The sequence below is a fragment of the Myodes glareolus genome, chromosome 13, assembly GCF_982192425.1.
Source record: "Myodes glareolus chromosome 13, mMyoGla1.1, whole genome shotgun sequence".
Classification (NCBI taxonomy): Eukaryota; Metazoa; Chordata; class Mammalia; order Rodentia; family Cricetidae; genus Myodes; species Myodes glareolus.
The window spans coordinates 40,928,154-41,069,739 of NC_142038.1; the positions used below are offsets into that span (position 1 = coordinate 40,928,154).

At 42.3% G+C, this 141,586-nt stretch overlaps 5 protein-coding genes and 1 non-coding gene across 11 annotated transcripts; 4 read left to right on the plus strand and 2 right to left on the minus strand.

The window, feature by feature from the left end:
* Nucleotides 1–2,284: 2,284 nt before the first annotated feature.
* Nucleotides 2,285–13,444, minus strand: LOC125390615 (eukaryotic translation initiation factor 1A). Of its 2 annotated transcripts, none has more exons than XM_048419677.2 (2): nt 13,300–13,444; nt 2,285–3,965 (listed from the first exon to the last, which is right to left on the minus strand). In XM_048419677.2, the coding sequence occupies exon 2, from the start codon at nt 3,763–3,765 to the stop codon at nt 3,331–3,333; it is 435 nt and encodes a 144-aa protein (XP_048275634.1). In that variant the 5' UTR covers nt 3,766–3,965; nt 13,300–13,444; the 3' UTR covers nt 2,285–3,330. The 2 variants fall into 2 exon arrangements, with proteins under 2 accessions (XP_048275634.1, XP_087752197.1); XM_087896071.1 differs by lacking the exon at nt 13,300–13,444 and adding an exon at nt 12,506–12,523.
* A 110-nt stretch (nt 13,445–13,554) lies between these two features.
* On the plus strand, nt 13,555–23,624 carry Tmed7 (transmembrane p24 trafficking protein 7). The gene is made up of 3 exons (XM_048419676.3): nt 13,555–13,989; nt 17,739–17,984; nt 20,862–23,624. The coding sequence occupies exons 1-3, from the start codon at nt 13,783–13,785 to the stop codon at nt 21,096–21,098; spliced, it is 690 nt and encodes a 229-aa protein (XP_048275633.1). The 5' UTR covers nt 13,555–13,782; the 3' UTR covers nt 21,099–23,624.
* A 3,198-nt stretch (nt 23,625–26,822) lies between these two features.
* On the plus strand, nt 26,823–47,510 carry Ticam2 (TIR domain containing adaptor molecule 2). Of its 3 annotated transcripts, XM_085699900.2 has the most exons (3): nt 26,823–27,141; nt 37,724–37,800; nt 40,864–47,510. In XM_085699900.2, exon 3 carries the CDS (start codon nt 40,913–40,915, stop codon nt 41,612–41,614), a length of 702 nt encoding a protein of 233 aa, XP_085556026.2. In that variant the 5' UTR covers nt 26,823–27,141; nt 37,724–37,800; nt 40,864–40,912; the 3' UTR covers nt 41,615–47,510. The 3 variants fall into 3 exon arrangements, with proteins under 3 accessions (XP_085556026.2, XP_048275632.3, XP_085556027.2); XM_048419675.3 differs by lacking the exon at nt 37,724–37,800; XM_085699901.2 differs by lacking the exons at nt 26,823–27,141; nt 37,724–37,800 and adding an exon at nt 38,591–38,668.
* A 9,781-nt stretch (nt 47,511–57,291) lies between these two features.
* LOC125390239 (uncharacterized) lies at nt 57,292–75,327 on the minus strand. Its single transcript, XM_087896268.1, has 4 exons — nt 75,304–75,327; nt 75,109–75,257; nt 58,731–58,823; nt 57,292–57,712 (listed from the first exon to the last, which is right to left on the minus strand). Exons 1-4 carry the CDS (start codon nt 75,325–75,327, stop codon nt 57,463–57,465), a joined length of 516 nt encoding a protein of 171 aa, XP_087752394.1. The 3' UTR covers nt 57,292–57,462.
* A 295-nt stretch (nt 75,328–75,622) lies between these two features.
* On the plus strand, nt 75,623–101,416 carry Fem1c (fem-1 homolog C). Of its 3 annotated transcripts, none has more exons than XM_087896072.1 (3): nt 75,623–75,836; nt 76,642–77,372; nt 96,849–101,416. In XM_087896072.1, the coding sequence occupies exons 2-3, from the start codon at nt 76,829–76,831 to the stop codon at nt 98,156–98,158; spliced, it is 1,854 nt and encodes a 617-aa protein (XP_087752198.1). In that variant the 5' UTR covers nt 75,623–75,836; nt 76,642–76,828; the 3' UTR covers nt 98,159–101,416. The 3 variants fall into 3 exon arrangements, with proteins under 3 accessions (XP_087752198.1, XP_087752199.1, XP_048275024.1); XM_087896073.1 differs by having other exon boundaries at nt 75,623–75,832; XM_048419067.3 differs by lacking the exon at nt 75,623–75,836 and adding an exon at nt 76,297–76,471.
* Nucleotides 101,417–134,355: 32,939 nt separating this feature from the next.
* On the plus strand, nt 134,356–134,460 carry LOC125390670 (U6 spliceosomal RNA). Its single transcript, XR_007228843.2, has one exon. It is a non-coding gene; the product is annotated as a U6 spliceosomal RNA (small nuclear RNA).
* Nucleotides 134,461–141,586: the final 7,126 nt, after the last annotated feature.

A 141,586-nucleotide genomic window follows, 5' to 3' on the forward strand; every position in this document is an offset into this window, starting at 1 on the left:
GACTGCCATGTGGAAGTGTAAGCCAAGCAAACCCTTCTCCCCAACTTGCTTTGGTCATGGTGTTTCCTCACAGCAACTGAAACCCTGACTAAGACAGCCTCAGTCAGTCTTCTGGAAATCCAAACTCTCCCTCTAACTTCTGTCTGCACAGGCGTTGTATGCAGGGGCTCACATTCAGTTATGACTGCTCTCTTCCTGTGATGAGATCTTCAGGCAACGCAGAGGTGAAAATCCCCACAGAAAGTCTTGGGAAGATAGGAGTGGCAGCAAGTGACACAAACACTGGCCAAGGAGCTTCTGCCCTAAGTATCCTTCACTCACATCTCTGCCCTGTTCCCCAGTCTTAAGTTTCTACTTCCTGCCCTAGTTTCAACTATGCCCCATCTTTCTTGCTTGTTTCTTATTGAGTGTCAAGTTCTTTCCATACCTGTTTAGAAAAAGCACCCCAGTTGCAGGGGAAGAGCCTTGGCTCTTCGGAAGACAAAGCTCCTATGAATGACTCTCAGGCCTTTGGGGTGCAGCCTCCAACTTGGCCCATGTGATGCAGGATTTCTGCCTTGAAAAATACCAGTGGCTGGCAATGCAGGATTTAGTAAGAGAAGATGCTGAGCCACCTGCCATCTTTCCAAGGTCAGTCATTACCTAAGGCGCACAGAATGTGGTTTAGCATATAAATGTTGATTAAATATCCACTATAGCCCTTTTTAGGAGGAAAGATGCCTCTTCCTGGGACAGAGGTGCAGGCTGAGATGTATTTGTAGGTGGCCGGGGCTGGGGGGGGGGGGTCCCCACCATATCACCTCTGTGTAAGATCAGAGAAACATGGATCCTAGGCTGTGGTTTTGGTGTGAACAGCAAAACAGAAAGACATGAAGACAAATTCAAGTGACAGAATAGGAGGGGAGGATAAGGGAACTTGAGCAGTCCATGCTGTAGGGGCACATTTGTGTACCATGTTGCAGGAAGGAATTTGCACATAGACGCTGTTCGCAGCTTAGCATGTGCACACTGTAACGGGTTGTTCTTTTCTGCACTGCTCCCTGGCCCCAGATCCAATGGTCTTGGAGGAGTTCAAGGCTGACACTGGCAGACACCAAACTCAGCCTGGATGTTCAGAGGATGAAGGGAAAGAACAGGAGGTTGATCAACTGCCTTTCCCTGCAGCTCTCCCTGGATCCATTGTCTTGAAGATGCAGTTCTTTTCAAGTCTTAATCCACTTGTCAAGACTGCCAGCTCTGAGTAAAACACAACTTTCAAGATTCAACTTTGCATCTGTTCCATTGGTGTTTATGATGACAGCACAAACCCCAGTATTCTCAGGAACAGAAACAGAGCAATGTACCCTCTAAGGGGAGGTAGAAAACTGGGTACTTCCAAATGGATGTGGATAAAATTGGAGGTATTAGGAGCAAAATGTAACACAAGAATAAAAAGTTGCTGACTGAGGGCACAGTGTTCATGTATGAGCTATTATTAGGAAATCAGTTTAAAATCATGTGAGCAGAGTGGGGAGGCACTAAGGGAGGGGCATGGCTATTTCAAGGCTAACCTGGAATGATAGCCATCATAACACATCCTAGGATATGATCTACATGAATTGTTTTTGTGGTCAATACTGGCACTGAGGGTGAGAAACCCTGAAGCTAGAATAAGATCTGACTGGCGATATAAAGGAACAGTCTCTTGTTTGCTGTTGAATACACCAGGCTAGCTGGCCCATGATCACACTTCTTCTGTATTAACAATTTATAGTGGTAATGGAACAAATGTCAGCTAACAGTATAGTTAGGTATGCTATGTAGAACAAGCTCCAGCAATGTGTTCTTTTTCCAGAAGACACTGTCCTTCTGGGGAGAAAGACAATGCCTCTAGTCTGGCACCATGTCTAGCGCCATTTTACAAAATTAGCCTTTACAAGGAACTGCATACCCATTTAAAGAGATCCACCCATCAACGACCAGGAAAACTGAATTTGCTTTTCTTTCTTTCTGACTGGGGAATTTTCTTAAGCTACATTATTACGGGCTAATTGGGAGAAAAGAAAAAGGTGAACACTGTTATTCTCATGTCCAGTCACCATTTAAAGGTGCCTGGAACAAAGCCTGAGAAAGCAACTACTCTTTAGGGAGAAGGCATCCAAGGGCTGATCGGCAAGGTTTATACTCACTTCCCAAGCAGCACGGGTGAACTGCGGACCTCCGACACCAGCATCACTTGAATGAGCAAACAGTAAGTTCACCTTAAGCGCCAGAGTCTAATTTAAAGAAAAAGCCTCTCTCATGATGAACTAAAAATCATCCAGTCATTTATTTTTGTTACATACCAGAGCGATAATGAACATATTAAAAGGAAAAAGTGTTTTTATGCCAACATGTTTCACTGAGCTTCTCTTCTGGACTCTGCCGTTCAGGAAACAGGGACTGCCTTTGCATTAAGCTGTGGTTCCTCTCCCTTTAACCTATGCTTAGGTTAAAAAAGACTTTGTTTATACAATTATGTAATTAACTTTAATCCATACACAGCAATTAAATTATTCAAAGCCTCAATACAGTAGCTAACTTTTTGGAAATGACTTTTTACAAAACCTACTTTGCAAAGTAAAAAAATGTTTTATCTGCTATTAACAACCACCTTCTCTATGCAAGTATCAGAACATATTTATTTCACTTTTATTTTCAATTCTTGCGTATGCCTTAGGAAAGTAAAAATTACATATAAACATTGTCAACTACTGTATTTCTAAAGTCAAGATGATTATCACCTAAGTGTTTAATTTCTGCAACGGCTAATTTTTAAAACTTGAAATTGCTACTGATGTAATTTAAAAACTGCACTGCGAAATGCCTATTTATGGGTGGCAACAACATAAAGGCTACAATGTACAGAGCATGAAAGTATAAAATGGCATGGCTCCGTAAGTACAAAACAGCTGCATTCTGACTACAAATGTGGAAACCTGACTCAAGTCTCAAGGCATAAGGGCCTGAAGCAGATGTGCTGGAACTGGGGCATATTCAGCCCAGGATGCTCGACAGGCGGAACTGCTGACACAAAGCACGTGCCAGAAAGGAAGCGTCACAAATGGAAAGGCAGTCTCAACAGTGCACACTGCTCTACCCCTAAGTTCAGCTACATCTATAAGAACAAAGGGTTAACATGTCACTTACAATGACATCTTTGGTTTTCAAAGAAATATAATACTTCAAAAAAAAATACATCAATCTGCTTTAACAAGTCATCCTCATGCTAAAAGAAGTTTTACTTAACAGCTGAAGGTCAAGACCCCAAGTATCTTCAGAAAACTTGGAATGCAGCATGCTTAGTTCAGCTTAGATATCATCAATGTCTTCATCATCATCTCCAATATCATCAAACTGGATTTCATCATCATCCCCAGGACCAAATGTGTCTGTTTCATTGATTTTCGCATGTTCTGGAAGTTCTCCATACGCCTTCAGACTTCTTGCTTCATCTGCATTATACTTTAAGATTACATCAGCTTTGTTATCTTGATAGTCTCGTAGACCAATCAATATAATGTCTGAGGTATTTATCCAAACCTTTTTCCTCAACTTGCCTCTGATGTGGCACAGCCTCCTTACACCATCGAAACACATGGCTTCCAACCGTCCATTTCCCAGCATTTTGATCACCTGGGCATACTCTTGCCCATCTTCTTTAAACACCAACTCTCTCTTTTCAGATTCATTTTCATTTTTACCTCTGCGCCTGTTTTTGCCTCCTTTGCCTTTATTCTTCGGCATGACGGTAAGGGCAACTACAACAGTCGAGGTGAGAGACTCCTTACTGTCGTTGCCTGCAACTCCTCTCCAAGAGGAAAGGATGGGCGGCAGGAAGTGTCTAACAGAAAGCAACTGTGCAGTGGCTGGAGCTCTCGGGTAAACTGTCAGTACAGAAGATCCACAGGCAGCAGAAAGTGTTCCAGAGTTCTGGCTTCTGCTAGCTGCAAAAACAAAATATTTTTAGTAAAAGTTCCCTGTAAATATTAAGTCACCATGGAGAACAGGCTGGGTCAGCTCTGGGTTGCACCGTGTTGTTTGAAATATTGACTTCTAACCTCTGCCCAGCCATGGCTTGCTCTACCTAATGAAGCAACAGCCTTGACCTGAGTTACTCCATTTTCAGTGTAAGTGCCAAGAAAGAATGGCTCCACATCTTGTTTACACGAGTAAATACCATCATCTGCTAGCACACCAGGAGACACAGACTGGTATTTTCTACCAATAAACAGTGAAACCTATCAAATTACAAGACACATGAGCTTACCAAGCACAAAAGGTACCCTCTTCACTGGAGACTGTACCAGAAGGTGCACCCAGAGGTCAAATGTAGCAGCATGACGTCTTTGCACTTGAACAGCTGTGGTCTAGTGCCCTACTGGCCTGCCCCTGTTTCCCCGTCTGCCTTCAGAACAGCCCCTCTACAAACTGAACACAGGCAGCCTCTTTGACCCCTTCTTAAGGAAGACTCTGCAACCCACCCATACAGTGAGGTGCAATATGTGATCTGGGAGTTAATATCAATAATTAAGGTTGAAATAAAAGACCCTGTAACTGTCAGTGATCAGCTAGCAAGCAAATATGACTTTCTTAAATCAAATAAAATATGGGTTCATGAATTTATTGTATTCAATAAATTCTGGCATTGTATAACGACACAAGCATGTCCATCTATGCTCCTGATAAACACTCAGAAAAGATATTCTTGACAGAAAGAATATTGTACTTTTGATAAATTTATGTTTTTGTTTCAAATCTGAACTACTTTTGTGTTTGTGTATATACATTCATGTGCGTGTGTGTGTGTGTGTGTGTGTGTGTGTGTGTGTGTAGCCAACACATGTACACACGAACATGTTCATGAGGAGGCCAGAGTCACCACTGGATGTCTTCCTCAATCACTCTCCATCTTGTTTTTTGAAGCAGGATCTCTCACTGAACCTGAAGCTCATGGATTCAGTTAGTGGTGAGCAAGCCCAGGAATCCCCAGTGCTAGACACGCTGGTAGAGTAAGCCCAGAGTGCTGGGGAGCAAGTTTAAGTCCTTATGCTTATACACCAAGCACTTTACCAACTGACCATCTCCCAAGCCTCCTTACTTTTCAGTTCTTTAAGGAATTTAGATACAATGCCTTTTTCTTTTTCTTTTCTTATATACAAGCATAGACCAGATAGAATTAACATTTAATTGAGTCTAAATGTCTTAAAATGTCAATTTCCTTTATGTAGATATATTTTAAATTTCTCAGCTTTTTTGCAAAATTTATTTTCGAATTTTTAAATTTTTTGAACTAACCCAAAATGTCATTTAAATATTTTAGTATTTTGATATTTACATATACTAAACTCAAAATTCCTGCCAGTCCTGAGTCTTTTTAGGGTGAGCAGGGCGAATAAACACCTGCAGTTAGTAATTTCCTCACTGGCTTTTCAGGCTCAGGACTTTATTTCTTATTGTCAATATTATATTGGTGAGTTTTCTGTCATTTGCTTTCAATCCCAACAAGTTTTTCTTCTTTCTTTTTATGGCTTACAATTTTTGAAAAACAAATTGTACATTATCAATTGCCAGGAATTTATTGTACTAATAAATTACTAGTACAGTTTTGCAAACATTTGTTTTGTTACTAGATTAATTCAGCCACTCATTTAGGGTACATACTCAAACGTATAAAACAGCCTCCTACGTACGAGCATGCTTTCTCAGAACTGTTATCAACAGGCTATTCCACATTTTAGCAATCCAACTGAGACGGAGCACATGTGAGACTAGCGAAACCTGAGTGTGATTTCTCTCTACTAAGTAAACCTTCAGTCTACGATTCAGGATCCCAACTCCTTTCTTTCCCTTTAAGTGTCCTTACATTACCTTAAGTAACCACATGGATTTGAGGGTTAATTAGTGCCACAATCCTTGCAAACCTATAGTTAGATCTTATGCAGAGCACTAAGCGATATTGTCTATATTGCAACTACATGCATAATACATTTATAGCCATGACTGCTCATGAAGTCTGGCTATTTCGTGTCTCCTTTTCTCCACTTATGTTCTCTAGGGTGCCATCAAAAGAACCCACATGAGACGCTATTTTAAAAAGCATTATCACTGCAGCAGTCAAGTTCCACAGCTACTTGATTTCTTAATACCTTGTCATTTCAGGTCATCAGTAGTGACAGTTGAGCAACAGTGCCCATTTCTCTACGCATTCCTCAAGTATTGCACAACACAATCTAGGGTCTGATACCGTTTCAAAGATTCTGCTTTGATTTCTGAAGCTAGTCACAGGGTTCACTGGGTAAAAACATGGTGCAGTCAAGTTGGGTAATTTGAAGGAATATTTATAAACATGTAATAGCAAACCACACCATAAAGAACAGTGCAATGCTCAGTTGGGTGGTGGTGGTGTACACCTTTAATCCCAGCACTCGTGAGGCAGAGACAGGCAGATCTGAGATTGATGCCAACCTCTACAGGGAAAATTACAGGACAGCCCAAGTTACACAGAGAAACCCTGCCTTGAACCCACCAACCCCACACAAAAGAACAGTACAATTCTCTAGGACTATAGCTTTGTATTTAGAGAAAGAGAGAACAGTTACTGGTACAAGTTTTAGATATTTGGGCAAGAAATTCTGACACCCTTGTTGACACTGGTTTCTTGGCACAACTGTCTGTAGCTACGAGGCTTCGATTCCAGCCTCTCCGTTCTGAGTTCTCTGTACTAACGCTAGAACCACATGCTGTGTAAATGTCTGCAGTAAGCTTTACAATGTGAGGTGTGACTCACTAAACTTTGTTCTTTGGGCTTTTTCCTTTTTGACTGTTTGAGGTCTTTCCACATCCATATGATTCATCTGTCAGTTTCTACAAAGGTAACTTAAGTCTTGGTAGAAAATGCATTTGATCTAAAGTTAATGATTTAAACTTTTTCATATATACACGGTTATGTATTTGTCCCACAAATATGAGGTTGTGTTTAACATTATTTGTGACATTACTAACAAAATTTCTTAGTATCACATAGTTAGAAAATGACCACAACGGAAAACAAACTTTGGTCCTTTCATTTTCAAATTTTTTTCATGGTATTGTGCTATCTTTAATAAAAACATGTTCTGATGGTATAGTATTTTCTTACATATTTTCTTTACTTAACAAAGATTGTGTACGTTAGGAAAGTAACCTTACTGTCTCTGACCTGCTGTCATAGCACCCTGTACACTGTTCCTATTATCACAAGCCTGGAGTCTGCTGTATGCTGAGAACTGTCTTCTCTGCAATGCGGTCTGTGCCTTGGGGCAGGTTTGTTTCTTATGTCTCCACCTGGAAATGGAAGGACTGTGATAGCTGGATGGAGAACTATGTTTTAACTTTGACCTTTGGCATTCGAAGCATTTGCTTATGCAGTTCATCCCCCAACTAGTGTGGAGGAACCTAAGGAGCAAAGACCAGAGTCTTATTCAATTTGTGACACTGACAGCCCTAGCCATGTTTTTCCAGGGCCCAAGAAGAGCCAAGCAAACAAACTTGAGAAAACAAGAACATCATACTTTTCACAGCAGCAACAAGGAGTCAGTAAACAGGGAAAGATGTCCAACCTAACTGTTGGTCAAAGAGATGCATGTGCATTAATAGATTTCTTTCAAGCTATACAATTAGCATAAGACCCACTGTGTGTTGGGGAAATTGGCTTTCTTGATCAACTCTGCTGGAAATGGACCTGGTGGGTATGAAGAAGCAAACTGTGAACATGCTCGGATACCACAGATCAGAGGCTGTGTCCATGGGCCGCTTGCCTTCCCCTTGCGGTATGTCAAGTCTGAAACAGCCTGACTTGACACAACCAACCTTTGTCTTGGTCATGTTTTGAGCTGCTAAATTTGAGAGTTAAGGTGTCATCTTACTTCAGACCGAGAGCAGGCTTCCTTTAAGCTTGTGGTAAAAAGCAGTGGGTTGCCCATTCAGTGGACAACCCAACTCAGCTGTAACCCAAGCCCACTGTTTGCAGCAGTCATCTAAACCTGATCACTCTTGCAAGACTTGATGGCAAGAAAACTCAATAAAAATGTGACGTTCATGCTGCCTACTGTGGAATGAGCAAGAAAGTCTGATAAAAAAGCTAACATTCCAATTTTCTTCTTTCTTTCTTTCTTTTTTTTTGGTTTTTCAAGACAGGGTTTCTCTGTAGCTTTTGGAGCCTGTCCTGGAACTAGCTTTTGTAGACCACACAGGCCTTGAACTCACAGAGATCCGCCTGCCTCTGTCTCCACCACCACCACCTGGCTTAACATTCCAATTTTCTATAAATAATTAAATTTGGGTCTATTGAAACTAATACTTAAGCAGCACAGTGTGCAGGCGGAGGCTGAGGTAGAAGATCAGGAGTTTGAGACTGACCTGATGTACACGGTGAGTTCCAAGCCAGCCTTGTTTACATGGACAGTCCCAGGGCCTGGGGAGTGTTTCAGCCAAGAACTGAGGACTTCCCAGTGTAATGGCTTCAATGTAAATAAAGAACACCCATCTCAACCCCTTAATTTTCAAAAAACCTTAAGAACAGAGTGTAGAATCCCAGTATTAAATATGGTTTCAACCCTTGACTTTACCATTATTAGTTTTATAACCTTAGTTTCTCCATGTATTTAAAAGCACAGTTATGTTTGTTTATGCCGAGATATGTGTCTTTGTGTGCTTTGCTTCCCTATGACTTCCATCCACTCCTAGAGCCGATGTGGGTCCTGTGAACAAATACATCCGAACCCACATGAAAAGAACAGTTAATGTTCCAGAGTGTGACTAGCATGCAGAAGAGCTGCATTCCATCCCAGCACCACAAGAGCAAACTGTCCTTCACACTTAAACAGTGTTGACAGAGCTGACTACATGCTTCTCCGTGGTGGCACGACCTTGAAACTCCATAGAGTTCTGGGACTAAACATGGCTCCCACCAGTACCTCCACCACGAAGCTAGACTCTCAGAAAGCTAAGGAATAGGATGGAGCCAGACAAAGCCTCGGCTTTAATCCTAGCCACATTGCTTAGCAAATTAAAGACTCATATGGTCAGAAAAAGCTATACAGTAAAGATAGATTTAGATGAAAAAAAAAAAACCTCTAAATGGTTTAGTGTGTGTTTAAAAATATATGTAGGCTTGGAACGCAAAAGAAAAAGGATAAAGTACTTAAAAAAGAGAGGGAGAAATCTGAGCACTTGGGAGGCAGAGGCAGGCGGATTTGTCTGAGTTCCAGGACAAGCTGGTCTACATAGTGAATTCCAGGACAGCCCAAGAGACACAGAGAAACCCTGTCTAATATTAAGTAATTACAGTATTTGTCTGTAATTAGATTGATGGGGAGCACACTAGAACTACTTAAATATGCTTTATGAGTTGTCTTTAGTGAGGTGGGAAATGCTGAATAAGAACGGAGTTCCTGAGGCAAGGATGTGGCTCCACCTTAAAGGGATGTCTAACAAACACAAAGCCCATTTCAGCTCGGAAGTGGGGAAGAATGAATACACAAATGGGCATGAACTGGCTCCCTGAGCCCAGTGGAGAGAGGACATTCTAACAGTGACTCTGAAAGGCAGAAGTTGCTTAAACAGACCTCAAGAAGGAACTGAATGTATAGTTAATATATATACAGCGGCCTTCCAAAGGACACTCATTCTTAACTGGGCTCTTCTGAGTTGTAGTGTTCCTCACATAGGCTGTCCCTACCCCAGGGCCTATATGAGGCTAAAAGACATTGTTTATTATTACTCTTTCCACTGTTACTGGATGCACAGGACAGCTCATGCAAACACTCAGTTACGCCCAAGAACTGATAAACTTTTCAGCTGCTTCCTACCTAGAATACAGACTTACAACTACCTGTGGCTGTCAATACGGTTTGTTTTCCAAGACACAAGGCACTTTAAATAAAAAGATAACCAATCACATGCAATACAAAATAGCCTAGTAAATACACCGTTTAAAGCATGAATGCTACAAAAGTCAATTATTTACAATGATTAAAATAGCATTACCATATATATCAAAATAAAAGGGGAAGATTTTGGTGCACCGTATTATGCAATTATTATTCATCTTCTCTATCATTCTATATCATGTCTTTAACTAATATAGTTGGGCATTCATTATGTGCCAAATACAGGAGCAAGAAGAAAGTTACATAAGGTGAGTTATACAGGGTCTTCAGAGGATTGGAGTAAAGGAAGAAAGTGCCTTATATGGAAAGCACCATGAGTTACACTGAGCATGAGGTCTAGAAAACAGATCATCATTCATAGACTGAAACGACTGCTTTAAGCACCCCCACCCCGGCTAAAAGGATGCCTCAGCCTCTTCTGTGTCTCCCCAGGTACTGCCCCACTTTGCTCTCCCGAGCATCCCTACTTTCACTCAGTCAGAGCAGGCTAGTCTTTCAGCGCCTCTGCGATGACTCAGAACCTCTCCATCCAGTCACCTTGCGTCAGCTGACACTCCCATCAGCCACCTAGTCAACCACTGTCATATTTTTTGCTAATGGCTTTACATATATTAATCTTACTTCCCTATTTATACACCTCAATCTAATCTAATGGCAGACAAAACATTCCTTTTAACAACAGAACTCTTAACGAGGTCCTCTAGTGGCTCAATTTCTTCGATGGTTCTTCACCGCCCTAGGAAAAAGCTGACACTCTTAACGACGCTCTAGAAGCAGCTGTTAGTGCTCTTTCTCCATTACCCAACCACTCTCCACTCTCCCTTTTGTTGGTCTGGTGTTTTTGAGCGAATTCTGCTCAAATGTTTTAGCTGCATTACTTCTGTAAACCTCGGAAAGCAGAACGAGGCAGCGCCTGTGCCTGTGTAGTAATCTGAAAAGTGAACAGCACCACCTGGTGGCCGAAGACTGTTGGGGCAATGAGGTTTTCTGAAACAAGCAGCATGGCTCTCACTACCTTCAATTTCCATCCTGCTACACAGAGTCTTCCAATTGGAGGTTTAAAATACTGGCCCTTATAGAGAAACCCTGTCTCGAAAATCCAAAATAATAATAATAATAAAATACTGGCCCAAAATTATCAGGCTCGTAACACCAAATTTTAATTCTGCCGTGTTGAGGAACTTCTACAGAGAGACAAGCAATATGGTCTACCATACTTCCTGACGAGTTAATCATCCAGGAATTGACTAGATTCCCGGCTTCGAGAGATTTCTTCCATAGTTGCCATTTAGGAATAAGGACTCCAAGCATCTGTCCTCTGTGTCTGTCTGTCTAGCTCTTGAAGCAGAAATTATGAAAAGGGGCTGGGCTGATTGATGGCCCTGCTGCACAAGCATGAGGACCTGAGTTCAGACCTGCAGAGCCCATAAAAAAGCCAAAGGGGGTGCCCTGTGTCTGCAACCCCAGAAAGATACCCTGGAGAATCACTGTTCCACAGCAAATACTCTTAAGGTACAATGTACAGTATGGTATAAAATTATGCAAAGTGGGGCTGGAGAGACTGCTCTTCCAGAGGTCCTGAGTTCAATTTCCAACAACCACGTGGCGGATCACAACCATCTAAAATGAGATCCGCTGCTCTCTTCTGGTGTTCATGAAAACATGCAAACAGAATACTGTATATGTAATAATCTTAGCCCTGCGGTGGTGGTCCACGCCTTTAATCCCAGCACTCGGGGAGGCAGAGGCTGGCGGGTCTCTGTGAGTTCGAGACCAGTCTGGTTTGCAGAGTGAGTTCTTAGGGCAGGCACCAAAGCTACAGAGAAACTGTCTCAAAAACAAAACAAAACAAAAGATCACAAACAAACAAAAAAAATAATTTAAAAAATATGAAAGTGAAACTTTCAGGCCATGTATGTATTCCATAGTATACATATATCTTTCACGTTATTACGTTAGGGTTTCCCCAAAGTGGTTGTCCACTAGCAGCGCACAACCATGTCTAGCATTGTTATACTGTAAAAATTTTGCCTGTCTGGTAATATTTAATTGCGATTAAAAGTGATATTACGCTGATTTTTTTATTATTACTTTTATTTTTGAGACTATAGTTATATCATTTCCCCTTTCCTCCCTCACAAACCCCTCATACTGTACTGAGACTTTATTGTCCTCTTAGGAAGAAAGTAGGCTGACTGGTCTGGGTGTGGTAGAGATCCCCTCACCCCCACCCCCGCAGGGCTGAAGAGTCAGCACTGGACTAGCTCTACTGAGTCACGTTATCCGCTCATTTCTTTTTTTTTTTTTCTATTTTGTTTGCTTGTTTTGTTTTGTTTTTCTGAGACTGGGTTTCTCTGTGTATTACTGACTGTCCTGGAACTCACTCTGTAGATTAGGCTGGCCTCCAACTCACAGAAATCCGCCTGCCTCTGCCTCCCTGAGAGTTGGGATTGCGGCCCGAGGTTTGTTTAAAAGAGCGCTATTACCTCTCCCAGCTCAGTCAGAAAACAGAACCTACAGTTTTCACTGTCAAATTCAGTTTTACTTTCACTCACCAACAAAAATAATATTTGTTTCTGGCCTGGTTCTCAGGAAGGTGTAGTCTCCCAGTCCAGATGAATTTAAGACTGTGACCTCTGGCCTCCATTCCTTTGGCCACTGCAGAAGCTTTGGGTGCCCCAGGCCATAGAGTAGACTTCCATCTTCTCTCCTTTTATATAACCTACCCCACCCTTACTCACAAACCCCCGTACTAATGAAGTCCATCCCTGCTTTTTTCTAAAAAAAAAAAAAAAAAAAAAAAAAGGCCACCACCTGACTGGCAGACGCATGGTAAAATGTATTAAGAAACGCCATGTTGCTCATAGGCAAATTAGTAATTCTGCTGCTGTGTTGGATCCTTAACTCCCTAATCAGTACAATGACCACTTACTGGTGGAAGGACCCAGAAAAGGGGTACACAACAGGCGTTTGCTTTTATTAAACCGAAACTTAGCTAGTGCTCACCACGTGCCAGCCCCTCCTCTAGAGGCCCTTCCCAGATAATGAACCCGTGCAATAATCCGCACTTACTAGCACTCTTTAGATTAAGGCACTGAGTTTAAGCATCCAGGAAAAGGTCAGAGGACCGGGAGGTAACGAGCAAGGATTAGAAATCCCAGTCTTGTGTTCAGCTCTGAGAATATGCGCTCTTCGCCTAAGCTGCCTCCTCCAAACACAATTATAATTAATAAGACAGCCTCCTGCAAACCAGAGAGCGCTCCACCACCGGCGATGGGTCCCCGCTCTCCGCCCCCGCCCCAGTGAGCTCTTCAGAGTCCCTCGGAGCGTCCCCAAACTCCGTACTCACGGTAACAAAACGCAGCAGAAGCCCTTCACCACCGCAGCCAGACGAGCAGAGAGACCACGCGCCCCTCCTAGGCAACGGCCGGCCACGCCCCTTCCGTGGAGTTCCCGCGCGGGCCCCGCCCCTCGCCCAAGGAGGCCGCCCCCGCAACGCCGAGGCCTCGCGCGCTTCCACGTCCTCACTCCAACGCCTCGCCCGCCCCCCGGATATCACATCCGGGTCGCTGGGGCCTGCCGGCCCCGCCCCTTCCGCCGAGGCGCCCTCTGTACTTCCGGTCAGCGAGGCCTCTTCCTCCGCTAGTCCGCCGGTTGTCCCCCCCGTCCCTCGGGTCTTCCCGGAGCGGCGCCGGTTTCCTCAGCGCGTCTCTTCGGAAGCCCGCGCTCGCTCCCCGTCGCACGTGTCGCTGAGGCTCGCGGGCCGGCAGGGGCCGGGCCTGCTGCGCGCGTCGAGGCCCCACAGCTCAGTTGAGGCCGCCGCACTGCCGGAATGATGCCGGGGTCGGCGCCGTTGCCACGCAGGGCGGCCGCAGCGGGCCGTTGGGGATGCAGGCTGCTTCCGCTGCTGTGGGGGCTGCTGCTGCTGCTGTCGGGCCCGAGCGGCGCCTCCGAGATCACCTTTGAGCTGCCCGACAATGCCAAGCAGTGCTTCTACGAGGACATCACTCAGGGCACCAAGTGCACCCTGGAGTTCCAGGTACCCCCGGCCCCATGTTGGCCTAACCTGAGTCACCTCGGTTATGGAGGCAGGGCATTGTGAATTTCAGAAATGCTTCCTGCGGCTGTGACATTCTCCGGTGTCATTCATTGAATTTAAGCCCTATTAAATAACTTCCTTCTTTAAGAAACTAAGGGTTTTGTTTTTTGAATTGTTACTGCACACAAATGCCCAGCTCCCTACTCCTGTAACCCACAACTCCAGTGTAATCGGATTTAATATAACTCCATGATCTTTTAGGGTCTTGGAGAGGGGTTTTTGTATGACCCCGGACTCTTGGTTACTGCAGACGTGATTGGAAGCTCTCTGTTAGAGGATTTTTAAAGATCATCTGTCAAGGGTGTTGTAAAAATAAAAAAAATTGTGATTACACGAGAGGCCCTTTCTCAGTTTTGGGACAGTGTAAACCAGGAACTTTTCTCTTGAGTGTGATTTCTTAAAGTAGACTAAAACAGTCTCCCGTTTTTGTTCATAGGCTCATTTAACATTCCAGCAATTCTTGAGTGCTGGGTGGCTCGTAGTCACCTGTAACTGGAGTACATCCCTTTGTTATCCAACAACCTCTGACCTCTGCAGGATTGGCACTCATATGCACATACTCTCTCCCAGACACACCCATACACATAATTGGAAATAATAAACGTATTTTTTTAAAAGAAGCGATAATAGCTTCGACTAGGTTAGCATAGTGCGGAAGGAGAAAAACAAAAGGTAAAATCAACAGTACTTGGTAATTTGTGTTTATATTGGTGGTAATACTTGATGAGGGAGGGAGAGGAGACTAAGGATCAAAAAAGAATTAAGGATATATGTGTGTATCAATTCTCAGCATATATAATTACAAAGGAATTATAAGATGTAAGTCAGAATTTCCTTTGAGTTCAATATACATTTCTTGAATTTTTATATCTGTAGATAATATGCTTGGTGCTATAATAGTTTTAAAAATCTTTTATATGTATACAGAATGCCAAATGTTTTATATATGTTCATTCTCAAGAAAACTAATATGAAATAGAGAAGAGTTTTATTCCTTTCAATTGGTGAAACAGAATCCAAGGTGTGCTTAGATCCAAGGTCACCCAAAATTGCAAGGAATAGAAATGGGAGTCTCAAGATGAATTCTATTGTAGTACCGCCTTAGAGTAGACTCAGTCTGGATATTAAAGTGCAGTGCTACAGGGGCAGAATGCTGGCAGGGAACAAAGCGCTCACCATGGGAAATGTAGTGGAACAGTGATGGTTGAGCTGCCCGTGGAAGGATAATTAAGGTTTGGGTCTGCGATATAACAGAGGAGGAAAGGGCACCTGAAGAGAAGTTTGAAAGTTCCAGCAGGCCTAGCATTAGGCTAAGCTCTGGTACTAAAGTCTGAGCAGGTGGCACTGAAGTAGTAAAGATAGGTTTGCTTGGGCTGGAGAGATGGCTCAGAGGTTAAAAGCACTGGCTGCTTTTCCAGAGGTCCTGAGTTCAATTCCCAGCAACCCCTGTAACTCACAGCCTTCTATAATGAGATATGGTGCCCTCTTCTGGCATGCAGGCAGAACACTATACATAATAATTTTTTTTAAAGAATGGTTTTGCTTTATGGCTGTGGGAGCTGAGAATTCTAGGAAGTGATTTTGGATCAGATTGTCTTTTTTTTCCCCTGTAACTAACATGATTTGTATTTGGTCTCTCTGCTCTCCTGTAGCCCAATTCCTGACTCAGAGCTCTGCTCTAAAGTTTAGTTTCCCATATGACCAGAAGACATCTCAGACAAAGCTCAGCTCTGGGTTCTCTGGTTGCAAGGTGTTCCTTTCACACTTGAATGGTCCTGGTCTGAGTACATCTGGCCCAGATGGCAAAAGAGAAAGGCAAAGAAGGCCCCTACCTGATCTCTCCAGATCTCTGTGAGAACTTTTGGCAATGATGTTTTATATTACATTTTCTTGTAATAAACTAGGTTTATAAACATTTGTAGTGTTAGGTCCTGTGATACGTTGGCAAACAAATTCTGTTGAACCCATTGTCAGTAGAGTTGTAAGGCAGAGAGCTTGTGTGAAGTCTGGGGGTGATAACAGGAAGTTGCTGAGTCTAAAGGTGGTAGGAGGGAGTGCATGCTGATATGACAGATCTCGACTCTTGATAGGGTATAGTGAGTTTTCAAAAGATTTTAAGCGAAGGTTTTTTTATTGAAGGATAAAAATAGGTAGGACACCCCCACTCCCACCCCACAGGGAGAAATTGCAAGTTGTGAGGTGCTGCAGCTGACATCTAATATACTGAGATTGCGGGGAGATTAATCCTAAATGTGAATGTGGTATGGTGCCCGGAACAATACAGCCCCTACTACCAGGTTGGGAAACCCCATGTTAGAAGAGATTAGATTTGAGAACCTTTAGGCATTTGGGACCATAGTATATCATGGATTAGTAATGGATGGTTTAGGATGGTCAAGAAAGTGTTGTGATCTTGTGAACAGGTGGTGGAATCTGAGTTTGAGACCATATCCAATTTTAGTCGGAACGGGTGAGCAAATTTAGAAGAGGTACTGTTAACTAAAGTAAGGTTGCTTGTTTTTAAGAACAAATGTGGCTGGTAGCCAGTTCTTTTTTTTTTTTTTTTCAATTTGTTTTATTCAGTCCTGTAATCAGGTATGAATATCTAGATATGTTAGAATGAAGACATATTTCTCTTGGAAGATAGGATATTTACTTTAAGAGAGAAGGGTAAATGCCCTGTTTATGAAATGCTTTTTAAAATTGTAGCCCCAAAATGTTTTATCTGATCATGTGTGCTGGCATACATGTAATCCCAGCTTCTTTGGTATTGAAATGGTGAGTTACAAATTTGTAGTCAGCCAGGCAGTGGTGGTGCACGCCTTTAATCCCAGCACTTGGGAGACAGAGACAGGCGGATCTTGTGAGTTTGATATCTGCCTGGTCTACAGAGCAAGTTTCAGGACAGCCAGGCCTCAGAGAAATCCTGTCTCCAAAAACCAAAACACAAAACTGGGGGGTGGGGGTGGGGAGAGCATGGGCTGGCTGGAGAGTTTACCCATTAAAGGCTTGCAACCAGATCAAGTTTGTAGTCATTCTGATCAGGTTAGCAAGATCTAATCCACAAGCAAAATCAGGCAAGGGATGTAGCTCATTGGTATAATATTTACATAGCATTGCACAGCCCTAGTCTTAATCCAGTGGATTCATTCATTCATATTTGTACTTATACGTATTTGTGTATATAATATATATGTGTACATTATAGCTCTGCAAATACAAATTATATCTCATGTAATCATTGAAACAAAAGATCATATAAGTAATAGAAATTTCTTTGAAGTCTAACTTAAACCTCTTTGTCTTACTGATATATAATGTCAATGGTATGTTAGCCAAGAGAATTAAAGCCTGAAAATAACATTTCTGTACCACCCGCTTTCGTGGTTAGGGATTGCCAAAACTGTTGTCTCACCATTTTGTTTTAGCTATAGCAACCAGTACAGTTGTCTGAATGGTTGATATGATTACATTTCCTCTCTACTGTTAGGAGGGGACCTCTTAACTTTCTATAAAGCTTTAGTTGAACTGAAATTTTAACTCTGTCTTTAATCCACTGGTAAAAATCAGGGTTTGTGAAGTTGTGATAGGAAAACTTCTGTATACAGCCTTATTGTCATTTTAGCAAGAAACTTGGTTGATTTTGTTTTCAAATGTTATCTACCGTGATCACTGTAACTCTCTTCCAGGTGATCACTGGTGGTCACTACGATGTAGATTGTCGACTAGAAGATCCTGACGGTCAGGTGTTGTACAAGGAGATGAAGAAACAGTATGACAGTTTCACCTTCACTGCCTCCAGAAACGGGACATACAAATTTTGCTTCAGCAATGAGTTTTCTACTTTCACACACAAAACGGTGTATTTTGATTTTCAAGTTGGAGAAGACCCACCTTTGTTTCCCAGTGAGAACCGAGTCAGTGCCCTTACCCAGGTAATAAAAAAGAGCTGAAGAGCATTGATTAAAAGGGGGAAGAGTACATAATGTAATAGCATGTATTCACTCCTTGAACATTGAATTTTGAAATGATTTAAAAATCTAAATTCCTGTAGATTAGATGTTCAAAAGATAATGAGACCTCTGAGGTGCAACCCCGTGTTCAAAGATGTTATGAACCCCTAAGTGTAGAGAAAGGAAGAAGTGGTAACACAGGTGGTAGCTCACAGCTCGTTTCCCGTTGCTGGGACAGAGAGCTGAAGATAACCAACCCAGGCGAGGAAGGGTCATTTTGGTTCATGTGTCTTAGTTTGCAGTTCTGGTCAGCTAACCTGTGGAGAAGTAGAACACTGCCAGGAATGCGCAGTAGAGGAAAGTTGTTCACCTTCACTGCAGCAAAGAGAGAGGAGGGGCCAGGATCCTAGTATACCCTTCAAGGTTGAACCCCCAACGACATAACTCCATTCCAGTAGACATTGTCGCCTAAAGATTCTCTCTTCTCCCATCAGTGGCCAGTGCTTTAGCATATGGCCTTTTGGGACACTGGGGATGCATACCACAGCAGCCACTAAGATAGAAACATTAATTGTTAGGAAGAGTAGCAAGGCTAATAATTCCAGTGTTCTAAAGCATCTTCTTTCAGCTGAAGGAATGCTACAGTATCATAGATGGCTTTAAATATGGATAGAGTGTTGGCTTAGCAGTTAAGAGTGCTTGCTGGTCTGTAGAGGACCCAGCAATCGTCAGTAACTCTAATTCCCCAGGATCTGATGCCCTCTTCAGACCTTGGTGGGCATATGTACATGCAGAAAACACTCGTGTGTGTGTGTGTGTGTGTGTGTGTGTGTGTGTGTGTGTAAATGGAGAAAATATCTTAATAAAAAGAACTGCTCTAAATCATTAGAAAAATAGAAATAAAGATGAAACTGAAACAAGATCAGCCATGCATTAATAAATATGGATATGGGACTCACTATTTTGTTCTTTTAATATATATGAAAATTTTCACGTTTAATGATTTAAAAATTAACCTACATCTCAAAAATTGTAGGAATGAATTTAACTTAATTGCAGTAATTTTCTCCAACATAATAGTTCTCTTTGGGTTTTTTGTTTGTTTGTTTGTTTGCTTTTTTGTTTTTGGGTTTGTTTGTTTTTTGTTTTTTTTTTGTTTGTTTTTTTTTGTTTTGTTTTTTTGAGGCATGGTTTCTCTATGTAGCACTGACTGTCCTGAACTCGCTCTGTAAACCAGGCCAGCCTCAAATTCACAGATATCTGCCTGCTTCTGCCTCCCAAGTACTGGGATTAAAGACATGCACCACCACACCAACAAACCAACGAGTATAACAGTTCTTAATTCATGCTCTCATAATCCAAGGGGTCCTTACATGTTAATTGCTTATATTGCCTATCAGAAGGTCTTGTTCTGTAGTCCAAGCTAGTCTGCAACTCACCACATAATTCAGGTTGGTCTACTTGTGCTTGGATCTTCTTGTCCAAAGTTGCTTGGTTTCATATTATAGGCATGCATACCCGGCAGTAAAATTTCAGGTTATTTCCTAATGTCTATCTATCTTAATTAAAATTAAGACAAAATTAGATGTGTCTTTTAAATTTTTCCTACGTGGTTTGTGAGATAAAATAGTAATGAATTGTGTATTTCATTTCCAGGATTAGGTTTTCAACAGTAGAATATTAAACCCTGCTCTCTCTCTCTCTCTGTGTGTGTGTGTGTGTGTGTACATATATATATTTAAAAAGTATAACCATTTTTAAATCGTCCACATGGAGGATCACAAGCCATTTAACAGTGATGCTGAGACTTGAATGTATGGGGCATATACGTATTGGTTTAGTTACTGGCCTGATGGAGATTTATTTATCAAAGAGGTACCTGTTTAGAAAAAGATTATTCTGGAGCTGAAGCGATTGCTCAGCAGTTAAGAGCACTTGTTGCTCTTTCAGACAACCTAGGTTTGGCTCCCAGCATCCATGTGGTGACTCACAACTGTCTGTAATTCCAGTATCCTCTTCTGGATTCTTATGGCACCAGGCATGTACATGATGTACATGCACATATGCCTGCCAAACATTCATATGCATTTAAAAAAAAAAACCCTAAAAACTAATGTGAAGAATAACGGTCATTCGGGGCTGAAGAGATGGCTCAGTGGTTAAGAGCATTGCCTGCTCTTCGGAAGGTCCTGAGTTCAATTCTTCAGCAACCACATGGTGGCTCACAACCATCTATAATGAGATCTGGTGCCCTCTTCAGGCCTGCAGGCATATATGCAAACAGAACACTGTATACATAGTAAATAATCTTAAAATAATCTTAAAAAAAGAATAATGGTCATTCTCTTCCCACTGTCAGATTTGAAAGTTAGCTAAAGATGTTGATAATACTTTTGCCTGTTTAAAGTTTCAGATAACTTTGATTAGTTGGGTTTGGGTCTTTTGCATATTTGGTTTATTTTTAGAGTATGCTGGTTGTGTCCTCTGCTACCATTATTGGTGAATTTACTAACCTACTATTGTATTCTTTTAGTTCTTAAGAACATTTTGAAATTTAATAGCCACTGACCTTAACTAAAAAAGGAAAATGTTCACTCTTGTTAGTTTGTTAGTTTGTGTCCCATCAACTGCCTTAGAAGTGTGGCATCCTGGTTGGGGTAACAGGCCTCTTTCAATGTTGGCCCAGGGGAATGCATAGAAGAGCATCGCTGCCAGACAACTGATAAGAATGAAAGGATGGTTGCCAGTTCACTACAGCAGAGTTAAACCAGTGAGAGACTGAAATTAAAAACAGCAGAAGAATATGCTAGGCATAGAACTATGAAAGACGTTAAGCTAACTGGAAATATTTCTGTTTAGATGGAATCTGCTTGTGTTTCCATTCACGAAGCTCTGAAGTCCGTCATCGACTATCAGACTCATTTCCGACTGAGAGAGGCTCAAGGCCGAAGCCGAGCAGAGGATCTAAATACAAGAGTGGCCTATTGGTCAGTAGGAGAAGCCCTCATTCTTCTGGTGGTTAGCATAGGGCAGGTGTTTCTTCTGAAAAGTTTTTTCTCAGATAAAAGAACCACCACAACTCGTGTTGGATCATAACTACGCTTTCAGATGCACCATTGCCACTGTAATTACTGTCCTCTAACTGTAGGTACTGAAGACTTAACATTGGCAGCATTCTAAAACCCTTCTCATACGTGTTGGGAAAGATGTACGATGCAGATCCCCATGGGGAGAGGACACCTTTTTTATTTGTAAAGGTGGAAAAACTTTGGACCTTAATGCAGCTATTCATATGAAATACCTAACACCAATGATCTACTTTTTCTTGGTTTATATCTACTCTTCATACACTAAACTTTGGTATTCTGATTCCTTTTAGCCATTTAAAAGTCTTTTTCTTAATAGGTAGTTGAGACTTTAAAAAAAAATCTTAGATTTAATGTCTGTGTATTACAGAGGAAGAAAACTGCCTTTCAATTGTTTATATAGTGAATAAAGTTGTGTTTTTAAGGAAACCAAAAGTGATTAACTGTAGCCAAGCCCTATTCTGCACTGCTTAATTTTATGGGGGAAAATAATCTACCATAGAACTATTAGTTAATATTGATACAATTTCCATTGATATATCATGATATAATTTATTTCTTGCTAGTTTGGAAAATGTACAGGTTTTTGGTTTGTTTGTTTTTCTCATTCTGTGATTTATAACTAGCTATGTTACTTGTTTAGAGGTGTTGCCACCACTCAGAAAAAAACGCATAATAGACCTTAAAAATCAGACCGTGTAACTTAGGATAAAGAAGAATATGAGACACTACAATGTGGGTAATGAAATAGAAACATTTTTAGTGAGTTGTCTGCGGCATTGCATTTCCAGGGCTTTTACAAAGAAAAGGGGATCTGAGTCGTTTGAACGTTCTGGTCACTTCATTTCCAGCTTCAGTCTACAGCTGTGACCTGGTATCACATAGGTACCATACTCACGGTGTGGTGCACTGAGAAGTCAGTTTTTCTCTTCATTTCTGTCTTGTTTCTGCAGATTCTGACTAGCAGCCCTAAAATTACAAATTTTGAATGCTGTGAATGTTTCCTATTTTAAAATCTTTAGAATTGGTTCTACTGTTTGTCTTACACCTTGTGTGGATTAAGCTGATTGACATGAGATTTTGATCCAAGTATTGAGAATAGAATACATAATGATGGAAAATTGTATAGATAGCAGGCTTCTCTGCTGTTGATAGAGGACAACCGTGGCAGTTGCTTTTCAGCCATGTCTCTTCACCACAGGTGATGAGAATCAGGTGAGTCTCGTGCTGTGGAGACTTTAACACTTGACGTCATAGGACAGTGACTGACTAGCGATTCTGGCTTCTCACCACTACTGACTAGAGAAGTTGACTCTTAAATCTAAGCCATTTTAAGGTGCGCACACGTACGCACACACTTCTGCATGCAAGAGCAAAATGAATTCAGGTTGTCTTGCTTACTAATTTCAGATGTCCCAGTGTAGAAGGAATAAACATGTTTTCAATCTCTTAGGGTCTTGAAGACCAGACCACTACTCCTTAAACAAACTTTACAAACAGATTAAGAAGAGTTTTAAGATTTTGAAGATTTATCCATTTGAGTTCTTGTATTGAAGTTGACCTGCAGCTTTTTAAAATGTCTCATCCACTTAGCTGTGAATGTTTTAATCACCAATGTTAATGTGGTTACTTAGCATGGGCACATATTAAATGCCATATCTGGTTGCCATGGGCTCTTCAGATACTTTACACTATAATTAAATGGAGTCAGGTATAGATTCTGCCAGGTTTGGCATAATAATGCCCTCACTTAATCTGTGCCTCTCAAAACGTCATGATAGTAAACTATTACTATAAATCATTTTTAATGAAACCATGAGTCAAACATGAAATCAGCAGTTACTTAATGTCAGAAATAGTATGAATTTAGTTTCATTTCTTAATAGCTGGCTAAATTTTGACAACTATCTGTTCAACTGGTGTGAATATATAAGAAAATACATACCCAGCATAAATGCTGTGATATTGTTTTCCTCCTATGATGTATTTTGTAGCTTGTCTTTTTTTTCTGTAATCCTTATATAAGTTGTTGCAGGAGTTTGAATTTTCCAAATTTTTTTTGTTTGGTCATATGACTAAATACATATTTGAACGTCATAATTGTATTATTTTTAAAGTAAATAATGGAAAGCAACTTGATACATGAGTTATTTCAATTGGGTGAAGATATGTTTTTAAGATATTGTTTTGCTAATCTAAACATTCTTTTGTCCTATTAAAACGAGAGTTTGTGGCTTACAACTTTTCCTTTGGGCTCAATAATCACCTTTGAAAATACAGTGGACTGAAGCAGTTTACTGAACGGTTCCATTTATGCCTATGCTACCCATCTTTTGTTTCAGTTTCTTAAATGTAATGTTTATAGTTAAATAGGATAAAGCTATGAGTTTTGTTTTCAAAAATTAGGCAAATTAATATATAAGTAATAACAAAAGATTTTTGTTTACTTTTGAAAAAGAATTTTCTCTAAAGATGGTTCCACAGGATTGCACCAATCAGTTTCATGTAAAATAAAAAATTTTAAAAAATCAGCAAATTGACTTCACTTGTTTCTATCAGAATTTAATTCTTTCTAAGACTCCTTAGAAATACACAGCTCATAGTACTGTTTCAGACTGGGCAGTGTTAATGTGTTAAATGGTTTCAGAGGGGAAAGACAGAAGAGATTATCCAGTGTATAGCAACTGGCCAGGTGTGGTGGCACGCAACACCTTTGATCCTGACACTCAGGAGACACGGACAGGCAGATCTCTGAGTTTGAGGCCAGCCTGTCTGTCTACAGGTTGAGTTCCAGGACAGCCAGAGCTAAACAGAGAAACCATGTGTGTTTCAAAAAACAAAGACATCAGGGGGCTGGAGAGATGGCTCAGAGGTTAAGAGCATTGCCTGCTCTTCCAAAGGTCCTGAGTTCAATTCCCAGCAACCACATGGTGGCTCACAACCATCTGTAATGAGATCTGGTGCCCTCTTCTGGCCTGCAGGCATACACACAGACAGAATATTGTATACATAATAAATAAATAAATATTTAAAAAACAAAGACATCAAAAATAATACAGCTCATAGTATTGTTCTGCAATAGCAGTGTTTATTTTCATTTCATAAAAGGACATAGGAGGAACTAGCAAAAATATTAGAAGGGTGCAACCATTGCTTTTTTAAAGAACTTTATTTAACTATTTCATGTGCATTGGTATAATGATGTCAGATTCTCTTGAATTGGAGCTACAGACAGCTGCGAGCTGCCATGTGGGTGCTGGGAATTGAACCTGGGTCCTCTGGAGGAGCAGTCAGTGCTCTTAACCACTGAGCCATCTCACCAGCCCCACTGCTTTGTTTTTTATCCTTATAATTCTTAATGAAATGTTCATGGAAGACATTGATACCATCAATTGCTCTAAAAGGTCTAATTTTTAAGTCAGCTAACTTAGATTGTTTAAAATTTAGTACCCTTAAGCTGGGTGGTGGTGGTTTGGGAGGCAGAGGCAAGTGAGTTCAAGGCCAGCCTGGTCTACGGAGTGAGTTCCAGAACAAGCACCAAAGCTACACAGAGAAACCCACCAACACGAACTGACAAGACAGTCTGGTTCCTGGGCAGGTCTCTGCAAAGAGGAAACTTACAGTGTGTGCAGACTGGCATTTGTTGAATATTTACTCTGGATTGTGAAGGACTGAAAAGTTCTGTTTTTTATCCTTTTTAAAAACTTAAGTTTGGGACTGGAGAGATGGCTCAGAGGTTAAGAGCACTGGCTGTACTTCCAGAGGCCCTGAGTTCAGTTCCCAGCCACCCTATGGTGGCTCACAACCATCTACAATGAGATCTGATGCCCTCTTCTGGCCTGCAGGCAGACATGCAGACAGAATACTGTATACATAATAAATCTTTTTAAAAAACTTGTTCATGTGTGTATGACCAATTTAACATCTTCAAACAGCCCATGTATGTGTTGTGATGATCGATGCAACATTTAAAACAATTTAAGAGTGGGAAAGTCTGAGTTGGTTTACCCTGGACGGTAATGACTTTTAGCTCATTGGCACACTTGATGTGTCGAATGGGGAAGTAGGTGTTCGTTACATATGTCATTAGTTTGAATGTTTTGGAGGAGAGACAGGTGGAGCAGTATTTATTAATTGAAGTTCTCTGGTTGCTAGAATAGTAAACCTTCCAGCTACTGCATTCAGCATCTTCACCTTACAGCAGGAAGGCATGGAAGAAGGTGAAGTTAGTGAAAACCGATGGCACTGCTTTCCTTTTTGTCGTATCCTTGATGAGCTAACCCTTCTTGTTGATTACTAAATGGCCTAGCCGGACAAATGCTCAGCCTCACAATCACAGTTCAGCCATTATTTTAACTAACCAGTTACAACAAAGACTGATTAAAAACTAAACCTTGCTGGTTCCTTCCTGGGGGAAAACTGGGGACATGCTGCTACAAAGGTTAATTTTCCACTGGGAATAAAAGCAGAGGTTTGCAACATTGTCCACATCGCCACAATAGAGTTTCAGATCACACCTCAGGGATTTACACCAGTGGTACGCATTAAGTAGTTTATAGTTTACTAAAGAAGAAAAGGAGGTGGAGGGGGGCACTGATTCTAAGAACTTCCAGAGGAAGAGGGACAAGCAAAGGAAACTGATAGAGAAGAGGCAAGAAGAGCCCAAAGGCCAAGAGGGGCAACGCTGGAGAAGACAGTGGCGAGAGAAGGTGGTGCAGACAGGGCAGCAGTCTGAGTAGGGACTATCTGCTAGCTCGCAAGGTCAGTGGTACATGCAGTAGGCTGCAGAGAAGAGAGTGACAGCGGTCTGTGCTGTGTGCCTCTGACAACAGGCTTTCAAGCCCAGTGTGCAATCCGTGGGCTCCCTGGATTTGGTTAAGTTCCTTTCCTAGACAAGCAAGTGGAAATTGTGTGTGCACATGGAGGCGCACACACTTTAATCCCAGCAGAGCCAGAATCCCTAAACTGGAGAACAGTTTGGTCTGTGTTAAATCTCAAACCCTGAAACAAATGGCTGGGGTGTCTATTTAACATATCAAAGCGAACCTGGCCACCAGGTTCTCCCAGCATCCCTCAGGACCTACCCTTCCCCCAGAGACTCTTTCCTATATAATCCAGATATTTTGGTTACTTGTTCTTTTACCTTTTACTGTCTCGGCTACTGCATCTGGTACCCCCCCCCCCCCCGCGCCTGTCCCTCTCCTCATGGTCCACTGTGAACTCTCCCCATGTCCCTGCCTCTGACTATGCTCTTCCATATCTCTACAATAAACTTTCTCCTCCCTCGTACCTCAGAGCAGTTACATCCATTTGTTTGTTTGTTTTTTAATTTATCCTACTAAGTGAGTGCCAGGACAGCCAGAACTGCATAGTGAGATCCTTTCTCAAAATCACCAAAATGTCAGAGAAGATCTAACTAAATTTTTGAGGTATGTCCAACATTGGAGCCTGAGGTAAAAATAGAGTATGGGGACTCTGGAAGGTTTGTAGTTTTTACTAGATTCTTGTTGGTTAGTTTGGTTGGGGTTTTTTTGTTGGTCTTGGGCCTTATTTGAACTGTAAGGAACAGATAGAAGCCGAATTCCTTTTCGGGCTTCTCCTAGCCTGGACTTTGGGACTTAATTTAAAAGGAGGAAAACAGAAATTCAAAAGGAAGAAACAAAACCAGGGAGGCAAGTCGGCATTTGCCTGGGTAACAGTTCCCCCACGGCATTTCCCCTCCTCCGCCCTTGGCCATCTGCTTCCTCCTGGGCACAGTCACCCCATCCTCCACTCGGTCACTGGTGGCCCAGTCTGCCAGGACACCGGGAGGCCCACAGAGCACGACCTCCGAAAGCGAAGTCCATTACCCCGAGGGCTCCATGACCAGCCCAGGTCTTCCCGCCGCAGACTCACTGGGCGTGGCGTGCCGAGTCGCAGCAGCTTCGGAACAAGATCTCTGGCAGTCACATCCTAACTTACAGACCTTTGCGACGAGTCACCTGTCAATAAGGGCTTGTTCAGTGGGAGAAGAAAACTGAAGAGCCTCGTGGCCGCGCAGCACTGCTTCCCAGGCAAGTTGCGGGCGCCGGGGAACGGGTGGCTGGGAGTAGCGTGCAGCCCAGGTCGGTCCGCAGTGTCTGCTGGGCAGGCCCGGTGCCTCCATCCGAGGGCTGCCCCTTTCTGGAGGGAAAACCCGCGCACCTATTTGCCAGTCATGGGTATCGTTTTGACTAGGAAGGTTTTGTTTCAAGACATGTAGTAGAGGCTAGCCTCCACCCCTATGTAGCCCATCAAATTTCTATCCTTCCTATCCCTTTGGAGTGCTGGGAACAGATTTTTGAAAGACACTCAGGACCATGAGCAAATAGAGGCTTACGTGACTTTTAAGAGCTCTGTGCCATTTCAGCCAGCCACACAGAGCCAATGCAGAAAGTTTTGTGTGTGAAGTTTTTTTATTCTGCTTTTCCAGGGCTAATTTGAATGGAAGTCATTTGAGCTGGTTTCAGTATTGCATTAGTTAGAACCACTCAAGTTTTGTAGAACAATAAGCTTTCAAAAGGCATTTTAAAATATGATCCTTACTGACCTAACACTTTAGCAGTGTCATGGACATATTCAAAGTTAGCTCCATTGTCTATCATTTCTACCAGAAAATAGATGAGCACATAAAGAATAGTGAGTTATATTTGAGGCAAAGCCATTGTTACTTTATGGGGCTTGAAGTACAAACCACGTTTCTGCTGTACAATCACATCTCCTTTGCTCCTCATTTGGTGGATTTTTTTTTTTAGTCATCAATTTAGCAAGTGTGTAAAGTTGAATACCACCTTTAAATAATACCCCCCAGGCCAAATGTCCCCATATCCTGGCTCCCCTTTATTAAGTAGCCTCTTTGGAAGGCTTGCCTCTGGGCCTGTGTTCCTACTTCTCCTATTTTTTTTTTCTCCTCCTCCTTTTCCCCTTGCTGGCTCTGGGTGACATCAGGGACAGTCTTGTGAAAGCTGGTGTCTGTGCACGGTTCTCAGTTCTCGTCTTCCCTGACCAGTCAGTCACCACTGTCAGAGGCGTGCTCCTCCTCAGTGGTCTGCGTCCTTCCTTAGACGTGCAGCTTCTTGGTTTCTGCTGTGTCCCCACCCCATTGGTCACTGAGACTTCTCGATGACTAAATGTTAGAGTGCCCAGGGCCCAGGTCTTAGCCATCCTTGTCTTAGCGATATATTCTCCCCAAATGATTTTCACCAGGAACCATTAGTCCCTGACTATAGGTAACATCTATACAATGATGGCTTCATTCTGCCTCAAAGATACTCATTCTGGCCTTTGGCTGATTGGTTGGCTTTTGGTTGTTACTATTTGAGACAGGATCTTGCTATGTCGGCTGGGGCTGTCTTAGAACTCACTGTGTAGACCAGGCTGGCCTCAAACCCAGAGAGATCCATCTGCCTCTGTCTCCTGTCTCCTGCGTGCTGGGACTGAAGGTGTGCATGAGCACCCCAGGCTTGCCGTCTTCATTTCAGCTGAGATTTAAACGGCCAGCAAACTCCGTGGGCTGCACCTGACTGCCTTCTCCCTCTCAAGCTAAGCCATAGGAGATGTTTCTGCCCTGGCTTCTCTAGAGCCAGCCTCTAAAAAGCAGTGAATATTTTTTTTTTAATGTCAGAACTTTTACTCTCTTCAAAACCCTCTGGTAGCTTCTCATGAGGATGATTAAAAAGCAAAACAAATAAACAACTTTAACAGTGACTTTAAAGGCCTGGGATCCTACCCCCGACTCTCTCATCTCTTCTGCCTTCCTTCTCTGCCACAGTGACCGCTACTCTCTCTGACTCTTTGCTCCCCTCCTTTTCCTTCTCATGTGCAGTTGAGCTCTGCCCTGGTATAACCAGACCCTTTGCCGCTGCCCTGCGAGTGGACTGCTAGGTACTGAAGCTAGTACAGCAGCTGGCCTTTATCTGCTCAATCCAGTGGGTTCCAGAAAACCATATGAAAAGTAAGGGTTTCTTCATGCACATACCTGTAGGCTGGCTTAATTTGTCAATTAAGCATAGTTAGAAATTAGTAACTGGTAAATAGGACTGTGATAGCAGTATACTGTAATAAAATTGCCAAAATAAGGGTTACTTGGATACTCACCCTGTGGTACTCCGACAGTTATCTGATACTCTACACAGTGACTGCCAGGCAAGTAGCAGCTTCAGTGTGGACATGCCAGACAGAAGGATGACTCAGGTCCCGGCGGGACACTGCTCAAACTAGTAAGAAGTTAAAACAAGACTTACACATTTCTGGACTTTTCCATTTAGTAGTTTTGGATTGTGATTAAACCCATGAAACTGAAGCTGAAGAAAAGCAGTGCCGAGTAAGCAGAGACTGCTGTGCCCCTGAAACTGTGATATCTACAAACCATGCTCCTCCTGTTGCCGCTGTTAAATCTGTGCAGCCATCTTTCTTATATTTTAATTTTGTTGATTTTTATTGAGCTCTACATTTTTCTCTGCTCCCCTCTCTGCCTCTCCCCTCTCCTTCAACCCTCTCCCATGGTCCCCATGCTCCCAATTTACTCAGGAGATCTTGTCTTTTTCTACTTCCCATGTAGATTAGATCCATGTATGTCTTTCTTAGGGTCCTCATTGTTGTCTAGGTTCTCTGGGATTGTGATTTGTAGGCTGGTTTTCTTTGTTTTATGAATGAGTACATGTGATAATTGTGTTTCTGGGTCTGGGTTACTTCTTTTTTTTTTTTAAGATTTGTTTTATTATGTATACAGTGTTCTGTCTGCATGTGTGCCTGCAGGACAGAAGAGGGCACCAGATCTCATTATAGATGGCTATGAGCCACCATGTGGCTGCTGGGAATTGAACTCAGGTCCTCTAGAAGAACAGCCAGTACTTTTAGCCTCTGAGCTATCTCTTCAACCTTGACAGAGGCAGTTTTTAAAGTAATTAAGCATTTATTTTCTCTACGGCCTCCTCTGCACGCTGGGGTGATGCTCAGATTCCGGTGACTGAGCAGTATTTAGAGTTGTGGAGAGGACTGGAGAAGCTCTGGGAACTGGATTGTTGTGGAATTAGCAAATCCATGCCATTGCAAAATTTGCATGTATGTAAAGAGAAGATGAAATATAGTTAAATACAAAGGTGACTTAACCCATGCTATATGGGCATTGAGTTAATGTGACCTGCATTTTAGAAGACAAAACGTAGAAAATATTTTTATATAATAAGCCCCTTTTCTTCATATAGCATAGTCCTTGTAAAATACATGTATTTATGTGTGCTTATGTGAGAAATATTTATGTGTTTATATATGTGTGTAAATATATATGAACAAAAATAGTTACATGTCCTTGTATATATAACATCCACAGATAATCAATACTAACTTTTTGGTGTAGTTTTTCCTGTCTATTTTATCTGTATTTTGCATTACAAAGCTAGGGTCATCCTATATATATTATTTTGTATCAACTAATTATTACAGAAGGAATTAATTTAATTCATAAACGTTGTTAATAGGATTCTGCCATGGGAATAAATAACACTTTACATTGCCATTTGCCAGAGTGAGTTTTGAGGCAGTTTGAAGCTGCCTCCCAAGTCCGCAAGAACTACAAGAGTGCTGAGGTGACCAGGACATTACAGCACCACAGGGGAATACTACTCAGTTCAACCTAGACATGGTATGCTTTCTGACAACATGGCCCTAAACAGTGTCTTGAAATAGAAAAGACCACTTCTGTAGACAGTGGGAGCATGTGTTCTAAACAGGTAAAACACAGGTAAGACACACGAGGGTGTGCTGGTTAGGTTTACTGGCAACTTACAAAATTGTATAAATGAGGTGGGCCAGTTGACTTGTCTACAGGGGACTGTCTTGATGGTTAATTGATGTTGGGAGATCCAGCCATTGTGAGTGGCACCATCCCTTGGCTTTGGGCCCTGGGTTCTATAAAACTAAAGAGCATTAGCTGGGTACTAAGCAAACAATCAAGGGTGCATTATTCTCTCTTTGCTCTTGACTGTGAATGTGATGTGACTATCTGCTTGACTTCCTGCCTCGATATCCCTGAATGATGGTGTCTTGGTTGCTGTTCTGTTGCTGTGAAGAGACACCATGACCACGGCAACTTATAAAAGAAAGCATTTACTGTGGGCTTAGTTAGAGTGCTGGTCCATGACCATCATAGCGACGAGCGTGGCAGCGGGCAGGCAGGCTTGGTGCTGGAGCAATAGCTGAGAGCTTACATCCTGATTCACAGACAAAGAAAGTAAGACTGATCCTAGTCTGCACTTCTGAAACCTCCAAGGTCCCTCCAGTGACATGCTTCCTCCAATAAGGCCGTACCTCCTAATCCTTATGAAACAGTTTCAACAATTGGGAAACAAACATTCAAATATAAAAGTCTGTGACCACCACAGATGTGATGGAACTTGGGACTATAAGCCAAATAAATCCTTTCTCTTCTAAATCACCTGTTGCTGGAATATTTTCTCACAGCAACAGAAATGAAGCTAGAACAGAAGATTTGGGGGATTGCCAAATCAAAGGGTGTTATATCTTTGAAAGTTAATAAAGTAGGGGCAGATGTTACAGAGAAAAGGAGAGATGCAGTCATGGAGGGTTAATAGCCAAAGAAAAGAGAGTTTTCCCCCAAAGGTACAGGTTATTATCTGGGGATCTTTAAGCAATTAAAAAAAATAGCATTTTTCATTTCTGATTTTCCGTTGCGGAAAAATGTTTCTAAAAATAACCTTCAAAGGGTAGTGACATGGAGGCCATGAGACCAGCTGAGTTATGGGATTTATAGACATCTAAGGAGGGATGTGAGTCTTTACTTCATAGAGACAATACCGTGAAAAGGATTTAAAAAAACTTTGTAAAGTTTAGGAGACATATTTGTAGGAATCAAAGATTAGTTGGGAGAAGCTAGGGAGAGAATGGGTGAGTGTGAGGGTTCTTTCCAGGGTTCTGTCTTGGTAGACAGATAATATAAAACTTTCATCTACAGAGAAGCATGTCTGATGTAGAACAGATTGAAGAGGAAAAACTGGTAAGTGTGTCCATTAGTCCATCCACCCATCTATTTTGCACGTCCTGACAGTGTATTGTGGGTCAGCGGTTATTGACTTGACCTACTAAGAACGGTAGTGGTAGCTGTTCCAGGAAATGCTAGAGTCCTTGTCACTGGTGTTTATTCTTGTGGTCTCGCCTTCATGGAAATCCCACAGAACAGCGCTCAGAGTTTGAGTCTCTTGTGGGCCCAGAAGAAGGGGTGACTTTTCTTAACTTCTGAGCCATCTCTCCAGCCCTGGAAGGGGTGACTTTTAGAAATAAGAACACTAAGTTTACTTTCTACTGGACGTCCCAAATATAGATGAGCTCAACGACCTTTGAAAAAGTCTCCTAAGGCAGGAGTGGTAGCACATGAGGCAGGAGCAAAGCTGGGCTACATAGCAATAATCTAGAGTCAGGATAGGCCTCCAGCCATATTTCTTCCATTCTTGTAACTATCCTCCCCGGCTGCAGGAATATTTGGGGTGCTTTCTTAATAGCAAAACATTGCTATTGTTTCTGTGTATGTGTGTGTACATGTGGGAACTTGTGGATATGGTTGTGCATGCACATATATAGACATATATTGTGGAAGGTAGAAATCAACCTATGGGATTGTCCCTTAGGATGGCCACCCACCTTGATTTTTGAGGCAAGGTCTCTCACCCTGGGACTAGCTGATTCAGCTTGGCTGGCTAACAAGCCCCGGAAGACCTCAGGTTTCTTCCTCCCGGCACTGGAAAACCAAAGCAGGAGCTTGTAGTCACTTGCTACATCACAGGGCCGTCAGCAAGCGGAAAGTGATGGACGCATGCTCGGTTTACTTTCTCCTTATACAGTCCAGGATCCCAACTCAGGGAATGGCACTAACCACAGTACTCAGGCCTTCCCACCACAATGACCTAACCTAACAATCCCCCGCAGGCATGGCCAGAGACTAAACTAGATCGTTTCTGGTGGGTATGCGAAGATGCCTGGCTTCTAAGTGATTCTAGATCCAACCAGTTGACAACTGGCACTGACTGTCACGGTTTCACCTTTGGTCGACATCACGTGCAAGTCCTCACCTTTCACTCTTCATCCCTGTAGGCTCGTAACTGTTAGTGGACACTAAAGTCAGTCCAACATCAACAGATCTCAGAGTCATTAATAGTTCCTAGACTTAAAAAGTCAAAATTCTCTTAATTATGAGTTTGGATAAAAATTTGAAACCAAATCTCATACTTCTAACATAAGACACAAAGTAAACATTTTTGAGATTTATTTTATTTTTTAATTACATGTGTGTGTTGGGTGTGTACACGTGACTACAGGTGCTCTTGGAGGCCAAATGTGTCAGAGCCCCTGAAGCTGTAGTTACAGGAGGCTGTGAGCCCTGTGACTTGTGTGCCGGGAACTAAACCTGGGTCCTGTAACAAGAACAGTATGCTATAAAATGCTTTTATAGCTATAACAGTCTGCTCGTCACCTCTGAGACATCGCTCCAGTCCCCTCCCAGAGTTAGCATTCTCATTCCAAAAGAGAAGAATCCGAGCATAGCAAGGGATAGTCAGACAAAAACCAAACCAAAATCCCGCAGGGTGAACGCCAAATCCTGTAGCTCAGTGTCCGATATAGAGGTGGTCGTAGTACTGTCACAATTAAACTGGCCAGGCTCTGAACGCCTTGGGTAGCCTAATTCCTCCAGCTTTGCCATCTGCAGCCCTCAGCCTTGCTCTCGAGCCCCCTCCACTCCATACCCACAGATGTCCATGGCAGACATCCCACAGCTTTGCCATCACCAACATCCTGGGGGCTCCACTGAAGGCTAGGTTTCATCTTCACAGGTTCGCACATGGGTCTCTCAACACTTCCTTGCAAGGACTCTCGTCCTGGAACATATTGCCTGTCCTCAGCTGCTCCCCGAAAATGTGGATCAGGACTCCACAATCCCTCAAATGTATGTCTTTCATGCCTCCAAAAATGAGTACCACAGGGATGTTCTGCTGACAGTTTGAGACATAGCCTTGGACTACAGCTTTTGTGTGTGGATGTTTGTACTTGAGTCCAGGAACCCATAGATCCAGAAGAGGGTATTGAATCCTTTGGAGCTGAAGTTGTAGGCAGTTGTGAGCACCCAATGGATTCTAGGAACTGAACCCTGTACCACCAACCAGTTCCCAAATCATGACACAGAGACTTACTACTAGTTTTAAATGTTCGACCTAGCTCAGGCTTATTTCTGGGTAGCTCTTTTAACTTAAATTAACCTCTTCCCACCCTCCCAACCCTCACTTTCCCCCCCTGAGACAGGGTTTCTCTGTGTATCAATGGCTGTCCTGGAAATCTCTCTGTAGACTAGGCTGGCCTCGAACTCACAGAGATCCACCTGCTTTGCCTCCCAAGTGCTGGTATTAAAGGCATGCCCCACCATGGCCCAGTACCTTTTTCTCTTTACGTTTTACCTTGGGGCTTTTCACCTTTCTTTATGTCCTATTCCATGGCTGGCTGGCTGGCTGGCTGGCTGACTGGCCCTGGGCATCTCCTCTTTTTCCTTCATTCTCTTCATTCTTCTCTCCACTCTTCCTCCTGAGCCTAGATTTCTCCTCCTATTTGTTCTGCCTGCCAGCCCTACCTATCCGTTCTTTGCCTACCTAGTGTCTGTCAGTTCGTTATTAGACCAATCAGGTGCCTTAGGCAGACAAGGTGAAACAAATGTAACATATCATTACATCATTAAACAAATGCAACACACCTTTACACAGTTAAAATAAAATTCCACATCCTAAACAAAGGCAACACATCTTTACATAGTTAAATACTCCACAGCAGAACCTGGCTTCTCAGCAAGTCCAGTGTGCGTGCTTAATTACTGAACCATCTCTCCAGAGCCCTGATCATAGTACCTTTAAGTCTCTTCTGCTCATAATTTCCCCCAGCCTTCCCTTACCTCTGTTCTACCCCCGTATCCCGCATGTGTAAACTTGAACCCTATAACTACCTAGTGCAGAATGATCCCGACACAGTTGGGCCTCTGATTCCTGAGCGTTTCTGAGACCCATGCGCTCCTGGTCCTTGCTCCCTGCTGTAAGTAGTCCTCCTGAGTGCATTCCTATCATCTGGAAACCTGCATAAAGCAGAGTGCAGTGGATCCTATTTGTCTGTCTGCCCACCCTGGCGTCACATCCTTCAAAACCCAGCAAGTCTTGGTGTAGGATAACTTTTCAACAAAACCTGTAAATAACAATAAAGCATTTTTTTTCATTAATAGCAAAACATTAGTTGAACAAGAAGCATTGATTTTACCTATTTCTGCCACAAGATGGTGCTGATTAGATAGAAAAAAAAGGTTCTCCGACTCAAATATCACAGACGTACTGGGGTTTTAAATGTGCCAAATTTCAAAGGTACTTATTTAAACATATAACCTTTTCCCGTGATAAACACACAGACAGACTGAAAGTTTAATGTTCATATGTATTTTATCAGATTATTATTTTACTCCTACAATTTGAGAGCCCCTTTAATTAGGTGGTCAAAATGTTTTTAAAAGATTAACTGAAATGACAGTAAACTCTTAGGTGAGCATTCTATCAGCTGAGCTACGTTTCCATCCATTTATCTAGCGAAGACCAACTACTCCCTCTTGTCTGCCCGTCATAGCCCTGCCTGCCCCTTACTTCATACACAATTTTCTCTTCAACACTTACTCTTTGCTACTGATAGACCCTTTATAAATTATCCCCCGCCCGCCACTAGTCTTCCTTCATGTTTCTACCTTTTTTCTTTGTGACAAAATATTTCAAAGTGGACTTTCTAGGGCTGGGAAGATAACTCAGTCAGTAAAATGCTTGCAAGAGGACCTGGTTTTGATCCTCAGAACCCATATTTTTGTTTTGTTTTGTTGGGGTTTTTTGTTTTGTTTTGTTTAAAAAAAAAAAAGTTGGGGGTGGAGGTGTTCATCTTGATCCCAGCAAACTCAGACCTCTGGGACTCGGTGGCCAGCCAATCTTGCCTAACTGTTGGGCTCCAAGTCTCTGAAAAATGAGGTGCAAAGGCTCTGAGGAATGGCATTTCAGGCTGTCCTGCATCCTGTGCACACATGCATACATACACACGGGTTTTCTTTCTGTTCGTTTCTCGAGACAGGCTTTTTCTTTGTAGCTTTGGAGCCTGTCCTGGAACTTGCTCTGTAGACCAGGCTGGCCTCGAACTCACAGAGATCCGCCTGCCTCTGCCTCCCAAGTGCTGGGATTAAAGGTGTGCGCCACCACCACCCGACTACACGTGGATTTTCTATATTGCTTTTCTCTGGCTTCTTTTTGAACTCTCCCCAAGTGATCTGTCCATCCCTCCCGCACTGTCTTCTCACCTCGTGGCACTTCTCTCTGCTCTCCGTATTTCTCTGCTTGTTACCTGCTGTTGGCTGTCCTTTACTCTTTGACTCTTGGGGGTCCACCACCCAGCTCCCAAATAGTTACACAGAGGCTTGTTCTTACTTATCAATGCCTGGCCTTAGTTTGGCTTATTTCTAGCCAGCTTTTCCTAACTTAAGTTACTCAATCTACGTCTTGCCTCTGGGCTTTTATCATTATCCTAAAAAACTTCTTTGCTTCTTACTCTGTGGTCTTTCTGTGTGGCTGGGCAGCAGGCCCCTCAGGTCCTCCTCTCCTCCTTTTCTCACTCCTCGGTCCCCTTTCCCCACATTTCTCCTTCTATTTATTCTCTCTGCCTGCCAACCCTGTCTGTCCCTCTCCTGCCTTGCTATTGGCTGTTAAGCTCTTTATTAGACCAATCAAGTGTTTTAGACAGGCAAAGTAACACAACTTCACAGAGTTAAACAAAAGCAATATAAAAGAATGCAACACATCTTTGTGTCATTAAACAAATGTTTTACAGAATAAGTGAATGTCATACATCTTAAATTAATATTCTGCAACAGTCCATCTTGGCCAATACATAAGGTAGTTAAACACTAAATGATAATTGAAAAAAAAACAGGATGTATGAAGATAAACGTCAAATAAGCATCTCCAGAGTTAACCTCTTTCCCAACTCCATAGTATCCAGGGTCTGCTCAGCATCAGTTCCTTTCGGTTCTGTTTTCAAAACATATCTCAATTCAGTCACTTGCTCTGCAGCCACTATGTCTCAAGTCACCATTATTTTCTGTCAGGTTTCTTTGACTAACACTAGTGATCTTGCATCTGCACTTACTCTCCTCATTCTGTTTACTGCAAGCACTGAATGATCCTGTGAAGTGAGTTAGAGCAGGCTGCCCCCTCTCTCTGCCTTCTCTTGTGATCCTGTGAAATCAGTTAGAGCAGGCTGCCCCCTCTCTCTGCCTTCTCTTGTGATCCTGTGAAATCAGTTAGAGCAGGCTGCCCCTCCCTCTGCCTTCTCTTGTGATCCTGTGAAATCAGTTAGAGCAAGCCTCCCCTCTCTCTGCCTTCTCTTGGGATCCTGTGAAATGAGTTAGAGCAGGCTGCCCCTCTCTCTGCCATGTAGTCCTTGTGCGTGCTGCCTCAGTCTCTGTGGGTTCATATGTGTGTTGGTCATTGATTTAGTGGGCCTTGTTTTCTTAGTGTCCTCCATCCTCTCTTTCTCTTCCACTTTTTTCAGGTCCTCTTCCTGCTTCCTCTTCGAAGGGGATCCTTGAACCCTGAGGGGAGGGATTGACAGAGCCATCACATTTGAGGGTGAGTGTTCCTAGGTCTCTCATTCTCTGTATAATGTCTGGTTGTGGGTCTCTGTATTTGTTGCCATCTGCTGTAGAAGGAAGGCTACACAAGGCTTTTGATGGAGGCTAAACAAGATCATTTGTTCTCAATCAATGGATTGTGACCCCTTTGAGGGGTCTAATGGCCCTACCACAGGGGTTTTCTAAGACTATCTGAAGATCATATATTTACATTATGATTCATAACAGTAGAAAATTATAGTTATAAAGTAGCAAGAAAAATAATTTTATGGTTGGGGGATCACCAAAACATGAACTGTATTAGAGGGTTGCAGCATTAGAAAGGTTGAGAACCTATGCTCTAATCTATTAGTATTTCAAAATGTCATTAGGAATCATTTTATTAGTATTTATTTATTTATTTATTTATTTATTTATTTATTTATTTATAGAACTGTCATATTTGGTTTTACCCTAGGTCCCTGGGCTACCTAGCCTCAGGTTCATGGTCACCCAAGCAGTGTCGTGTATGGGTCGCATTTTATGGAGTGAGCCTTAAGTCAAATCAGATATTGGTTGGTTACTCACACAAACTTTGTGCCACCATTGCACTAGCATGTCTTGCCAAGAGGATACCATTGTAGATCAAACCATTAGTGGTGTTTTATATATCTCCTTTGGAGGCAGGCAGGGTACTGCGGGAGCTCCTTCAGCTCCTTCAGCCAATAGCCTTTAAGATATCAGTGCACTTGGGTGTGGTCTCTTATACTATAAATGCAGCTGTGAAGCCTGTGCTCACTCTCTTGCTTCCGATTCTCGCTTCCAGCTATTAGATTCAGTTCCTGTTCCCCATTTGTGTACAGGACTGTGATCTACGACAGTGATCTGTAAGTCTCCCCTAAATAAAAAACCCTTTATTATACATAATTCTGAACTACTGTGTGATTATTTTGTATCTTTCACCATCAGCAAAGTATTTTGCTGTACCAAAGACACAGAACATAGGGGTGAAGGCACCAACCCCATTTCTCAATGTTCAACGAGTTGTATAAGTGGTGTCTTTAGTAATGCTATCAATTTGTGGAGAGCAACCTGTAGTCTTGGCAATAGCCTGGGTTGTTTTGGGGGTTTCCATGGGACCCCTATGACCAACAATTCAATTAGATACAATCCAATCCTGGAACTTGAAGCTTCATTTGGTGACAAGAAATGGCAAGTTGGGGCTCTGTCTCCCCCATTATTTGGCTCTTTCATTTAGCTCGCCTTCATTTGTGTATATATTTTAGGAAGCGTCTGTTGTATTAGGTTTCCACACTCTTCCTCAAATGGCTGTTAATTTTAGGTGTCGCTCCCATATTCCCTCCCTCATCCTCCTTGTTCTCCTTCCCCTCTTGATCCTCCCGTTCCTGTCTCCCATCCATCCATCCATAAATATACTATTCCCCTTTCCTGGGGACATCTATCTGCACCCACTCACTCTGTACCTAACTGATGTGGTTCTATGAATTATACCTTGCTTACCATTGATTTAATGACTATATCCACATATAAGTGTATACTTATATTTGTCTTTCCGGGTCTGGGTTAACTTACTCAGGATTACTTTTTCTAGTTCTATCCATTTACTTGCAAATTTCATGATTTAATTTTTTGATGGCTGAGTAATATTCCATTGTATAAATGCACCACATTTTCTTTATCCATCTGTTGAGGGACAAGTAGGTTCTTTCTGATTTCTGGTTGTTGTGAATAAAGCAGCAAGGAACATGGCTAAGCAATTGTTGCTATAGCAGGATAAAGTACCCTTTGGGTATATGTCTGAGAATCACTGCCTTTTTTTAAAAGGTGAGCTAAACTAAACACAGACACACATGGTGAGCAGTGACCTCATGAGACCCTCACCAGTAACAAAAGGCAGCAGTGAGTCCTAGCCGGTGAAGAATGGCAAATCAATTAGGTTTTATTATTTCCAAAGCGTGCGGGCTACATTTTAGAGTGGCACTTTAGACTGCCTCTTGCTCAATTGGCACCTTGGAGCCAGCCTTAAAGAACAAAGACCACACGTGACAAGCAGGGACTATCAATTCCTTCACTAACCTGAGGCAGCACAAGGGATTTTATCCTCTGTGTATACCAGAATAACATTCCAGGTGTGTTCTTCCAGCAGCGTCACCACTTCTTCTAGATCTGAATTATGTGCAACCTTGCCATTATGTTCTTTAGGTCACTACGGATGCGGCTGTATACACATCTATGGTGGTAGAAACAGAGAAAGTAATTAAGAAAGAGAAAGACAGCACCAAGAATGTATGCAAGCTGGGAAAAGGCATAGGCTCAAAAGCCTAGTTTATTCTCAAATCTGGTCTTTGAGCATAAATAATAGATTCTATATCCTGTAACTTATATTTGAAAATATTAAAGTAGTGTTCATGTAGTCTAAATTGTCTTCTGATGAAAGATTTTTCCCTTGAAGTTAACATTACCAACATCTTCTGAAATTATTTAAATTCCACTCCCATGGATCACTTTTCTTTTGCAGCTGGTCTAATTCTTGTAATTCCAGAATTTCAGATCACGAAAGAATAAACGGAAATTCATCCTCGGTTGCCTTTACTCGAGAAAGCTGCAGATCCTAGTTCCTAGATTTTGACACAAACTGGGATATTAACTTTTTCCCCGGGTGAATATTTGTTCTCTAGCATCCTGAAGACTACCTGGGGAAAGCTGGTTTGTGTGGCCTCGTCTCCTCTCCATCTCGTCCACCGCCACGGAAATTCAGTGAATCCTGAACACCGACATTTCAGGTCCCTCGGTGCTGACTCAGCAGATCAGCTGTCAGTCATCTGTGGGATATCTACATCATTTGTATCTGTTTGCTACCAAAATGTTTCTCTTGTCTCTGGCAGCCCTTGTGAAACTCACAAAACCCTGATAGTTTGGTTTCTTGGTTGGCTGCCATTTCTTTCCTAGGCCTCTATGTTACAGTGTTTTTTATTTTTAGTTTTTTTTCAGTTTGAACAAAAGTTTTTTTTTAATGTTTTGATTAAACATATAATATTCTGTTTTGTTATTCCCTTTTTAGATTGAGAAGAAATGCTGAGACTCAAGTAAAGCTCCCTCTTCTGCCCCACATGTCCGCCATGGGTGCTGGGAAGTCTAAACTAGATAACTGCCTTCTTTCTTGGCACAAGAGACACAGTGAGGATGCAGATCCAGACGGCCATGAATCGGAGGATTCTAAGGATGTGTCCTTGCATGGTTTTGTGGAACACAGCACTAGAACAGACCCGCCAGGAGAGCAGGAGGGAGCTGAGGCAAAAGGCGAGATGCCTGAGGAGGAAGCTGAAGAAGAAGTCTTCCTCAAATTTGTGATCCTGCATGCAGAGGACGACTTAGATGAGGCCCTCAGGGTCCAGGATCTGCTGCAAAATGACTTTGGTATCAGGCCGGGGATCATTTTTGCCGAGATGCCGTGTGGCAGGCTGCATTTGCAGAATCTTGACGATGCTGTAAATGGGTCTGCGTGGACCATCTTGTTACTGACTGAAAACTTCCTTCGAGACACCTGGTGTAACTTCCAGTTCTACACCTCCCTGATGAACTCTGTGAACAGGCAGCACAAATACAACTCCGTCATACCCATGCGGCCCCTGAACAGCCCCCTCCCTCGGGAAAGGACTCCCTTGGCGCTGCAGACCATCAACGCCCTAGAGGAAGAAAGCCGAGGCTTTTCTACCCAAGTGGAGAGGATTTTCCAGGAGTCCGTGTACGAGAGGCAGCGAACGATATGGAAGGAGACGCGGAATGCGCTACGGGGACAGTCCGTTGCCTGAGACGATGCAGACAACCGGCTGGCTCCTGTTTTGTAAACAAAATGATTCATCTTCACTTGAGCAAGCAGTGTCTAGGCAATGCTTCTCTCTGAGTGCGGCTGCTTTTAAGAAATCTGTGGAGCACAGGAAAGCTACATTTCTGCAGGCTATGGTACTTTCTGATGATAAACTCCAGGTTGTCAGTTTCTAGCACTTTTTTTTTTTTAATAGTTTCCATAGTTTATGAATATTCTTAACTCATTTCTTACGTTACTGTGAACAGGCATATATGACAGCCATTTTTCAAACTACGGTATTAAAAGTTCTCAAAAGACATGAAGAAAATGGCTCCGACCGCGAGAGGCCTGACCACTTCATTCCTATTTCTCCCAGGAATGGTACCACAAAGCATCCTGGTGCTGTCAAGCAGAAACACGGATGGCCAGACTGGGACATGTGCCATGTGGATGCACACACGTAGTAGATCAGAAGTAGATGTCAGAATGGTCGGGCTTTTTTTGTTTGTTTTGTTTGTGCCGGAGTTTGGAACCAGGTTCCACCACGAATTAGCGATCATTCTGAGAGTGTGGTAGCTAGGGACTCTATGGAGATGTCCCCTGACCTCCCAGTTCCCATCTGTAACCAGGGTTTTATGCGCGGAGCTTGTAAAAAGCATGCCATTCTCTGGCTGTTTGCCTTTGACATCAATAACCTTGTATGTGAACCCTTAGAAATGTCCCTCATACACAGTGACTGATTCAGGGGATGTTGTTTATCTAGGGTGGTCTGACTGAGTGTGGGTGTGGTCTGTGTTTGTGTAGAGAATGTATTTTTACCATCTCCCCTTTCTGGGTCTAATAGGCCCACACAGACCTGTACCTTTCCCTCACAGAACCGCAGCCTATTTGAGACCAAAGCCCTGCAAACAAGCACAGGCTGGGCTTGTGGCTAAGGGTGAGTCATGTCAAATAATGAGAAAGTGCCCAGTGGGGGCCAGGAGACCTACTTGCAAGCCAATCTCTGACACTGAGGATGAATGTGCCAGTGGGCAGCCATTCCCCTTTGTCTAGGAAATGAAAGGGTTGGATTGATGAATCTCTAAAGGCTTTTGTACGCTCCCAGGACAGGAAAAACTGGAAGCCAGAAAGCAACAAGCAAAGCCTTAAATGTTCATGAGGTGCTACATAGTGTGATCATTGCAGAAGACATAATGCATGCTTACAATGAATTAATATTTTGCATCATAATTGATTTTTAATGACAGTCACAGAAAAGAATCTATACATGCTTACTTGGGGTTTTTGGTTTTGTTTTTATATAGGATATCTCTGTGTAGCCCTGACACTTGCTGTGTAGACCAGTTTGGCATCGAACTCACAGATCCACCTGCCTCTACCATGGGATTAAAGGTATGCATTACCACATGCAGCTACTCAGGTTTTTTTTTTTTTAAGATATATTTTTTTATAGAAACCCATGAACAAAGGCATTCTTCCCAGTTCATGTGTCTCCTGGTCCTCACCTCCCTGGATCCCCCACTGCCACCGCTCACTTCTTTATAGCTACAAGCCACTGTGCCCCACAAGGAGCCTGCAGATCAGTCAGACCTCGTGTCTGCTTCCCAGAGAAGGCGACTGCCTTCGTGGCATCCTCTCAACCTTCTTTGCCAGGGTAACTTACTACTCATTTCGTCTTTTTCAGGTTTAGTAAGTATCCCTTCATTATTATTGCTATTATTATTGCTGTAATGCTTTCAATTTCACAAGTGCCATATAATAAGAAGACATTAACCACCCACCTTTCACATGCCTGCCAAACTGGAACTGATGCTGGGTGGCATTTCTGAACAAATGTTTTTCTTCTTTTTTATCTCCAGTGAAGACTTTGATAAGTATTCTGAGAATATCAATTTATGTTCCTGAGAGAGCACGGCACGATGTTCCAGGCAACCTGGAGCTCGGCAGGCCTTTTGCTGTTGTTTTGTTTTGTTTTTGTTTTTACGCAGAACTAAATGTTAGGTACTGAGTAATTATAAGTGTTAAAATGAGCAAGAAATGGTTATCAAAATAACTAAGGATAACAAAGGCAGAGGTGTGGACCTTATGGTTCTGTGTTAATGCACACATACATAGCTTTAGATATACACATCAACGATTCGGAGAAACTCTGCCACATGCCAGCAAGTTGTCCTGAGTACTCTGTGCCACCCACCTGGGAGCTGCTGTAGAAGGATGTGAGCTATGCCTGAACAAACAATTCTCCACGACCTAAAGAAAAAGTATAGTGCATTGCCAGGTGTGGTGGTGCATGCCTTTAGTCCTAGCACTCGGGAGGCAGAGGCAGGCAGATCATAGTGAGTTCAAGGCCAGTTTGATCTATCTATAGAGCAAGTTCCAGAAAAATGGTTACACAAAGAAACTCTGTCTTGAAAAACTAAATGAAAAGAAGGGAGGGAGGAAGAAAGGAAGAAAGGAAGGATAGTTTATCTCACTTCTAAGCATCCTAGAAGATGTGTCGGCTTAATGAGGTCACTCAAGACCTAGGTTCTTTCCTGCAGTGGAATCTTATATGGCCTTGAAAAATAGTAAAATTCTGACATATGCTAAAACATAAATGAACATTATATTTAAAAAGAAAATACCATATGCTTTCACATATATGTGATAAATTCATAGAGACGGAGTCAAGGGCTGTAGCGGGAGAATTAGGACGTTAAGTTTTCAATAGCTGAAGAGGTTGGTTTGGAGTAATAGGGAAGTTCTGGTAAAGTCCTTGCTAGGTACATTGTGAATGGACCTAACACTATGAAAATGAAACTGTACACTTAAAAATTATTAAAACAATACGTTTCTATAGGTGCATTTTGCCACAGTAACTTTAAAATGTAAACAACAGAATCCAAAAAGTATAAGCCCAAGGTCTTCCTATCTTTTATCTCCGCCATACTCAGTTTTCCACTTGTGATTTCCTCTGAATTGTGTTGTGGCTGCTCCAGGTTGGACCCACATGTAGACAGAATAGTATCCAGCCTACTAAGTCCAGAGGAGTGGTCCACCCAAGGAGGAAAAGTATTTCATTACTGCTATTAAAAATACTCAGTGATATTGAAGCTCCATTCTAACTTCTGGATGATTTTATTGGTATTTTAAATTCTTTCAACTTGTCACTGGATGGGCTCTGCCCGCTGTATCTGCCCCACCACACTCAGGAACACTGCCATGAAGTCAGACTACCTGGATTTGAATCCCAGCTTGGTCCTCTATTGATTTTTTTTTTCCAGAAGTAGCTTTAAGACACAAACACACTGAGAGAGAGAGAGAGAGAGAGAGAGAGAGAGAGAGAGAGAGAGAGAGAAAGAGAGACTTCTTTTAAATAAACAAAATTTGGATCTGAAGGGCTAAATGTTTTAAGTGTTAACTGGATCATCATTAAAATGCGACATTTAGTAGAACTTTGCTAAAACTAACATTAAAACATGGGTGAGAGCCAAGAGAACCACACAGAGGACCACTGCAGTGTCCTTGGGCCACAGTGACAGAACTCAGATGGGTCAGTCTGTACAGAAGTGTAACTCACAGTTCTACAGCCTGAGGCGTCCAAGCCTCAGGATGTCTTAGTGTTTCTAGTAAGGTGACAAGACCATGAGGCTGGGGAGAAAAGGGTGTGGTCAGCTTCCATGCCCACATTACATCACCAGAAGTCAGGACAGGAACTCACACAGGGCAAGAACCTGGAGGCAGGAGCTGATGTTGAGGCCATGGAGGAGAGCTGCTTACTAGCTTGCTTCCCCTGGCTTGCTCAGCCTGCTTTCTTATAAAACGCATAACCAGCAGCCCAGGGATGGCACCACCCACCACAGGCTGGGTCCTCCCCCACTGATCACTAGATGAGAAAATGCCTTACAGCTGGATCTCATGAAGGCATTTCCTCAACTGAGGCTCCTTCCTCTTTGATGACTCTAGCTTGTGTCAAGTTGACACAAAATCAGCCAGTACAAGGCACTAACAGATTTGGTGTCTGGTGAGGACCAGTTCTCTGGAGATGGCATCTTCTTACTGCATACTCACATGGACGAAGAGGAAACGGGTTCCTGGAAGCATCTTTAGTCAGGAAATGAGTCCTGTTCTTGAAGGCAGAGCCCTCTTTCCCAATAGTCTCTCATTGTAATGACCTTGTAATACCGTCTCATTGTGGATTAAGTTTTTGCTTTGGAATTGTGGGTGTTCACACATGTAGTCAGTCATCAATAAACCTTGCTGATCTCAGTGTCCTCAAAAAATAAAGATAACACCCACAAGAAAGAGTCACTCTGGGGATTGTTGAGCGGCTCACACATTGTCCTAGCTGGCTTTCTGCTGCTACAATAAAGCACAGACTAAAACCAGCTAGTCCTTTTATACCTCCCAGGTCACAGTCCGTCTGCAGGGACCCAAGCACAAACCTGGAGTCAGAAACTGAAGCAAACCACAGAGGATGACTGCTTGTGCTCTCCGGGCTCATGTTTAATTTCTTCCCCTAGTATCTCCCATAGTATCTCCCAGGACCACCTGCCCAAGGGCGCACTACCCCTGTGGGCTGGACCCTCCCACGTCAATCTTTAGCCAAGCAAACACTCCACATATTTCCCTGCAGGCATTTTTCAATTGAGGTTCCCTCTTCCCAGATGACAAACAAATGTGTCAAGTTGACAAACAAAAAACAAACCCAAAACTAACCAACACACACACACACCTATGCTATTAGCACGACCATTGTTTAGCACTTTTAACCCACGGCATGGGATGGGGAAGAGGGAACGAATGTGCTTAATCCTTCCCACAACCACACTCTTAGAACTATTGCTTCCTGTAGGGAACAAAAGAGAAGCTGCTGGGCATTCTTCGCGAGTGATGTACAGCTGCAGTGGTGAGAGAGGAGCCCCCTGATCTGCCAGGGGTGTGCAAGCTGTTAATTAGTGGTGGGATTTTGCATGGAGAAAGCGGCTGGTAGCAAAGATGGTGCCTCAGCAGGGTCCCACACATCTAAAGAATTGGGAAAGTTGGGCTGGAAACTAGGAAAGCAGAGGACTGGAGTATAGGAGTTCTCATCTTGAACCCATCCGGGGGAAGAGTAGCTCAGGTAGGATGCCTTCAGCTGGATTTTGTGGATTCATTCTGCACACATTTGCATTTGGGGAGATGGGCTACAATCCATTTGATTTAGCCTTCTATGGTGCTCAGCCCAGAGAAGGTGTCTCATTTAGGAATGGGTGGAAGTTGGACTATCTTCCTTGAGTTGGGTGGTAGGAGGAACAGTCGTGGGTCCCCTTCACTCCTTGTTCTCCTATCTGACTTATCTTCCAGTTTAACAACGTCATGCTGAGATTTTCCCATGGCAAGACAATGATATTTACCTTAGCCCTTGACTTTGCCTTTGCAAATCCCAAGGCCTTGGGGTGAAGCTGGACCCTCCTGACTTCTTGGGGCATCTTGCTGCTATCTTCAGAAACAGCTCCCTCGAGCCCTTGCAGCATCTCACTATAGCTCCAAGTCAAAACTCTAAGCCTCGTCAGTGGTGGGTGTGGCCATTCTTTCAAACCTGAAAAAGCACAGTGCTTGTGTCTCCTGGTAGCAAGCTGTCTTGGTTTAAATGAGAAATATCCCCTATAGTCTTAGCCATTTGAATACATGGTCCCTAGCTGATAGGACTGTTTGGGGAGGTTGAGGACACATGGCCTTGTTGTAGAAAGAATGTCATTGAAGGGGCTTTGAGAATTTAAAGGCTCGTTACCATTTCCAGTTGATTTTTCTCTGCTTTGTGCTCATGGCTTGAAGATGGGAGCGCTCTGTTTCTTGCTCCAGCCACCATGCCTCTTCTCTGCCCTCATGAACCCTAATCCTCTGGAACCATCAGCCAAAATAAACCCTTTCTTCCCTAAGCTGTCTGTGTTGTGGTGTCTTATCACAGCAACCCAAAAGTACCTAAGACACAAATACAAGGTTTACCTGTAGTCAAGATGTCAACGTCTTGCCCAGCCATATCTCTGCCTAACAGAGGGCTCCGAAAAGAGAAAGAGAGAGAGAGAGAGAGAGAGAGAGAGAGAGAGAGAGAGAGAGAGAGAGATCAAAGGTACTCATTGTGGGGAAGAGACTGAACTGAGGCTAAGAGCTGAAAGTAAAAACAACAAAAATCTTCTTGTGGGTAAAGGAATGACATGCTAAACTACTGAACTAGGCTAAGCATGTCCAGCGTTGGGTGAAACCAGGTCATCTGTGACTGGATGGGGCTTGCCATGGGGCGTGGAGGAAACTGTTGCCGCGATCTTACTGGGAGGGGGATCCAGTGTGTTGACTTTGGCAGTCAGTGCAGCCTCTGCGGCTTTTCCTTCTCTTCACAGTTGCGGGTCACCTATTACACCGTTACAGCACATGACCATGCCTTCCTCAGGAGAGGCCAAGGAGCAAAGAGGAAATGTCAAAGTCGCCAAGTACTTGATGTCCTTAAGTCCATGAGTGAGCAAAGAGCTAATGTTGCTCATGAGCCTAGTGCTTCTTATGAGGACCGAGTTTATTAAATTTTGACCATTAATACTTGGATAAGAACACTGTTCACACACACACACACACACACACACACACACGTTGTATTTGGTAACCCCAACTACCAATTAGCACATTGAGTTTGAATTAAAGAAGTACCATTGAAGAAGGTATTAGTTAATAACATGGGTCATGAAGATCACTTGACTAAACCCCAGCAGGTTAGCTTGTGAACACACACACTCAGTGTTGCTCTTGCCTTGCTTTCCAAGTACTCGGGCTTCCCAACTGCTTGCTCTTCCATCCACACTCCTTCCCCCTCCATTCTTCCTGTCATTAGTGAGAATTGTTTTGGAGCACCATTTCCTTTACCTAACTTAGCACTTCTCCTGTTCTCTTCAAATACAGGGAGTTCTGGGTCCTTTTACTCCAGTGAGCAAATGGGGATGCTTACTAGCAAATAACAGGAATCCATAGGTTCCTGGGCATTTTGTTTGGTTAGTTCAGTTGCTGGAGTGCTTGTCTAGACGAACAAAGCCGTGGGTTTGTCCTCAGTACAATGTGGACATGGTGATGTATTTCTGAAGTCACAGCACCTGGGACGTGGACAGAAAGATAAGCCTTTCAGAGTCATCTTGGTTATACCATAAGTTCAGGTCTGGCCTGGGATACAAGAGACCCTGTGGAAAAGAAATGAAAAGAAAAAAATGTCTGTGCAGTTTCACATTATATTTTCTCTTACTATTATGTGTGTTATACATGTGTGTGCAGGCTTGCACCATGGCACACATGTCAGCTGACAACTTTTAGAAATTTGTTCTCTCTTCCATTTCGAGTTCCAGGGATCCATCTTGGACCATCAGGTTTGTCTGCCAAGTGGCATCTTGACAGCCTTGTAGTTTTTATAATCTATTTAGGACTGTTCCTCCCAGCTATTTATTCAAATTACAGGTTTAGAAACAAGGAAATTTCAGCAAACTTGTCTTTCCAGAGGATTTTTAGTTTATATTGCAAGGACACCAATCCAGCTGTACATATCTCTGTGGTGGTGGCGCGTGTGTGTTATGCAGTATATGCTTGTGTGTGCACACAAGTGTGTGGAGATCAGAGGTTGGAGGTCAGAGGTTGGCATTGGATCTGTTCTATCTCTCTCTCTACCTTTTGAAACAGAGTCTCTCGCTGAACCTAGCTCACTGATTAAGCAAGACAACCTAGCCAGAGAATTCCAGGAATCTCCCTATCTCTGCCTCCCCAGTGCTAGGATTACAGATAAACACCACCGCCTCTCCTACATTTTCACGTGGGTGCTGAGAATCCAAATATAGGTCCCCATGCTTGCACAGCAAGTACTAAACAGACTGAGCCAATACCCCAGCCCTCAGCATTTTGTTTGTATAGCACTATGACATGGAAATATTCTAAATTACACTGAAGTGAACTTGCACAACTCTGCAAATACACCCAAACAACTGAGCTGTCTGCCGCACACAGTGAATTTTATGCTATGTAAACTATATCTCAACATGAAAATGTAAGGCAGAGGATGTAGTTTAGTGGTAGAGCATTTACTTAGCATGCAGAATGCTCTAATTTTGATCATTACTGCTACAAAATGGACTTGCTGAGTTATAATATCCACTCATAATTCATATAGGTAGTCCACAAATCTTGCATCAATTTACATTCCTACCAGCATATTGTGCCCCATATTTTCCCCAAACAATGTCCTCATACCTTTTAATCTTTGATAACTTTAATAGTCAAAAGGCAGTAAATAAAAAAACTACACACAGTTAGGTTTACTGTTGGTTTTTGGGGTTTTTTTTTGTTTGGTTGGTTTTTGGTTTTTGGTTTTTTTATTTTTTTGGGTTTTTTTTTTTGAGGCAAGTTCGGTAGCCCAGGCTTGACTTCAAACTTAAACTAAGGTGAGATTGCCTGAGCCTCCTGAGTGCTAGGATTACAGAGGTCCGTGCCACCACACACTGCTTATCTTAAGTCTTCAATTGGGTTTTAAAGTGAGACTGAAACGCCCGTGTGTTTTAGGGGCTTGGGCATTATCTTCTCTGTGAAATACCTGTGTGGACCCTTTGCTTGGGTTCTGTGGGCTTCTGGTTGGTCTTTTCCTATTGTCTAGTAGCAGCAGATTTAAATGCTGGCTACATTAGCCTCAGCCTCTGTGTGATAAAGTTGTAAATATTTTTCTAAGGATAGATTATAACTTTTCTTATATTTTTCCCATTCTTGGTATTTTCCATTTGCAAAAGTAAACTTTATCAGCCTATGTTTCTCTTTCTTTCCTCTCCTCCCTCCCCCCTCTCTCTGTGTCTCTGTCTCTGTCTCTGTCTCTCTCTCTCTTCTTCCTCTAACTTCTTTTTATTTTCAGGAAAGACTCTTCTCATGTGAAGATTATCCAAAAACTACTCTTCGGTTTCTTCTAATACTTCCGTGGTTTTATTGTTTCCATAAACTCACATGAGATTTACTGGGTGTGTGACCAAAGGCAATGTTGTAAATATTCAGGAAATATTTTTACTAAATAAATTATTAAAATCTTTTTGTTTTCTCTTTTTGAATTTTGCAATTTCAAAAAATTGTAATTATTTTGTAATTTTGTAATAGATCTCTTCCTACTAATTTAAAAGTCACTATATCATCAGCTCATTTGGGGTCTGCTCCTGAACCCCATATCTTTTTGATTAATCTGCCAATGTATTCAAGCGCCACTTTCACACTGTGGCAATCACTGTCTTTGAGGTAAGATGTAGCATCTAAGAAAGCTAATCTTTTCTAATCCTATTCATTTGCATAATTCTCCTCTATTATACTTGGCTTTTTACTATTGTGTGTGAGTACTATTAATTTAAATACAGTAATATTAAGATGTGCTGATATTGCTGCAAAAATCCTTATATTTTATTATATTCAGGAGCTAGAGAGACTGGCTAAGTGGCTAAGACCATGTCCTGCTGCTTGAAGAGGCCAGAAGAGGGTGTCAGATCCCCGGGGACTGAAGTCACAGATGGTTGTTAGCCCCTGTGTAGGTAAGTACTGGGAATTTAAGTCAGGCCCTTGGCAAGAGCAAGACATGCTCTTAGCCACTTAGTCAGTCTCTCTAGCTCTACACAAAGCATTCCACACAATGCTGGCCTGGCTATTTTAGACACACCTTGTCTTTTTAATCAGTACCACAATGCCATAAAACAGGAAGTCCAGTATTCTTTCTACAAATAAGGAAACGAGGCCATGGATGAAAAGAGACACAACTGGGAAAACCGGACTTGGAGTCTGAGATTTGGATTCAACAGTACCAGATTTCTATACTAGCACCATGCTGGCCTCTGGAGCGGCAGCTTTCTGTCTAAAGGGGGAGTGGAAATGTACCCATGTGTGATGCTGTCTGCTTCTTCCCCAATAGCTACCCTTCTTTCTCTCCTTCCTACCCAAGAGTCCACTAATTGTTACAACAGCAATTTCCAGACCCAGGTGTGTTGGAGAATATTATTTTAAGATGTGTTACCTCTATTTATGCTGTGGATCATTTGTTTAATGATGTAAAGATGTAACATGAAGGGCTGACTTGTTGGGGTATCTGTCCTGCCCAATACCCCACAACCGGCAAATCCCAAAGACAATCACACAAAGTCTACATTAGGTTATAAACTGATTGGTCCATTAGGTCAGGCTACTTATTAGTTCTTATGACTTATGTTACCCCATTATCCTTATCTACATTAGCCACATGGCTCAGTACCTTTCTCAGCTGGGCAGCTTACATCTTTCCTCTCCGGTGGTCTGGGCAGGAATGCGGAGGGAGCTTCCTGCTTTCCAGAATACTTGCAGTCTCTTTGCTCCACCTCTATTCCTCTCTGGCTTTCCCGCCTATACTGCCTGCCTGGCCAATCAGCATTTTATTAAAATATGATTGACAGAATACAGACAATTCTCCCACAGCATAAAGATGTGTTGCATTCTTTTATGTTGCATTTGTTTAACTCTGTGAAGCTGTGTTACTTTGTCCACAACACCTGATTGGTCTAATAAAGAGTTGATGACCAATAGCAAGGCAGGAGAAAGGATAGGCGGGGCTGGCAGGCAGTGAGAATAAATAGGAGGAGAAATCTGAGGAGAGGGAGAATGAGTGAGAAAAGAAGGGATCAGACACCCAGCAACACAGCCAGCCATGGAGTTAGAAAGAAAGAGAAATATATAGAATAACGAAAGGTAAAAAGTCCAGAGGCAAAAAGTAGTTAAAACGGGATAATTTAAGTTAGAAAAGCTGGTTAGAAACAAGCCAAGCCAAGGCCGGGCATTCATCAGAAACAATAAGCCTCCGTGTATTTATTTGGGAGCTGGATGGCGGGCCTCCAAAGGGTCAGTAAGAAAAAACCAACCAACCAACAGCAGTGGTGCTCTCAGTTGACCTTGCAGCAACTTAGTTAGCAACTTGCAGTGGACTTTGTCAAGGCCACCGGAATCCAAGGAGGAGCGTGAGAGAGAGGAACGGGTACTTTCGGTACTTTCATGGTGAGAATTAGTAAGAGGAGATGCGAGGAATCCGCTTTCCTTACATAAGATGCTCTGACACCTGATGCTGCCAATCTGAAAGAAGTATGTTCTAGACACTGAGGGAGGCTTCAGAGAGACAGGAGTGACTGAGTCAAGGACATCACGGGATTATAAAATGGTAAATTTTCCTTATTTCTTAAACCACATTTCAGTGGACATTGTGAGTTACAACCTAGAGGCAACAAATATTACTGAGTTTGAAATTAAACTTATGGGGCGGTGAGTAAGATACTAGCAAACAGGAAGTGCCTGATAAGTTATTGTTATCTTCATTGATATTTTCCGGGCATGATTTTTTTAGTTTGTAGCTTTTGGTCATTAGTAAGATATGGAGGTTTTCTTTCTTTTTAAAGCAATTGTTTCTCAGGCTGGAGAGATGGCTCAGCAGTTCTTGCAATGGGCCAAAATTGGGAACCCAGGACCCAGCCACATCAGGAGACTCACAAATGCCTGTAACTTTAGCTCCGAAGCCTTCCACTGGCTTCTCTGGGCACCAGCACATAGGTGGCAAACATATACATGTAAGTAAAAATAAGTTACAAATAAAATAATCACTTTTAAATTTACCAAATCAAATCACTTAAGCACAGTTATGGCCCATACATTGTAAAAAGGAATCGTTAGGGTCAAAGTCAGGGCCCTGACAGCCCTAAGGAGCTCCATTCAGCCTCTGTCATCAACAGTCAACTACAAGAGACAAGGGACAGTGAAACTAAAGAGATGGTGACTCAATGTTTCCACATGGTGATGAAGAATAAAGAGGTCCAGTGACACTACGACTCCGTCCATCTTCGGGGTCTTAACATGAAGTTTGGGTCTCAGCAGATGACAAGAGGCATGCCTAGTTAAGCAGATCTAGTCAAGGTATGGTCCTGACTATCACTGACCTGCCGGTTGTCTCAGCCCCAATCTTGACTGCAACTTATTGACTGCGAAATCTCTTTAGGGGAGACTAGTTGGCACCAAGCTTCAGATTTTTCCTTCACACAGCCTGAGAATCCTGGGAGAATTCCAGTTCCTTGGGGAGCATTGTTTCCATAGTCTGATAGCTGAAGGGAGGGGCGCAGGGTCTCTTTAGACTGTCTCTGGTCCTATCAGGGGAGTTAAAGTCAACGTGATGCTGATCCCACAAGGTTAGGCCAGAGGGCCCATGAGATAGCTCAGCAGGTAAAGGTGCCTGCAAAGCAAGCCCAAAAGTCCAAGTTCTATCTTCAGAACCCACGCAAAGGAGGAGAGGGAGCAACTGAGTTCACATAGTAGTACTTCACACACTCGGCATGTTACATGTGCTCAACCATCCCCCCCACCCAGCTCTCAAATAAATAAACAAACAAACAAATCAAGAAATACAAAAGGTTTAGAATGGAGCTGAGAAATTCTGATTGCCTAGGGGTATGGGGTTTGGGTAGAAAGTGATTCCCCAAAACTTATGTGCTGAAGGGTTGGTACTCAGGGTAGTACTTTCAGAGATGGGCTCTGGGGAGGTAGCTGGATTGCAAGGGCTCTAATTTCATCAATGGATCAATCTATTAATGGATTCATAGCTAGACAGGAGAATAGTGGCAGACATTTTAAGAAGGAAGGGGCCTGACTGGAGGCAGTATGTCATCGTGGGCATGAAGGTTAGATTGTCAACCTGGTGGAATTTAAAATTACCATGGAGGTGACCTCTGGGTCAAGCTGCTGCCAAAAGCATGTCTGGGTCTGTGCACCTGCTGCAGCTGGGGTCTGTGATGATGCCCATGGCCTGTATTACCATAGGGGCCATAGGAACCATGCATGTTGAAATCCTAGGGCCTTACTGAACTGGCCCCACCCCTCACTGGCCCTGGGATAGCTGGCCCTGCCCCTTGCTGGACACTGTAATAGGAGAGTTGGCTTGCTACCCCACACTCCCTTACCCCGGCACTCAGGTATAGGCCAGCTGTCCCTGATGACATGTGCCTAGGAGAGCTGGCTCTGCCCCTTGCCTGAGGGGGTGGTCCCACAGGCCTGGACGGACCAGCTCAGCTACCACCCAGACCCACATCCTGGGTTTTGGGGTGCCCCACTCTAATATCTACCCCCTCTATGACTTGCTGGAGTACGTGAAGGGACTGGTCCTGTGGAACAGTACCTGCAGGATCTCCTTGACCTGGAGCAGCAGCAAGAAAACCAAGAGGAGTTTCAGTGAGGGCCCAGTGTTGATGGTGATCAGAAGCCTTGAACCAGACCAATGTCTCATTGCAATGAACATTTTGCAGGTGGGGCTGATTGGACAAAACAGTACACTGTGTGGCACACCACAGCTCCCGATGCCACTAGGGTGAATGAAAAGATGTTGGAAAGATGAGGAGCGAGGTGGGCTGTTTGTTTATTTGTTTGGTTTGTTTTTAATTAATTTGAGGGTGTATGCTACAGGGGTGGGGGCAGATATGAAGGAACTGGAGGGTGAGTGGGATTGGAATGTATAATGTGAAATTCCCAAAGAATCAATAAAGAATTATGTTTTAAAAGTTGCCATGGAAACAAACCTCTGGGCATGTTTGGACCAAGTTCGTTGAGGTGAGAGGATGTGTCTCAAGTCTAGGTGGCACCATCCATGGCGTGGGGTCCTGGGCTGAGTAAAAAGGCGCAGCAAGGTGAACAGCAGCTCCATTGCTCTCTGCTTCCTGCGCGCAGACACAAAATAACCAGCTGCCTAAAGTCCCTACAACCATAACTTCTCCACCACAGTGGGTTGCCAAGCTTTGAAAGAACATTCTTTGTCTTTGGCTCCAGTCCCCACCTCCAGGTTACCATCAGTGAACCGTTTTCCTCTCTCACAGTTTCTGCCTTAAAGCAACCTGACCAAATGACTACGTATTAAATCTCTAAAACTGAGAGTTAAGAAGGTCTCACTATGTAGCTGGCTGTCCTGAGCTCACTATGTAGATCAGGCTGGCCTTGAACTCACAGAGATCCATCGGCCTCTGCCTCCCAAGTGCTAGGATACAGGTATGTGCCACTGTGCCCAGCTTCATGAATTTTTAACTTCCTCTAAGTTGTTTATCTCAGACATCTTGTCGTAGCAATAGAAAGCTAACACACCTTGTGACGTTGTAGTCAGATCATTTTGCAGCATACTTCTCATGCTTAAAGATGACACTGGCTAAACCACACTTACTCTTCCGCCAGCAGCACGAACAATTATAGATGGCACCCGCTGCTTGATGGTAGGAAGCACCCATGCGATGGACTAAACTTCACTGTGAATTCTGTGATGTTTGCACAGTGACAAAATCACCCGATGGTGCATCTATCAGAATGTATCTCTACCATTAACAATGTATGAGAGTGATATATAAACCAAAGCATCAATGCTGTTTGGCTCTGAAGAAGATATGGTAATGGGAAATAAAGAGGGAGCAAAACTCTTGCTTCTATTGAGAGTTGACTTCATTTGGTTACAAAAGCAATTGTCTTCATTCAGAAAATCTACACAAACACCCAAATTTTAAAATCATTTTGTCTTTTCTGTGAGAGGCATAAGTGACTTCAGAGCTCAGGTTAGAATCTTAGAATCTCCTACTGCTTGGGTTTTTTTTTTTCTTTTGTGAATGGATTTAGCAAATTACCTACAATTAGTTTTCTCTTCTTCTGGACCATATTCCACTGGGACTTGTTCCTTCAGTAATAATTTATAATCTATTTTAGCTGATACTCTTAAATTCTTATTAATATATGTGACTCAGAAGTAACCTGTTTTAGAATATATCTAGGATGAAAGCCGAGAAATGCAGACCGTCAAAACTCAAGACTGTTGACCCGGTGGCATATCCTGTTGGGAAGACTCCCATGTGGCAATAGAAGAAGCTGGGTCTTGACTAACCTAGTGACTCTGTGGATCTCAGGTTGCTCATTAGCAAGCAGTAAGTTTTATTACTGTGGGTTCTCAAACATTATTGCATATGAAAATGGCCAACAGGGTGTGTTAGAACAGAGGTTACCAAGTCACACCCTTCATGGATAGTTGACTCTCTAGGACCCAGTAATTTGCCTCTCTAAGCTCCCAAACACTGCGGAGATGGCCAGAATAGTAACCACACTTGAAGAACCATTATTTAACGAAAAAGGAATTCTTTCCATTTCTATCTGTTGAACCCACCCCAGGTGTGTTGTACGATCCTCATTTCCAGGCTGAGCTTTGAACTCTCTGGTATCAGTTGGTGGTGACTAGCTTCCAGTTTCTTCTTCTTGTACAGAGCGGTTGCTTCCTGCATCTCTGATCCTGAAACCCAGTATTCTCAGGCTGGCTCCACAGCTGTTTCTCGAGCCTTCTCTGTCTTAGTGGGCTCACCTTGACGTTTCTCTAGGCCTTCTTTCTGCACCCATGCATCTACTTCCTTTTGCACCAACAGTTCTGTTGTCCCCTAACTTCCTCATGAAATTAATCGTCTATAAAACTCTAGTATAGTTAAGTTTCGCTGCTATAATGGGTAAAATAAATGAGAATTTTCCTTAGAGGTTAAAGGGACATAGGAACGCTTATTCGATGGAGTCTTAAGGCAGGGTTATGTAAATTGATAGTGGCTGAATTGTAGCAACTAAAAGCACAATAAGCCATTGGTGATATAATTAGTAATTGGCTTCACATACACAAAGACATATTGTTTATTGACACAGTCGATCAATGTATTTATTTTTCTTGCTCTTTGGATCTCACATAGCAAGACTGTTACAGGTCACTCCTTTACCCAATGATTGACAACACCCCAAATTTTGTGAACTATAGTGATGCCATGTATTCTTTACAGTTCTGTTGGTTCAAGTTTGGTATAGCAGGGCTGGGTCTCTTGCCTGAAGTTTCAGAAGACTGAGATCAGGTATCAACTGGCTGCATGTTCCTCTCAGGGCCCAAGGGAGGAAGAATCTGTTTCCAGCCTCATCTCTGTTATTCACAGAATTTGGTTCCTTGTGTCTATAGGAAGTTTCACCTCTTTGCCACAGCTGGACACCAATTTCTACCTTCAAGGCCATTCCTTCTACCCGTGTAGTAGTATCAGAATCCTTTGACCTAGTAAGAGAACGTCCTTCAAGGTCAGTTCCTCTCCTGCTTCTGCTGATTTCTGTTGTCCCCTGTCAAGGAGTAGCATCAACAAAATCCCTATGTTCCAGGTTAGAGCATGAGGATTAGAATTATTAAGCAAAAGGAACTGAGATACGAGAGAAATAAGAGACAGAAACATAGAACAGCATTGGGAGGGACATTCAGTGAATACTGAGCTGCCCACATCCAAAAGGGCGGGGGAGGGACGAGCAACAGACTTCATTAACATGATATAAGGAATAGACTTGAATTCTCCCACCTTAGGTCCAGAGGGAGCAGATCTACCTCTATACCCAAAATACTAATTAACCACACCCTAGGTCAGGATCTCTTGTTTGTAGCCACATCTGTTGTCAACAACTTTGAAAGAGCAAAAATAAGCTCAAACTCTTTGCCCTCCAGTCAAGATGGAACAGGCTCACATCTGTAGGCCCTCACAGTCCCCAGCCAGATAAACCTCTACTTTCAAAGGCTCATCTAATTAGCTAGACAAGGTAAACTAGCAGGCTAATCTTCATCTGACTTAGAACAATAGATGACACCCTCACAGATTCCACTTGCACTTGAAAGGGGGATAACTCTAAGGTTGAGAATTATTGAGATACAAGTTCAACTGCTATTGTTTACCCCTAGGCCCTAGGGATCCCCAACTGTCTACATGGAAAATATTCATTTACTCCAAAAGATTCACGGAAGTCTCTTCCTGTCATGGCATCATTTCAAAGTCCAAACATTTATCTAAAGATCACCAGCTCAAAGATGCAAAACACCACCTGTATCAGGTCCAGATGAGGTCCCAGGGAGGAACAAATTCTAAGCGGATTTCCTCTTTATTCAAAGACCTATAAACCTGAAAAGATAAGCTACCTTCCCCATACTTTTGACATGTGAAGGAAGTATAGGATAAGTGGCAGGCATTTCAGTTAAAAAAACAAAACAAAGTTACATAGGGCTAGAGAGATGGCTTAGTGCATAAGAGCCCTACCTGTTCTTCCAGAAGACCCAGATTTGATTCCCAGTGCCCACAAGGTGGTCCAAATTTGTCTCAATTCCAAGGGATCCAAAGCCTTCTTCTGACCTTTTAGAGTACCGGACACATAAGTGATAAACAAACATGCAGGCAGAATACACATAAAATAAGTGAATTAAAACACACGCACACATACGCACATCCACACATGGCAGGAGGATGGGGTGGTGCACCACTTCAATCCCAACACTCGGGAGGCAGAAACAGGCGAATCTCTGTGAGTTTGAGGTCAGCCTGGTCTACAGAGTGAGTACCAGGACATCCAGGACTGTTTTACAGAGAAAACCTATCCCAAAAAACCAAAAACCCAACCAACCAACCAAACAAACAAATGAAAAAAACACATACACACACACACAAAACAAGACAACAGATAAACTTTAGATATGCATCCACCTAGGCCATTAGGTTTTGAAGACCAAGACTGTAATAATTCTCCTTGACTCTCCTTTATTAGACTCTTGGCTTTTCCCTTAGAGGTTTGTGATCCGCCCTTGGGAAAGGTCACGGAGGAGGATGTTCATTGTGTAGCCCACATTTGCCATATCTTGAGGATCCCTAGCACATACACAGGAATGCATGCTACAGTAGCAAAGCACATAGAAATCAGCATTTATAAAGTCAATGAAACAGCACCTCATTTTTTAAGTGTGATAATCCTAATCACCATATGCCACACTAACTACCATATGCCACATTATGAATAAGTCCCTTGGTCATTTCCCCAGTAGTGATTTCACACCCATAAGTGATGACTCCCTGGGATTTGGAACATTTAACGGTAATGATGAGCTAATAGATCATTATATCAATAAAGAAGTAGGAGGAAAATCAGAGAATCAAGAAAGATATCTAAAATAAATGTTATAAACAAAGCCCACTGGCATTTGTTTAAGTCAAGCTTCTCTTTAATACTCAACCTCATTAACAAGAAAAAGTCTACAGAAATCTCAATTGCATTAGCCAGCCAGTCTCTAGCAAGAGGAGTAACAGATTCCTCAAGACCTAACCAAGGTACAATGCCCAGCGTGAATGGTCATCTGGGAGATTTTAAATCATTCAGCCTTTGACAGCACATCCATGCAAGGCTGTCCTGAGTGGGACCTGTGGGAAGGATCACAAGAAGACTGACATGGGGAGAATGTCATTAACTACAGCAGAGAGGCAAGGGAAGGGCCAGCCAGGACCGAAGCCTGGGACCAGTTTATGCATCTGCTTGTGGTTCAGGGACAGCCTTTCAGATTTCTGAGTGGAGGCAGCAGAGGGTTAATACTGTTGGAACAGCAAGCCAGAGGTAACCTTGGCAACAGAGTAGTAAATGGACCAGACTAGGATAATAGCAAAAAGAGGACAAGGGGAGAAATTACAGGATAATGTGGACATTTTGTTCTTCACACATTAAAACAATGGTTCTGGCCTGATGTCAGCACAGAGTGTTCTCTGGGGCATTTGTGAACGGCAGTCATGGGCTTGTGTTGATGTGGTCTCCAATTCTTGTTCAGACTTGCTCGTGGCCAAGGACAAAGATTAGAGTGAGCTATTGTTACAGTTACTACTCTGAATAGGGTTGCATACAAATCTGGTGTGTGGCAGAAGACACACACACACTTAGCTAGCATATACAGAATACGAATGCTGACAGTCTGGCCTTATATAATTAGATAGCTAGAACATACTGACTGGCTACTGTGTGTATAACTCTGTTTTTTATGAATGTTACTTTACTTAGGTCTTAAGGTAATCTTTTGGTAACTGGAACTTTTGGCTTCATGTTAAAGCTGAGGAAGTAGGATGTCTGAGAGAAGCTGTCTTCCTGAGAACAATTAGCAGGTAAGCTGTGATTGTCTCTGTAGATCTGAGCGCTTTCTCGTGACCCATCTATTAAAGTGAGTTTTCTGCCTGGGGATGTAGCTCGGTTGGTAGAGTATTGCTTTCCCAGCATGTGTGAAGTTTTGGGTTTGATACCCAGGAACCTCATTGGTCAGCTATGGTGGCGCACATCCATAATTCCAGCACTCAGAAGGTAGAAGCAAGGTCACAAGAAGTTCAAGATTACCCTCTGCTTCAGAATAAGTTGAAGGTCATAAGACCCTGTTTCAATGAAATAAATTAATATAATAAAATAGTTTGTCTATTGATGTCTGTTCCCACGATGGCCTTAGGGGTCATGTGGGTCTCTCTTAGAGGGACATTGATTGAACCTTTTGTGGGCAATAGACCTGTGTTGAACTGAGTTTTCTGTATGTATAGTCTGTGCTGTTTATCATCTGACCTGATATGCTATGTAAATTCAATAGCCAAAACAATACAAAAATGTATCTGGAACAAAATTAGGCCTAGATAGTACATCATATTAGAAAAAAAAGTGAGGGGGCTTTTAGAAATGTCTTTTTCTTCAGAAGATTTCATTCTCAATATTCTGTGATCATGCAGATTCTTCTTACTGAAGAGAAGCTGGACTTCATGAAGAGCACTTAGAAGCTATTGAAAAAATTCTTTCTCTAATTTTCTCTGTCCTGTCTGAAGAACACACAGGATAATGATAGAAATTCAGTAAAAGTTGTATGCATCTCCCATGTCCCTGGGACTGTTGCTTGGCACTGAATACAACAAGGAAACACAGATGCTCACAGAGCTCAGAAAGTTAAACAAGCTGCAGTGGTTTGACAATAGATATTCCCTATGTTCCCAGGCATTTGAAAGCTTGGCCCCCAGTGGGTGCTGCTGTTCAGGGAGGCTTAGAAAGTGTGGTCTTGTTGGAGGGAGTATGTCACTGGGGGTGGGCTTTGAAGCTTCAGAACCCTACACCACTCCCAGTTTTTTCTCTACTTCCTGCTTACCATTTAAGAGCTCTCTGCCTGGTGGTGGTGGTGGTGGTGGTGGTTCATGCCCTTAATTCCAGCACTTGGGAGGTCACAGGAGGCTCTCTGTGAGTTCAAGGCTAACTTGGTCTACCAGCAAGTTTCAGGATAGCCAGAGTTACACAGAGAACCTGTCTTAGGGTAAAAAAAAAAAAAAAAAGATGTGAGCTCTCAGCTTGTAGCTCCAGTCTCTATGCCTGCTTGCTGCCATGCTTCCCTTTAATCCTTGATTAAGATAGATTTATCCCTCTGATACAATAAGCCCACGTAAATCTTTCCTTCTATAAATTGCCCTGGTCTTGGTGTTTATCACTACAAGGGAGCCCCCAACTAAGACAATAGTTATGGCAATAGTGAGGAGCACAGGGCTGTGATAATAGGCCAGGGGCTCCACCTGATCTTTAGGGTGGGGACAAACAGTAGAACCCTGAGGTGACATGGTTAGCTAGGGTTGAGCCATGTGGGAAAGCCTGACACTGGAGCAGAATACATCACTACTATACAAATGAGGAGACGTGGGAAGGAGAGGAAAAAAAACCAAAAGTGTGGAATAGGTTTAATCTGAAGCATCACACACACAAATTCAGAAAGAAAAAGAGACATTTTTCTCAGTGTGTTTATTATTGTAAAATAATCAGAAAAAGAATCAGTTCTCAACCATGATGATGATACGAGTGTGAGGGCTGGAGTTCAGAATCCCAGCATCCACATGAAAGGCTATGCACATGGCAGCCACCCTGCAATCCCAGCATTGAGGAGGAGATAGGAAGTCTCTGGTACAAGTTCACTAGCTAGACTAGCCAAATGGTGAGCTCTGGATTCAGTAGGATACTCTGACTCAGTGAAGTAAAGTAGGGCATAATCTTGGAAGACACTTACTTGACCTCAACTTCAGCCTGCCATGTGAGTACTTACACCACACACACACACACACACACACACACACACACACACACACACACACACACTCATACACACACACACAGAATGGCGGTGATCATTGTAATAGTCTGTCCTGTTCCTTTAAGAGACAAGCCCTGCCCACTCCCTCCCCCTTCCACCAAGGCAAGTGGATCTTCCTTCTGCTTCCAGCCTGAGTTCCTTCCTTTCCATCTCTCTCCCGAAGAGGCAGCTTCTGCCTCATTCTCTTCTCCCCACTTCTCCCCTTCCCCCTCCTCTCCCTCTCCCTCCCTCTCTCTCTCTCTCTCTCTCTCTCTCTCTCTCTCTCTCTCTCTCTCTCTCTCTCCCCCCGCTCTTCTTCCTTCTCCCCTTCCCTCTTCCCTTTCATAATCCACTAAATAAATACCCACTTTCTCTGCATGGTGTGTCTCTGTCTCTCACCCGCTGCGCGGCTCCCTGCCTGGGACCTGCTGGCCCTCATGGCCCACAGGCCACTTGGGGAACTGAGTAGCTCTAGGTGTTTTACCACCTACCTCCCTGTGGCCCACTGCCCGCTGCAGCCACTTGGGGAAAGGCACTGTTTTATTTTTACCATAACATTTGGTGCTTGTGACTCACTAGGCACGTTCCCTTCAGCCCGCAGGTGGACCAGCTGAGGATGCCTGGAACTCTGGGCTTGGGAACTGGATTTCTTCACTACAGCTCTACGTTCTATCTGCCTAAACGCCAACCTCTACACATACCAGTGACTTTATGTGGTATGTTTTCCCCTTTCAGTCAGCCAACCAGAGCCTTCATGGCTATGGTTGAGCCCTTAGCTGACATTCATTTCATCTCTGGTTGCTTTCCATAGCTAGAAATGTGACTGGACTAATCAGGTTGGGTCCTCACACTAGAACTGCACATGTTGTGCGGTGCATTCAATTTGGGGCCCCGGGGTCCCTCAGATTTTTCTTTCTCCTCTCTTTTGCTTTTATTTTGGACCATTCATAAATGGTCTCCACTATGAACGACCACTTGGAGCGGCTTCTAGCCTCTGGCTTCCAAGTCGCCCGAACCTGGAGCCAGTCAGGCTTCATCCACACCCTGACTGTAGAGAAAAGACATTTTCCTAAAAGCTTCGTGGTGTTGCTGTTTCATTAACACACCTCCTGTAGAGAGGAGACGTCCTCCTTAGGCCCTGTGGTGTTTTCACGGGTTATCACATTTTTTAGCTATGGTATAAACCCTCAAACTATCAGTCCCCTACCTGTGAATGCTCTGCCCGTGTCCTGGCGGCTCTGTTTTTCCTCAAACTATCCCTGCCATTGCTACCGCTGGTCCCACAGAAACCAACAAGATTAGTTGGATCCGCGAGGCAGCTGTTTTCAATTCCACCTTTTGTTCCCCATTGTAGCTTGTGGCGCTGTGGCTCGGCAACAGGACAAATCGCGCCTCTAGGTCTCTCTTGTTATTATGTTTAAAACTCCCGTGGCTCAAAAATAGTGGCTTTTCCATACAACATGTGACCACTGCCATTTTGACTAAGGTCAGGTGACCTTACCACCATCTAAACTGATGGCCAGGTCAGGCGATCAAGTCCCACCTTCTTTATTGAGGTATACCCTGCTTAGTCCCTTGGTTTACTTATGTTTTTGTCTTTAAATTCCTCTTGTTGACTCTGTTACATGTGTGTTTTACGCAATGGCATGTCTTTGGTAGGGCCCACCAAGAGCATCCACTTCGCCCAATTCCTGTTCACTGTGTATGTACATACATGTAACTTAAATGCACCTATGTTTACTGTTAAATGTTATAATTGTGTGTTCATTGTATCTCATTCCAGATTACAAAGCAGTAAGCCTCATGTTTTAAATTGGTTTGTACTTTTAAGTCTTTTACAAAAATATAGTATATTTAATCCTATCCTGCTTTAAAACACATTAAGTTGTTCTATACTATTGTCAGTCCCACCGTTAAGCTTTATTGCAAACAGTTCTTTCCTACTTTGTTTTTCACAAGTACAAATATCACCTGTTAAGTTGTGAGCCAGTACAGTTAAGCTTGGATCTAGCTCTCCAGGCAGATTCTATTACTTATCTATACCCAGTAAACAGTCCGCGACTGCTCATAGATTTAAGAAATATGGTATTTAAATGCTTAATTATTAAAGAAAAACTTTCATAACAAAAAGAGACAGGTTGGCTTCTAACAGCAGCACTCTACTTCCTCCAAAGAAGACAGAAGACAAATGGGCACAGAACAACATTCATCCACAATTCGCTTCAATTGCCAAGCACTGACCACTGGACAAAACTGCCTTTCATCTAAACTGAAGATCTCCAGACAGTGGACAGAATCCTAGAATTGACAGCCTAGCTTCTCAGGCCAAGGTAGGCTTGTCCTCCTACAGATTTCTTAGCCCACAGGATCTTCTGGAGCCTGGAAGATCCTGCACTAAACAGCAAAAGAAAAATATGACCCTCAGCGACTATGGAGGAACCTGAGGAATAGCTCTAGGTACCAACCAAATAAGATCTCTGTTGTTTTTTAATCAATAACTCAAGTAAAATTTTATCCTTCTTAAAGATCTCTGATATAGCTTGACAGCTGAGGGGTTTTGTCAGTTTAAAAGGACAACCTCAGATAAGGAAAATATGGTACATTTACACAATGGAGTACTACACAGCAGAAAAAAATGGCAGCTTGAATTTTGCCTGAAAATGGATGGAGCTAGAAAACATTCTTTTGAATGTAACCCAGACACAGAAAGACAATTATCACATGTACTCACTCATAGGTGGTTTTTAAACATAAAGCAAAGAAAGCCAGCCTACACACCACAATCCCAGAGAACTTAGACAACAATGAACACTAAGAGAGACTTACATAGATCTAATCTACGTGGGAAGTAGAAAGTAGAAAAAGACAACATCTCCTGAGTAAATTGGGAGCATGGGGACCTTGGAGAAGGATTGAAGGGGGAGGGGGGAGGCAGGGAGGGGAGCAGAGAAAAATGTAGAGCTCAATAAATATCAATAAAAATGTATATATACATATAACCTCACCAAACAAATTTCAAGAAGTACAAGTTAACAAAATTCTCCCTCACGCTGCCTTTCATAGTGTTAAAGACACTTTTCATTATGCAAAAATATCTGTCACAGTCATTCTGATATAAATATGCTGCTGTTTAAAACTTATGTTTTCACAAATCCCCAAAATTCTTATAAGTTCCAGGGAGCCAAATTGAAGGATCCACCTTAAGCAGGCCAGATACATCCCTCTCAATTCCCTGGTCCTAATTTTTTTTTCCTAAACTTAACTTTGTCCTCTGTTCTGCCAATACCTTAAACAGGTGTAAGAGACACCAGATATTTCTATACCACAAACACTGATCAGGAGTTAAGAGACCAGCTACCCCAGGACACATCCAGCACCCAGCTTTTCTCAGGTTCACCACCAAGACGATGTCCACAAATAAGCAGGAAACAGTCTTGAGACTCTGCCATCCCAATTCCTTTAACCTGTGGTGCCTAACCTCCCACCTTTTTATTATAAAAAAGAGATGGGAATGTAATGGTCTGTCCTGTCCCTTTAAGAGACAAGGTCTGCCCACCCCTTCACCCTTCTGCCAAGGCAAGTGGATCTTTCTTCTGCTTCAGCCTGAGTTCCTTCCTTTCTGTCTCTTTCCCAAAGAGGCAGCTTCTGCCTTGCTCCCTCTCCCCGCTTCTCCCCTTTCCCCCTCCTCTCTCTCTCTCTCTCTCTCTGTTTCTCTTTCTCTCTTTCTGCTCTTCTCCTTTCACCCCCTTCCCCCTTTCCCTTCCATAACCCACTAAATAAATACCTACTTTCTCTGTCTCTTACCCGCTGTGCGGCCCTCGCTCCTCATGTCCCACTGCACGCTGCAGTCACTCGGGGAAAGGTGCTGTTTTATTTTTACCATAACAATCATCATCATGATTACTACCATTGCAGCATGTTGGCGATGGGAACAGTCGAATCTGAACACTGTTGACGGGAGTTTGTAAACAGCAAAAGCAGGGCTTTACCATTTTGCTTTCCAAGGACACTGACGGAGGGGAGCATAGCTGTAGATAGCAGAGAAGCCACTGGCAAATCCAACTCTCAGCCTAACTCTTCTTATGTCAAGGTGAAACTTAAAAGCTCTTACCAAAGAGGTTTCTCTAATTCTATCAAGCCCTCTAAAGGACTCCAAGAGCAATAATAAGAGTGCCAAGAAACTTAGGAACCATATTTTAGGCAAAGCTACCCTTCCATTGATCCATTTATCCCTCCAGAAGAGGTTTCAAAAACTCAGGCCTGCCTTTCTCCCTTTCCCTAGTGGTGGAAGCAGGGCCCTGCCCAAAGGATTGTGCTTACCCAATGTCACTATGGGTTCACTCAGGACTGGAGCAGCTGCATGCTTTCCCAGGAACAGCACGTGGGGATTTCACATGGTGGTAACATAGGGATCCAAGCTGGTGATTTTGCTAAGACAAACACACCCTGAGAATTGCTGTTTATTCTAGTATCAAGATGCAGAGCTGTAATAGGCAGGGCTCTTCTGGTCAGGACAAACAGGCTTCTACTGCCAGAACCTGCTGTATACACACACTGGATTAGTTGGGTGTGGACATCATTGTTTTTGTCTGATTTTTATTTTTTGTAATCTAATGAAGACAAATTACATTTTTGAAAACTCTCTGTTCAATGCAAACTTTGAGATCTATAAAAGCCTTGTGATCCGGTGGCTGTGGAGCCCATGACTTAGCTCAGCAAATTTCAGCACTGTGTCTTCTTACTCTAGGTAAAGTCAGAAGCTAATTTTTGCAAGATGCCATCAAGGATAGCAGAAGTCAGGTCTGCCCTGCCCTGTCTCTCAGGCTCAGAGGAATTCCTAAAATATTTTATGGCCAGCCTGCTTCAAAAGCTTTCTGCCTTCGAGTCCCACAACTTCCTGGATCATAGTATTATTCACCCATGAGTAGCATCTTTTAGTTCTGGGTGTTTTATTTTTGTTGTGGTTATTTGTGTGTGTGTTTGTTTGAGACAGGCTCTCCTAGCCCAGAATGGTCTCAAGTTTGCTGTGTAGTCAAGGACGACCTTGAGGTCTTGGCCCACCTGACTCCTCCTCCCAGTGCTGGGACTGCAGTGAGTGTTCCCACTGCAAGGCTTCCCAGCATCTTTAAATTCTTAACAGCCAGTCCCTCTTCTGCCTTGGAGCATTTTTCTACTTCTTCCTATCTTTTCTTCATTACTGAAAACATCCAGTTGCCCTTCAGCTTCTGCTTAGTCATCATTGCCTCTGGAAGCCTTCTTCCTCTAGCCTTTGCTCAGCCCACACACAATGCTTCGAATGCAATAGGAGAACATGTACAACACGATCTTGCTCATATACACTGTGTTCCCAGCCCCCTCACTGGGCGATACACAGAGTCAGCAAACAATATCCATTGACAGAATGAAGTTGGGTGTGGTAAAACAGGGCTGTAATCACATCTACTTAGTAGGCAAGAGGATCCCAACTCCAAGGACTTCCTAGAACACAGAATAGGTTCAAGTTTAGTCTGGGCAATTTAGTGAACTCCTTTCTTAAAATAAAAGGAGGCTTGGGATTAGAATCCAACAGTAGAATACTTGCCTGCTTCATACAATGCATTAGGTTCAACCCTTAACACCACACACACACAGAGATTGGTGACTGACTGAATAAGTGAATGAATGGATAGATAGATACATGGATAAAAGATGCCTGGCTTATGTTAATGATCAATCAGAGGGCTATTTTTAATAGGGACCCAAAAGGCGAGGGCTATTTTTAATCCTTAGATTAGATGTCTAAAGGATATGGAAAAGTGCTTACTAGTTGGAATAGCAATAATAATAAACTGATCTAACAAAAATAAATCATGGTAACCTGATTAAACTATGTCCATGCAGGATGGAAGCCCAACAGCCCTCAGTTTCAAAGATACATCATTTATCCTGTTCCTGAGAACGTGATTCAAGCTTCTCAAAGGGACTATTTTACAGATCTCTGTAATGCCACTCTTTAAATGGCTCCTAGAGGGCTGCACAAAGAATACCCTCAAGACTGACTCTCCAAATAGGAATTGTGAATCAAGACTGGATTGGAAGTATGAGACACTACTCTAAGCAGGAAGCAAGGCCAAGACTTGGCATGAAGCTGCCTTACTAACCATGGAGCGGAGAACAATGCCAGTGGAAGAACTGGACAGGAGCCATTCTTATCAAGAGACACAGCAGCCTCAGTCAGAAAACAATAGGCAAGAGATTTTCCAATCAGAAATGCTGGGAGCTCAAAAACATGTTCATGTTTGGCTTCAGCAAGAAAGTCAAGAGGAAGTTCCCTACTATTAGGGTTGAGGTCAGGCCTGGGATAAGAATAAAGTATGTTGCAACAACAGGAGAAAGAAGCCAGAAGTAAGTAGGACTGCGGGGGGGGTGGGGGGGGAGGGAAAGATACCCTGCTCAAGTCTTAAGAGTAAGCAGCAAAATATGCTGGGCCTGTGTAGGAAGAACCTAAGATGGAGTGGAGGTACAGAACCAATGAATACAGGCTCTGTATCAGTGGTTCTCAACCTGTGGGTAGCGACCCCTTGGAGGTCAGATGACCCTTTCACAAGGGTCACCTTAGACTATCAGAAAACATAGATATTTATATTATGATTCATAACAGTAGGAAAATTACAATTATGAAGTGGCAATGAAAATAACTTTATAGTCGGGGCTCACCACAACATGAGGGACTAAAGGGCACCGCGTTAGGAAGGTTGGGAACCAGTGCTCTAGATGCTCAGGAAGTCAGAGGGATTGGGAATGAGATGGAGCTGATCCTGGGCTAGAATCATCTTACAGAATTCCACACCATGCATGTCGTAGATTCCACTGAGAGGAGGGATGGCAGAATGATCCTAGAGCTGTGAGCACCTAGGGCACTGAAGGGGTTCTGGAATTTGGGGTAGTCATTTTGTAGAGGGCACAGCATGGATAATGATTCATCCCAAGCACATGGTGGGAAGAAGGCTTTCAAGCCGAGAGTTTGAGGAGGTGGCTAGGAGCTCCTCTGTGTGTGGGCATCGTATTAGTGATGTGTGGGAAGACAGCTTTGTGTTTTTGCTTCTCTACTTTGCTTGCCTTTGCTTTTCTCAGTGCTGGAGATGGCACCCAGGGCTTGCCCATGTTAGGCAAGTGTTCGCCCACTGAGCATATCTTCCTTCTGGGTAAGCAATTTTGAAATTAAGTATAGAATTGGAGAAGGATGTAAAAACAAAGAAACTAAATTTTGCAAGGCAAGTTGATCTGGAAGGCTCTGAAAGAAGCCCCAGAGGGTCATTCAAGCATTTAGGGACAGGCAGCAGGGCCTCTGGAGCAGGCATTCTCTCCGGAGCCTGGAAAAGGTCTAGAAGTGCCCAAGACTCAGGCAGGAAAGGCAGTAGGAATTCACTGTTCTGTGTAAGACCTGATAGACCAAATGGCCACAAGAGATCTGACTTTTCTCTAATGGTCTGTTTGCAACTGATAGTAACCTAGTGCCATCCAACATCCATCTGGGTGGTGATAGAAAACTCATTTATTTAGGGTGTCTCATCAAGCCATAAGATAATAAACTCACTGTCTCAGTCACTGTTCTATTGGCATGAAGAGACACCATGACCAGGGCAACTCTTAGAAGAGAAAGAGCTTAAGGGGGAAGGGGTTTGCTTACAGTTTCAGAGCTTAGTCTATTATCATAATGGTGGGGAGTGTGGTGGCAGGCATGGTACTGGAGAAGTAGTTGAGAGCCACAGGCCTTCTAATCCTTTTAAATTCTAGTCCCATTCCCTGGTGACTAAACATTCAAATATATGCGCCAGTAGGAGCCATTCTTATTCAAACCACCATGCTCACTCGTGGGCAAGCTCACAATATTGGTGGTATAGTCAACTGACCATAAAGCCTGTGTCTCTGAGGACAGAACAGTGAGCTCTTGTATCCTAAATTTTCTTTCCTTCTCTTCAGGTACTAACTTAATAAGAAGGAATCATGGCTGACACCCACAGCAACCGATCAAGGGCCTGGGTTTCCCAGAAGTGATGTCTCTTCTTTAGAAAAATAGGGGCAGTGATCTTATACAGGCCCTGGGCCTCAAACTTAGCAGGCATAAGAATCATTTCTAGAATTTATTTAAAAGGCATACTTTAACTAGTTTTATTAGATAAAACTATTAAAAAGGCACATTTAGAACTAGTGGGCCTGAATTTCCAGGAAGCAGTAATGCAGAGGTCAATTCTACCGCAGGAAGCTGAGGCAGAGTTTCCACTTCTTGAGGATTTGGCAAAACAAGCGGAAATGTGATTATGAGGTATCTGTGAGAGATGTGGTCAGTCAGACTGCATAGCAAATGGTATCTAATGAGCAGATGCTGAAACTAGACAACTTCTGCTTCTAGCTTGCCAGCTAGAATAGAGTCGAGGCTATGGAGTTACTGGTAAGGTTGGAAGTAGCCATGGTTGATGAGCTAGACATTCACATAGACATGGAGAGTCAGTCATGGTCATGGCCAGGGATCCTGGTAGGAGGCAGGACTGAGGCTCAAGTTGCAGTCAAGGTCACTGATAACCAGAAATCTTTTCCTGCAGTTCTCAGCCTGCTGGCAGGAGTCTGATACTGATAGCAGCCTCGTATCTGGGAGTGGCTCTGGCTGGCTCTCTCTCTCAACCTCTACTCCCCCACTTCACTAGGCAGCTCCTTTAAGCTAAAAAGAGTCATTAGAACAGATCCCCAGTCACCAAGTGCATCTTCAGCCCTCCGAAGAAACCTGAGATCATATGGCAGGAAGGCTGGACAATCTTGGGCCAGGCTGGTCTGAAGTTGAAGCTGATTCTTAAGCCCTTTTAGATCCTTTCTCACTGTTTACTCCTAGGGAGCTAGAGTTGGGGCTGTGATTACCTCCGGCAGTAAGACAGCAAACGAGAGATAATTTTATAATGACACAAGATGTCTACCCCACCATAATGAGAAAGTGTTAGCACCATACCACAGAGTCAATGCCAAGAGAAATGATCAGAATCTGGTGACCAACCTGCTACCTGTTCTGTCTTACATTATTCAGGGATTTAGAGACAAAACCAAAACATAAAGGGGAACCTAGAATTCCCACTTCTAAAAGAATTCTGCCCTGCATATTTTTATAATTTTAAGGTAACATGGGCTTCATCAGTTCTTTGATCAGATTGCACTCCTAAAAACTGCCCGAGATCAGCAGCATGAAGAGAATGGGAACTTTGGTGAAGCTGTAGAGAGAAGAAATGGGCTATTAGGATATTCTTGAGGGAGGGGAGTCAGGATTTTGGTGCTTTCAGAAGGTAGCTTGGGGTACCACTGCATGGAGAGGAAGAAGAAAAAGAGAAGGGGCCACCTCAGGGCCTCTTTTGCTCTCTGTATTCAGAATTGTGTTTCTTGACTTCTCCTCCTGCCTTGCAGCTGGGTCTGTTCCTGCCAGTCATTTAAGGTTCAGCTTCACCATCATCTCCTCAGATTTGCCTGCGATGGTTAGAAGCTTTGCATTGTGGGCTCTCGCTGTTGTTTATAAACATATTTTGCATTATGTATGTATGTATGTATGAATGTATGTATGTATTTATTTATTTTGAGGCAGATTCTCACTATGCAGCTCTGAATGTCCTAGAACTCACTATGAAGACAAGGCTGGGCTCGAAGTCACAGAGATTTGATTGCCTCTGCCTCTCAAGTGCCAGGTTTAAAGGCGTGCTCCACTATGCCTGGCGTGCATTGATTTGTTTATACCTAGAAATAGCCCATAACCAGTTCTTACCCAGTCCCACCTTTCTGTTCCCTCTCCCCCAGCTCTGTGAATAAGGGCCAGGGTCTCATGTAAGCCAGGTAACTGTTCTATATCACTGACTTACCTCAAGTCTTCAAACTATCAATTTTTGGAAAACCAGGAAAGTAATCTCCTTTCATGCTTTTCAAAATTGGTCTGTTGCCTAGCTAGTTACTAAGAACTAGAGATATTTTTGATTCATCTGTCCTATCCCCAAATCACACCTTGTTAACAAAGCTTACCAATATTGTGCAGATTGCTTCATTAAGGCTTCTGGCTCAAACAAAAGTTGCTAATTGAAAATTCTTAGGATAAAGTAGAAGAAATATGCTACCAATTACAGATCATATAGACAAAAAATATCAAAAGGATGACCAGGTATACTTGAGAAACTTGGTAGTAGCATTTTACATATACTATACTAGCAAAAATTAAAGCAAAATAAAACACCAAGTGAAGTTTTGCAGGAGGCAGTATTCCCTAGTTGTGGTATGGCAGACTGACCTTCCTCTCTAAGAAGTTGTATGAATACCTATTTCCAGTGCTTTATAACATAGCTTGTTGAAAGCAACTACTTGGATGCCATTTAACAAGATAATCTGCTATCCAGTTAGTAGACAATTCCTCAATTTGGCTCAATAATTTCAATTCACAAATAACTGGCAAAGTTTCATGGGGTCCTTGCATTCCAGAGTAATGCATCACTTCATCTTTTTTTTTTATGATTTCAGTGAGTATAAGGTATGCCTGTCTTTTTTTTTTTTTATGGAAAAGATGAAGCTATTGGAACACAGTTGGGAAATGAACTAGCGAGATGCATTGAATACATTTCTTGATCAGCACATAAGTTGTAGGACAGAGTATAAACATAAATCGAAGGTTCAGAAACCTGAATTGGCCTCAGAACTAATAGTTTGCCTAACTTTTAAGAATCCTTTGGAGGAGCCGGTCGGTGGTGGTCCACACCTTTAATTCCAGCACTTGAGAGGCAGAAGCAGGCAGATATTTGAGGCGGGGGGGGGGGGAGGGAAAAAAGAAGGGAAAGAGGGAGAGGGAAAGAGAGGTAGGGACGACCCTGGAACCCAGAAGTGTCAGTGTTTGGGGTGGCTAGACATTTTGCCAAAGCACTGGGTGATGGAAACCTAACACTATGGAGGATTCACACTCAGACCAGCAATCATGTAAACTTATTCATCATCTTGCACGAGAGAGGCTATTTCATGAAGTTTACCTTCACTGGGTCAAGATATGAAACTGTGAACTATCCTCTTAATTTTTATAGGTGGATCATGTCTTAGATTGTCTTAGTAGTACTAACCACACTTGTTTTATTTGTTTTGTTTTTGAGATAAGGTCTTATTTGTAGCTCTGGCTGGCATAGAACTTGCTATGGAGATCAGGCTGGCCTTGAACTCACAGAAATCCACCAGTGTCTGCTTCTCCAGTGCTGGGATTAAAGACCAGCACCACCAAACTTGGTTAACTTCACATTTGAGGATCTTATAGTAAACACACACACACAAGCTATATACTGAACAAGTCTCCTCCCAGGACTTCTAATCCAGCCCATGAGGTTCCTTCACCTAGTTTCTGATTCCTATACCTCAGCCATTTTGCCATTCGCTTTCTTGGTTCTTCTCACTTGGCTGATCTTGATCTCTTGGTCCTCAGCTCCTTTTTTGGTCTGCTTGCCCTCTCTCTTCTCTTCCTCTTTAGCTTTTCCTGCTCCCCCAGTCATGCCTAGATGAAGTCTGGACCCTTCTAGATACCTCTGGCTGTGTTCTTCCTCATATCTATAATAAAATCGTTCTCCCCCACCATACCTAGGAGCGGTCATGTCCTCATTTTCATTCATATACATATATTAAACTGTCAAAAAGGTAAAAAAAAAGTGTAAAAGCATGAGAAATGTTCAGAATATGACAAAGGAAAAAAGCAAAACATCTGCATTAAAAACATGATTGACTAAGCAAATGTACATAAACTTCTGAGTAACAAAAGTGACCCTGTAAAAACTAGGTTGAATGTTTTTTAAAGATGTTTTTAGTTTTGTGCAGTTTCTCGTGATGAAGTTTACATTGATGCTGAAGCTCAGTCTACCTACTCTAGTATTTTCTTTCCCAGTGGTGCTGAAGAATTGTGTGGGCTTAAGCTATGGCTAGTGTTCAAGAGGTTACAAATTTGTTTTCAAACCTGTTTACTCATGATTCATTGTTTCTCAAGGCATAGTTGAAACACTCCCCAACCTACCTAAATGCCATAAACTCCAGGGGTTTTGTTTTTTGAGACAGAGTTTCCCAGGAGCTAAGAAGCCAGTCTCTGTAGACCAGGAACTCTGTAGACCAGGCTGACTTCGAACTCACAGAGATCCACCTGCCTCTGCCTCCCAAGTGCTGGGATTAAAGATGCGCCGCCACCACCCGGTTTAGATTCCAGGTTTTAACGTCACGAATTCTATAAGCTTATTTCCCGCTATAATTCGTTTCATCGACTTTTTAACAGTTTTCTTTCAGGATTTGGCTCAGTTTTTCTAATTCGGAATTGAAGAACTCGTTGGTTTTTGCCAGTCTTCGTACGTAGTTAGTATTCATGTCTTCCAGTGGCCATTACAAAACAGATCTCGTTTGGCCAGGTCCAAAACACAGGAAGAGACAGAGAGCACGAGATTCCCCGCCCTCGGCCCCCCACAGCCTCTCAGTCAGCGAGCCCACCCGAAGGTTAGACGGCGCGGCCCTGCCCCTACCCGTAGCACGCGGGCACGTCTTCCGTTCCGGACGTCACCTCCACCCAGGACGGCCCGCCTCTCAGCAGCACGCAGGCGCACTCTCCTTGGCGCTCTCTGGGCACCCGTCTCCTTCGAGAACGCCCCGCCCGCCCAGCACGCAGGCGCGTCTTAGGGTAGCCCTCTCAGGTCCCCGCCCCCTCGCAGGGAGCCCGCCCCTTCCGTAGCACGCAGGCGCATTTTCCGGAGCGCTCCCTCAGCTCCCCCACCCCGCTCCCGCCCTACAACCCCCCCCCCACCTCCCGTAGCACGCAGGCGCAGCCTTCTTGGAGTTCGCGCAGGCCCCGCCCCCTCCCTGCCGCCCCGCCCCCGCCGCCCTGCCCCGCCCCGCCCCTAGGCGGTTGCTGGCGGCAGCCGCCGCCCTCCCCCGACCCAATGGCGCGGCGGCGGCGTCAGTAATGTGAAGCAGTGCACTGGCTTGTCCGGCCCCCGGGCCTGCAGCCCATTACACCATCAGCCGAGGCAGCCGCTGCAGCCCGAACGGCCTGGGAGGGCGGGTGCAGACAGCTCCGCGGGGCGGGGCGGAGCGAGCAGCGCGGCCGGATTCATTCCTGTGGGGCGCGGGGCATGGAGGAGCTGTGCGACCGCAGGCGGAGCGGGGCAGCCTGGGCGACGGGGACAACGGTTTCCATTTGAAGGGGCGGTCGGAGCCGGAGCAGCGGACGGCGGGAGGGCCAGCCCCGAGGCAGGTAGTGGCGGCTGCGGCCTGGGGCCCGGCGTGGGAGGCCTGGGCGGGAGGAGGGCGTCGGGGCGGAAGGCCGCCGGCGGCGTCTTGTGGGCCGCGGGGCCCGGGGCGGCGGGCGGCTGGAGGGTTGGGGGCGAAGGTGACAGGGCGATCGCGGCCGGCGGCCGGCGGCGGCCGAAGTTAAAGGCTGGGAGGCGGCGGGGTTTCCTGAGCGCCTCGCGTAGTTTGAAGGGAAGAAAGCCTTTCCGGCGAGGTTTTAGCTTGAGCGGGCCGCGGGTTGGTGCGTCTGACCTTTTTGTTCCTCGTCGAAAGCCACCCCGGCCACCATGAGGCCTTCCAACCTCGCGCCCTTGGCGGGTTCTCTGCAGATGCAAGAAAGAAACATTTCTGAACCCGCCGCCGCCGCCGCGACTCCGGCCTCTTTCGGTTACTCGCTGGGCGTGTGCAAAGCCAAGCCAGAACAAAGCTGGGCTGGCTAGAGCCGGACACGGGACACGAGGACACCGATCGCCGTAGTGTTTCATTTTCCGCACACGGGGAGAAACTGCCTCCCACCGCAACAGTCTGGTCTCCGTGTGAACCCTTTTGTATTTTCCGATCGCAGCTTCCTCTGAGGGAAGGAGGAGAACCGTTCCTAAAGTACGGCCTTTCCCCTGTTTCTTTTCCCAAGGTTAGAAAATAGGGAAACCCAGATCGTGTGGTTTTTTTTTCCCCCTCTACTTGATAGACAATCCTAAAACTGCTACTTTTTCTTTCTTTCTTTGTTTTTTAATTTTCTTTCTTTCTTTCTTTTTATTTTAATTCTCTAGTTTGGTGCTCGGCTCCTCCGATGTTGGAATGCGATCGGACTGAACATACTCTTCGGTGGTTTTATATCCGTTCTGGGGCGCGGTGACTAGCATTGAACTTTGGCTCCTGTAACTTGCCTACGTGGAGAGTTAAACTGGAGCTTTGCTTTGAAGGATAAATAAAGCTCAGCCTCCCGACTGGACATAAATGGATCTAAAGACAGCCGTGTTCAACGCAGCGCGCGATGGCAAACTCCGGCTCCTCACCAAGTTGCTGGCTAGCAAGTCCAAAGAGGAGGTTTCCTCCTTGATCTCGGAAAAAACAAATGGAGCCACACCACTCTTGATGGCTGCTAGGTATGGGCACCTCGACATGGTGGAGTTCCTTCTAGAGCAGTGCAGCGCTTCCATCGAAGTCGGGGGCTCTGTCAATTTCGACGGGGAAACCATCGAGGGGGCCCCCCCTTTATGGGCCGCGTCTGCAGCAGGACATCTGAAGGTTGTCCAATCTTTGTTAAATCATGGAGCATCCGTCAACAACACGACTCTAACCAATTCAACTCCTCTTCGAGCTGCGTGCTTCGATGGCCACTTGGAAATAGTGAAGTACCTTGTAGAACACAAAGCCGATTTGGAAGTGTCCAACCGACATGGGCATACATGCTTGATGATTTCCTGCTACAAAGGGCACAAAGAGATCGCTCAGTATTTACTTGAAAAGGGGGCAGATGTTAATAGAAAAAGTGTTAAAGGTGAGTTCAGCTTTTTTTTTCTTTTTTTGAGTGACTGCCTCCTATTTTCAGGAAGTCTGATAGCCGTTTTTAGCATCGTTGCTGAGTAGGCCTGCATTGCCAGATCTGTTTATTAGGTAACCCTTGCAGTATTTCCTTGACTCTGTTACTTGATAGTGCATTAAACAGATGTGGCAAGCGATTCCAGACACTATATTAAACAGCGTTTTCTCTCTTGTCCCTATAGTTACAGAGCATATCAGTGGCAGATGAGCTTAACCTTCCTGCCTTATAATTTGATCCATTTGGAAATAGAGTGAAATGCAATACATTGTTTTGAACTTTTTTTTAGAATCACTTTGGAGTAGTGAGTCACCATCTTATTTATTCTAGGTAGACATTTATTTGTTACTCTTTCATAGAAGGCTAGACCACACTGCCTTGCAAGGATTAAATCTGAAAGGGGATATCTGTTTCACTTACTTGGGGCCAACAGAAAATCCTTTTATGTAGAACATGTATTAAGTGTAGCAAGACAGAAAATGGATTCTAAAGACCCGCTTAGGACTAGAAAAGTTAAACAGGGACTAGGTTAAGCCATTGTGGATTTGTTGGAAACAATTTAGGGACCTTCATCAGGAAGAGTTTAGGTTTACAGATGTCTGTAGCCTTCACTACGGTATAAAACTGAAGACAGTTTTAGGTTAGAAATTCTTAAAACCTTTAACAGAGATTTTCTCAGAACAATTTGATAGCCTGAAGATCTTACTTAAGTAAATCTGCACAACGGTAAAATGATTCTCTACCGAATTTTGAAAAGCTGTTAAGATTTTAAAAGTAGCATAAATCAGGCGAAGAATTTTTCAAACATCATAAATTGACTTGCATTGTTTACAGTGAAAAATGTCTTACCACCCATGCATTCTAGACTTCTATAGAAGCCTGCAATCATTTATGGTTTGTTTCATTCTTCTAGAGATAGACGGTGCACCCCTCTCTCCTTGCTTTACTTTTGCTGTTGGTATTTGTGTCTGCACACAAGTGAATCTTAATCCTAGGTTATGTCGCTCAATTTCAGTAAACATGGCTGACTCATTCTTGTTTTATACAATTTTTCATTGAACATTTATCATTAATTGAGCTAGGACTCTGCTAGGATAAACAATCCTGCTGTTTGAAGAAAATGTGTATTAGCACACTTTTGTGAGAATAACTATAGTATGAAGAAACGTATGCTTTGTGGTAGAAGGCAAGACACGAGGTGGGGCCCTGTGCTACTGAGCATGTTTATAACAGTAGGTTGTTTTTTTTTTTTTTCTCTAAAAGGGTCTTATAAAAATGATACAAGGCTATTGAGGTATTTTTCGTTTTGTTTTGTTTTAAGTTTTTCAGAGCAGATGTAAAACTCTTTAAAAAAGAATCCTGGTGCTCAGACAATTCTTCCAATGATGCTTCTAAAATTTTTTATAATTTTGTATTTCCTAAATATACAGATATGTGTGTGTGGTTTTCTTTTATGTCTTGTTCTATAACCTGTTTTTTTTTAGATTAGTAAGTTGTTTTTAAATTCTTAACCATAGCTCTGTAACGAAGTACTCTTAGTGCATGCTTGTTCATTTTTATAAAATAATTAAATCTTGTTGGGATAGTTGATACTACAGGACATACAGTAGCTTTAGTGTTTTTTACTTTAAAATTTTTTTTCCTTTTATTGAAGTTAGATTTTTTTTCTCCCATATTATATCCTGATTATGGTTTCCTTCCCTCTACTCCTCCCAGTTTTTCCCCCACTTCCCCTCCCATCCAGAACAATTCCTTTTCTGTCTCTCAGTAGAAAATAGGTTTCTGTAGGAATAATGATATAATATACTATGATAAAACTAAGACATTGGAATTGGACAAAAACAAACAAATAGAAGAAAAAGAGCCTGAGATAAGGCACAAGGAACAGACTCACTTGCACACTTGGAATTCCGCAAAAATACTAACCTGACAGTTACAGTATATATGCAGAGGACCTGGTGTAGACCTGTGCATGCTGCCTCAGTCTCTGAGTTTATATGTGCCAATCATGCTGATCTAGAGGGCCTTGTTTTCTTGCTTCTACTCCATCCCCTCTGGCTCTTACATTCTTTCTGCCTCCTCATTCCTGAGGTTCCCTGACCCTTGAGGGAAAAGATTTGTTGGAGATGTTGCATTTAGAGTTAAGTGTTCCAAGGTCTCTCATTCTGCATATTGTTTGGTTGTGGGTTTCTGTATTTCTTCTCATCTACTGCAGGAGGAAGCTTCTCTGATGGCTGTGCAAGGTACTAATCTATGAGTATAGCAGAATATCATTGGAGTCAAGGGCAGAAGTATTTGGTTTTACCCTAGGTCTATCTAGTCTCAGGTCCATGGTCACCCAAGCAGTGTTGGGTATGAGTTCAATCTCATGGACCTTACCTTAAGTCAAATCAGATATTGGTTGGTTACATTCACAAGCTTTGTGCCACCATTGCAGTAGTGTATCTTGTTGGCAGGGCACCATTTAGATCAAACTGTTAGTGTCTGACTTGGTATTTGTTACTCTTTTGGTAGAGTGCATATAGTACCTTCTGGTACCAAAGATGCTAGAATGCAGGGGTGAAGGTTCTTTATAAGTACCAGCTGACTTCTCCGTGTCTAACGAATTGTATAGGTGTTGTCTTCAGCAATGGGCCCTTGCCATAATAACTTTGTGGAGAGCAACATACACTCTTGGCAGCAACCTGGGTTGTTTGGGAATTCCCATGGGATCCACTCTAACCAACAACTCAGATGTAACCGGATCCCAGTACTGGAAGCTTTGGTGACAAGGAATTGTTCTTTGGGTCTGTCTTCCCATTATTTGGCTATTTCATTTAGCTTGCCTTCATTTATGTATATGTTTTAGGAAACTTCTACTGTGTTAGGTTTCCATACTACTCCTCAAATGGCCCTTAATTTTAGGTGTCTCTCCCCATAGTCCCCAATCTTCTTTCCCTTCCCACTTGATCCCCCTGTTCCAGCCCACCCATCCATACATAGCTGTTTATTCCCTTTCTTAATAGATTTAATGGTTCCCCTAGTCCCTTACTCTCCCTAACTTCTGTGGTTCTATGGATAGTAGTTTGGTTATCATTGATTTAACAGCTAATATGTACATATAAGTGAACACATACCATATTTGTCTGTCTGTGTCAGGGTTACTTCACTAAGAATGATTTTTTTTTCTCCATGGGGTGCTGGCACGTGCCTTTAATCCCAGCACTTGGGAAGCAGAGGCAGATGGATCTCTGTTAGTTCAAGGCCAGCCAGGTCTACATGAGCAAGTTCCAGGACAGGCTCCAAAGCTACAGAGAACCCCTGTCGTGAAAAATAAAATAATTTTTTTTCTTGTTTCATCCTGCGAATTTCATAGTTTCATTTATTTTAACGGTTAAATAATATACACCCATTGTGTAAATGTACCACTTTTTTTTATCCATTCTTCATTCCATTGAGGGACATCTAAATTGTTTCCAATTTCTGGCTATTATGAATAGAGCAGCAATAAACATGGTTTAACAACAGTCTGTGTGGTAGGATGAAGCATCCTTTGGGTATGGGCCCCACAGTGGTATAGATAGATGGAGATCCCATCTTCCTGAGAAACCACTACACTGATTTCCATAATAGCTGTGCGAGTTTGCACTTCCACTAGCAGGAATGAGTGTTCTCCTTCCTCTGCATCCTCACCATCATGAGCTATCACTTGTTTTATTGATCTTAGCCATTCTGATGGATATAAGATGAAATCTCAAAGTAATTTTGGTTTAAGAACTGCATACTTGCCTAGCAATGGTGGCGAGCACCTTTAATCCCAGCACTTGAGAGGCAAAGGCAGGCAGGCAGATCACTGAGTTTTAGGCCAGCCTGGTCGACATGGCTAGTTCCAGGACAGCAAGGCTACACAGAGAAACCCTGTCTCAAAAACTCAAAACATTTATAAAAATAAGAAAAGAACTGCATACTCTTCTAATGGAGCTTTACATTGATTCTAAATTTTTGATGATAAATTGTTTTTGTAAGCATTCTTCAGTATGATTTCTTGTTTGTTCCTGATTGTCTTTACAGGTAGGTTGTTGAGTTAAAAGACTCAACTTTTTTTTTTCAAGGTAATTAAAACAAAAAGGGGGATGGCTAAAATATATGATCCCTTAGTGAAGCTTTTCTGATGTTTTGTTCCTTTGTTTAGGGCTTTATTTATCAGTTTAATAATGTCCATTATTAATATAGCCAGATGTTGATGTCTAATTGGTGTGTTTTAAGTTCTTGAGTCAGTGGAGAGATGAGTACTATACTATTTATATTACAGTTTCTAAATTTGGTATAGATACCTCTGTAGATAGAAAAGGAACAGCCCCTTTCTCACCACCATTATCACAGCTTTGTGTGTGAGGATCTGTGAGCTCTTCTTGATCTGCTAAGTCTGAGTCATTTTCTTTGGTATCAACATTCTTTTTAAGAAGACAAGTAGGGCCAAGCAGTGGTGGTACACACCTTTAATCCCAACACTCCAGAGGAAGAGGCAGGTGGATCTCTTAAGTTTGAGGCCAGCCTGGTCTACAGAGTGCGTTCCAGGACAGCCAGGGCTACACCCCTGCCCCAAAATACTTAAGACAAGCAAGAAAAGAGTTAAGCCAAATGTTTCAGATACCTTCTATTTTAAATATACACACAGATAGAAGATTTTATTATTTTGTGTGTACTGTATTAAACTTTTTGTGAAGCCACTTTGGGTCCATAATTCTTTTTTGGGGGTGGGGGTTTAGAGACAGGGCTTCCCTGTAACTTTGGTTCTTTTCCTGAACTCGCTTTGTAGACCAGGCTTGTATTGAACTCACAGAGATCTGCCTGCCTCTGCTTCATGAGCGCTGGGATTAAAGGCTGCGCCACCACCGCCTGACTGGACCACGATTCTTAATGAATGTTGGTGACAGATTCCAATATATACACATGCTTACCCTCCTGTACTCTGATCTTGAATCTTTGATTCTTTGATAATTGTTGTTTGACTGATGCTGAGATTCTTGGGTGTGGACATGAGGGAAGGGGAAGTCATTGATTATCAAAAAGAAGGAACCACTTAAAACTGATTAGGACTGGAATAGTATCATAGCTGACTTAGCAGTAAAGAAGGATTTTCTCCTGGTTTTTAGTTCTACTTTCAAAGTGCTAAATGCTGATAAGACTAGGTGTAGAATGGAGAAGTTTTTCTTTTTAGTGGTAGTGGGGAACCCAGGGTTTCATGCATGTTAGGCAAGTGCTCTACTTCTGAGCTACATCTTCGACCAGTTTCTTAGAACATAATATATGTCATCCATTGGAAAGTATTGGGGAAAAAGATAATATCAAGAGGTTATGCTTGGTCTTACTTTAAAATGCATATGAGTCCTTCTTTCCTTTCCTTTTTAACAAGTAGTTGGCAGTTGACTATTACTCTAGCTTTTCCATTACTTTTTAAGAGGCTATTGGCAGTTTTTGAATATATTTAAATGGAAGGTTGAGAGGGTACTTAAGTCCCTTAGTATATCAATGGGCTGTTAGAACTAGGCTGTCCAAAGATGACTAAGGCAAGATCCCTGTTCTTGATTCCCTGTTCTTGATCTCAGAGACAGCTTCATAAGCAGATATTATTAGATGGATGGGAAAAACTTTATCCCCAACAGCACACTACCTAAGGGGCAGTGGTTCCTTCTTTTTTCATAGCATTCCATAAGGGAAGAAAATATTTCAAATATTTAGAGTATCTTTCTACTTTAACAAAACAATTAATTTAAACCATTTTTAATCTCAATTTTTATCTTATGCATATCAGTGTTTTGTCTGAATGTCTGTCTCTACATCATGTTTGTGCCATGCCTGTTGAGACCAGAAAGGGAGTGTTAGATCTTTGTGGGACTAGACAGACAGCTTTGCGTTGTGGATTCTGGGGACCAAACTCAGATCCTTACCACCAAGCCATCTCTCTCTAGCTCTATTACAGTTGATTTTTAAAAGTATTTATTTATTTTGATTTTATGTACACATTTGTCTGTGTGAGGGTCCCTGGAACTGGAGAACTGCCATGTGGGTGCTGGTAATTGAACCCAGGTCCTCTGGAAGAGCAGCCAGTGCTCTTAACCACTGAGCCATCTCTCCATTAACAATTGATTTTTGAGACAAGTTGGTTCCTATTTAAAACCAATGACCTCTAAATCTGAAGAGATTATATTAATCCCCAGAACTATCACTCAGCACTTCACATTTATGGTCATCTTTAGCTTCTTTTGCTTCTGTTTCATTTGAGATAGTTTTATTTATGCTTGGAGTTTTGCTTTTGCAGCTCTCAAATGAAGTTACTTAAGCCCTTCATGTCCGCTTTTATATCCAAACTGCCGGGAATTTAGCAGGTCAGTGTTGAATTAGGCTCTGTAGGTTCAGTTGGAGATTGGGCCTAGAAGACATCAAATCTTCACTCATGGGTCAGTCAGTCATTTTAGACAGTCAAGGTGATGAAGTAAGTTGGTAATAAGATAATTATTGTGGCACTGTGGAGACTGTGAGATACGACTGCTGAAAACGACTGTGCACTGACTAGAAGTGCTTTAGGGAGATGGAGAGATAGATCACTAGTTCAGAGTGGTTTTGCTCTTTTCTGCGGACCAAAATTTGAATCTCAGCACCATCTTGGTCAGGTCACAAACACTCCAGCTGCAGAAGATCTGATAGTTTTCTGGCCTCTGCAGGTACCTGCAAACACCTCTTAGACATAGATACATATGCACAATTCTTTTTAAAATCCTAAAATATGAGTATAGTTTGTAAGATACAGAATTTTAAAAATAATTGTCCCTTGAAATGATGTTGGATTGAGATGTGTTGAAAGGTTTTGATAGTTTTTCAGGCTTAGGAAATGATATGGAGAGGCATAATGTGAAAAATACCACTAGAATCCAGTAATTGGGATGTAGGTATAAGCATAAGGACCAAAAGGCACCCAGGGTTAGAATAGAAAAAGAGCAGTAAATCCAGGTAAAGAAATTTAATTTTGAGCCAGGTGTGGTGGTGCATGCCTTGAATCCCAGACTCACAGCCAGGAAGGACTACATAGTGAAAAGACCCTGTCTCAAAAAAACTGGGGGGAGGGAATGGGGGGAAAGGGACGGACCTGTCATGCAGGGGTATTGTAGGAGATTGGTTTTCATTATATTTGTGGTTGTGAGCCTAGCCTTTAACAGCTGAGCCATTTCTCTAGCCAAATAACTCTTCATTAGATTGCTTTTCATTGTTGTGGTAATCATGATCAAAAGCAGTTTGGGGAGGAAAGGGTTTATATTAGCTAATGTGTCTCCCTTGTAATCATAGTGAAGGGACATCATGGCAGGAACTGAAGAAATGTGAAGGAACCTGGCTACTGGATTGCTGTCCATAGTTTGTTCAGCTTTCTTTCCTATACCATCCAGGATCTCCTGCCCAGGGGTGGCACAGTGGGCTCAGTCCTTCAACGTCAATCATTATCAAGGAAAAATTCTATATAGACTTGCTTTTAGGCAATTTGATGGAGACATTTTCACAAATGATTTAAGTCCTTTTCCTAGAAAATTTTTGCCCTGTACCATATTGACAAAAACAGTAACCCAGCAAAATGTTTCCAGTGGAGAAAGAACTAGAATTTTAAAAGCTTTCTGGCACACTGTGAATGCTTGAGGCTGGAGACATTATATTTTTATCTTGTATATTAGGAAAAAGAATCTGGTCCAGAGTATTGGTCAGTAGGCTTGCTAAGTGGCTAAGCTGGATTAAGAGAGGAAAGGTAAACTGTTTGGCAGGCAAGCCCTGTGTTTTATAGTCTTTCATTGGGGGATAGGCCCATAAATTAAAAAGGTTATACAGAAATCAGTAGTGTAGGTAGACTTGGTAGGGGTTCAGAAAAAAGAAAAATCAGTTCAACTATGTGACAGATAATTGCGTTAAAAGATTTGTGAGACTTAATTTGAGCAGGTTTTTATCTTTGGCTCTTTAGTATGATAATCATTTAAACACAGATGAAGAGAATATGTCAAACTACAGTGTACCAATCATCTTGCTTTAGCAAATATATCCACATTTCTCATTTTTTTTTAAATGCCTTTTTACTTCTAGGTGGTGGTGGCATATGCCTTTAATCCCAGCACTTGGGAGGCAGAGGCAGCCTGGTCCACCAAATGAGTTCCAGGAGAGCTAGGACTGTTGCAAGAGAAATTCTGTCTAGAGGAATCAAAACAAAACAAAAAATTATATTTATGTGTGTGTGTATATATATATTCTTTCATTGCCTCTAAATAGTTGGAAGCAAACCGAAGGCATTGTTCCTTTCTGTCACATAGTAAGAAACACTTTATAGAGTGTGGTACCTTTTTTGAAAAGATTTATTTATTTATTATGTATCCAACATTCTGCCTGCATATATGCCCACACGCCAGAAGAGGTCACCAGATCTCATTACAGATGGTTGTGAGCTACCATATGGTTGCTGGGAATTGAACTCAGGACCTCTGGAAGAGCAACCAGTGCTCTTAACCACTGGGCCATCTCTCCAGCCCCAGAAGAATACTTTTGAACACTTAAGTGTATAGGAATCTCAACTAGTAAAAGCTCTTTTATAAATTAAAAATTATTGAAGATAATAGACTAGGGTAAAGCTCGTTATTGTGGTAGATAGGTTTTATTTCAGTGTACGTGAATACTGTGTTGAAAGTTCTCTGTTCTTTTGAGCTTGAGGACATTGATCAGCCTTTGGTTATCTTCAGCACACCTACTTGCAGAACAGAAGGGCTTAAACCTTCATTCTGCTCTGCTGTCTGGTTTTATTTTGGTTTAGTAAGAGTTCAATAATTTACTAGTTGAATTCATTAACATTTTTAATGCAGATGTTCAAGTTGATCCCAACTTGCTTTCCCTTTGTCCTCTTTATGTATCCTTGGAAGACTTGCAGGTTAGCTGTAGAAGATGTGTAAATTGAGTTTATGAGAAATATCTTTGTGGTTAGCTTTCTCTGGAGATGAAACTTTAAACTTTGAATTATCACAGAATTAAACCAAGGTGTGTGAGATGGGCACCTTATGGGTGTGCAGTATGGGATGTGTCTACATTTTCCAGTTGTTGCCCCCACCATTAACTCCCAAGTTTTATGTATTAGCTTTTAGATGTGTGTGGTCCACTCATGGTGTTCATTTCAATCAGATTTTCAATGATTTGTTAAATCTTTTTGCTTAAAATAAAATTTAGGATTTCTTGATATTTTAGAGATTTGTGCCTTTGATGTATTAAGATAATATGTGGTAGAAGACAGAGGCGGAAAAACCCAATTTCAGAAGGCACTGTGAGTGTATATGTCCAAAACATCTCTCTTCTTCCACCTTTCCCTTCCCTTTGGGAAGAATTGTAGTTACATAGGAACCTGTGAATTAGAACAGCTTGGAAAGGGAATTGTAATGAAGTCTGAATGTAACATTGGTGTTTTCAGCCTTCAAATGAGTGTTGTACAGATGGGAGCTGGTTTCTGTCCTCATCCCTAAGCTCCAGGGAGTTTAGTCTTGAAAACTACTTCATATCAAATCTTTTTCTGGAGTAGTTTTTCATCTATCCTGCATCCTGCTTTGGCAGATAGAAACAATAAAGTATTTACTCTTGTTGTGAGCTCATTGGCTTGTGTTACTGAGTTTCTGTATGTTTCTGTTTAGTGCCTCGTGCAAACACTTAATGGAGGGCACACAACAGTCACGGCAGTTTGTCATTAATTATTTTTATTTTTTCTTGCCCCTTAGTGTCTCCCATGATATAACATACATGGGGGAAGGGAAACGGCAGGACCTTCCAGTACTCTTCTATTATTCTAACTCACTTCTGCATTTCTCAGCTCCTTCAGTGCAGAGAGGGATCTGCCTTTTTGTGCATGTGCTCCATCCCCACTCCCGTCTGGATCACTTCTAAACTAGGCCCAGGTACAAAGTCGAGGAAGAATGAGTCATTGGTCAACCATAGTAAGCTGAAGAAGAAAAATGAATTATTTTTGTGTATTTTCAGACACATATTCTACAGTATGGTCTTTGTTTCTTTCAGTCAAAACTGTTTTACCAGAAAAATGAGTGTTTTGATTGTTACTGAATTTTCAAATGTCTTTATTGAGATCCAGTTCACATATCATCCACTCATTTAAAGCATACAATACAGTGGATTTTTTTATTGTGTTTAATGAGTAGAGTAGCTAGCACTGCAGTTTTTCATGCCCCAAACTCCATATTTATTGTCTACTTCATTAACCTCTCTCTAGTGATTGCTAAGTTTCTTTCTGTCCCTGTAAATCCTCCTGTTTTAGACTTGTATAAGTACAGGCGGAATATATGGTCTCTCATGACTTGCTTCTTTCACTTAGCATAATGTGTTCCAAGCTCATTCAATTGTAGCATATCAATTTAGTTTTTATTATTGAATAATAATGCCTTTGTATAGATCAATGGCTCTCAACCTGTTGTTCGTAATTTCTCTGGGTTGAGCAATGCTTCCACAGGGGTCGCCTATGATCACAGAAAACAGGTATTTACATTGCGCTTTATAACATTAGTTAAATTACAGTTATGAAGTAGCAACAAAATAATTTTATGTTGGGGATCACCACAACATGAGGAAACTATCTCAGCATTAGGAAGATTGAGGACCACGGGTATAGATACTACCACTTTTGCCCATTTAGCTATTGATGAGTACTTGATTGTTTTATTTTTCAGCATTATAAGTAATGCCATTTGTATAAAAATTCCATGAGTATATATTTCCATTTCTCCCAGATGAATGTCTTGCTAGGAGTAGAATAGGGTTACAGTCATCACTGTTTAACTTTTGAGGATGTAACAGGCAGTTTTTCAGAGCAGTTGCATAGTTTAAATTCCTCAGAACATAGGAGGGGCCTAATGTTTCTGCACTCACCAACACTTGTTCTTTCTACGTATACCCATCCTAGGATTGTGATTTTTGGTTCATATTTTCTCATGACTAATAATGTTTAGTCTCTATTCATATGCTTACTTGTATTTATTGGCCATTTCTGTATCTTAGTGTCTTCATTTAGTTTTGTATGTTTTATAATTGAGCTATTTAACTTTTGTATTACTTAGCTTTAAGAGTTGTTTATATAGCTGGACCTGGTAGCATATGCCTTTAATCCTAGCACTTGGGAGACAGAGGCAGGGGGATCTCTGTGAAATCAAGGCCAGTCTGGTCTACAAAGTGAGTTCCAGGATAGCTAAGGCTACACAGAGAAGCCCTGCCTTTAAAAAAAAAAAAAAAAAAGAAAGAAAGAAAAAAAGTTGTTTTTGTATTTGGTATACAAGTCTTTTATCAGATATATATTTACAATTTTTTCCCATTCTATGGATTGTTTCTCAGTTTTGATGGTATTGTTTATAGCAATTTGAGTTACTTTGCAGATTTAAAAGAGATAGTTGCCTATTACATTTTTATTTTGTGTTAGTGTGTATGTTTGTGGGCACACACATACCACAGTATACATGTGGTGGTCAAGAGATAAAGCTGTAGGGTTTACTGATACTGTTTATGACTTAAGAGCTTTTCTAAGAATGAAAATTGTGACTTAATTGTAATATATACTATTTTCCTACTTTGACTCTTTCAAATTTAGATTAAATAGCATATTAATTTGGCATATTGGGACACACACTTCTATGTCTTTCTTTTATTTTTTGATTTAGGTTGCTTAGTAGCATTTATGTTTAAACATTTCATTCTATTCAAGTAGGGGAATTATAGGTCTGTACCACCAGGCAGGGCTGAAGATAGAGAATTCTTGAGGCTCAAAAACAGTCCTTCCCCAGGGTACTGGTGTATTTGGGTTACTGACTTTGAGAAACATATTGACTCCATTGCTTGGCACAGGCTTTCATACATCAGCATGAATTCTTTTATGTGTTTGCTATTAATTAATTGCAGGAGTCTTTAACATTTATATCAGTGAAAATGCTCTCTCCAAGTGCTTCTTAAGGAATTTAACCATGTTTTAACACATGAGCACCCAGTAGGATGCTGTTCTGAATATCTTTGGAAGCATCCACTGAATATGGCTACTATCCTTCCAAATCCTCTTTGCTCTGTTTTTGAAGCTACATAACTGAAGATCAGTCACATCATATTAACTTTGTACAGAAATTCTGTGAGTTAATGTTTAATATGCCTTTAGCTAGCTAGCTTGAAATTTAAAAGGATGCCCACTTAATAGAAGTGCCTTTTGAGAAATTATACAAGTTTCCATTATGTATTTGGTGAAGGAAATTGTTTTTCTTCAAATGAATTTGCTCAGGCATTGAAAATTGTGTGATACAAAGTGCTTTTCTTTTTTATTCTTTAAATTTATGAAATCTCAATGTCAAATACTTGTATTTTAAACCATTTTTAAAATTTTCATTTTTATCTCATGTGCATTCATGTTTTGCTTGCATATGTGGGTCCCCTGGAACTAGAATTATAGACAGTTATGAACTGTCATGTGGGTGCTAAGATTTGAACCTGGGCTCCCTGGAGAAAGAACATGTGTTCTTAACTGCTGAGTCCTCTTCAGCCCCCAAATACCTTTATTTTGATTTATGATACTTGGTAGCATTTTTATTTGAACATTGCATTTTTTTTTCATTGTTTCTTACTTTAAAAGTAGAAGACATAAGGTAACCCTGCTAAGTCTTTTGGAACTATAATCTTTGTGTTGTGTGGGTGTTTTAAGAGCTATAAAACACAAGAAATTCTTGAGTCAGATATGTAGTAATTGGCATATATTGCTTAAAATCAGTGATGATAGCTGTCAAAAGTATGGTCTTTGGCATGTAATTTAACACGGGCAACTAGAAAGAATATAATGATTTGATCTTTAAATTTGGATAAAATAGTAATTTTTTTAACAAAACATTTAGCAGTAAATTTGACACTTAAATGACTGGTAGTAAGATAACAAATAATTGTCTATCAGATTATAAAGAGTTTATACATAGACTCATCTCAGTCTTAAGTAGATGCCTTTTCTTTTCTTTTTCCTTTTTTGAGACCAGGTACTGTTTAGCTCTGGCTGTCCTAGAACTTAGTGTATAGATTAGGCTGGCGTCAAATTTACAGAGATCACCTGCCTTTTCTTCCAGAGTGCTAGAATTAAAGGCATGAGCCACTATTCTGGCTTTCATTAATTTTTTTAAAAGCAAAGAAATTTTTGTAAAACAGGATAAAATGTTTCATTAACTAGGAATGAAGTCATATAAATTAAAAAATTCAGAATACTATAAGAGTGAAACTTCCTGTGTCTTTTTTTTCCATTTCCAAATTTTAATTTTTTTTATACAGTGTATCTTAATCCTATCTCTCCTAATTCTTGGGCAACCTCTAACATGTCTCTCTGGTCCTTTCATGTCCCCTCTCCCTTCCTCCCTTCCTCTCTGTCTCCCCACAACCTACTGAATCTCGTTAGTGTTGCCTGCTGGAATGTTTGGTTGGATTGGTTTTTGTAACATGAAGGGCCGGCTTGTTGGGGTATCTGTCCCGCCCAGTACCCCACAGCCGGCATATCCCAAAGAAAAATCATACACAGGACTCCATAAGATTATAAACTGATTGGCCCATTAGGTCAGGCTACTTATTAATTCTTATAACTTACGTTACCCCATTATCCTTATCTACGTTAGCCACACGGCTCAGTACTTTCTCAGCTGGGCAGCTTACATCTTTCCTCTCCGGTGGTCTGGGCAGAACTGCGGAGGGAGCTTCCTGCTTGCCAGAATACTCCCAGTCTCTTTGCTCCACCTCTACTTCCTGTCTGGCTTTCCCGCCTATACTGCCTGCCTGGCCAATCAGCGTTTTATTAAAATTATTGACAGAATACAGACAATTCTCCCACACCAGGTTTTGTGCAAGTAATCCTGTTGACAGCGAGTTCATGACTGCAGTGGCCACGCCATGTCTAGAAATCGATGTTTGCGACATGTCTTCCCCATCCTCTGGCTCAGATGTTTCCTGAACCTTGTGAGGGTATAGATTTCTCACTTAGGGCTGAACACTCAATAAATAGTCATTTATTCTCAGAGTAAATAGTCATTATTCTCAGAGCTTTGACCAGTGGTTGTTTCCTGCATTAACTACTGACTGCTAAAGAGATGCTTTCCTGGCCAAGATTGAGGGCAGCATTAATTTATGTGTATGAACATTAATTTTTAGAAGGCAGTTTGACAATATTTTAGTGAAACAACAGTAGTGGGTTCCCCCAGGCCATATGACTGCCTGAGCCATGGGCTTTTGACTAGCTTTGCAGGATCTGACAATTCCCTCTGGGAGAGCAGGTCTCATATCTAATCAGAGAGCAGTTGGTAATCCCCATAACAGCCATGCCGCTATTGCACCAGTGTGTACTTTCGCCTGGCAAAGTCAGTGTTGTGGCATGCAAGGTACACTGCTGAATAAGTCTGCCTGGCTCTTTTTCACTTCTGCAAATTTATGTATGCCTCTAATTTTTTAGTTTAATAGTGCTGCTTATGTTTTTTCCTCATAATTTTTTGATATCAAACTTAGTTATTTTTAAACTTTTTTGTTATGTGTACATATAAAAGTATGCATTACTGTGAGCACAGTTTGGCTATAGCACCTAGATTTACTTAGTACTTTCATTGCCTGTTAATTTCCTTTTGACTTTCTTCTTTGACCCAGAGATTATTTATTAAAATGATTTTTAAAATTTAAAATATATGTGATTTTTTTTTTTAAGTTACTGATTTATTTTTTGAGATGGTGTTTCTCTGTGTAGCCCTGGCTGTCCTGAAACTCGCTCTGTAAACCAGGCTGGCCTTGAACTCGGTGGTTTGCCAAGGCAAGCGTCACCACTGCCCATCTTTGTGTCAGCCATTTGATAACCTTCAAAACTTACTTTATGGTCTAGATTATGATCTGTATTCGTATATTCCTTTATCTATGGGGAAAAATATTTTCTACTATTGTTTCCCCATTTTCAGTTCTAATATTTATTTTTGTATTTAGGGTGTGTATTGCATGCATACAATTTGCCTTGAAGTTTTGCTTGCATTTAGTCCATTTTTTCTTCTTCTTAGTAGGATCATTTAATTCATTTCCATTTAATAGCATTTATTCTTGTAGTTGGATTTTCATCTGGTCCTTTTAGGCTCTATCTGTGTCTTTTTGTTTCTCTCTCTCTCTCTCTCTCTCTCTCTCTCTCTCTCTTTCTTGGTTTTTCGAGACAGGGTCTCTTCTGTAGCTTTGGAGCCTGTCCTGGACCTAGCTTTTGTAGACCAGGCTGGCCTCAAACTCAGAGATCCGTCCGCCTGCCTCTGCCTTGTCTTTTTGTTTCTTGTTTGCCTGTTTGTTTTGTGGAGATTTTTGGGTTTGCCCTCTGGATTATCCTTAATTTCCTTTTATTTCTCTATATTTTAGGGAAAAAACCTTAAATCATTATAGTTTAAAATCCTTGAACTGCTTTTATAGTGGTTGCCCTTGTTTAATAGTTGGCATACATTTCTCTTTCTTTCCAACAGTGCGACCTTAGGACTTTAGCTGCAGTTGTTCTTATTCTTTGTGATATTGCTACCAAATATTTTACTTCCATAATGTAGTATTTCAGAACCAAAAGATAATGTTGAGAAAGCTATATTTACTTAGATTTATACCTGCAGATTTTCCCTTTTTGTGTATCTGTGCCCATGTCTCCTGGCTTCTATGTACTAGTCCTTCAGCTTAAAAAAAAATAAGATATTTAGGCTTTTCTTAGTAATAAATGTTTTAGTTTCTTTATCTGATAGTGTGTGTTATTTTTATTTATCTATGATGAGGATCTAGAATTGCAATTTGGCAGTTCTTTTCTGTTAGGGGTTTTCACTGTGATTCAGTGTCTCAGCTATGTTCCTAGTGAAACTTTGCTATTTATCTTGCTACTCTCTGGCAGAGAATGAGTGGAAAGCCTTCTGTGGTTTAATGCTTTTCTCTTTGACACCCCCCCCCCAATACCTTTATTGAACCTTAATACAGCTGCCCTCCACCTGTATTAATTTTGGAAACAGGGTCTCTCCACAGCTTTGAAGGTGTTAAGTAGGCTGGTCTGACTGACTGGCTAGCCCCAGGAGTCCACTTGTCTACTCCCTCCCTAGTGCTGGGTTTGCAAGTGAGTGCCACCACACTCAGCATTCTCTACTCAGGTTCTAGGAATCAAGGTCATTTCCTTGCTTGCAGTGCAAGCAGTTTACCAACTGAGCATTTTCCCCAGCCCTTCAAATCATTGTTGTCATCATGTAATGCACAGAGGAGAAAACAACATACAAACAGAAGAGCTGAAGAAAAAGTCCAGGGAGCCAGGCAGTGGTGGCGCACACCTTTAATTCAGCACTCGGGAGGCAGAGGCAGGTAGATCTCTGTGAGTTCGAGGCCAATCTGGTCAACAAAAGCTAGAGCTAGTTCCAGGGCAGGTTCCAAAGCTACACAAAGAAACCCTATCTTAAAAAAGCAAAAAACAAAACAAAACAAAAACAAAGAAAAAGAGAGGAAAAAAAAAAGCCCAGTGAGACAATCATGAATATAGTTACTGACACAAATTTCTATATGAGGTTTAACATATTCACAGATTTTAAAAATTGGATATTCAAGGAAATCTGAAAACTACAAAAAACCAAATAGACATTGTAGAACTAAAAAAATTCAGTGGGTGGCTTTTTAAAGTGGATTACTCCTAGCAGACTAGAAAATTCATGAACTAGAAGGTGGGTCAGATGAAAATACAGAGAAAAATCACAGATGGGAAAAGACTATAAGAGACAAAGGGAACCATGCCAGAAGGTCAACATGCTTAATGCCATGGTCCCAAAGCATGAAAATAAGCCAAAAGCAGTATTTAAGGAGGTAGTCTTAGAAGTCAGACTGCTGGATAGTTAACAGCGCTTGTCTTAGTGTGTGGAGCAGTTGGTAGTTGCTCAGTTCAGGAAGCTGGATTGCCTCTGCAGTTCCCTTCTGGAAATGAAGACTTGGAGGATTCCTGGAGAGCACTGGTCTTCCGTCCATCTCAAAAGGCTGGAGAAACTAGGTTCTGGCATCAGCACAGGCTGACAGTAGCAGTGGTCCTAACAAGATAGATGTACTCATGAGCAAGGGGTGAAAACAAGCAGCAAAACCCAGCCTGTTCTCCTCTCACCAGAAGAGTGGTGTGAGGATTCTGACTTCTCACTTAGACCTTCCCAGAGCACCTAAATAGACATGCTCAGAGGAACATTTCAAATCCAACCATGGTAAGAACCAAGATTAACCATCTCAGCACCTGAAGGATGATACCTTCCTTCCACAGGCACACACATTCACACAGTTGATTTGAGCTCTCCTATGACAGTCTCATCCTCCAAATAGTATCTATATTTGCTTCTAGTGTTTGAGTACTTCTAGTAGCACCTTCAGTTATCGTACTAAATTTGATTTACTTTTTGTGATGAGCTTATCTAGTTGTAGTTTGCCCTATGCAACTGTAACCGGAAGTATGGGCGTTTCTAAAACTCCTTTCCTGATGGTTTGTGGCTGCAATGTCAGGCCATTGAGAAGCCTGGTTTTTTAGTTGTATTCTAAAATCAGAGCTAGTCTTCTTTTTCATCCTGGATTATTCTGTTGATTCTTCAGTGCTTACAAGTAAAGTTTGAGATTTGCATTTGTTGTTAGCCATGGTGTTGCATACCTGTAAACCCAAAACCCAGGAAGTACAGACAGGAGCTCAACAGTTTGAGATCTGGGCCTATATCAGAACAAAAACAAAAATGAGGAAAGGACAGATGGACTAGGGAAAATGAAGAAAGTGTTCTGTTTAGTTTATTTGAGATAGGATATAGTCTGCATAGACCAGGCTGCCTTATTACACTCTTCCCACCTTTACTTCCTGGCTGTTGGATTAGAGATGTGCAGTCATGCGGGGCTCGTAGTACTTACCTTAGTGTGCTCCTACTGATTTGTTACTGCCATTACTAGATAAAAAGGCCTCCTCTTCTCTTTCTTTAAGACAGAATTTTTTTTTGCCTGCTCATGGATTTATTCAAAATATGATTTTTTCATTAATTAAAGAATTTTAGTTCATTTAAAATTTACTTGCTGCATCCCTATTCTTTATGTTACTCTTAATAGAAAAGAATGCCATCTAAGCCTCTTGTTTTGGCTTCTAAAGATGAGGTCTAAAGGAGCGTGTGCAGCTTCTGTATGCTTTCTTCCTTTCATGAAGAGCTCCCATCTCAGAAGAGATGCATGCTGTTTTGTCATGGCATTCAGCACTCAAGGTTGTTATTGAGGACTGGGTCACATGGGCACCTTTTACCTAGCTATATCCCAAGTTTCAGACTCCTAGTCAGAAGCCAGCTGTTTCACATAAAGTTCATAAACTACAGTTTGGCACAGTGAGCCACCCCTGTCATTTAGGGAAAGTTTTATGCTGGTGTAGAGAACAAGTTTCCAGATGCCAGTCTGAGGCTAACCTTGTATCTTTCTGCAAATGGCAGTTTTAGCCTGCTTTGTTAACATTCTATAAATATACCCAGAGTAATGTGCTGCAGACACTTTCTGCAAACATTGTATATACGTACATACCAAAAATCTGCATGCCGGCTTCACTTCTGATCAATGGTCAAATGGTTATTGTTAACCTTAGATATGATATCTGATGTTTATACCAAACTATTTCTATAGTCTGTTAATAATAAACTGGTGTCTTTTGTCAGTTTTAATTCATGTTTAGGGTGATGTGATAGTGTTAGAATGTTTAATACATCTAAAAAGAATGTTTAGAAAATTAAATTGTAACAGGAAATCACCCATTATGAAAGGGTTTTGTTTATCTCCTTTGAGAGTTTATACTGAACCACTCTCAGCGGACTTCTTTTTCCTGTGAGAGCAGTGTTTTTAAGAATTCTTTGGAACAAATTTTGACGTTAACAGTTAACTCAGTCATTTAGGAAAAGAAAAATACCAACTACAAAAATGAAGTAGAAGAACCTTAGCTCCTAAAGATGAGATTTTCCATTTATAAATGGGGAAACTGACCCAGAGAGCTGACTGTCTGCAAAGCTACAAATGACTTCATTTTGTTTCATCCATTTTTGTTCAGAGACTATCACGTTTATTTGAATATGAATGAGATGTGCCAAGGGGCCATTGATTAAGGAGTGTTATCTGTTGACTTTATCTGGGCATGTTGTTTTGTTTTCCTTTTCATATTCATCTTAGTTGAGTTAATTCAAGAAGTTTCATGAGTATTTTCTTCTGCTCGTGCTGTGTATCAGACACTAGTATTAGGTGCTAGAGGTAATCATTTTCTCCTTTGTGATTATAATAGATCCTACTTGTAGCCAGTTGGCATTGCCTGTGCTTTCTTTTCAGGTTGCTTTATAGCCTGGCCGTTCAATGTATTTTTTTTCCCTTCTCTTTAAGGCAATACTGCATTGCATGATTGTGCAGAGTCCGGAAGCTTGGACATCATGAAGATGCTGCTTATGTATTGTGCCAAGATGGAGAAAGACGGCTATGGGATGACTCCTCTTCTCTCAGCAAGTGTGACTGGTCACACCAACATTGTAGATTTTCTTACACACCATGCCCAGACCAGCAAGACAGAGCGTATCAATGCTCTAGAGCTTCTGGGAGCTACATTTGTCGATAAAAAAAGAGATTTACTTGGGGCTTTGAAATACTGGAAAAAGGCAATGAACATGAGGTACAGTGATAGGACTAATATAATCAGTAAACCAGTTCCACAGACACTAATAATGGCTTATGATTATGCCAAGGAGGTAAACAGTGCAGAAGAGTTAGAAGGTCTCATTGCTGATCCTGATGAGATGAGAATGCAAGCACTGTTAATTAGAGAACGTATTCTCGGTCCTTCTCATCCTGATACCTCTTACTACATCAGATACCGGGGCGCTGTCTATGCCGACTCTGGAAATTTTAAGCGATGCATCAACCTATGGAAGTATGCTTTGGATATGCAGCAGAGCAATTTGGACCCTTTAAGCCCAATGACTGCCAGCAGCTTACTATCTTTTGCGGAACTATTTTCCTTTATGCTACAGGACAGGGCTAAAGGCTTGCTGGGTACCACAGTTACATTTGATGATCTCATGGGCATATTGTGCAAAAGCGTCCTTGAAATTGAGCGAGCTATCAAACAAACTCAGTGTCCAGCCGACCCATTGCAGTTGAATAAGGCTCTTTCCATCATTTTGCATTTAATTTGCTTATTAGAAAAAGTTCCTTGTACTCTAGAACAGGACCATTTCAAAAAACAGACTATCTACAGGTTTCTTAAGCTGCATCCAAGAGGAAAGAATAACTTCAGCCCTCTGCATCTGGCTGTGGACAAGAATACTACGTGCGTAGGGCGGTACCCTGTTTGTAAGTTTCCATCTCTGCAAGTTACTGCGATACTGATAGAATGTGGTGCTGACGTGAATGTCAGGGACTCTGATGACAACAGTCCCCTGCATATTGCTGCTTTGAACAACCATCCAGACATCATGAATCTCCTTATTAAATCAGGTGCACATTTTGATGCCACAAACTTACACAAACAAACTGCTAGTGACTTACTGGACGAGAAGGAGATAGCTAAAAATCTGATCCAGCCCATAAATCATACCACATTGCAGTGTCTCGCTGCTCGTGTCATTGTGAATCATAGAATATATTATAAAGGGCATATCCCAGAAAAGCTAGAGACCTTTGTTTCACTTCATAGATGATAATTGGAACAGTACTTCAGCACTGTTAAAGCACGAGTTGGTAACAGTTGTTTCATAAACGAGCACTATTGTGATAACACCAGCATCCATTTAGCTTGATATCATTGTGCTCTCATTGGCTAACGCATTGTAAGCATCAAATTTGCAGGATTGGTTTCCCAGTATTTAATATAAATATACCGTATAATATATTGTTTGTGAATTATTGAGAAATGTGATATCATATTCAAATTTCTAAAATTGTCTGCCAAAGGCCATTCTGGTTTTGTTTGCTGTTGGGTGGTAGAGACAGAGTTAACTGTTTTCAGTGATGTCTTAATACTTTACTAGTTTGTGAATTTTATGCAGTTGAAAGTCATCCTCCTGGGCTCCCACTTCTTCTGTCTTCAAGTTTTGCCTGTTTCCACTTTTTTTCCCTAACCATTTCTGCTATATGTTCCCTGAACCTCTAGATCCTGCTAGGTCATAAACCTTATGGACTTGTTCACCATTTGCAGACCATAAGTGCTTTATCTTCTCTATGCACCGGCTTAAACTGGACTGTTGTGTGTTGGCATATTCTCTATGCAGCAGTTGGTCAACTTCAACTCAAAACACTGTTTTCTTAAGTTACAAAGTTCATTTCACAAAAATACTCTTAGAGCATGTCAGTTTTTAAAATTGCCGGTAGGCTGTTTGAGCTCAAACTTTTTTTTAAATTTTATGTTCTGTTTGGTTTTGCTTTGTTTCTTCATATCTGAGGTTTCTTTCTTCAATCCACAGAAAATTTTTGTATGCTAAATTTGGGAAACAAAAAATCTATTACAACTCATTAACCCAGTTGAAATTTAGGTCTGTCATCTTAGTATATCATGCAGTAAAGGAAGACCTTTCTAAGTGACCTGCCTTTCATACTGCTCCAGCGTTGTCCTGCTTGTGCTGATGGTGTGACTAGGTGTAGAGAATCTGCTTCAATTTAACCTCAGAGTTTATCACACAGCTTAATGAGTCACATTGAGCTATTCAGTCGTTGAACTGCAGACCACTTTTAGTTACAAAAAGGCTAAAGCATGTCAGTGGCATGATGCTTGCCAAGCCAGACCTAGGCATTTCAGGTAATTACGGTATTTTAGTATGCAATTTACTGCCATAGTATCAAAGGTCAATACAGTGTTCTTTCTTTCTTCAAGTTTATGTATATCTTTTAAAGATAACGTGCATGAATTACTTTGATCTCAATTATTTGTCACCCTATTAAACACAAAAGATTGCACAGTGATTTCTGTACCCTTAATGAAAGCGCCTCCTCCCCATCTTTCCCTCCCTGTCACTTCCCCTCCCCTCAGCTCTTTCTTCCCATTCCCTCTTATTATTATTATTATTATTATTATTATTATTTTTCCTATCATAGATTTGTTAATGCCACAGAAAGGGCTCTTTTGACTTAAGGAAAGATAAGTGAAAATTAAAACTTTCAGGTAATCACTCAGCACTTTACCGTACTCAGTAGAATTTACAATGGTACATTGCCCAGCAGCTGTAGTTAAAAAAAAAAAATGTTCTGAATTAAATTCTCCCTATTGGTTCTAGAAAAAAATCAGTTTGCCTGTGAACTTCATGATCTGGATCACTTGGATTTAGAGGATGACATTTTATCCTGAGGGTTGATGTAATGTTATTTAAAGAATTGTCATTGCGATCACATTCATCTTTATTTAGTAAAAATTTGTAATGAAGAGTAGTAAATAAAGAACATTAGACTTTTTCATTAAGCAATTGAGGATTAATTCTTTAAAAAGTATCTCAACTCATTTTACTACATTTTTATTTAAATTTTACCATTGGAAAGATGAATTAGTTATCGGTGGGCTCTTTTTAATCCTTTGATGAAGAGGTTTTTACTGTGTTTTATTTATTGTGGGACAAGTCTGATAAAATATTTGAGCTGCTATATATAAGAATAATATGTCATTTAGACAGATATTAGAAATATCAAACTATTTTGAAATCGTCTGCCTCTAACTTTAGTATGCTTGAACTCTCTTTTTCTTTTTTAAAGTAAAGAAAGCTTGGCCATCTTGGTGAGTCATCATTGGTTGATCTTACTTGTGGGGTAGAAGATGACAATTTGACCTTAAGGGATTTAATACCTGCCTTCCCCTTTGCCCAGAAGAGTCTGGGTTACATGTTCTTATAACAAGGCTCATCTGAGGGTCACTGTAGTACCTGGTAGACTTACATCTCATAACCCCATATGAAATCAGGGTATCTCAGAGTGGCTCCCTTAAGGAAGAGCAGATACCTTGGAAGTGGTCTTCAATCCTGAAAGCTGCAGTGCTGTATTGCAGCAAGGGTGTGACTTTTCCTTTTCTGTTTGCCCACTCCAGAAATGCCATTGGGAACTCTTGAAAAAGCGACTCAAAGTTAGCCAGGATTTTACTTTAGAGTAAGTTGGTTCAGGAGTGCAGCCTCAGATAACTGTTCGGGCCTTCATCAGAAGAGTGTGAGACTGAATAAAATACACAGTTCTTAACATTTGTGGGTTTGACTTTGTCCATGGTGAGGAAATGATCTAATTGTATTCATTTGAATCAAACTAAACTGGGCACTGTAACGTGGTAGTATTGGCTGCTATTAATGTGTAAATCTCAACAATGTTTCTCCAGAAATGCCTCTGAATTTCAGATACCAGTTTCCTTTCCAAAGGCAAATAAGTTACAGGTTTAATAATGTCATTTTTTCTTATCCTGAAGTCTGACAAGCATAAGCCCCAGTCATCAAGATAACTTGGTGCCCTTTATGATTTTGAAGTTAAGTGATTGCTCATTTGCAAAGAAGTAATTTGTAATTTTTAAAAAAGAACCAAACTCATTTACTGTAAGTTGAGAAATTGTTTAGCTATATTTGAAAAATTTTTTTCCAGTTGCCCAGTAGAACCCCTCAGCTGAATGCACAGCTGTGTTAATCCCTGTAAGGAGTTCCCAGCAGGAAATGGGTGAGGAATAGTGTTTCTACACCCTATACAGTGACTCCGTTACTTGGAATTTGAACCACTTTGAAGTTAGATACTAAGGAAATTTGAACTGCTTGTCATCCTTTTTCTTTTCCTTTCCCTCTTGTGTGTCACTAAACAACTAGTTTCTTTCCCTTTTGTTGGTTCCCATTGTGTATCTTTTAAAAGAAGTACTGTATTCAGATGCCAGCCAATAAATTGTCACACAATGGAAAAACAATATGCCACAGCATTGTAAGGTTTAATAAAATTAAATTTGCACCAAACTTAAGTATGCTCTTATTAACTCTTAATTCTTAATGGGTGTTACCTGGAAATATATTACAGTGGATTCCGGGATTCCTTTTTTAGAAAAATTGCCTGATTGATAACTTATAGCCAATTAGAACTTATACCATATATTAATGCTCTGCTATGTAAATAAGATGACTTGTATACGGTTTGTTGCAATGGTTTTTTTTTCTAGTAAATACTATAGGAAGGCTAGTGAAAAGCACAGAAGCACTACTTTTAAGCTTATTCCTATCTTAATTGCTTCGTATTGTATTAGAAGAGTGTGCAGTGATAGGCTTACAATGATGGTAAGTTTTCTGTACTTCTGTTTCAAGTGATAAAATCTAAATTCCTTTCCCTATGTCTTAAGTTATCTAATACAAGATTTTAATTGATCTAGAAAGTTGGTCATAATTCTAAACTCATGAGTATAAATTAGAATCCAGTGTCATAACTTTTCCCCTTTGGAATATCAATGTACCTTATTCCTGATAAGTATATATCTCTTTTTTGACCATTCATCTTTAGTCCTGTCTGTGTGTTAACTATGGTTGTCCACATCATCGCCACAAATACTAAAAGAAAAATTCTACCAAACTTGAAAGGAAAAGGGTATCTTATTTTTAAGATTTTGAACAAGATGTATGTGAGATCCTCTACCTCACAATGCCATGTTTTGTTGAAGTTTGGCCTTTGGGAGTTAAGAGGAATAATTGGTTCCTGAGTATCATGTTACTTTATTTTATGTTTATCATAAAAGGTCCATTAAAGAAGATTTTCTCATTAAATTATAGGTTTACATTACTATGTGAATTGAGTTGGTTTTCCTCATGAGTCCCTTTTAACGATTTGATGACAAATGGTTTTGTTAGTACAGTTGGGATATAGTTATTTTCTATGCTGTGGTGTGAGTGAGAGATACCCAAGATTTGACATAATGCCAAAACTGAAAATAGAATGATCATTCAGTCTATTATATATATGAATCATAAAAATTCTCAGTAATCTTTGGTGAAGGGAGCTCTACTAATACAAGAATTTTGAGTTACTTTTTTTTTTTTTTTTTTTTTTTTAATGAATCTGTTTTCTTTTTCCAGTGCTGGGATTACAGAAACGAGCCCAGTTAACAAGTCTACCTTCTTGGCCAGTGGGCAGCAATTTCTGTTTATTTTTCTGGTAGCTAGTGTTAAAAGGTCTATGTGGGCAGAGGCTGCTTATTCGTTTCCTGGCTGCCCAGACCTGAAGTAGTCACACGGAAATTATATTAATTAAAACACTGCTTGGCCAATTAGCTCATGCGTACTTCTAGCTAACTCTTACATCTTGAATTAACCTATTTCTATTAATCTATGTATCATCGTGAGGCTCATGGTTTACTGGTAAGGTTCTCCGGTGTCTGTCTCCTGGCAACTACCTGGCATCTCCTCTGATTCTACCTTCTTTCCTCTATCTGCTTGGAATTTCCGCCTTACTCTATTCTGCCCTGTCATAGGCCAAAGCAGCTTTATTCTTTAACTGATAAAAGTAACACATATACAGCAAGACTTCCCATACCATTTTCCCTTCTCTATCCAAATAAAAAGGAAGGTTTTAACTTTTAACATAGCAGAATGAAGACTGTAAGTCACAAAACAATCCCACACCAGTTTGGAATTAAAATTAATAAAAGGGTTATTTATTTAAAGGAAAAACTTACAGATCACTGCCCTAGACAACAGCCCTCTACGCAACCAGGAACAAAGTCTAGTAGCTGGAAGTGGAGGCCGAATCAAGAGAGAGAGAGAGAGAGCACAGCTACCATTGCTTTTTAAAGCAAAAGAGACCACGCCCAAGCGGGCTGGTATCTTAAAGGCTATTAGCTAAAGGAGCAGAAGCAGCTCCTGCAGCATCTCGCTCTTTTGTTTAAGTAAAAAAGTTCTAAACCTACTACAAAATTATATACAATAAGAACAAATAACCTACTCTAACTATCTTAAGTCTTGTATAATAAATAACTTGGCCAAGTCATGAGAGGAAAGTAACTACATTTATCTAGCTTTAACAACATCGAAGATCCGAGAAGGGAAGTAATATTACCTGAGTAATTGGGAAGTACAATCAAATAACTTCTAAAACATGCAACAAATCACAGAGACACCTGGCTACCTGGGCAATTACCCAAAGTCACATTTGCAACATTGAAGCAACCAACTTTGTCTAAAGCCTAGAATAACTGACAGATTAATTTTAAAGTCAAAAAAATTTTCAAAACCGTACCCTGTATTGGCAAGATTTGACAGTTCTTCTTATCTATTTCCAGATACTATGTATTTTGTCAGTGGTTGAGGTATGGGAAGTTCCTTGCCCAAAGGCTGGTTTTGCCAAGAAGAAGACAGGCTCCAAGTGGAGTGTCTTTGGTGCTCAACAGTCCCTCAGGAATAGATCAATGTTGCCGGGAGCTATTCTGTCTCGCTACCACAGAACTCTAAATTAGATTAAATGCCATTTTTTTTACAGTTCTTTTAAAAGGTTGAAGATTATCTATTTATACAGAATATAATCTCTGTATCTAAAGAACCCGATTAGTCTAGCCATAAATATGACAAACTGACTATCGATCTATAATTCTTAATACCTATCTAACTTAAAGACTAGGACAATAAACAACTGCAATAAATGAGGACAGTGACCTCCAAATGTAAACAATGCACAAGTATCTTGATTAGAGGTAGAAATGTACACTGCAATATGGCAAATATATATCAATACATAAACAATATGTAAGTGTCTTAACCTGAGGTAAAAATGTACACTGCAATATGGTAAATATAAATATATCAATACATTAAAAAATGTTTTAAACAGAGGTAGAAGCATGCATGCATACAATATTCAATATAATTTAACTTTGTATCCATATATAAGACCATCTGGGCCATTGTTTCAGGGGATCTTGTTTGATCAAACCATATTAGCCAGTAAGGAATCTACAGCTTTCTATCCTTTGTGAAAACAAAAGCAGAACCTCTTTTTCAAAGCAGCATATCCTTAGACCCAAATTTTGAGTCAATGTACCTTAATGTTGGTTTAGCTTAGCAGCCTGTACAATAAAATGTCTCTGTACTTACCTCCTCACAGTCAAAAAATTCAAAGAAAACACAATATATATAATCCAGATTCTCTCTATTTTCTATCTATACATGGCTTATTTTTCTTTGCTCCTTTAATTTATGACTGTATTGTCTCTTTAAAGACTTTATTTTTTAAAAAATAACTGTCTATATATTTTTTCTCCCAAGCCTACATATATTTTTTGGACACGCTGTCTTGTTTAGGGATCTTTTATGTCTGAATTTGTTCTTTTGTATTTGTAATCTTTTTCTGTCTAGGAGTGCTTTTTAAAATGCAAAGCAATGTGGCTAGGACTATGGTGCAGGAGAATTGTCTGTATTCTGTCAATCATGTTTTAAATAAACACTGGCCAGGCAGAAAGTATAGGTGGGTCAACCAGACAGGAAGTAGAGGCGGGGCAATGAGAACAGGAGTATTCTGGGAAGCAGGAAGCTCCCTCTGCAGTTCTGCCCAGATCACCGAAGAAGCAAGATGTGAGCTGTCCCCTGCTGAGAAAGGTACTGAGCCATGTGGCCAACGTACATAAGAATAATGGGTTAATATAAGCTACAAGAGCTAACAAGTAGCCTGAGCTAATGGACCAATCAGTTTTATAACTTATGGAGATCTCTGTGTGATTTTCTTTGGGGCTTGCTGGCTGTGGGGAATTAGGCAGGATATAAACCGCAACAAGCAGGCCCCTTCATGTTCTAGGACTAAGGCTGCTTTGTCTTTTGGCTCTGTCCAGTCCAACACGCCAGAGGTCTGTTCAGTCTGTTCAGCGCCAGCTCTGTGAACCATGCTCACAACCCTATTTCCAGGCACACAGTGGGTCTCTGTTGCCATTAAGCAAGTTGTAGCACTTAGCTCATAAATCCCATTCAAATGCTTGGTCTTCTGAAAGATCCAGAGCTGTTCATGCAGCTAGCATGAACCAGGAAGCCGTCTTAAAGGAGACACACAGTTTTGCTGATACCACTTGAGTCAGGAAGACTTCTCTTAAAGGAATTTGTGCTTCTGCTTGCTTCTAGCAAACAGCAAATCTGAAAAAAAAGAAAGAAAGAAAAAGGGCTACCAAGAAATTGTGCTTAATGCTGTTCTTTTGTGTTTAGAATTCCTTCCCAGGCTTTCTCAAGCTTTATGTAGATACAGTTGTCCCATGTTGTAATGTCAATTTCTAGGGGGAGGCTGATCGTTTTGTTTCCCAGCTGCCCAGACCCAAAATAATGACACAGAAATTATATTAAATAAAACACTGCTTTGCCAATTAGCTCATGCATATTTCTAACTAACTCTTACATCTTGAATTAACCCATTTATATTAATCTCTATCACCGTGAGGCTTGTGGTTTACTGGTAAGGTTCTCCGGCATCTGTCTCCTTCAATAGCAAAATGGCATGTCCCTGACTCCACCTTCTTTCCTCTATCTGCTTGGAATTCCCGCCTTATTCTATTCTGCCTGCTGTAGGCCAAAGGAGGCTACATTAACCAATACAAGCAACAGATACATGAACTTCCTGTACCATATATGACTGAAATTTTGTAAAGAAATTGTAGAAACTTAAAGATACAAACTTCTGACTTGTCTATGATCTTAACAACTGGAGTGTTTTAGTATTTAATAGAAGACATGCCTTGCAGTGTACATTTCCATTAGCCAAACTATGGACACTTTAGATTTCACCAGTTTTCCACTAATGTCCTTGTGTCTATACCCACTCTAAGATCACTTGCATTTAGTCCTTTTGTTTTCTTAACCAGTCTCTATAGTTCCCTTTTTCCTAAATAATGCTTCAAACTATTTTATAGAATTTCCTTAATTTAATTTTATCTGCTATTGCACCAGGACTGAGGTGTATGTTATTCTCTCAGTGTGTATATACAGTTTCAAACCTGGCATCACTAATGATGTGAACATCAGTGACTTAGTAAAGAACATAACTACTAGGTCTTTATATTTTAAAGTTCCTGTTTTTTCATTCCACATTCTATTCTCTGGAAGCAAGATTCGAGCAATGCTCTAGCAAAACTCCACTTTCTAGAAAGGCCCATTTGCATTCATCATTTGGAATTCTAATGACTTGATCCTTCTTATTTATTCAGTCATGTTTCCATATATGTTATCAGTACTTTTTGTTGTAACTCAGAAATGGTATTTTGTTGCTTAAATTGTTCCAGCTTTTGCTAAAATGAGCCACTACAAGATGCTCAAGGCTGGGGTTGTGCTCAATGGTAGAATACTTGGGTTAGCCTCCCTGTACCCCCTCCCATACCAGACAGTGGGCTCTCATGGCATGTAGACAATAGAAATGAAACCAAGCCTTAGACTATGAACAAGACAGGCAGGCCTTCTTCACTAGTGGTTCATTTTTTTTTTTTTTTTTTGTAAAAAGGGGCAATTGCTGAGATTGGGCCGCTCCTTTTGTTCAAGCTTTGAATGGGGATAAGAGGTGGGGACTAAGATTTGATAAATCTTCATTATCCATGAGCTGCTTCCTTTGTGAGTGTTCTGGCCTTAAGTTTGCAGGCTAACGTGTGACTGACTTAACTTTGGAACTTACCCTTATAGTTGTATCATCATAGTGCACAAACATCTTAGTCATGGTTTGGTTTGGATCTTGTAAAAAGGCTGAGGGACTTAAGGTACTTGAGCTGCTGAGAATGCACTAGGGTGGGAAAAAGCATGCCAACTCCATTCAGTAATAGACCAAGTTAACCTGAGAAACTGCTGGGACCAACATGTAGAGCTAGGTAGGATCTGAACCAAGTAAGACTTCAAAGAGGCCAGACACCATAGCACCCTTCAATATTTCCAGGCTTGAGCAAATTTGGCGTTTGTAGCACAAGTGGCCTTTAAGTTTTTGCAAAGTAACCTAGGCAACTATTATCGTAATTCAAATGTCAGCTATGATCTACAACAAAGCTATTGGGAAATCAGCATCTTACTGAACTATATACCCTCCAAAGTCAAGGGCAGTTACTCTAGCAGACCTGACTTCTCCGGTTATGAGGGAGTATCTGGGGCCATTTCATGGAATAAAGTTTTTCTTCCAATACAGTCTCTCCCCATTTGTCTTTATTTACCCTATAATCTTGAGGGATTTGGTATTTGCCTGAAGTCATTTTCATGACCATCACAAATGCACCTGTTTTGCTGGGCAGGTCTAGCCAAGGGGCTTCTCGTCTTTAAGCATTCTGGCCTACTCCGTTGATGAGTCCAGGAATGCAGACAGAAGAAAACACCACATTTGAATAACAGGTTAAAAGACCAGAGTTTATTTGTTTTTTGTGGCCACTACTTCAATCCCAACTGCTATTACCACTAACAAGTCCTTTAGAGTCATCTTGTATTTTGTCTGTGCCAGCCTTGGAATTAATTATTGCCCCAAAACATTGTCCACCTCTCATGGGAGAACAGTTTTGTGCAGTCTGGGATGTGTGTGCTGGATGCGCTTGTTGCTGTTGGGACTTCGCTGCTTCTGACCTCTGTGAGCCAGCCTAGCAGAGCTCGGAGTGTGTCCTAACACGCACCTCTGAAATGGGTCTGTTTTAGGATTGGTTTGACTTGGTTGCATTTGGTTTGGTTGAGTACAGCTTTTTTTTAAAAAAAAATACTTATTTATGTATTATGTATACAATATTCTTTCTGTGTGTATACCTGCAGGTTAGATGAGGGTGCCAGATCTCATTAGAGATGGTTGTGAGTCGCCATGTGGTTGCTGGGAATTGAACTCAGGACCTTTGGAAGAGCAGGCAATGCTCTTAACCACTGAGCCATCTCTCCAGCCCCCGGTTGAGTACAGTTTAAACAGACTAATCATGTAGTTGAGGCTGTCCTGAAATTCCCAGCCCTCCTGCCCCAACTTCCCTAGTGCCAGTACTCTAAGCAGGCCACAATGTCCAGCGCTGCCTGTGTATAAGTATAAGCTTTATACTAATATCTCTAACTCCTAATCCTGCCCATTCAGATTCATTCTAGTTTCCCCTTTGGTACCTTTCCAAAGAAAAGCTAACCTCTTATTATTTACAGTGCAATTGTGATTGGTTTGGTTGTGTGTGTGTGCATGCGTGCATGCAACTGTGCTTGGACACGTGCCACTGTGTGCATGTGGAGGTCAGAGGATACCTCTGTAAGAGTCAGTTTTCTCATTCCAGCAGGTGCATCTCAAGGATCAAGCTCAGAAGCAGGTACCTTTACTCACTGAGCCATTTTACTGACTCCATTAATGGCTTTTTAAATGGGTGCTATAGGAATCAAGGTGAGTAACTTAAGTTATAGCAAATTCTGACTACCAGCTGTAGCTCATCATAAAAAAAAAACAAGCATGTTAGCCAGGTGGTGGTGGCGCACGCCTTTAATCCCAGCACTTGGGAGGCAGAGACAGGTGGATCTCTGAGTTTGAGGCCAGCGTGGTCTACAAAGTGAGTTCCAGGACAGCCAGGACTGTTACACAGAGAAATCCTGTCTCTAAAAAACAACAGAACAAAACAATGAGCATGCTAAAGACAAGTAATGTTGAAACCTGTCGTTTCTTAAAAATTGTTCTCTTCTCAACTGGGCCTCATGTTTTCCAGACTCTTCTCCTACTTCTGTGAATAGTGCATCGTCTATTAACTGAATTTTCCTCATTTTTCAGACATCATCATTATGCTCAAATTTGTGCTTTGTTTTTGCAACTTGTGTTTTGTAAGTCGGGCTTGATGGTGGATGCCTTTAATCTCAGCAATTAAGAGGTGAGGGCAGGAGGATCAGAGTTCAAAGTACTTCATTATACAACAACTTCAAGGCAGACCTGAACTACGTGAAACCTTGTCTCAAAACAACAAAATCATAGAACTGTTCTTTGAATGTGAGTGTATGTTTGCAAATGACGTACAACAAATCAGCTCATTACAACTGATTCATCCTGTGTAGTCCTAAACTGTGCTCCTTATGGCAGCTGGAAATTACTCAGATCTCTTTGTTCTTTGCAGTCAGGGATTTCAAGGGATTTATTATTAAGATGTGGAATTGGCTGGAGAATAAAAACAAGGAGGAGATCAAAAACAAATATTAGGGTTTTAAAGTTTTGTTAATCTTTTTAACCATCTAGAAGTAATTAAAACTTTTTTTTTTTAATCTTTGAAATTGGCCCACAAAGAAACAGCTCCTTAGCCACTGCCTGTAAAGGAGATTTTACCTTCAAAAAGAATGTTTTTCCTTTTGTAAAAATCAGTTCTAATATTTTCATTTTGTAACCTCTATGTAGTCCGTTCCCAATATTGTCATACATCGTGTTAGTTACTTTTCTTGTTGCCGTGGAGAAATACCCGACAAACACTTGAAGGAAGGATGTGTTTTGGCTCTTGCTTGGAGGGTGCCGGCTGTCGTGGGGAAAGTCTAGAAACTGCTTGCTCACATCAGGGTAGACCAGGCACTCAGGTGGCTTTTCCTTTTCCTCTAACTACTCAGTTGGGGCCCTTCTGTTGACCATTCTTCCAAACAGGCACATCCAAAAGTGTGTACGTTAGCCTGAGGCCATCAATCCACTGAGTGATGTTGTCAGATGAGTGCGGCTAGGGCACTGAGGAAGGTATTCAAGAAGTTGAGACCAAAGCCAGTAACTGCTGAAAGCAGCCGTGTACATTGATTGCTCTGCTTGGTTTTTAATCTGACACTGTCAATAATTCTGTCTTAACATTTCAGGCAATTTTTAATTTATTTATAATTGCTGCCACTCTCATCTTAATGGCTTTCATTTCTCCCTACCCTTAAGGAGATTGCTTTCCGTGATGTTTTTTTTTCCTCCATTTGCTTAGTGCTTACACTTTCTGCTTTTTAGGTTTCTTACCTGGCTACTTTTATATTTTTAACATGAGTACTGGGTTGAATTTTGTTTGGGCCCCGAAGATTTGTCTGCCCAGAACTTCAGAGCATGAATGTGTTTGGAGCAAATCTCTGCAGATAAAATTAAGGAAAGGATCCCAAGATGGTGTCGTTTGGACTAGGATAATCCTAACTGCAGCAGTATGTTCTTAGAAGAGATGCAGGGTGTAGTGGTGCACACCTTTAATCCCAGCACTCAGAAGGCAGAGGCAGGTGGATCTCTGTGAGTTCAACCAGGCCAGCCTGGTCTACAGAATGAGTTCCAGGACAGGATTACACAAACCCTGTCTCAAAAGACAGGAGATGAGGGTGGGAAGGGGGGAGAGAATCTTCTTTGTTTTTCAACAAAGGGTTTCTCTGCAGTCTTGGAACCTATCCTGGAACTAGCTCTTGTCTTGTAGACCAGGCTGGCCTCGAACTCACAGAGCTCCACCTGCCTCTGCTTCTTGAGTGCTGGGATTAAAGGTGTGCCACCACTGCCCGGCTGGATTTCCTATTTCTGACCTCCATTACTGAGATAGTAAGTTTCCAGAGTTTAAAAGCTTTGCAAACGTTAGCAGGTCCTCAGAACATGCAATGAGTAATGAGTGTATTGTCATAAGTAGATGATTCAATGACCTTATGTCTCTGATCTCAGTGTTCTGTCTAAAAATATTTAAAACTTGGTGTTTGGGGTTCTGAGACCAACAATATGAGACCCACTGGTGCAGAGAAACTTACAAGTTTACTAACATACATACAAAAGAATTCTGAAAGCTAACACCATGTTATAATCCAACTGGGAATACCCAGATACGAGAATTTGTCATAAACAAGAAACACAAAGATATAGTGGGTAGATCTGAGTACACAGGACAGTGTGGGACAATGTGGAAAACAGAAGAGAAGCCCGACCAAAAAATACTGAACACAAAGAGTTCCAAACATAATGGGTAGTGAAGATATCACACACACGCACACTCTAGCACCTTGGTTTGGGGACTTCTGGCTTCATGACCATGGTCAACAGATTTCTGCCGTCTTAAACCATCAAGGTGGAGGTTGTTATGGTGATCCTTGGGACCTGACACCAAGCATCCTGGCTTGGCTGAGCTATGCACTGCACCATAGACCTAACCACACTACCCTCACTGGTTTTTTTTTGTTTGTTTGTTTTGTTTTGTTTTTTGGTTGGTTGTTTTTTTTGTTGTTTTTTTAGATGGTTATAAGTAAGATGTTTGTCCACTGTTTTTTAAAACCTCCCATCCGAGGAATGGTTCTGTTGTGGCTTGTTGGTTATTTGTTGGCAGCAGTATCTGTTGCTGGAGTCCTGTCCCCACAGTTAAAAGTTTTCTCCCTTTTCAACTACTTCCTTTAAAGTTAGGAGGAAGTGTGAGTGTTACACTGTGTCAGCCTCTTTGTGACTGCTTTCCCCAGCGCTCTGAAGCTGTGAATCCATGGTCTTTCTTTGTTTCTTTGGGGTGAAGTTTTTTTCTCATTTCCTTTTGAGTGTTCCCCGTCTTGGGCGTTTTGCAGTTGTGCTGTGATATGACCAGGGCTGGTTTATTACTTCTGCTTGTCACCTCCAGGCTTTTCCCTTGGTTTTAGGTATCAGCACTCCTCTCTGCGTGTTGATTCTTCCTCGTTCTCTTTATTCTGCGGTTGAAACTCCTCTAGACGCAGCGCTAGGCCTGTAAGTCTTTGCTTTTCTCAGGTCTTAGTCTTCTATTTACTGGACTCCATGGCTTTCTTTAGACTGACTTTCAGAAATTCTCTTACCTAGACTACTGCCTGACATACTAATTTTCTAAATTTCATTGCTTTTGTTTCTATTTCTAGAAATTCTGCTTCCTCAATTCTCTCTCTCTCTCTCTCTCTCTCTCTCTCTCTCTCTCTCTCTCTCTCTCTCTCTCTCTCTCTCTCTCCCTTTCTCTCTCTGCAGCTTCTGAGCATCTCATTTTAAACACCCCACTGCTTGTCCTCTCCCCTCCCCAGCCCAGGCTCTCAGGGTGCTTACCACTCCATCTGTTAATTCCATTGGAAAGACAACTCTCTTGAGTTGGTTGTACACTTTTCTCACTGTATTCAGTTAATATTTTCCCAGGTTAAAAAAAGAATGTGTCCACAAGGATTTGGGAGTGTAGATGCATCAGGGCCTAAGGATTCCCAGCATCAAGGTTTGTATTTTGTTTCTCGGTTGGTTTTGTTTTCGAGATAGGGTCTCAGATTGCAGAACCTCACCTGAAACTTGCTATACAGCAGAGGATGATCTTCAAGTCTTGACTCTACCTCTTGAGTGCTGAGATTACAGGCCTGCTTTGTGTGGAACTAGAGAGTGACTTTGGACTTCCCGAAAGGATCTCCGGCTTGAACTGGTACCACCAGCTGAGCCAACCGCCAGAATCAGGTTTTCAAAAAGTTTCCATTTTGGACATCCTGTATCAAGAGAAGTTTGGGGTCTGTTAAAGTGCAGGCCTGTAGTTCCATTTTGTCATGGGAGCATTTGGGGTTTGACACAGTCCAGAGCAATGGGTAGACAGCTTCCGTTCCTGCTGTTTGACTAGAAGGCTAGGTTTTCTTGGCCTCCTTTGCTGAATCTCTTTCCTGGCATGGTGTGTGGATTTCAGCTCCAGCTTCTTGTCAAACAAGGACTGAAGGAGATCCCTCTTGCAAATGCTAAACCCACAGTCCGGCCAGCCATTTGCTTCTCTTCCAGCCCTATTGGTGAGGCTGTCAGTGCAGGTACTGAAGGCTTTTTCTTTCAAGATCAGTTACGTCATTAACCTTGTTTGTGTATTTATCCAGGGGCTTATCTGTGATTCTCATTTCCAGCTGTGCTGAGTTACCACTATTGAAGTCAGTGAGACATTTACTGTCTCCTAAATCAGAGCTGATTCAAGGCCATTCTTACCCTGATATGCTCGCTAGAATTCAGTTCTATTCTGTGAACATAAAAGTGTAAATTAGAATTGTGCTGAGAATCATGCATGACCTTGGGTACACCTGTGGTGTTCGGTTCTGAATGTGATCATTATCGTTCCTCTGCCATAACAGAAAACAAAGTTGCTTGGAGCAGCCCACACTGAGGCCAGTCTTTGGAACTGAAAACCCTTTGACACACAGCCTGTCTGCATTTGTGGTCACAGATGTAGGCCCAGCTCAACTAGGCCTTCCTGCAGGGTGCAGGGGGGAGGGGGGATTTGCATGATGCTTTTCCTTTCATTTGCTAGGAAAACTCACTCTTGCCTATGAGCCAGGTACAAAGTACACTTTTTATCTTTATTCTTACTTGCTTGTGGAGATAAAAATGTTGGATGTTGTCTCTACTAGTGAATTAATTCGGTGAAACCACTAAAAGAAGCAACATATCTTAGGGATTCCCTACCATAAACTGTCTGTTTAATACATCGGCCCCAATACAGTCCATTTAATGCATAAATACATGTGCATTTATTTTTTTATCCTATACACAGATAGAAAGAGCACCTTCCGAAGGCCCTAATCTCACATAGATATAATGACAAAGTGTACTGTTGGGTTGAGCCCAATGCATTACAGACAGTGCATTTGCTAGGGTTCTCATGCTCTTCAGGAGGTTCTTAATTCATAACAGCAAGGTTGCTTTTAGGTATAGAATGCGCATTAGGTGTCAGGTGCCTAGAACATTTAGATCCATCAGATGGGAACACACTTTAAATAATTGTGACCACATTTGTTTTGCTTGCTAGTCGCCTAGCAACCCATAGGGCAGGGCATGACTGAGGTACAGTCATGAAGAAGGTATGGTCCATTACTCTGATTATCAAATAACTGAAAAATAGTTTGGCCCCAGTTGGTAAGAAATTCATCTGCTCAAAAATAGCTCACAGCTCATAGGCTCACTTTTACTACATTGAATGCTTTCAACCTGTCTTCGAAAATATACAATAGCACATTAAAGGATTAAATGTTAATTCTGGATGCGTTCATGTTCTCTAGGATTACTACTAAGGGATGTCTTTTCTAGAAGCTTAAACTTCTGTGTAATTCTAACTATTTGTTTAATAGAATCAACGAACAAAGTCAAAGGGAATGAGGAGCTGAATGCATTGCAGAAGCTTTAAGGGAATTAATGGATAAAGTCTCAGAAAACAAATACGACACCATTGCTTCCTTGCCTACTAGCTATGTGACCTTGAAGGCTCAATGTCATGTTGATGAGTTTTATGAGGTATAAATAACATAGCTAAGCAGAGCATTTGGCACACAGTGTCTTATAGTAGCTGCTAGAAAGTAGATCATTAAAATATTTTAGATGCTAGATTTGTTCTTTGGCTTTTGACCTTTAAATGGACCATGCATTCACAATGAACTCATTTTATATTTGGAAAAACATAAAATTCTTGCTTTCTGTGGTTTAGAATATCAGTCTGAAGAGTACAGCTGGGATTTGAAGCAAGTAATTGATAGGCTTTCTTTGAAAGATGAACTAGGGAGGTGGTGGGAGGAAATAACTTAGAATTAGAAAGACTTCATTCTTAATTTTGAATTATGACAGTCAATGCCATGGGATGACATCAAGATTCTGCCATATCTGTTAAAAATGACTCTCAAAACAACATAACCTGGAATGAGAAATGAGCTAAAAATGTCAAAGGCTTCCATTTGAAGGGTCTTAATTGTGTTCTCTCTCATAGATGGAGAACTGATTTCTAATTTGCATGTAGGGGGAAATTGGCCACATTTTCAGTATTATGAGCAGATTCCTAATGCCCGAAGGGAATTATGTTCTGTCTTCTATTGCCTGTGGGAAGAGTGTTGCTAAGAAACAGGATTCCTGATCCACTCTAAGGAAGAGCAGCTTGTCATTTATCAGAGCACAGACAATGAAATGCAGCAAAAGCAATGTGTTTGCAAGAACTAAGGCTGTTATTGGCCAGGGCATTTCTCGTTGGTTATCTAGACCATCTGATTGTGAGCCTGTGTGTTGGCTCCTGAAGTGCATACCACACGCAAACCATTTTTTAGTGGTTGGCAGCTCCGATAGGAAGAGCCGCAGAATTTGAAGGCTCGAAGTAAATGCACAAGCTGTGTTTCCATATGAGCAGTGGGCCACGCCCTTTAACAGCCATACCTTAAGGACTGTCCACCAAAATCTGTGAAGTAGATGTGTTATGTCCCTTCAGATGGAGGGAATGAGTTCATCAGAAACTTAATGAAAGTTACAAGGTTAGAAATGTCAGTCTGATTAACCTGAAGCCTGTATTTTTCTGGGCCCAAACTGAGTATTTAATACTTAATGTCGCAGGCATCCACCTCCACTGTCAGAGGCCAGACAAGAGCGGAGTCCACTCACCACTGCCAAGAGATGAGGCACATGCCACAGCATTAAGAAACAGGCCTCCATTTTGGGTCCTTTATTTTATGAATAGGAGTTTCTTCACTTTATTTTTCTTTTTTAGATTTAAATGTACTGTATCCTCAGTTGAATAGGCCTCTTGCCAAAGATCTGTAAGGTTTGGGAAGCAGGGGTGATGTTGCAGTCTGGCCCCCTGGTGGGGTCTCCAGAGTCCCAACTTTGTTGCCATTCTATCTCCCTGCTTCCCGCCTTTTGTGTTCACCGTTTCCACACTTGCATCCACTTTCTCCATTACCATAGCTGGCTTCATAATAGCTTGTGGGAATCAGTGTTGTATGCAGAAATAGTAAGATTCATTCTTTTAACAGGAATTAATTGAGACGGTATTACGTAATAGGCGGCATTGCAGGCAATGAAGATTCGACAGCAGTGAAGGCAAATCCTGTTCTGATGGAGCTTGTTCTCTGTGGAAGAGAGACACGAGACACCTTTAGCTTGGTGTTCTGTAGTTGGTCTCATATGCAGCAGAGAGGGACGGAGAATGAGTGGGAATGGGTTTGTAGAAAGGGTGGTGAATCACCGAAGGCTGTCTAGGGACCTCCCAATCAAATTGAGACCTAAAGGAGGGAGGAAGAAGCAAGCTTGCAGCCTTGTGTAGGCTGGGAGTGGGCAGCAGAAGCAGTAGAAAGGCCCTGAGGTAGGTTCCAGTCTGCTGCTTCGGAATGGGAAGAACATAGCTCAAGACGGGGGAACGGCTGGTGGGCATGTTCAGGCTTTGCTGGTCATGTAGAAGAGAGTGGATTTTATCCTGGGTATTGTCGGGGAGGCTGACCCGGAAGTGGCATGCTCTGTGTTATTGGAAGGTAAGTCTGACTACAGACTGAAGAATCTATTGCTGTGAATGGAAGCTGGGAAACCTCAGGAGAGGCTCTTCCTGTGCCCCACACAGAAGATGAAGACGATGGAGGCTAGGAATTCTGGGAAGAATGCAGGGCGATGCAAGGGTACAGGCTGGCGCTCAGCAGGGATTCCTAAGGCTGCCCGGAGGAGGCAGCAGAGATGCTAGACAGATACCACTTTCTTTTTTTAAGGTTTATTTTTATTTTATGTGTATGGGTGTTTGACTGCATGCATATCTGTGCACCAGTTGTCAGAGGAGGCCAGAAGAGAGCATCACATCCCCTAGAACTGGAGTTCCAGACTGTCGTACGCTGCCCTGTGGATGCTGGGAGCTGAACCTGAGCCGTGAGAGCAGCAAGTGCTCTTAGCTGCTGAGTCATCTCTCTGGCCCCAGATGTCGTCTTCTTAGTATTCTAAAATGTGCCTCTCTGGGGCACAGCAGCACTGACCGGCCATGCATAACCCAACCGGGGACACTAAACGTTGAAGAATTAAGAAGTTTCATTTAAATTATTTTAATTATGTCTTGAAAAAAACAAATCTTGTGAATCCTGAAGAAAGACAAAAGACACTTAAATAGATGAGCCTTGTGTGTGGTTGTTGGTTCACATGGAGCATAGAAGTCAACCTCACAATAAAACGTGGGCCTGTTAGCGACTCCGGGGTTGGGGGGCCACGACATTCAGGCACCCATGGGTGGAATATGCTTCTTCCTGACACGACAGCAGTGCTCCTGGAGCAGAGGATAGCGGTGTCTGATGGCTATCCAAGGGCACAGAGGCTAAGGGTTACAGGAAAGCAAAGTATGGGCTGCTGATGGAAAAGGAGCAAGACTGCAAAACAGCTGCAGACATGCGCACTGAGAAGCCGCTGTAAAGGGAGGGCTCAGACCCTCCCCTCCCCAGGTGAGACCTCTCCAGTCAGCATCTGTCCCCGTCCCCACTGAGCTATTATATCAACAAAATTGATTCTGTGTTAATTGCATAATCATGTACTATCAGTGTTATAGAATTAGTGTATAAGGTACAGAATGAAGACGGAAGCCACCTGATAAAGATGGGTGCCCGTCCACCTCCCCACCACCGCCCAGGATCATCTGCCTTCATCCTATGACAAGAGTTTCTGTCTTCGTCTGGGAGACGGTGGCTACAGCCCTGGCTGGATCGTTTGGCCCACACTGTCTGCAATAAAGCAATAGATGTATAATCCTTGGGATTGCAGTGTGAACTTACCATGAATGTTAGTAAATGGTTGATGCCCCCACAACCTGGCAATGACCATTCTATAGACTACCTCAGCGGTCAGAACAACCTGGTCCCCATGCCTCTTGGTCCTTCAGCTATTTCTCAGCAAGTTATCAATGACCGCACTCTCCTACTGACCCCTGCCTCCCTTTTCTGGTGACTTAGCAGGGGTGCATTTCTATTGCTTGCAAATGGAGAGCACTAGCTATCTCTTCCTCATTAAAATTCTGCTCTTAGTATAAGCTATGTTTAAGCAGAAGGATGTGCGAGCAGAGTTCTGTGCTCTGAATGTCTAATTCTAGCTGTGACTTCGAGGTGAGTGTGCCAGGCATCTGTGTATTTGGAAACGGGTTGCACATCCGCTCTTGTGACATTCACGGAGAGACTTTGTGTGGTGTAGCTGCTCATTTAAAGCAATGATGTTCTCGTGCTCCAAGCTGCCTTTATATCGGGTTTTAAAGCAACAGCGCTCTGTCTTACCCAGTTTCTTGATGGTCCACATTGACCTTGCATGGTCCTTTTTGACTTTGAGTTCGCTCACAAATCATTGTTGTTCTGTAAGTCTCTTTTAAGAGAATCTGTAATATCCTAGATTAGACTCAAGTGCATTGAGAGGAATAGGCCATGTAGACATGGTTGTTAGGCAAGGCATGAGTAGGGTCTGTCCCAGCATCCAGTGGAGAAAGAGGAGCTTTTATTCTGAAAGGTGGGAGAAGAAGAGTGTTCAGTTCCTCTTCTGTGTCCCTTGGCAAGGTAAGTCCGTTACTTCCATGGTGTGCTGCCTTGGTTGAAATGAAGGATCTACATACAGTTACAAGAAGACAATCACAAGAAGTAATGCCACCAAGGTGAAGAACAACTTAACTTGTAAGTGACATGAAAGACAGGAGGAGTGGGAAGATAATTTACTTATGCAACCTCGTTCATGCACAAGGGGTGATGGGGAGGCAGAGTGTACTTAACACATCATTAGCAAGGTCCTAGTAAAGTGTGAGTAGTGTTCTATATAGAAAGTAAGGTGTTGGGTGCAGTTGCTGAGACAGCATTGAGCCATGATTGGAATACACTCTTTGAGAACTATACTAATCAACTGCTTGCACCTCAGCCACTTGTCAAATGACAGACAATTAGAGGGATCCCTGCTACCCTGAGCAATCCCTTTACCAAGCATTTCCACTGTCAGCCCCTTCTCTATACTCCTACTAAGAACTAACTGGTTGTGGAGGCTGGTGATCTAGTCCACATTAGTCTGGCAGCTTTCATAACAGGTGTAACTCTCCATCCACTGTGCCCTGAAGTGCGGACAGCTGATTTAGGCCTAGGCCCCCAGAGACACTCCAAGAGACCTCTGTCTCTTTGTTCTTGCTATCTGGGGTAACAAGGAACGGGGCAGCAGCTTCCTTGGGTACCGACGAGAGGCCTCGTCTCCTCTGCAGGTATGTCCAAGGTCCAGACCCAGAAAATTCGTAGTAGAATTCCATCAGGAGGTAATTTGGTTCTAAGGTAGTAGAATTCCATCAGGAGGTAATTTGGTTCAAGTCAGCAATAAGCATCATGAAGAAATCAAAGCAACATTTGATGATGGAAGGGAAGGGGTTAAACGAATGGACCACCGTCTCCCAGCAGTGGTCTTTTTTTTTTTTTCTTTTTTTTCTCTTTTTGGTTTTTCGAGACAGGATTTCTCTGTAGCTTTTTTGTGGACCAGGCTGGTCTCGAACTCACAGAGATCCGCCTGCCTCTGCCTCCCGAGTGCTGGGATTAAAGGCGTTCGCCACCACCACCCGGCTAGCAGTGGTGAGAAACTGAGTCATGTCCTTGGTTTGATTTAAAGCCCACACCTGGCATTGCTGAAATGCCAAGAACCTGAGACCAGATAAGCCATAGGCCTGAGGGCAAAACCTATTAGTATTATTTAGCTAAAGGGCATAGCAGTAAATGACCTCTAATGAAATAGTGCTATACCCATAGATGAGTACATCACTGAGCCTGCATCAGAGAAACTTCTTGTAGCCGATGGGAATTAACACAGAGACCCACAACAGGACAATGTGCTGATGGTGACTCTGGTGTGCTCAGCCCTAAGTGGGACGTCTTCATCAAACCCCTCCCCTTAAGGCTCAGGGGTCTATACAAAAGAGGAGGCAAAAAGATTCTAAAAGCCAGAGGTGGTAAGTAGATGACTCCATCCAAGGAAGCAGTATCTTCCTGACCAAGAGGGCTGATGCACATAAGACCTCACAGAGACCCTAACAGCGAGCACAAGACCGGTATAAGCTTAACACTGACGGAGGGCCAGTTCGGAGGAAGGAAGGTAGACAGGAAGTCCCACCCCTAGCTGAGGAATCATCGGCATTGGATTGCTGTGTGGAAAGGGAAAGTCAGTTTTCTCCAATGGAACCACACTCCAGGGCAACCCTATGCCCAGGCATCGTTGGCTAACAGGAAGTAGGCTGCATGTTTTGCTTGTGCACTTTTTGTTTGGCATGTTTCTGTCTTACTGTTTTTGCTGTTTATTTTAGTTTTCTTTTTGAGAAAGGAAATGAAACTGGGTGAGTAAGAGAGGTGGGAAGGACCTGGGGGGGGGAGGGGGGAGTTACAGGAGGGAAAAGAATATAAACAAAATAATATTATATGGAAATTCTGTTTTAATTAAAGAAATTTGTTTAAAAGGAACCGAGCTATGAATACTGTGTACAAGATTTGAGGACAGCATGGTCCTGCAGCGGGTACAGTAAGGGCGAAGGCCTCAAGGCTTGGCTTGGGTTTCTAGAAACAGTGGGCAGACCCGGGGGGATAGCAGAGTCTCTGGTCAGAGAGAGGCGGTGGTTCGTGTAGGAACACAGACCCTGGAAGGAGTTTGTTCTGAACTAGAAGAGTAAGGGCTGAGTGTGCTGAACTTAGACATGGCTTGGTTACACACCATCATCTTCCTTTGATTATTCTCTACAAATAGGTGCCTTTAAACAGGCTTAACACTTTAAAGAGCCCACTCACGACTTTTGGTGTGATCTTAACACTCTCTTATATGTGTATGAAGGGCTGAGTGTGCTGAACTTAGACATGGCTTGGTTACACACCATCATCTTCCTTTGATTATTCTCTACAAATAGGTGCCTTTAAACAGGCTTAACACTTTAAAGAGCCCACTCACGACTTTTGGTGTGATCTTAACACTCTCTTATATGTGTATGAATTGAACAAAGGTGGCAAAATGGTGCCTTTGTAGCTAGAAAACCTAAGACCCCAGAATGACCACAGTCTGTGTATATGGTTCATTCTGTGCTTAGATACTTCCAGTTCTAGGGTACTTACTGTTCCATATAATTTTAAAAAATTAAATTGTCCTAGCACCCAGGAGGTGGAAACCAGAGACTCAGGAGTTCAAGACCCCCTTCCCTACATAGTGAATTCAAGGCTGACCTGGGCTATATGAGACCCTATCTTTAAAAAAGTCACTTATATATGACTCTAGAGAGAGACAGACATACACAGAGAGATAATCTCTCCTCATCCTTTCTGCTATAAAGTAAAAGTGAGTCCCGTTGGTGATTTATCTCAGTGTTGGAGTGCTTGCCTAGCATGCTTAAGGCCCTATTTCCACACATCAAGTAAATAAATGAATAAAACAAAATTTGTGAGTCTTCTTAATACGGAGTCTCTCTCTGGAGCACTGCGTTGTTGGGAGCAGCTTTATTAGCCCTGTGTCTAAAGGGTGCAGGTATGTCCCTTGGCCATTGGGTCAGGATGGATTTAAATGTTCATCAGAAACCACTTAGAAAAGGAAACCTCATTCCGTTTGTCTCCCAGGCTGTTGCCAAATGATACTAGAAGCCCTCCAAGCCCATCCCCTGGCTTCTGCCACATCCCTGCAGATTGCCAGCCTGTGCGTGTCTGAACCTAACCGCTGATGCATTCCACTCCTGCCCTCCATTTAGGTCAATAGATATAAATAGATATGAGGAGAGAGGGCGGTGGCCCAGTTCCAAATGCCTATGCAAATATCAGCTTCACTCTGCCCTGGGATACTTAATTTGGAAGGACCACACACATGGGTTCTAATTCCATCCCTGGTGACACACCCCTTTCTACTCTCTAACTGCTAAACCTGGCTTTGTCCTAATACTAACATTTTTATGCGCTTATGATTCGGATGCAACTATTTGTTGATGAACAAGACTGCTTAAAAATGGGCTTCTGAATAAAACTTATATCTTATAGTTCACCGCAGAAAGTGTCTTTAATGTGGGAGGAGGAAGAGGTCTCAGAACACTATAAACAAGACTCTAAAAAGTCATTTAATTGGTGACTGGGGGTGGTGGCTTAATCCCAGCACTTGGGAGACAAAGGCAGGTAGAGCTCTGAGTTTGGGGTTAGCCTGATCTACATAATAAGTTCTAGGCCAGTCAGGGCTACCTAGGGATACCCTGTCTTTAAAACAAAGCGAAACAAAAAACTTAAATTGGAAATTGACCATGAATCCTAGGAAAGAGTAAAAACATTAATTGATTAAAATGTCTTGTGTAGGGTTTGCTCCAACCTCTTGAGAGCTTTGCTGTTTACTTTTATAAGTGATACCCTTAACAGAGGTATTTGTAGAGGGCCTGAGTCTACCACTTGGAACACCTCCAGTCTTCCTAGGATCTTTTGTCTCATCCTGCTACTATAGACTGAACATTTGTGTGCCCCATCCATTTCTAAAATCCATAATTTGAAACCTGATCCTCATGGGCTAGTAACAGTTGGGGCTTTGGGGAAGAGATTAATGATAAGGGTAACCCATTGGGAACAGCATTAGTTCCCTTATGAAACAGACCCAGAGGAAACTCCCCTGAGCCACCTATGAGGACACAGTAAAAAGGTGGTCGTCTATGAACTAAGTCATGGACCCTCAGGACTTACCATTCTACCAGTGCCTAGTCCTCCAGCCTCCAGAACCCATGGGAAATAGACTTGGTTGCCCAGGCTATCTGGTCTATGGTATTTTTGCTAGCATAGACAATGGACTAAGACATTTGATGTTGCAAGCGCTCGAACATAACATCTTTTGTTCTGATTTGTTTTCTTAGAAAATTCAATGGCCATGGCTTTTTGTCAGGGAGAGAAAACTATCATTCACAGATGATATTATTTTTGGTCATTTGGATTTTGTTAAGAAATTGAGGGTACAGCTGAACTCGAATTTTCAGCAAGCATCAACCACTGTATACATGAGTGTTTTCCTTTTCTGTAACTCAGTGAGCTCCCTTCAACTTTCATCGATGCCCTCTTCCCCTTACAGGAAACTGAACTTCATATATACGCATACATAAATACACAGCAGCCACATTACTCTTCAGAAAATGAGCCCTTCCTCTTAAACATTTCCAAGAATCCTTGAGCTTATTGGAATATTTGTGGCATCATTTGTTCTAAATATTGTTCCTATTGTCCACTCAGTGGTCATCACGAGAAAGAAATAATATATCAAATAGACTCGCACGTTTTAAAAACTATCCTGTACTTAATAAATTATAAATATACAGTGAAGGGGTAATAATCAATGAATTCTATCAGAATGTGGGTATATTGTTTGGAAGTAATCATTCCCCCTTTAAAGGGGATTATCGTAGACATAGACACATGCATGTGTGTACATGTATGTGTTTATCTCTATGCACGTGTGTATGCTTGTGTGTTTCTGTGTATGTGTATAGAATGAGGGCCATTTCAATCCTATCAAATAGATATGGCCACCATTGAAATCCTGGTGGACTTTTTCACTCTTTGATGGTGGAAACTTCACAGCCAACCACTCTCCGGATAAGGCAGACATTCTCTGAAAATTGTGTTTGCAGCTTTCATCTCAGAGAAATGACAGATAAGTGGATGTGGTTTATTTAAAGAGAGTCTTCGGATTCTGGCACAAGTGGCTACATTGACATTCCTCAGATTTTCAAGGTACATGTGTAGCCCTCATCTATTAAAAGTAACCTTGACCCTACCCCATTGAACTTTGGGGTTTGAGGATATGTCTGAAAGTAGACGTCATAATGATTTCGCAGTTATTTGAATGACGAACTTTTTGCTTGTTTGTTTCTTACCATGTGTGTGTCTTGCTTGATCAGGAAGATTTTCTGAATTGCACATTTACTGCAGTTTCTTACTTCTCTGCTTTCACCTATGGCCTGCAAATACCCCGAGGCCCCTTTTGTGACACTACTTTTCTTCTGAAGAAAGGTGGCCAAGCTGCAAAGTCCGTGGCTAAAGTTCCCTTGCCCTAGAGCTGAAGATCAAGAGGCCTCAGCCGTTTTTCTGGAAGATGCCACATGCATGATTCTGAGCACAGGCTCCAATGTCTTAGAGTGACTAGAGAACCACACACACTTGCTTTCCCCCTCCTCTCCAAGCAGGTTCTACAGCGGGTCTCAGCTGCATGGGCAGATCTGGGGAGGAAGAATAGACTTCAGCTTAGGGAAGTACTGGCTGCCCACAGAGGGAAGGCAACATAAAGGTTTTGCCCAGCAGGCAAAAGCAGAGAATCTTTTCATTCTTCCTCTGGACAGAAAGATTCTCTTAACCACACATGTTTCAGCTTTGAGCTTTATGAATTTTACAAAAATATATTGGAAGGTTGTTAAAGTTCACATTTTGGGTCTCCAAAAAAGGATCACAACACAAAATCAACTTAATATCACTTCAATTTAGCTGAAGTGCCACCTCCAGCACCGTTCCAGGGACAGACCTGCCTGTGGTGTGGAGGGAATGAAGAGAGGACAGACACACAGACACAGAAGAGCTGGAGTCAGGTTGTCTGGCCTCTCTGATGGAGAAGCCTCAACAGCTGGGACGTTCGGCATGTTTACTATGTACAGTGGAACAGGAAGGTGAGATTATTGCATGCAGACAAACAAGGAGCCAAGGTTTATGGTTGTCAGGGATTCTGTTGCTGTCATAAAACACCATGACCAAAAGCACCTTGGGATTGGAGGAAAGGATTTATTTTACTCGAGGTTCCCTATCAGTTCATTAACAAACGTGATGAAGGCAGAAAGTCACACAGGCCAGGGACCTGGAGGCAGGAGCTGAGGCAGAGGCCTTGGAGGGGTGCTGCTTACTGGCTTGCTCCTCATTGCTTACTCAACATACTTCCTTTAGAATTCAGGCTCACCAGCCCAGGATGACAACATCCACCATTGACTAAGTCCTCTCCTATGAATCTTTAATTTAAAAAAAGTTCCCTACAGGCTAATGTACAGCTGATCTTATGGAGGCATTTCCTTAATTGAGGCTCCTTCCTCTCTGATGACTTTAGTTTGTGTCAAGTTGACATAAGACGCTCCAGCACAATGTTATACAGCTGAATCAAGGAGGCGGGCTTGGTTTGTCTCAGTAAGAACAGTCTCTTTAAAGGGGCTCTCTCTTAATGCTGTATCTGGGGGTGGGGGCGGAGAGAACACTATGGTAGACATTTTCTACACGTACTGTCAACATCTCTACACAGACCAGAGGAAGACTTTGCCCTCCCTCTGAGCCTCATGGAGGGTGGGAAGGCTTTGCCATTTCCCATGGGTCTGAGGTTATGGTCCTTGACGTGACTGGCTCATATCACCAACACACACATACCCAAGCCTTAACACACCCAGGGCCTCTACTCCCTAACTCTAAGGAAGTATTCTCAAGCCAAACATGGTAGCACAGACCTTGAATCCCAGCAGAAGCAGGCAGGTTTGTGTTGTGGAATATTAGTTAGTTTAAGATGTCTTACATTTGATTATGCTGTGGAATGTTGATTTAATGATACAAAAGATGTGTTGCATTCTTTCATGTTGCATTTGTTTAACTCTGTGAAGCTGTGTTACTTTGCCTGTCTAAAAACCTGATTGGTCTAATAAAGAGCTGAATGGCCAATAACAAGGGAGGAGAGAGAAATAGGTGGGGCAGGCAGGCAGCGAGAAGAAATAGAAGAGAAGGCTTAGGAATGAGAAAAAGAGGAGAGCAGGACATCCAACCACACAGCCAGACATGGAGTAAGAAGAAAAGAAAGATGTATAGAACAAATAAAGGTTAAAAAAAAAAAAACCCAGAGGTAAAATGCAGTTAAAGAGAAATGGTATAATTTAAGTTAAAAAAGCTCACTAGAAGCCAGGCGGTGGTGGCACATGCCTTTAACCCCAGCATTTGGGAGGCAGAGGCGGGTGTATCTCTGTGAGTTCGAGGCCAGCCTGGTCCACAAGAGTTAGTTCCAGGACAGGCTCCAAAGCTACAGAGAGACCCTGTCTCAAAAAACAAACAAACAAACAAAAAAGATCACTAGAAACAAGTCAAGCTAAGGCTGGGCATCCATAAGTAAGGATCAGTCTCCTTGCATTTATTTGGGAGTTGGGTGGTGGGCCCCCAAGAGTTAAAAACAAAAACTACAGATTTGTATGTGTTGGTGCGGGAGAATTGTCTGTATTCTGTCAATCATGTTTTAAATAAACGCTGATTGGCCAGGCAGGAGGTGTAGGCGGGAAAACCAGACAGGAAGTGGAAATGATGCAAGGAGAGCAGGAGAATTCTGGGGAGGAGGAAGCTGATTTCTCCCACTCCTGCCCAGACTACTGAAGCAGCAGGATGTGAGCTGCCCGGCTGAAAAAGGTACTGAGCCACATGGCTAACATAGATCAGAAAAATGGGTTAATCAAGATGTGAGAGTTAGCCAGTAAGAAGCCTGACCAAATGGGCCAATCAGCATTATAACTTATAGAAATCTCTTGTGTGATTTTTCTCTGGGACTAAACAGCTGGGGTACTGGGCGGGACAGAAAAACACAAACAAGCTGGCCCCCCTCATGTTACAATGTGTTGGAGGCCAGCCTGGTCCACATGGAGATCTAGATCAGCCAGGACTACATAGTGAGATTCTGTCTCAATACAACAATAAATAAAAGAAATACAAGAAAGACACACACTCAGAGGAAAGTAGGGGAGGGGTGGTCTATAAGTTGAAAAATATCAACTTTACAAAAACCCCAGTAAAATCTTTTATTTTCCTTTGATCACCCTTGGGAAAAATGTCATAGAATTCCCTGAAGAACCATTGATCTAGAAGTGGCCAACAGACTATTCACACGGCCATTTCTGTGCCTACACAGAACGCTCACTCATGTACTTGTTGTCTCTGATGGCTTTCTTGTTACAGTATTGATCTCACTAGTTCTGGCAGTTGCCAGGCAGTGGTGACACTCAGGAGGCAGAGGCAGATGGTTCTCTCTAAGTTCAAGGCCAGCCTGGTCTACAGAGCAAGTTCCAGGACTGGCTCCACAGCTACTGAGAAACCCTGTCTTGAAAAACCAAAACAAAATTAATTCTGGCAGTCATCATATGGCCCTCAAGCCTAGGTTATCTACCATCTATTGCTTATATGAGTCCTTTCCGAAAGAGTCTAACATTTTTAGAGATTCATTTTTTTTTTACACTCCTAGAAGTCATTAGTAACATATTTAGTGAATCCCTGTTATACAGCATGCTCTCTTCTAGATGATGGGGGAATACAGCAATGACTTAGAGAGACATTTTTCCTCAGCATGGACACAAATAAATGAATACAGGATTTTGTTCAACGTCTTATACAGCATGAAACCCACACGGGTGCTGCATTGATGAGAAGCCAAGGCTAAGAGCACCCGGATGCATACTTAGGAGGGATGCTAAGGGGTCATTACCAGCTCTCTGTTGCTCCTCGTGCCGAATGGCTTTGATAGTGGCAGAACTTGTTTTAGAAATTATGCTAAGTACCTATGCCAGGACCCACTGCCAATACTGTGTGGGGCTGCACAAGAAGACAGAATTACTCACAGAGCATGGTAACAGGTTACTCCAGCTGGAAGGATTCAACCTGAGAACAATAGATGGAAGATTAGAAAGCTACAAGGCTAAGTTTTAGTCACCATACCATAAAAATGAGCTTCAGGGAACAACAGGATGTGCGCTAAAGTTACAGGAGAGTCTTTAACAGCTGGGAGCAGCAGATGCTTTTGTGCATTTTATGTGCTCTGTGTACATCACTGTGTTGGGGATGGAGAAGTACTCTGATTAAGCTGGAAAATTATTAAAAGAGTTAAAGGTAATGCTGAGCCAGCAGAGAGGAATTTGGGCACGGTCCTCTTCTCATAGGCTAACAAGGCCTTACAATGGAAGATCTGTTTATTTTTTATTCATTCCTCATTTAAGCATAAGGCATGCTTTCCCTCATTCCATGTTAAAAAAGCCGTGATACAAACCATCATGTAGAACGGTCATCTACTCCAGTTTACATCTCTGGTCAGACCAAAAAAAAAAAAAAAGCAACAACAACAACAAAAAACCCCAGAAGCAAAAATACTATGTCTAGGGGGCTGGAGAGATGACTCAGAGGTTATCTGACTGCTCTTCCAAAGGTCCTGAGTTCAATTCCCAGCAACCACATGGTGGCTCACAGCCATTTGTAATGAGATCTGGTACCCTCTTCTGGCCTGCAAGCATACAGACAGAACACTGTATACATCATAAATAAATAAATCTTTAAAAAAAATGCTATGTCTAAACTTTACCACCAATATAACTTTGTGGCTTTTCAGGAAAAGAAAGAAAAAACTGTGCCTGAATCATTATGAACACTAAAATGCTGCAAAGTTTGGAACGGATAATGAAAAGTGGATTCCAGATCCGTTTCCAGACAGTAGAGGTGCCTGATGTTTTGCTTGTTCTCAGACAATACGCTCCACGTTGTAAAAGATGGCAGAGTTCTCACGGTCCCTGGGGAAGCAAAGCTAATTCCTGGTCTGTGGGAGCATGTTTGTATTGCAATGATCTTAATTTACCCATAAATAAATTATTCTCCTCCGAGGCCCATATAAATATAGTTTTAATTGCATGCCAACTGTTAGGCCCAAAATTAGACCGCTCTGGTTCTTCTCTGCCAAGGGGGCGGTGTTCTGGGATATTGGAGTTGAGATTTTTGTGGCTTTGGGAGAGAGAAAAGGCATGACGAGTTTGTGGACTCCTGGCTTCTGGGTCAGACAGAATCCGTGTTCAGATGTTTCCCAACAAGCGCAGCCATAGCTATGCCAGCCTTTTTATCTTCGCTGTCCCTTTGAACCCCCGTGGTCCATTTGCACAAACGAAGCCACGGAATGAGTCAGAGACTGCCCTCCTGGCTTCTTCCTGCATTCAGTCTTCCTTAATTAGCAGAAACAGGCCCCGCTTGGAAAAGATGTTTGTGCCCTGATGACGAAGTGCCTTCAAATAGTTGCCCTCTAAAGGAAAAAGTAGGGCGATCTTGCAAATTAACTCGAGCACCAGGGTATATAGGTCATGTGTGGAATGAGGTTGACCCCAATAGAAGCGAGGTTGGGAGCCAGCCGGGGATTTGAACACCCTCCCCACCATCAGCACTCCCCCACCATCTCATCCCAGCACAGCAACTGAGGGCTCCAGGCAGGAGCTTCCTGTTTTCAAACTGAGAAAACAGAGACTAAGGACTTGTGCCTCAAGGAGTTGCTGTTCTTGCTAAATCAGATGCTCTTTAGAAAGAGGGTAGCGAACACAGTTGCTCCCCGTCTCAAGTTCCCAGCGAGTAAAGCGCACACTCATCTCCAGCTCTGCTTTCCCCTGTCCCATTTTCCTTCTGCGGAATGGTGAAAGCTGAAAATTCAGTGCTTTTTCTTAACACAGTAACGACTAGAAACCACAGCAAATCACCGGGATCCTGGGTATCAAGTGTGGTGATGGACATCAGGCATTCATGTCTGTTAGTGCCATGACTGTCCAGAAGCATTCTTCATGCCCTTGAGCTAAAGCACCAAGTGCCTTTTTAATCCTCATTTTATATTTTAAACAGTTTAAAAAGTCAGTCTTTTAAAAGGATTATTCAAGCAGCCTTGAAGGATTTCCACGTTTTCTTGAAACACAGGTGCTATTCTTCCTTCCTGCTTACTTGTTAGAAATGCATGTACTTGGGGCTAGGAGCGTCGCTCAGTGGTAGAGCATGCACTTACCATGTTCAAGGCTCTGGGTTCGGTTCCTATCACCAAAACAAACAAAGCATTTACATATATAAACCCAGAATACTGACAATTACCTGCAATTCTCAATTTTGCTGTTATAGTAGTACCCAGTTAATAGAATAATAATTTGAATTCTCCTTTGGGAGTGCACAGAGTTTCATTTCGCTTTCTATGGTCCCTGTTCACATTTGCCGTGCCTTGAATTTTTTTTTTTTTTTTGCTGGCAGATCTGTTCTACCATGTTTCTGGGCATGTATAAGAAAATTTCACAAAATTGACTAAAGTTTCTTCTTAGGTCTTGCCCAGTGTTGCTGAACCAAACATGTATGACTCCGTTGTACCTCTTTGTCACTTTGAATCTCCTAACTCCTTGGTCAGTTATATCTCAGAATCAGAAAAGAGTGGAATGAACCTGAAGCCTGAGAAAATTCTTGAGCTGATTCCAGACTTTGATTAATAATTATTGATTTCCCAGTGATTTATTTAAAACAATCCTATCTGCTTAAAACTGTGCTCCTGGGAGTGGATTGCACACCGTTCTTAGTCCCCGCAGTACTGCAATGGTAGGTTTAGCCATGCAGGACTGCAGTGGTAGGTTCAGCCATGCAGGACTGCAGGTGAGTTTAGCCATACGATACTGCAGCGGTGGGTCCAGCTATGCAGTACTGCAGTGGTGGGCTTAGCAACCTAGGACTGCAGAGGTGAGTCTAGCCATGCAGCACTGTGCGGTGGGTTTGCATCTATGGGTTTACAACAAGATGTATTTTTTATTTTCCTTTTGGAATAGAAAACACATGTACATGTAGCTCTTTTGTAACTTCCGGGGGACACCTCCTTGCCTGTTTTCCTCACGTTCACACATGCTCTTTTAGGAGGAACTGCAGCAGAGAAAGCTATCGAAGTGTCCCTCCATTCTCAGTTCCCCAAACTAGCAGGCCCTGCCACCATTTGGGTCTTTTGCCCACATACTCTTTCGCTGACTCTTTAAACACACACATGCGTGGATGCATATGCAATTCCTCCTCGACACGTGGTTCATCACATTGGTTATCCACTTGCTTGTCCCTCTTCACCGTACAATTCTGGTCATTATTATAAGTCAGTGTGCATCAGGTTATGTCTGCGAAAAGGTAGTTTTCTTTCTTTGCTTGTTGCATGTGTATGTAAATTTTCACTCAATATGTTTTCATTATTGTATATTAATTATGCATAATGAGGGAAATTGTTTTCATACATGTACACAATGTATGTTGATCATATTCACCCTGTTTTGGTCATCTCTTGTTCTCTTCCCCACTCATTCTGACCCCTTTCTTCCCAAGTGGCTCCTTTTCCATTTTCATGTTTTTTGGGGATAGGGTGGGGTGCCCAGTTTTATTTGGAGGATCATGGGAGGAGGCTTGTTTATAAGCCTACTGGTGGCTACAATACTGAAGAAAGTGTCAATGTATAAAACTGTAGAGAGATATAAGAGATAGATAGATAAATAGATAGATGATAGATATAATTTTTCAGTGCTTGAATATTTCTTAATAGATAGAAACAAAACAAACCCAGAATCCTACCATCACTGAATCATGGACTGAATGCTTCTGCTCACCAAAACCTCCTAGATTCAATTTCCCAATGTCTAGTGAAGCTATATTTGGAAATAGAACCAATGTGGAAGGAATTATTTAAAAATGAGGCCCTAAGGATGGGGCCTAGAACTAGATTCCTTTGGATTAGTATCCTTTAAGACAAGACACCAAAGAACGTCTTACTCACTAAACTTACACATCAAGTAAAGACCAAGCCAGGAAGAAAGCACTCATCAGAAACTGAATCAGCACATTGACATCATCATCATCATCACCACCATCATCATAACCACCACCGTCATCATCATCATCATTATTATTATTTTGCCTCCAGAACTGTGAGAAAGGGAATTTCTGTTGTTTAAGCTACCCAGTCTCTGGGATTTTGTTACAGCAACTAACTGGACTAAGACAGGGTAAATTCTGTGGTGTTCCAAATTCTTTCTTTGTTGCTTCCCTTCCTGTTTGGGTTTTAGACACAGGCACAAAACAAAAAGGAGGAAGAGGGAAGGAAGAGAAGAAGGAAGAGGAAAGAAAGGGGAAACAGATGCTGGCTAGGGATTTGTTTTCTTTTGAGTATGCTTGGCAGAAACGATGTTTCCAAGCCTAGCACGAATAAACACCAAGTTAAAGGTCAGACAGCCTTAATAGCCGATGTCTTAAAGGTAGGCAGCCAGCTAATGCCCCTGGCTCCCAGCATGCCAATTTTCCTTTGCAGATTCCTTTTTTATTTCTGCTTCATGGACCCAGAAAAGAAAGCAAAGCCAGGAGGGGTCCTTCCCTGTGGGGAACAGCCTCTGGGAAGCAAATTGACTTGGACTTGGCCACTGGGTGGTGTCCCCAGACATGGCCCCCTCTTGGTGATGTCCCAGTATGTGGTAGGCTCACCAGCAGTGTGGTCCAGACAGAGCCGAATGGGACCCTTGCTGTAAGCAGTGTCTATCCTAGATCCAAGCAAGAGGGGTCTTTGGACTTTAACGGGTCTCACATTTTGATCTGCCACTTTACCTTTGCCCATCCAGAACACATGCTCACCCTTATAGACAATACTCTGGGTGCCAAGATGCTGGGGTTCCCTGCCTATGTGGCCCTGGCCTTGTGAGAGCGATCAAACCACTACCGTTTGCCTTTGGGGCCCTCAGGTAGGCTGTGGACGTCTGTTTTGGGGGGAAGCACAGTGAGTAGAAAGAATTTGTGGGGGATTCTCCACAGTGTTCACGAGGCTCCTTGTAGTTTGAAACAGGGTTGGGGCTGGACTGAGATGAGAAAAAGTCAACAGCTCAGTGTTCTCCTTTTTCAAATATCATTTCTAATAAGTGCTTTTCAATATTCTATAACTACTTAGCTTTGCTGCTTCAGTCCCAGTCCCCATGGGCTGTGTAAAAACTTAAAAAGAAAATCACCTACATGTTTACCTCTGCTTTATGATAGGAGTCTTTATGATAACAATCTTAAGAGATTGTTAGTAGTGGTGCATAAATTTCTGAGGAAAACAGATCACAGAGATTAAGGTAAGGAGTGATAGATAGGAAAAGTTCAGGTCAAACAAAGAAGAAAAAACTTGGGCAATAGGAGCCTTATCATAGTCTGGATCATAAGACACAGTAAATGCAACATCTTGGCAATGAAGATTGGGTTTGGGTCTTCAGAACCCGGTGTTTGGAGCCTCTCATCCCTGTAGAAAATGGTGGGGACACTGATGTTACTGAAAGGAATGCGGCCCTCAAGCGATGAACCACAGCTTGTCCCCAGGTTTTGCTGTTGGCCTGGTAGTGACCTTTGCAGCGAGAGAAGCGGAAGAGAGCTACCGTGTCAGCGCGTTGGAAACAGGAAGCTGTCAACAGTCCCTGACCTTGACTCACAGTTTACCCACGGGCTTCGAATTAGCTTGTTTATTCTTCACAACTTAATGAGCTACTACTCCATTTTGCAGGTGAAAAAAACTGAAGTGTAAGGTGGTTTATTAACGACTCACGTGTGAGAGCAGGAATCCTGTTTGTCTCGACTGCAGCCCTTATGGCTTCCTGTATTGTGTCAGGAGACGCTCTCATACGGTGGGAAAGAAAGGCTCTGAGGCAGCATCTCCTGACCTGTGCCGGTTCGCAGCATAGATGGGCAGTGCCACTTAACTGGCTTCTGGGCTGGTAAGCCAGGAGTAGCAGAGACGACGCACTTACTCTTTGTGACTTGGTTTTGTTTTCATGATTTCTTTAGAGGGCCTTCTGTTGCTGTGGAAATGAAGACTGAGAGTAAATCCTCTGCAGAGCTCACACACTTAGGGGCGGAGCACAGAGTTCACACAGTTAGAGGCGGAGCAACGGAGCTCACACAATTAGGGGCGGAGCCACGGAGCTCACTTAGGGACAGAGCCACAGATTCGGTTTGATGCTTTGTAACTCCGTAGACTCCTTACCTGTTCATTATCATATTTACTTATTTATCTATTATTTATCTATTTGTGTGTGTGTGTGTGTGTGTGTGTGTTGGCATACATGTGTGAACAGACCACTTACGGAATCCACAAGACAGTCTGTGGAAGTCGGTTGCTTCAGCCATATATGAATTCCAGGGACTGGACCCAGATTATGAGGCCTGGCAGCAAGCCTCCTTACCATTGAGCCCTCTCACTGGCTCCATAGATTTTTCTCTTAAGAATACTACTAGATTAGCTATTTTTTTCTCACTGTGGTGACAAAGTGACAAAATTCTTTGAAGAGCAACTGAAAGGAAGATGGGCTTATTTTGGCCCATTGAAGGGCCAGCCCATCACCAAGGGGAAGGCATGACAACAGGAATGCCGAGTGAGTGATCGCATTGCATCTGAAGGAGGAAGGCATGATAACGGGAGTGCCGAGTGAGTGATCGCATTGCATCTGCAGCCAGGGAGCAGAAAGCAGTGCATTCTGGCTCCTTGCTTTCTCTCTCCTTCTGCTCCATCTGAGACCGAAGCATATACTAATTGGAATGGTACAGAGGAGATGAGCATGATCCTCTGCAAGGATGACACACAAATTCATGAGCAGTCTATCTTTTTGAGAGCGGTAGATCACTCCACTCCCCCCCACATCCCTTTCTCATCAGTGGTGATGGTTGTGTAGGTTGTCTGGATGCGGCTTCCTGGGGGAAACAACCCAAGTTGGGAAACAGCGACACGCTAAGCATGCAGATAGAAAAGAGGATCCTTGATTATATCTTTGGTTGTGGTTATAGATTATTATTATTATTATTATTATTATTACTGCTGGTTTGTTTGTTTGTTGTTTGAGATGGTTCTCACTCTGTAGCTCTGGCTGGCCTGAAACTTCTCTGTAGACCAGGTCAGCTTCAACTCACTGTGACTCGCTTGCTTTGCACTCCCAAGTGCTGGAATTAAGGACGTGTCCCACAGTGCCCAAACTGGTGACAGTTCTGAAACAGCACTCTGAACGCCCTTGTCTTAGGGATGCTCATCACCAGAAAAACAGAATCTTCTCCCTACTGTGTCGGTCCTTTCTGCTGGTCCTACGTGCCACACAGACCGCTGCAGCATAGCTAGTTCAGTTAGCACCATCAGTATGCCATCGTATCGTTAACACTTGGTGAATGTTCACTCCTGCCAGAAATTGTTATGCTTGTTTGTGCATTATCTAATTCAATCCTCACTGTAGCCTGTAAGATAAGAGCTTTTTCTTTTGTAATTTTTGTTTTACATTACTGCTCAATGGAGTTAATCTTTCAAAGGACTCAAAATGGTAAGTCACCAAACAACATCTGAAGTCCCAGACACTTAACTTTGGTTGTTTTTTTAAATCATTAATCCTTGCAATCCAACAGATGTTTTGTTATCGTTGTTTTGCTGATGAGGAGCTTGCAGTTTAAAGAGATTTGTTGTGGGAGTATCTTCCACTGCCTCAGCCAATAGTCTGAAGCATGAGCACAAAGTGCAGCGGGGAGCGCCTTCCGCTCCGTCAACCAATAGCCGCTGAAATACCAGCCCACTGGGGCGTGGTATATTTCTCTTTTAAAAAGAGACACAGATCCCGGATCAGGCTTTCTTGGTTCCGGCGCTTGGTCCCGGCTCCTGCTCCAGCGACTAGGCTCCCTTCCTGATGGTTTATGGTGTATGTAAGTTTTACCCCCCAAAATAAATAACCCCTTAAAATATAACTGGTGTGGGATTGATTCGCCGATAGAGATTAAGTTCTGTCCTGCAATGGTCAATGGAGGGCACAGACTGGGGCCTTCCTGGTTGCAGGCCTGTGGGTCTAGGCTCTTCCCCTACTGATGTGCCTACTCACCCTCAGCCTTTAGCTCTTCCTCCTCTTCCCTGTGCTATCCCTCTCCCCCATGCTTTGTTCTTTTCTCGGTGACCCCTGATACTCATCTCTACTTGCAAGGTTCAGAACTCTTCCCCTGTATCACCTAGAAATAGGGAATTGTGCTGGACAGTTTGATGTCAACTTGAGTCATCAGAGGGGAGGGAGCATCATTTGAGAAAGTACTTCTGTAAGACCGGGTTGTACCCCGGCCTGTAGGGCATTTTCTTAATTAGGGATTGATGGGAGAGGGGCCAGTCCATTGAGGGTGGAGTCACCCCTGGGCTGGTGGTCCTGGGTTCCGTAAAAGAACAGGCTGAGCAAGCCAGGATGAGAAAACCAGTAAGCGGCACCCCTCCATGGCCTCTGCATCAGCTCCTGCCTCCAGGGTCCTGCCCTGTTGGAGTTCCTGTCCTGACTTGCTTCGATGATGGACAATGATATGTGTAAGTCAAATAAACCCTTTCCTTCCCAAGTTGTTCTGTTCATGGTGTTCCATCCCCGCAATAGTAGCCCTAACTAAGACAGGTATCCTGCGTTGGCCCTGCCTTTTGGCAGTCCTAAACCTCTGTTGAAAAGACGCAGACCGTGGTGGCTACAAAACAAGGAGACTCACACACACAGAGCTCCTTTCCAGCTTGTTTCAGTCTACTGTGCCAGGGCGCTGACCAGAATACTTTCATGGGCTTGAACTCTGTTTCTCTGTAAATCAGATGGGGCAGGGTGGGAAGAGGAGACTGGGGAAGCCTCTGCCACCTTTAAGCCAAGGCAGAATTGAATATTGACAACGTTTTGTTTGATCTTTAAATTTTATTTTATGTGTCTGAGTGCTTTCTTGGCCTGCGCGGATGCCTGCGCACAACACGGATGCCTGATGCCTACCGAGTTCAGAAGAGGTTGTTGGAGTCTCTGCAGTTGAAGTGGCATATAGCCGCAAGTCAGTGTATGTGTCCTGGGAGGTGAATTGAAGCCGTCTGGAACAGGGTTCTTAACTGCCGAGCCATCCCTCCAGCCCCAGAATCCTGATGATGTTAACACAAACACACTGTCTACAGACCAGAGCAGTACGGCGGAAAGACAGACAGAAAGACACGTTGCTAACCTCAGGGACAGGATTGGGTCTAGATCTGCAGCTCTCAACCTCCCTAAGGCTGGGACCCTTTAGTACAGCTCCCCATGTTGTGGTGACCGCCCCCCACCAGAAAGTTATTTTGTTGCTAACTGTAATTTTGCTACTGTTGTGTAATGACAATGTAAATATCTGTGTTTTCTGATGGTCCTAGGCAACCCCCCCCCCCCCCCCCCCCCCCCCCCCGTGAAAGCGTCATCTGACCCCCTCAAAGGGATCTCGACCCACAGGTTGAGAATCACTGATGTAGAATTTAAAATTCCGTGATGTTTGCTTGGTATGTTTCCTCCTCTCCTATAGGCTGATCTCACTCAGAAACCTTGGCCCTTCCTCTTCCACCATGGTTGCCCTCTCCTTTCTGCACGCAGATCTGAGTTGTTGTCCTCTTTTCTAGGTTTTAGTCCCAATCCTGCACACTTCTCGAGAAGCAGGATGCCTTTAGAAATCCCCCTGCTCAGAACAGGCCCGTTTCCCTAAAGCTAGCTGAGGCTCTTTTCCCTAAAGTTAGCTCACCGTTTAGGAGGTATGATGACTCCACTCCGAGAGGCGGATTATTCTGGAAGTAGGTTCCACCCCTCCCCCAACCCCTTTGGGCTTCTGACCGCCCGACAGGACTGGTCTCTGCGGGCACGGCTCTTGAGATGTCCCTGCTTGTATTTTACTCAGTCATCGTTACACAAGAGGACGGCACACCCATGGTGGAGGACAGCTATTGTTTTGTCTGACCTCCATCCTTCCTTCTTTCCCTGGAGACGTACCTCACATCTTCCTGTGAATGGCTGGAGGACTTCTGACTAAATCTGGCCAATCATGTATTTCATCTCTCAAGCCATGTGATTTGTTGAAAGAGAATTCTGAGTATAATTCTGAGTATACCATAAGCAAGTTCCAACATGAATGACCACAGGACTGATGGGGCTACAAAGGAAGAAAGGAAGTCACCCAAATGGGAAAGAAAGTTTCTGCCATTTGCAGAAGACATGATTGTATCTCTAGAAAAATCTAAATACAACCACCAAAATACAGACCTTCACAAACTCAGTAATACTGGGAGATACATTACCAACATACAAGAGTCAGAGTGCTTTTATGAACTAAAACTGAACTCTCCAAAAAAAGGAACAAACAAACATATTATGAACTAAAACTGAACTCTCCAAAAAAGGAACAAGCAAGCAAACAAAAAGTGCTATTTTAGTACCATTGGAAGAAAGAAACAAAAAAACAAAACAATAACAACAAAACCCTTAGGAGTGGATTCAACCAAGGAGGTAAACAATCTATAAATTCGCACCAAAAAACTGTGAGAAAATGAAAGAAATGCAGGAGACAAATAGTACAGCCCATTCATAGATTGAGACAGTTAATATTAAAAATGCCTACACAACAAATCAACCTAGATAATCAATCTAGAATAATCAGTGCAATCCCTACGACAACTCAATATTTTCTAGGAATTTAGGAATTAATCCTAAAATTCATATAAACCCCAGGAGACCCTGAATATCTAAGAAAAACATGAGCCAAAAGAAGAAAGTAAGGTACCTCGCTGCCTAATTTAAATTTCCACTCTGAAGCTATACCAATCATAGCAGCATTGTAAAGCGCAATATTACACATAAAGACCAATGGGGAAGAATAGAGAACTGGTTAATAAACTGTGAATTTACCATCAGCTGATCTTTAACAAAAGTGTCAGAGGTGTCAGCGCCACACAGTGAAGAAAGGATGGTCTCCAGGGGGCTGGAGGGATGGCTTAGCAGTTAAGAACATGCACTGTCCTTGCAGAGGACAGGTATTCAGTTCCCAGCAGTCACACTGGATGCTTTGAGTTATCGGACGCCTCTGGCCTCCTCTGAAGGCACTGCATCCATGTGCACATAACCCCACCCAGACAAACACATAGAACTAAAGATAAAAGAGGAGAAAAGGTCTTATAGATGGTATTGAGAAAGGAGAGCAGTGTGAGAGTGGAAGTGGATATCCATCTCATGTGCAAAAGTCAACTTGAGTGGATTAACCATGTCTCTAAAATGTGAGACAGAAATTGTGAACTTATTAAAAGACAGGGGTAAGTCTTCTTGGCATTGATTGGCCTGGACAGTGCTTTATTGGCATGACTTAAAAGCAAGGGCATAAAAAATAGAAATAGACAAATGGGACTATATTTAACTTAAAATCTAAAGTCATTGCAAGCTACGTGTGGTAGTGTACACCTGTAAGGACTAGCCTAGGTTACAAAGCAAGAATCCTTCTCAAGAAAAATTTAAAAAAAAAAATCACAAAATCTTAAGTGTGTGATATGGTGAGTTGATGAATTAGTCTGACTTAATAACTTACGACACATACATATATCAAAACATTCCATGCCTTAATGCACAAATTTTTTATTTGTCAATTATACTATAATAAAGCTGCAGGGGGCAAAAGGCTCTCCTTTTCTGAAGAGAGATTGTCTCTATGTTTTAATTTTCTTGGGAAGACAGGAACTAGTGTTCTGAAAACAGCTCCAATATAAGGGAAATTCGATAAGTATTTAGTAAGAGAGAAATGAATTAACCCAACACACCATTTCCTGTAGACAATACATTTCTCTTTGTTTTTTGGCTTATAGTGGGAGGTCGACCAAGTAGAAACCAAAGCCTTAACAAGCGAAGTTTCCCGTCACTGTATTATTAAACGAGCTCATGTCTATTAGGAAGAGAATGCTTGCTACCCAAAACAATCAATGTTTCGACTCCTTACTTCTCCTTTGATGCAGGAGAGTGAAGAGGAGTCCTGCCTGTGACCTCAGCAACCTAGGCTTTGCTTGGGATCCAACCGTTTGTGGTCCCTTCTGAGTGGACCAAGGGGGTTCAGAACTTGTGACGATGCTGAAGGCTGTTACAAGGTCACGCATTTTCAGATAATTGAAGTCTATGATGAATATCTAATTTTGTGGCTGTGCCATGGCTTTTGAATGGACATATGTCCTCTAGACTAGAGGCATGGGGAACCCCAATGTTTGGGAGAGATGAGAGACAGGCAAGGATGATCACATTTCAGAATTAAGCAACTGTCAACCAGAAGATGTAGCAACTTCAAAAAGTGGAAATGATATTTCTGGTAATGTCTCCTCCTCTTCTCTCCCCACCCCCCTTTTTGTTGTTTCAGGTTTTGTTCTTGTTTAGAGACCAGATCTCTAGTGGCCTAGGCTGGCCACAGAGTAGCTCTGTAGCTGAGGATGACCTTGAACTCCCTAATTCTTCTGCCTCCAGCTCCCAAGTGCTGGGCTTTACGGTCACGTGGTTCCCTGCCTGGCTGCACTGCTCTCTGGGTTGTCCCCTTCTCTTTGCTCCAGACTGTCAGTCTGTACAGCACTCACTCTTGGCTGAACCCCATGCCTTGCTCCTGGTTTGGCAGGAACTGATGGACGGAAGGTGTTGCCTGGAAGCCTCCTGCCTCACTGTTTACTCTGGGAGAAGGAAGTTCTGTGGCTCTAGGTTAGACTTGACCTAGTGACCCAGAATACAGATCAGTACTTCCCATCTTTCCTTGGCACAAATCCCCAGACCTTGCCACGAGAGAAAGGGATGGAAAAAGGTGGAATGAGGCTGGCTGAGGGTGGGGGGTTGGGGATGGGGGCCGGGGGTGGGGGATGGTAGTGCCAGTGTGTGACACAGGCCGGGGAAGTTCAGGAGAGGCATGTTTTTCATTTGCCATAACTGAAGGTACACAGGACAAAAATGAGTCAATTGCCAGCCAACTCCGGCTCTGGTAAGGTTCCATGTCACCCTTTAGTGGCACCCAAATCCTGCCTTCTCTCCTCCAAGCTGCCACACACGCTTAACCGTTTCTTGTGACTTTCTTAAACCACAGCTGGGATTTTGTGTGAAATTGTGGTGGCTTCAAGGGTTTGATATACTCGGCAACACTGTTTACTTTGTGAAAGGCAGAACCCGAGCAATGGTCATGTGCTAATGAGAATAATTCTACCCTCCGGGCCCAGTCAGGCCACACAGACACGCCTTTGTTTTTACATTAAGACCTTTCACCTGAGCGGTGTGCGTGCGTGCGTGCATGCGTGTGTGTGTGTGTGTGTGTGTGGTAGAGCACTGGTGTAAACACGTGTAAAGCCTTGGGTTTGGTTCCTAGCACAGCAAATGAGCAGAAACACCTGTAGTAGGATGATGGGATGGTGCCCCTCTGTTGCTTTAATGAATATTTGCTCAGCACCAGCAGCTGCTCAGACTGGGCATCTCTTATCTGTAGACAAGAGGCAGTCTTATTTAGGACGGCACGTGACTCGTAAGAAACTGGAGTGTGTACTGCACTGACTCTTCTCGCTGCGTATTCCTTCACTTAACCCACACAACCCCGACGGCTGCATTTCCGGATGAAGGCATCAAGGGTGAAAGGGACCAGCTGAAAAATGCTGTGCGGATAACACTCAGCCAAGGGGCAATTCTGTCTCCAGCTTCTTCCATCGCACCCCTAGGGGGCAGAGGGAAGGGAGGCAGGAGTTCTTAGTTCATTGTCTCTCGGGTCTGAACACTGATACATTCCTTTAGTATAAACGCCACCTCTTGAGAGGGAAGTCTTTTAAGTGGAAGATGTATATAAAGTTCCAAGAAAATGAATGATGTCCGTAGGTTTCTCTTTAGACTGAATCCATTCTGTTGCTGGGATAAACACCATGACCAGAAGCCACTAGGGGAGGAGGGGTCTGTTTTAGCTTACACTTCCAGGTCTCCTGTT

Bases quoted from the DNA above. Each gene is read 5' to 3' on its own strand.
- LOC125390239 (XM_087896268.1), bottom strand. From the start codon at position 75,327: ATGCGCCTGCGTGCTACGGAAGGG. The intron at 58,824-75,108 runs GTAGGGGCAGGG...GTACTCTAAAAG, and splicing joins GACGTGCCCGCGTGCTACGG to GTCAGAAGAAGGCTTTGGAT. The intron at 57,713-58,730 runs GTAGGGCTCTTA...TTCTCTTACTAG, and splicing joins TGGGTCTTCTGGAAGAACAG to GTCAAAGGATTCTGATACTA.
- LOC125390615 (XM_048419677.2), bottom strand. From the start codon at position 3,765: ATGCCGAAGAATAAAGGCAAAGGAGGCAAAAACAGGCGCAGAGGTAAA.
- Ticam2 (XM_085699900.2), top strand. From the start codon at position 40,913: ATGTCCGCCATGGGTGCTGGGAAGTCTAAACTAGATAACTGCCTTCTT.
- Fem1c (XM_087896072.1), top strand. From the start codon at position 76,829: ATGGATCTAAAGACAGCCGTGTTCAACGCAGCGCGCGATGGCAAACTC. The intron at 77,373-96,848 runs GTGAGTTCAGCT...CTTCTCTTTAAG, and splicing joins TAATAGAAAAAGTGTTAAAG to GCAATACTGCATTGCATGAT.
- Tmed7 (XM_048419676.3), top strand. From the start codon at position 13,783: ATGATGCCGGGGTCGGCGCCGTTGCCACGCAGGGCGGCCGCAGCGGGC. The intron at 13,990-17,738 runs GTACCCCCGGCC...ACTCTCTTCCAG, and splicing joins AGTGCACCCTGGAGTTCCAG to GTGATCACTGGTGGTCACTA. The intron at 17,985-20,861 runs GTAATAAAAAAG...ATTTCTGTTTAG, and splicing joins GAGTCAGTGCCCTTACCCAG to ATGGAATCTGCTTGTGTTTC.